We start from the raw sequence: 119301 nt of genomic DNA, 5'->3' as shown, positions 1-119301 counted from the left end.
CTCCTTCTACAGATGACATGTAGTCTATGAAAACACATAGGCTGGAGAAAGAACAGTGGGCCACAACTGCATTGGGAATGAAACAGCAAATGTAAGACAGTATCCTAGTCTGTACTCAAGTCTGTAGCCAGTCACAAGGGTGAGCACTATTCTTCACCTAACCCTTTTGTTCTGGATTATACTTTTACAGAACTGGAGCATGTTTGTTGAGTAAGGAAATCACAAGTCTCTGGAAAACAGCAAGTATTTTCTTCATCTTTGTCTTATGCAGAAAATGGGAACTAATGCCTTCAACTGCACTGCAGTGTCTCTTGTCACTGGGTGATGGTATTGCACAATGAACTCACTCAGAGTCTCAGCAGTGGGTTTTGCTCCTCACCTGGACACACGTATGAGGCAGAAGCTAGTGTTCTGTTTGCCAGGTAATAATGTAAAAGCATTCTGAACCAGGTCCTCCTGGTGAACATAAAGTACACTGTCCTGAAGAGAAAGCCCAAAACTTGTGATGCTCTGCTGAAACTGTGCAATGAAGGCTTGCACATTCTAGAAACGCTACTTCTGGTTCAAAGCATTCTCCAGTAGATAACTTTTCACTGTTAGTGTTCAGTGTGAGAAAGCGACACTGAATCAATAATTTTACCAGCAACAATAGTGTCTACAGAGGGCAGATCCAATCTTTCTTCCTTACCTTCTTGAGATAAAAAAATATAAAATTTTGCAACATTTTAATTTAATTTCCTTTAAAATACTGTAATTTTTAACTTACTTTTTTTTTTTTTTTTCCTTAACACTAATGGAGGCGTATCTGCAGCCAGGAAAAGATTGGGGCAGTGGCATTATAAAATACACTGCTTACTTTGACAACTATTTATTTTAAGTACATGAGAGACAGTAGATCTGTGGTTTGCTCACAGAACTAAGCATAAAGGTTTTGCCAAGTACTTTGTTCTTGATTCCCTTTAGGTCCCTCTGGGGAAATGAACAACTCTTTCTACTATGCTGCCCTTTACTCTTAGGTATAAAATGGGACTAGTACTTTCCTTATAAAGATAAAATGAGAATTAGTTGAGTTAAATTCTGCTCTCAGATGCAGCCAAACAATTCCCTGAGCAGATCAGAAGTTACAAACATACATCCAAGAAGGACAAACTCAGAAAAGGGACTTTATGTGGAAAGTGCTTTGAATATGATGAGCATCATACAAATACTAAGCGTAACTGTATCTATAACCAACAAAAGAGCTTCTATGACTATACAGAAAGCCTAAACATTACCTAAAGAATTTGAAGTGTCATAGCAAATGAGAAGCTTCTACAACACTTTCAGACAGATACGCTGACCTCCTCAGTCTCGCCCACTCACTTCACTCCACGTTCGCAGTGGCCATGCAAGGGAAAGTACAATGTACCCATGTGTTCACACCGTAACTTGCTCAGCATGTTCTGGACCCTGAAATTAGGAGTTCAGAATTACTTCTGAAGTAGATCTCACTGTATTCTGTACAAGATACAAGGGGCTTTTGGAAGACTTCCACCTTTATTACTTTGAAACTTAGGAAAGCCAAATCTGATGACATGGAATCCATCCCGTGAACATTTGTTTTATACTAAATTGCCTATAACTTTATAAGACATGCATATTAGCAGATGAACTAGATTCTATGTACAATGCTCTGAATAATACAGCATGGTCAAATACCTGCTGTCTTTGAAACAGAATGGCAAAATTCTCTTTTGATATAAATGGACCTAATGACCCATGTGTACTGTGGTTAATACTGTTACACATTAAGTTGTTTTGTGTTGTTGTGGTGCACTAACTTGATTTAATATATCACGGACAAACTGAACAATCTCTGTGACACTTCTGAATATGAGGTCTCAAATTTAAGCCTTATAGTTTCAAAATGCTAGTGGAGGCAGTGGGAATTTTGTTCCTCTAACAGCAGTTGAAATCAAAACAAAGTTATAATAGGATTGTCATCTAACAAAAAGCAACATACATGCATGTAAGCGGTAGCAAGCAGGGAGAAACTTTTTCAGCAAACTCCAAAGATGCCTCAACCACTTTTGTACTCCATGGTTCTGCAAAGACAGCATTTTGCATATCAACAGATTGAGAGAGAATGTATTGCAAGGAGTAGGTGTTGGAAAAAGACTGGAATGCTCTAACCTGTTTATGCAGCTAATGTCATTAGAATGTCTGTGTGTGTGCAAATATGTCTGTGTCTGCGTATAATATTAACTACCTCACTTGACATTTTCCAGGAAAATTATTTTGGCATAGAGGTTTACTATTCCAAAACTTTCTATTATTAAGTTCAGCACTCCACTAGACCTATACATTGATAAAATTTTTCTCCTTCTATGAGACAAGATTTGGAAACCACAAAGAAAGACATATTTCAAGGATATGGATGGAATTTTATCCAAAACATGTTGCCTCAATTACTGCTTGTAATATTAACCTTATGAGATCAGATCTTGAGGTTAATAGGCAAAATACATACTGTGTTTCAATTTTTATTTTTCAATGGCTTTCCATCAATGTGCGTCTTCTCTGGAAAATAATACAATGCCACTAATCAAAGCAAAATGCTTCTATGTACGTTTACCTTATAAACCTCATGTTATGTGTTGTTAAAGTAAACCCACACGTAAGAGTATTTGTACAGCAGAATGTGTCCATTGTATTGTATCCATGTCAAAAATAAAAACAATACCGACAAAGAAAGCTCTTCAAATCTAAACACGTGGTTTTTGGATAGAAGCAGGTGACAGGAATTGCAAAAAGCAGCGGTGAACCTGTCTTAAAAGCAACTCTGTTGTTACAGTACCTGAATAGCTGGCCACACCAAGGACTACTTTCTGTCATCCTTGCTCAAGTGGAGGCACAAAATTACACTGGTTGGAATCCTGTCTCAATGAAATCAGTGACAAACTGTTTTCATTTGAACCAGTATTTTTCAAACTAGCATGGAATACATTGTGAATTAAGAATCACAGAGCATCAAAGGTGCTTTCCTGTATCCTGTAAGAAATACTGTTTCCCAGGAAAGATGCATTAGTTCTCATTTCCAAAATACATATTTGTTCCCAAACAAGACCCAGATAATTTCTTCACCAACACAACATTTGATATACATCTTTGTGCTGTGGAGTTGCAGCCTGTCCTGCAACTGATTACATGAAAGCATAAACAGGACCATCTAGACAATGTGGCTATAATGGTGGTAGGAAGCACTGGATATTAAAGGCAGAAGTAAAAGGGACTGGAGCTACCACAGAAAGTATAAAGAAGAATAGCCTATTAACTAGACTATGAATCAGAGACCTCCAAAATTATGGTTTAGTGTCCTGCACCCTCTGCTGGACTACATCCACTTCTACTTTTCACTTCTTAGCCTTCCGTCTCTATCTAACTGAAATGTACAGACAACTGAACTACATGAAATAATGAACAGTTTATTGTATTTTTATTACGTGGTCCAAAATTATTGCCTTTTTCTAAAACAGCCAACACACAATAAAATGAAATACTGTCAAGTAATCAACACTGATTAATAAAAAATCTCAAAAGAAAAATACCCAATTAATGCCATTAACAGTGTAGTAGAGGTATTTGTTGTTTAAAACCACTTAGTTAAAATGCAGACATAAAGCTCCTGACTAAAAAAAAAATAAATGACCTGAGTTGGAAAACAGCCAGAAAATCAAAGAGTTGTAGACTCTCACCAATTCTTCTCTTCATTATGAAATGAGAATGAAAAAATCACAGATCAACAAAACCCCCCCTCTCTCAGTCCAGACAGGCTTTGATGCAGTTCAGTGCTCAGTCCCAGGGCAGGAATGAGGAAAGGCTCCACGTAGGTCAAAAGCTCTGCTGAAGTCAAACAATTCTGCCTGTTGGCCCTTGCTCAACACAAGGTTCCTCAAACAGCCACGGAATGAGCTCTTACTTGTGAGGCAGTTTTGCTTCACATCAGCTGAAAAACAAATGTGAAATATGTAGATTGTATTTCCAGTAAAAAGAAACAATACAAAGACAGGTTATTATTCACCTGCTTCCCCTCCTTTCCCAACAAGAGATAAAAGCAGTGCCTGAGTAGTACCATGTTCCATTCATGTTTGGGAATCTGGGACATCCTTCCATGGACAGTCACTGCTGCCATCAAGCATAAGACGTGAACTCAGATAACTTGGGCAGAGATTGCAAGAATAATTTGTCCCAGGGGAAAATGGGAGATGAGAGAGGGGAAAAGAGAGGAGAAAGGCATTCGACACAGCCACCTTTCAAGTTAAAATTGAAACCGGCAGAAAATGAATAAACAGCTGAGCTGTACACAGTCATGGGTTCCATCAGCAATCCAGAACATGAGGATGGGAGATAGTCCAACTCTTCTTCCATATAACCTGTCAAACAATTCATTCAACTTCTGCAGTACTCACTGAACTGAAGAATTTCTCCTTTCTCTATGAACTCTAATCTTTACAGACAAAGCACTGAAAGAACAATTAGTATTACAATACCTTACTTTAAAAAAATAAAAAAATAAAATTCACAAGATGCTGATAAGGCCATGTCGGTATTCAAGGAAGACCAAATGTTGATCAAAATCTACCTAATTAGCATCAATTTATTTTTCATAAAGCACCAAAACCCTGTCCAAGAGAAGGCTCTGTAGCATTTTAAGCTATTATTCCTAAATCTTTCCAAATGTTTAAAAACTGAGTTTGCTCTTCAAACCTCATCACATCTTCCACACAAATGGAAGTATCTGAACAGATAAACTGTAATGACTGTTTCAGAGACAAATCGATATGGGCATTTTATACTATGTGTAAAAGTGAAGATATTCAAAGCCATACAAAGTCTATTTACTCTCAGCACTGATGTGTTCATTAAAAAGTATGCCTGCAAAAAGGCCAAACTCACGATGTTCAAAATTCAATCCTCTTAATGAATACATTGTCTCGGTTCAAATTATCAACTAATGAGTAGCACAACTTAATTGAAAAGTAATTCAATTATATATGTTTTGTGTTACTATTTTTTTTATTTAACATCCTAGTACAAATGACAGACAAAAGAGAATTTACACAGAACATAGGAAATACATGTTCACCTTCAGCAGCTTGACTTGTGCCTGCACAGCCCCTGACTTGAAACACCAGCAAAAATAAAGCAGAGAAGACCAACATGGAAACCTTATTTAGATGAATGTGAAGAAAAGCCTTGATATTAATTTGACTGCAAAAGAACTATACCTCAACATACACAGGCAGGGACATTGTAAAGTCTGAGAGAGAGTGTGAAAGACAAACCATGCAGAGTAAATCCTCAGAAACTTAAGGAGCAGGTTTGTGTAGGAAAGTGATACAAGTTCAGTTGATCTTCCCAACACACTCAACAGATAAACACAGTCCTCCAGAAAGACAGTATACACGAGTAATACGCAGTGATGTCAGTGACAACATAGGAAATGGCAACTATGATTTATACCTCAATCAAGAACTTCACGAATGAGGGGTGGAGGAGGGAAGAAGGAGAAGAGGAGAGAAGGGAAGAAGGGAAAGATAGAAGGAGAGGAGGAGAGAAAAGAGAAGAGGGGGAGAGGGGAAGAGGAAGAAAGGAGGAGAGAGGAAAGAAGGAAAGCGGGGACAGAGTGCTTGCATTAAGAGCCATTTTTACGAGAGCAAGACCAGAAGGGAGGGAAAGGAAGAGAAATATTATTGTACCTACCAGGATAGCCTCCAACGTAAATGGGATTGTTTGTATCTGCAGATGTTGACTGGAGGTAGGGATTATCAGTTTGGACTAAATTCCCATCAATTATCAGCGAAATGCGATGTTTGCTTTTGTTTGCTTGAAGCTTGTGCCATTTTCCATCACACAAACTATTTGTGCCTCTTGGTTCATATGTAGCTGTTATTCTGCCAGCTCCATTGTTGACATGGAATAAAACCTGTATAAACAACCAGATGCCAATAAAGATATAAAGTAAGAATGCTTGAACTAATTTGTGTAGATAAAAGCACAATCATGCTGGTGCAGAGACTTCCATCTGCATAGATGTTTGGTAATTATGCAAAGTTAATGTTTACTTTGATGGATAGAGTGTGCCCTTATTGAAGTATCTTTAAAATCAAAGATTTAAATCTATCCATGCAAAGTTCCATGGGGTCAGTCTGGATATACTTCCCTTGGGACTTCAATGTTTCTTACAAATAAAAATCAAACAGTTTTCTCACAGAAGCTGAGACTTCAGATATGAAAGAACGTCCACTGTATCTAATTGAAGAGGAAGAGAATAGACTGAAAGCACTTCTCATTGTCAATACATGTATTGATTTACTTCATGTATATATTTTTCAAAGCAGTAGACATTTCCTCAGCTCTGTGCTGAGGATTAATATGTAAATATTAACTGAAAAAGCATGTCCCACAGAAACAGTGACATTTAACATTGTCCCTAGCTAGGAAGTTTTGAATAAAAAATGAGCCACTTCTGAGAAAAGGAAATACTTAGAGCAATAAGATATACATTTTTTATGCAGGAGATGAGTGGAGAACTATGTATTGATTGTTAAATGGTCTATGACACATAATGGCCAGTAGAAATAGAGAGTGAGTTAATTGCTCATGAATATTGAAGAAGCAATTACAAAACAATGTACTTTGTACGTGCAACGTGTTCATCAAGGACAAGGGTAGGTCTATGGCAGAAAAAGTATTAAGCTATAAGAAGGGTATATATTTGGTCTAACATCCAAGGTGTGCAATACAGGAGGTCACAGTGGCTACAAGCCAATATAAATTACACTAATTAAAAAGGAAAAATGTTCCAGTGACTTCTGCTAATCTCACATTTTACCATATGAAGGTGATGAGAAACACTGAGATGGAAAGTCTGTCCCAGACTACTTCTGTGGGGATTTGGTTCAGACATTTTACCTCTACCACATTTCACCGATGTATATTTAGTGCTACCAAACAGTTTTAGCCTCCCAGTTTTAAGCAAGCCTTGTGAAATGAGTGTGACAGCACAGGGCAGCCTACCTTGCCATTTACAATCTCCAGTCCAATGGCATCAACCTTAGCACTGCTGACTCCAAGGAGAACGCCATGTACTGCTGTTGTACGGAACTCCAGTGTGATGTTCACATCAGACCGCACTTTGTAACCTTCTCTAACTGAAAAGAAGTTATGAGCTTTTAATAGAAGACTTGTAACACACAGTACAAAGTGGAATACATTCGTCATCATTAAAAGACCTAAAAAGCTTGCTAATTACTTTGGTGGGATACAGCCTTGCAGAAAGTACATTTTCCAGAGTCTTAACTCATATTTTATACTTGAAAAGGTAAATTTCCAAATAAGCTTTCTTTCTTTCACGTAGATTAAATAGATTTTATCTCATTTGTAATAAATAGTAAAGAGCACAAACGTAATCATTCATGTTACTTCAAAGTCCCCAATGTCTTTTGCTTCCATGCCTTTTTAACAGATCTTATCATGAACATGGTTATACTTAGCTGAAGAAAGAGACAACTGATTTCCTTCTGAGTGCTAGAATCATTAGCTCTTTCATTGGTGGAAGATAACCATTTGCAGAAATGACCACTTTTGCACATATGGAGTAAAGGGACTCAAATACATATGCAGGGCATGCACTCTTTGTGTGAGTCAATTAAATACAGATAGTTCCAGAAAGAACTAAAAAGAGTACGTTTTCGTTAACATTAATTCAGTAAGGTACTGTTTTCATTTAACGACACTTACCAAGAGCAACAAAGCCACTCCCATCAAAGAAAGTACCATCCTGCACTGTTACATAGCACTTATTCACAGCAAAGATAGAGACAGGGCTCTCCTTGTCCAGCTGTTTGCTATTAATAGTCATGTTACCAATGCAGGCAGGAATACTGTGAGTCACCTAAGCATATTGAAACATAAGAGTTAATGTGTAATACAAACTGCTGCAATGCTCTTTTAGTGATTCACCTGATGCTACTGTAAATAAAAAACAGTTACGTAATTCAATTTCTACTATTACCTATACTTATATGAGGTTACAAATGTACATAATGTCTTAAAATAAATATTGTTTAAAAACACTCTCTACAATACTCTCTACAATAGCTAGGGTTGGAAAGGACCTTAAGATCATCTAGTTCCAATCCCCCTGCCATGGGTAGGGACGCCTCACACTAGACCATGTCGCCCAAGCCTCTGTCCAACCTGGCCTTGAACACTGCCAGGGATGGAGCATTTACCACTTTCTTGGGCAACCTGTTCCAGGGCCTCACCACCCTCACAGTGAGCGGGGATACACCCAACAATTAAAGGCATTCCAAACATGCTTTATCAAATTAACAAGTAAATAAAATTTTGTGCATTTTACAAATACACATCACCAGAATTCTATTCAGGAAAAAGATTCACTAGAATTTCTCCCTATTGCTATTTCCAGCAATTGTCGATTCAAAGCATTAAAATATTTGTTAGCCCCATTACCCAGTTAAAAAGCATAGGTGAAAAAACTATGCCCAGGAATTAAGAAACATTGCTATCACCACCAGAATCCTCCCTGAGATAATGGGCTGCACAAGGACTAAGGTGATAAAAACCTACCCTTTAAAAAAATATGCGTAAAAATTATGTTTTAATCTCAGAGCTAAACCCAGCCTTTCAGAGATATTTAAGGCACCTAATTCCTATTTGAATGCAGTAGGACTTAGGTACCAAAATGCCTGAGATTCCAGGTCATATTTTATTTTATATAATGAAACACAGGAATCTATATTCTTTGTTCATTTTTAACAGAGAGATTGAGAGAAAAAAGGTCTATTAAGGGCTATTACTAAAACACAAGGATACAAGATCTAGCTAGAATCACTAAGTCATAGAAAGCTGGAAAGATTTATCTGGTAAAGGGTCATTACTTTCTTTGTTGTTTCTCTCCTAAGTACTTCTTTTATGCCCATCAGAGGCAGGACACTGAATTAGATGGGTTTGATGCAGTGTACTCTTTCTAGTATTGCAAAATATCAGACGCCCCAACACCCCAAACCTTCTTACATTCCCAAGATTCTTCGGCACGTAGTCTAAGGGGAGTCCACCCATGTAGAGCTTCCCCTCCACATCCAAAGTGCTACCATCTCCCAGAGCAGTGACTGCTACTAATTCCTGTCCATCCACAATGATTATACCTTTTCTTTTAACATATTCTGTCTTTACCTGAAAAAAAATGAGAGCATGCAGACATAAATCAGTAAGCTGAATCTTCTTGAATCTTCAAGAAGGCATCCTCTTGTAATTCTTGGTGAGGCTGAGGCCGTTTCAGAATGCAACTGAGCAGCTGAACTGCTTCCTTGCCTCCCCAAGGGCTGACAACGATCGCATGCTGTCCTGCGTAAGTTTTTTCAGTGTTTCAACAAACATTATTTAAAGCCACCAGTTTATTGCCTTAGGATACAGGTACATGAGTCTTCTACAATTATTATGCTGCCTACCAGTGAAGCCATCTCACCTCTCTGAAGCACACAATCCTGTGCTGTAATTTTATGATAGACAGTGCTGAATTTGTTATGACCAACAAGCTTTCCGGTTTTGTCCCACCTTCTTTCATGCCCCTATGCCTTACTTACACTAAAACGATTAACCACATGCAGATCAGGGTCTTTATTTTAAGTCAGCTAGCCATTTATTCTTCCCTGGCTACTTTTAACCCCATTCAGAATCCTGACCAGATTCAACATGAGGTTTCATGAATGTTTGCATCGGTAAGGGGATAAAGTAGTACAAGCAGGGTGATAGAAGCAGATGGCAGAGAACAGAAAGAAGTACTTCTTTCAGCAGCAATGCATACTCTCTTAAATTGACTGTAGAACTATCGCAATAATCACCCCTAGCTGTGAGGTGGTGTGACTTAGCCTTTATCTCAAAAAAAGGTTCAAGCTCATGCTTTTATGTCCTGGGTAGTAAAGGTAGGCAAGCTCTTTTATGGAATTTGCTCATCTCTTAAAAACGTGATAGTGTGAGTATGAGTTTTACATGAGTATATTTAATTTTAAACATGCAGCTGTAAATCCTGGAGCATACTTTTCTTCAGGAAAGGCAGCAGAGCTTAACTGTGGTATCTCTCTGACAGAAGTTCACATCTGTTTTCTTTATTGTTAGTTTTTGCTGCTTTTTCTTCTGCTGATTATATACAAAATGCAAAAAAAAACACTATGCTGATTCCTTAGGCACCTAAGAGAGATGGTAGTGTCATCAATCACTTTGTCCACAGAAGCCAATTCCTAGAGTTAAGGCTTCAGATATGGACAGGGGAAGGCAAGCTTAGCATCCTCACCTGCCTTAAAGAAGAGTAATGTGGTCAGAATTGCTTTTAAAATTCATGCAGACATAAGTTATTTTTCATGAAACAAGCCAGAGACAGCAGCAGGTGAGCTGCTCTGAGGAATGGGTCAATAGAGGCTGATAGTCTTTGTACAGGAGGCCCTGAATGCTGTGACACCTGAATGTGACACCTGAAAGCTGTGGCCACAATTTCTCCTCAAACTTGTCTTATGCCAAGTACTCTGCATCCAGCCTTCCAATTCCAAATGCATATCGTTTACATGTTGCACCAACAAAGGAAAGGAAAAAGTGCTTCCCTGCTAGTACTAGCTGCTATGACATGGTCATGTATTAAGCAGTATGTGGGAGAAAGGAGAAACTGCACCCATAAATCTCTTTCACCCTCTCACACAGTTGCAGGTCTTTGGAGGCATAGCATGCGGAAAGCTCTGTGCACAGAAAAAAGTCAGAATTTCTAGACCTCTGTTGGGTTCTTCTCTGCTGAAGATGACTGTTATACAGTTGATTTCTAAATAACCTGAGATACTTTACAATAGTTGGATGCTGAAACTGATGCAAAATCAATGAGAACTTAAAAGGAAATAATTACATTCAAACACAAGTTATCTGAATGGTTTCATAACTGTGTTAAAACCTGTTTGCTGTTGTAAAACAGAAAGCATGAGAAAAGGCAGAAAGAAACCACCCCAGCAATTCCAGGGAAGAGGAAATGGAGTACCAGATTGGTGACTACCTACCGTATGCCATTTTCCATCACTGATAACAGCAGGGTGAAATGCTACCGCTTTTCCTTTGCCTAGATCAAATGAGAAATAGAGCTGTCCCCCATGAAGCTGTAGGGCTGCATAATCAGCTTGGTTCTGGTGAGCCATGTAGTAAATCAGGCCACTGGAGGCAAAGCTTCTGAGACTCAGCTGGACAGAAAGTCTAAACAATAAAAATTAAATGTTACAGAAAGTATTTCTTCTGAACTGATACAAAGCTTTTCTCCAGGCAGAGAACAGCCTTCTTAGGAAACAAAATTTATCATTACAAAGGTCAGAAAAGTAGAATCACAGAATCATAGAATACTTAGGGTTGGAAAGGACCTTAAGATTATCAAGTTCCAATCCCCCTGCCATGGGCAGGGACACGTCACACTAAACCAGATCATCCAAGGCCTTGTCCAACCTGGTCTTGAACACTGCCAGGGATGGAGCATTCACAACCTCCCTGGGCAACCTATTCCAGTGCCTCACCACCCTAACAGGAAAGAATTTCTTCCTTATATCCAATCTAAACTTCCCCTGTTTAAATTTTAACCCATTACCCCTTGTCCTATCACTGCAGTCCCTAATGAAGAGTCCCTCCCCAGCATCCCTATAGGCCCCCTTCAGATACTGGAAGGCTGCTATGAGGTCTCCATAGAGCCTTCTCTTCTCCAGGCTGAACAGCCCCAACTTTCTCAGCTGATCTTCATATGGGAGGTGCTCCAGTCCCCTGATTATCCTCGTGGCCCTTCTCTAGACTTGCTCCAACAGTTCCATCTCCTTTTTATGTTGAGGATACCAGAACTGTACACAGTGTTCCAAGTGAGGTCTCACAAGAGCAGAGTAGAGGGGCAGGATCACCTCCTTCGACCTGCTGGTCACACTCCTTTTGATGTAGCCCAGGATATGGTTGGCTTTCTGGGCTGCAAGCACACACTGCCGGCTCGTGTTTATTTTCTCATTGACTAGCAATATTCAATTTGCATTGATTCTAAGCAAGTATGACCCATAATGATTTTCATAATAGCAATCAGTGCTGTACCTGTCAGAGACAGAAAAAGTGCTTGCCAGAGTAAGCTGGGCTTTAAGAGGGACAGGCTCAACTGTTTGTGATTGCAGTCTTGCATATTGCCCCAAGAAAGGAACGAATTCCAGGGTAATAGAATGGCATCCATTACTATTAGCCAGGCTTGCTGGGATATAATGGGCAGATTGAGAACAGGAGGCAGCTTAAAAGGTAGAGGAGTTGATTAAGCCATTTATTATGGAGACACTAGGTTCAGACTACATAGCATCAATTCTCTGCAATGTCCTTATGTTCAGTAATTAGAACATAAGAGCTAGAAGGAAAAAACAACTCTTTTCTCAGTGCCTGTAGAGGCTTCCTGAGTTGAAAAAAGCACACGCAGGCTGTGTTATGGGGACCTTGTGGGAAGCCTCTCAAACAACTATGAGTGGCAGAGGGGCTATTGCCTATTAAGTCTCAACAGAATTAGTCTCAGCAGTGTTATCTCCTTCAGTGACCTGGGGAGCAAAGCAGATATGGAAGGTGTAATTGCAGAGGGTGAGATGTTATCTGTATCAGCCACAAGAGCAGGGACCAGCTGAGCACTGTATGTGGAACAATACTTGCAGAAGGTGGTACAGTGGGGCTTTTAAGTCTGAGGGGGGGAAAAGATGCAGAACTTTGACCATGAGTTAAACTCATTACCAAACCTGGGAAAGACATTAATTATACTGCAGTCGTCGTGATGCCTTCTACAATGAGGAATCCAAAGAAACCTGAAATGAGGGCCATATTTAAACCTGGTAATGCAGTGATCATTCATGAAAATCATCACTGTGCTTCTTGTAACTCAATACAAAGTAGTACACTGTGTGCATGTGTGATTCAGGATATACTCACTTCTTTCTGACAATAGACTGATTGAAGAGTAGTGTCATATGGCTGCCTTTGGCAAGTCCAAACTGATGGGCACCTTGAACATGATCAGGTAACTCATCTTTTGCACAAACAACCTGTTAATGAAAGGATTTTATGAAGAACATTAGTATCACGTGCTGACCAGCAAGTGCTGAATGGCAGATCTTTGTAAGGAACAAAACTGAGCCACATGATAACTACAAAGTATATAGCAACATCAATAAACTCCAATCATTCTGAGCTGTCTTTATGCTCAAAAAGAACTAGTCCTAATGATTAAGCTATGCCTCATGGACAGCACTTGTCTTTTTTGAGAAATGTTTGCAGTTTGAGAAGTATTCATTCGTCTCAATTGATAGCCCTTTTGATAACGAATGATGGAAGACAGAGTACAATTTCAGAGTGAAAAATCTCATGGACTCAGTAGAAATATTTTCCCATTTAGTGAAGATGCACATTTTTGTTATGATTTGGAAGATGGAGAGCTGAGTAACAGAGTATGAGCCAAAGCTATACTTTAGCTGTAAGAAGGACAACTTAGTTCTTTTTATAGCCATAGATGTATGAAATGTATAAAATCCTGCTTTCTGTTGCCACACGAAAAATTATTTCAGGATGCTTTGGAAACACTTCATTATAAAGATGTGCAGCTGCAGAAGGAGAGAAGTAATGCTTCCATCTCTCCTGGGAACAGGGTCTGTGTGAGAGGAAACAGGTGCCATGCAAGCTGCATTCAGACACTGTGTGTCTCTGGAATGGTTGCTACCTCCTCTTTTGACACAAAGCATGTGTGACCAGGGAAACATGAATGCTGAACTGCACAGCTAATACAAAACTCAGCACAGAGCCACTTTGGTAGGAACACATGAGATGTAATAATTGCTTCTAATTCTTTCTGCTGGAGAACTATCACTCCTCTTTTCCATTTCTTTTTTAGAGTTGCTGCCTGAACAATGACAAACTTAACTACATTTCCCTTCCAAAAGGTCATCAGGCTGTTACAAAGGTTTCTATCACAGTGTTTCTACAAGAAATAGTAATTTCAAATTCACATTCCTCGAACCGTTCCATACCACAGAAGAAATAAATATACACTGTCCATACTTTGAAAATTCTCAGCAAAGCTAAAATACATCTTGTTGTTGAATACTTTCCTAGAAGAAGTAATAAAGCTTTGCTGTAATACATACTTTTTTTGTGTCTGTAAAAGGTCTCAAGGGAACTGGCAAAGCTCGAAGTTCAGGCTGAATCTCAGTATCTTCTGGTATGGCTGGTTTAGGCTTCTCTGACAAAAAGCAGCTGTCCATATCCACATGTTCATACTTCATGGAAGTGGTGAAATACAAAAGCCTGTATTTTAAAAAACCCTACATTTTAAGAGGTGAAATTCAAACTCCCTACATTTCCCAAGCACAAGGAGAGTATTTAACAGGGTCTTTGACTAGTCGTGGGAGAAAGGGAAAGAACTGGCATACTGGAACTAAAAGATTGAGAATCGGCAAACAATATTAATAGACAAACATTCTTGGAAAACTATTCTGTCTGTAAATGCAGATGAAACTATCATGGAGACAGTTACATTTGTGCTGTGTCTCTATACACATTAAAGACATTTTTAATGCTATTTGGATATGTATGTAGCTGGTAATATCCATTTTCTGCCTGCTACAATACCCAATGCTTGTCTTAGGTTAAAAACTAGGCAAATGGACATCACACAAGAAATTACAAACTACAATGAATAATTACTGTATGACACTTTAAAAAACAGGGCAGTTACCCCTCTGACTTACTCCTTGTTAAAAATGATATTGCTGATACAGCCATAAAAGGAGCCAGCCATTTTTAGCCCTAAGACGCCCTCTCCTGCTGGAATGCCACCAGCATAGAAGTTGGAAATATTAATGGATGTCATTTCTGCTGATCCACCAAGCCTCAGTTCTGCAGGGTTACTTTCATCCACCTGTACAGTTATGATCCTGAAAAAGATAAAGCAGGAAAAAACATTGAACAAGGGCTCCAGACATTCATTTTTAAATAAAAAAAGCATTCCTTTCAGCGTAAAAAATGTCCTGCTCTAAGAAAGAGATTCCATTACTTTGAGAATACTTTCAATGTCTTAAAACTAAAATACTCTCCTCTTTACACGGTTTTTAACATGGAGTTTTTCAAATTTCTTTCTAAATTATTTCGATAGGTGTCTCTCAAAATTATTTTGATAGTTATATTTTTTTCTGATACTATTTAGTATACTTTACAGAAGTGGCCCAAGCTGTCTAGAGATTTTGAGAGCTTTTAACTATAGCTTCATCAGTGGCTGTATGCTGTGTACAATTACCATGTAAATCAGAACACCTGCATTAACAGCATAAAAACACAGCCCTGATTATTCCACATAATGAGTTAGCAAAGGCAGTTCCTCAGAGAGCACAGTGAACTGACAACAGCATATAACAATTAAACAGGTAGTACTCTTCACAGTCACATGTACCTCTTACTCCGGATTAGGATGACAGAGTGTTCTTGTCCATCACTGTATGTTCCATGAGCAGACTGAAGAACTACTTTCCTAGTACTTGCTCTATCACCAGCATTAACATGCACTACAAGATGACCATCCATCAGCATGATGGAAAAGAAGGGCTGTGGATTTAATCAGAAGATTAGTTTTTAACTACAGTTGAATTTCCTGTCACTCATTCAGTGTATAAATGAAACATACTTTGGAAAAGAAATTACCTCCAACTTTGTTGTAAACAAGCTTTTTAATGAAACTCAAAGACTAGAAGGCATTGTACTGGTACCTCTTAGACTGCAAAGCCTTCTAACTGAAAACCTGAGAGCTGGGAGTTTCTTTGGTCCACCACCCTACTCATCCTCTTAGAGGAAGAGAGTAAGAAAGGGGCAAGTATTCCTGCTAAGATGCTGTCTGCATTCCAGGAGATCCAAAACAGCCCTCAAGATAGAAGATAACTGTTTATCTCAAATCCTTCATTAACTGCTTCTGACTAACAGAAGCAGAAAGTAACTTCTCTGTATTTCATGTGCAGTTTTCCTCCTTGTTGCAAAAGCGTTCTAGGACCTAGTAAACATACCAGGTCTCAACTGATCCTTCATCTCTCCTCTGCTATAATGAACATCCTCTGTTCCCTAACCTTAACTCTGTATTTGGACCTTCCTAAGCCAAAGGCTTTTTTCTTTCTTATTCTTTTCAAGTTACAGCCATAAAAACCTATGATATTGCAAAATAAAAACGGCAAAAACAAAACAGAAAAATCTTTCAGTACTTGCCAAATGTGCCTGTCTACGTCGTCGCTTTTCCAGTCCCCTGCTGAGTCCAGCAAGGATGATGCCACTGCTGTTCTTTGTAGCAAAAGTTGCCATCAGTTCTGAATCTGGGCTTAAGGACTTAGACACCAACTCAATATAACCATTGTTCAAGATGTTCACAGTACGAATAGGCTATTTTATGAGGAAGAGAAATAATTACTGACTTTGTCCTTTGACTTTATAATAAAAAAAAATTTAAGCAGAGATCAGATTATCTTAAAATCCCTAGATTCATCACTATAAACATCAGTATTCATTGTTCAGTAACAATAAAGATCAAATCACAAAACATAAAGTCTCCTACCTCCAATACACAGCCTTTTCTCACTCCATATGAATTTCTAAGCAAGTCAAAGGTTGAACGGGAAATTTCCAGATTCTTGATGCATCCTACATACCTTCTACTATTAAGACCTTTCCTGAAACACAAAACATAGTGTTTTTTTCCAAGGAGTAGTATCTGGAATCTCCTGGGAGAAAAGATTAAGTTCTCTTCAATAATGAAAAGACAGACCTATTTAGAAGAATGTAGTCAACCCAGTTTAAATGGAAACAGAGGTAAGCTGGGGTTTACTATTAGCAGATATTAATTCTGATCTTAAAAAGAGTCAGCTAACACTGTCCCCAAATGGAAATGTATAGAAGCGTGTAGTGCTCTGTTGTCAGGCCAGGTCATTTTCCAAAACTAAGATGAATATTCAGCTGAAATGTAATGGCTGTTGTGTGAGAGGGCAACTGTAGCTCTCTGCTACCTAGTAATTCTTTTGCATTTCTTAAATCTGGAGGATGCCTGATTTGGGTCAAGGTTTAATTCAGAGAAATCTAAAGCTATCCTACCATAGTGCCATTATGGCTGGTATGCCACCTAAGATTAACAAGTCTGCACCTCTGCAATAACTGCACAGAGACTAATATTGTCCTGGACTTTACCTTATTGTCAAGACCATGCGGATAGCTTAATTAGATTTCTTTTGCCATGTTTTAACTTGCAAAGTGAAGCCGGCAGAAGAAATGTGATTTTACAAGTTCAGCACGGATGTGTAATAGAAAAAGTATAAACAAAAGACATGCTAATAAGATATATATTTGTAATGTATTTTTTTAATCTGCTCACAATTATTTCTTCTCTTTTCCATGTTTCAAAACTGAATTACAACACTCTTTTCTGAAGTATAATTTTTATCCCAAACTGCAGTTTTGCCCATAAATGCCATCTGGAAAACACAAGGCTAACACAGGTAGACATCAAAGGAGCATCGTTCCAGGCAGCAGAGCAGAATGCTTGCTGCAGTCTGACACGAAAAGTAGTAGCTACTGTTGTGGAAATCACCCATGGAGGGGAAAACCAGAAGCTTGTTTCTGGTCTGAACTATATTGTCAGACCTACCAGCAAAAACCACTGTATTACAGTTTGAAGGCAAAGGACAGATAATGAGGTGGTATACATGGACATTAGCAAAACTTCAGACGTCACTGATTTTCACTAATTTCAGTGGAGATAGCAGAGTTTGTTGAAGTCTTTTCCTCTACTGACAGGTATCATAGCAAAGGGGGGAAAGCAAGAGAATATTTTACCTCACAATCCTTGATCTTGGCAGCCCACCAATGAAGATTGGGTCCTTATCAGAGCGGTTCAGGTCTGAGGCAACCCCAGGAGATTCTCCTTGCTTGGTTTCTTTATAATTAAGGTTATATGCATCCATGACTGCCAAAATTCCTGCAAAGAAAAGAGAGCAAAGATCTGGAGACAGACACAAATACACATTTTTTCACTTTCTCAATCCTATCTCTAATAAGGGAAAATATATTCATTGACTAAAACATGTACAGACAATCTTCTTGTTTTTAGAATGAATAGTTTGTTGTATGTCCAGCTATTCTGTTAATCTCATTCATTCTCTCTGCCAAAACCAAATCTGGGAAAGTCTACAGGAAAAAAATACACACAAGAATAATGTTATAGATACTAACATGTTGTCCTGGGTTCAGATGCAACAGTTAATTTTCCCCTTCCTAGTAGCTAGTGTAATGCTGTGTTTCAGCTTTAGTCTGAGAACAGCGCTGATAACACACCAATATTTTAGTTGTTGCTAAGTAATGCTTACCTTGATCAAGGAATTTTCAGTCTCATGCTCTGCCAGTGAGCAGGGGCATGGAAAACTGGGAGGAAGCAGGGACAGGACACCTGACCCAGACTAGCCAAAGGGGTATTCCAGACCACAGCATGTCTGCCCAGTGTATAAACTGGGGGGAGTTACCCGGAAGGCTCAGATCACTGCTGGGGTCAGGATGGGTATAGGTCAGCGGGTGGTGAGCAGTTGTATTGCGCATCACTTGTGTTCATTGGTTTGTTTATCTTTCCTTTTTAGTTTTATATTCTCTCCCCTTGTTATTTCCATTATCATTATTATTATTAGTAGTAGTAGCAGTTTTATATTATACTTTAGTTATTGGACTGTTCTCATCTCAACCCATGGGGTTTACATTCTTTTGATTCTTTTCCCCATCCTGCACAGAGGGGGAGAAGGGAAAGGGGGCAACGGTTCTGAGTTACCATCTGGGCTTAAACCAGGACACATGTATTATTTGTATTGTATGCTTTACTTCCCAAACATGGGTCCCAAAATACTGCTGTACTAAGTACTATCAAAGCACAGAATAAAAAATTGTGATCCCTCATATACAGACTTGGACAAAGATCTTTCAATCAGAATATATTTTTGTCTGGCAGCTTCTGCACTACTTGCTCTTTATAAAATGTGCCAAACCAAGGACAAGATTTACACAGCTGTCCTTCATAAAGGAAAGTAACATCGGTGTGGTTGCTAAAGAAACTGCACTGGAAGTGACTGAATTTGGTTGCAGTGATGTTTCCTGTGAATATCTTACATATTTGTAAACGTGCAGACACCTGTTTCTTTTAGAATGCAGCTTACCTTGTTTCTTGTTCCGACTGAATGAAATTTTGTACCACGTTCCATTGTTGTAACGATTTTCTGTTGTCAGAGCAAGAGGTCCTGAACCTAGATCAACAGTGAGTCTCACTTTGCCATCAACAAGCTCAAGGGACAAGAAATCTCTCTGTGAGGGAAACAAACAAACAAACAAACAAAGTCTTCCAAAAGGATGCATTCTTGGCAGCTTTGGGCCACTGTGTGAAAAAGGTTTGAGAACTCTGGTACCTAGACTATTTGTTAGGCCCAAGATACTTATCTTCACTATGTTTAGGGAAATTATTTTATGTATACCTCACAAGGATGTCTTTTTGTTTTGTTTTGTTGTATTTGTGCTTATGTGCATCATGAGGCTTGATTATCCAGCAGAGGAAGGCTTAAATATAAAAGGTCATATTTGACTTTTTTTGGATGAAGTAGACAGTAACTTGATTTGACTGTTAGCATAGTGATCAAACACTACAATGTTCACTCAGCAAGAAGCAAAGAGCTTCTTCATGCAGTAAAAAGACTTTCTGAATTGTATTAAAAGTGCAACCGTCTGCACTGTAAAACTTAAGTCAGACATCACAGGCAGTGAGTACATAACAAAGCAAATGAATAATACAGGGACTCTGAAACGGTCTGTATCTAAACAAAGATTTGTCCTCCTTCAGGAAAAGAAAGCTACCACCTAAACTGCATAACATGATGGTGAAGGTGTTGAGATGGGTCTAGGTTATACTGTTGTTGCAGGGAGTTTTATTTCATTTATTTCAGTTTACTGAATTCCCACCTTATGGATTGAATCCAATATGCCTACTCAACATTATGTTGTCCTTCTACAAGCTCAATTCCAAAAGATTTTACACTCTGAAGAGGTTCCTTCAATTAAACAAAACTAGTTTGTTTTTCCTACTGTTTCTTTTAGTTAAATAATCATTAATTTTAGTCTAGGATTAAAACAAATCACAGATAATTCATTTTATTGCTTAACTTTGTCTAGGGAGCCATCTCTAGGGTTCCTGTCTTTACTTTTGTCTTATGATGTTGCATTCTTTCTGATTCTCCTCTCCGTCCCTCCGAGAGTAGGGGGAGGGCAAGAAGTGGGGGGGGGGGGGAGTGAGTGAAAGCTGTCTGGGTGGGTTTAAACCACGACAGATGTCAATCACGTCATAATCTATAGAAAGATAATAACTGGGTTTAATACACATAAATTGAAAAATAACAAAGACAGCAAGAAACCATCAAGCTATGTAAACAGGTTTTGACACGTTAAGAATCCGACCAATTTTCTTACAGTGCCATTTGAAGCAAGATATAGAAGAAGCCCATTAGGTGAAAAGGTACTGAAAAATATTATTATCTGAGTCACTGTTGAGCGGAGTGACTTCTCCACAACTGAGTATCCACTGCCATCAAAATGGAATGAAGTGTCCTCATCCTGTGGGCTATGAAAGTAAAAACTGAATTAATAATGTTAGCTGAAGATTTCTGTTTTTCCATTTTTATATAAAACATATAAAAAGTTAGATCAGTTGGTGCAGCCCCCAGGCAGTATGACTAGGAAGTGTAGAAAGACTTAAACCTTGATGTTACGAATAACTAAAGGATTCCAGCCAAAGGCTGTGTTCATTATAGAGTCTCAAAATACACAATTTAACCTTAAGGAAGGATATATATAAGACAAAAAATATTTTTCCCTGATGTATGGAAAAAAGCATTTCTTAAGGGAAAACATAATTGTTTCAACATATACCCTCTTAATTAATGCATGTCATCCATTTATCGAAATGCTTTGTGTAACTGCACTTATAATAATGTTCTATTAGCCCCTTTTCCTGCAACATAGTACTTATAAAAAAATTCTCATGCAATCAAGCAGCACCCTCTGCTGTTTCTAAATGAAACATTCTGCAAAAGAGAATATGGTCAAGCCTACTTCAATTCTTTAAACAAAAAATAGTGCAGTCTGCAATTAGTTACAAGAAGGGTAGTAAGCTCAGTGGCTACAGTTTAGCTATGGATTGTTTTAATAAGAATGCTTTACACTTTTTTTTATCCTAGGAAAGAATAAATCTATCTTACTGGAAATTACTGGAAAGCAAACATTCCAAAATAGTTTGGTTCACTGGCAGTACCTACTTTCAATACACAAAATAGACCACAGCAGTAGAACTCTTCTGAAAAAGTAATTAGTAAGTGATAAAATCCCACACAATTAAATTATTTGACATGGCTGGCACATTCAGTGAAAAACTCCAATTTGCCCAAGCTCATTATTTTTAACAAAGAAATACATATTACATATGTAAATTACTCGGTCTGTTAAAAAAAAAAGGGAGGAAGACAAAATACCTTCCAAAACAGCCATTGCACTTGCCCTCTTTTTCCATGTAGTTCCAAAGACCAATAGATTTGCCATTCAAAGATGCCTCTCCCATGCACCCTTTAAAATGAGTCACCTTAACAGCAGGCGATTTCTAAAAGACAAGAAATACATCATGAATACAATTAAGTATTCTGAAAATTATGCAGCCAAATTTTTGCTCAGTTGTTTTCCTTGACCTTTAATTCTGTTAATCACAAATCATAATGAAGGAACAATGCGTTTTAGCATAACTATTAACAATTATGGTTTACATCATAAAAAATCAGTTTTGCAGCAAGTAAAAAAGTAAAATAACTATGTCCTTGACTGACTTCCATGTCTTATGGCGTGAATAACAATGGCAAACGGAAAGAAGCCACGGAAAAAGGAAATCAGAAACTAATTCATTGTGTAATGTCCATGCATCATGCATGCACACACAACCTGTCTTGGTTCACACTTTGTGCTGCAAGTTTCCAGGTAAAATTAACTTCAGGATAGTAGAACATCCTTACAGAATCTTTGCTTTATGTTCAGAGTACCTGGCATGAAGTAACCTATTCATGCAATTATTTCTAAGTCAGAAGTATATCTCGAACATGTTAAAATCATTTTACAGAATGCTGACATTAAAATTTAACCTTGATTTGCCCTCCAAGTCCTCCAATAAACATTAGGGTTGATTTGTTAACATCCAGTACGCTGGCTGTCCCCGGAGAGGTTGCAGATTTAGATGAAGGCTTCTGATTGGAGTTCATTTCCTCTATGCTAAGTGTACCTGTTTTTCCAAACCTGCCAAGTAAAAATACTAATGAATACACATGCTATTGGCTTCATTTTTTTAGGACAAGAAAAACCTTGTCACTGGAGAACTCAAAAGATGGTTTGTGTTCAATATTTATGCCATTCTCATTTTAGTTACCTGGTTGCATGTATCCTGTGCCATTTGTTGTTGTCAATTTGAAAATCAGGGTATTCCACTCTTGCTGATCCAGAGCCCAAATCCCAAAGAAGAGCTACTTTACCACGTCGCATCTCCACTGCAAGGAAGTCTGCCTGAAAAACAGCAGGCCTTATTCTAATATATAGCATCAAATGTGTATTTTAACATGTAACATTGAAAAAGTCTTTCCAGGTTCATATGTTTAAATCCCATATTACAGGAGCTGACTTTTAACAAAATCAGGCCCAGTAAGTTTTTACTCATTCTAACTTTTAATAAAACAAAAAAAGCCCTCAGATTACATACAAGGTGAATGTTTTCTTTATAGTTACATACAAACATGAGATGCACACACACACACATAGACATATAGAAATGTGCCCTTTTAAGTGCATGTGAAGTGACCTACCAGTCTGTAAAATAGTAGTCACATGATAGCATGCCACAAGGAGCTATCAGCTGTGCATTTAATAGGATTACAGAGGGAATGAAGAGCAAGTCAATGTGGCAGTGAGCTACCATCTCCCTTTGAAATTGGTGGATGCACCTTGATCATGAGGGCAAAATTCAAGTACTTTCTGATACCAAGCAAATCGCTTCATACACTCCAACATGCTAAATGAAAGATCACATATTGTCACATGATAGCACGCCACAAGGAGCTATCAGCTGTGCATTTAATAGGATTACAGAGGGAATGAAGAGCAAGTCAATGTGGCAGTGAGCTACCATCTCCCTTTGAAGTTGGTGGATGCACCTTGATCATGAGGGCCAAATTCAAGTACTTTCTGATACCAATCAAATCGCTTCATACACTCCAACATGCTAAATGAAAGATCACATCTTGTGTTACACTCCATGAGTTTCACAACATGGCTGAGAGGCAATGCTAGGGAAACAGTGCTTTTATTCTCTGTCTTCGAGGATCTCTAGAATCATTTAAGGCACAAAAACGTTTCAACCCCTAGTGAACACATTTGTCTTCAAAGGGCTTCACTTTGATACTTGGTTTGAAGTCAAGTACGAAAAGACATATATGGTGATTTACAATACTTGACTACCATCACCTCCAGTAAATGTATGCCAGAAACTTACCTTTCCATTGCTACCCAGGTAGAAAAGGAGGTTATCTGGTTCAGTAGTTTTCACATTGAGCGTTAAGGTATTGTAATTTGTAGATGAAATCTGGGGTTGGTAGGCACGAATGCAATCTCTGTCTGCTGATACTGCAACTTTAATCTGGTAGGGGAAAGAGGGAAATGGAGTCTAATCAAGTCTCAGTGTACACAGCCCATATATTCTGGAATATGTACTTAGCTTCTACCAACAAATGCAAGCCTTTTGCTGAGATACTTTCATGCAATATAAGTATTGCTACCTGATCTTAGCAATCTCCTTGGTATCACTTGACAAAGTGATTCACAAATAGAAAATAATGAAATCTGTCATAATTCACACATTCAATTAGGATATTAAAAGACAGTAAATCAAACTATTCAAATACCTCAGAATATAACAATTAAACTTGGGTCAGAAGCCCATGTATCAGAAAAGGCCACTGTAATAATATCAGAAAATAAAGATACTGAAATTCAAAATCTGAAAGGGAAAAAAAAAAAAACCAAAAAACAAGCCCACAGCAATTTCCACTCTACGTTGAGAGAAAAACCAAAAATATAAAAGGCAGACTGCAATAATTCTGGTTATTTCAAAGTTTTACAACACAGTTTACAAGATTATTCACAAAACACATTTGTGAATGTATTAGAAGTTAAACTTTTTAAATATTAAGTAGACATATTCAGATTCCTGTTATGATGCCACTAACTCAGGACAATCCCAGGCACAGCTACAGGCTGGGCAGAGAAGAGATTCAGAGCAGCCCTGCAGAGATGGACTTGGGGATGTTGGTTGATGAGAAAATGATCATGAGCCAGCAGTGTGCACTCGCAGCCCAGAAAGTCAACCGTATCCTGGGCTGCATCAAAAGGAGCATGACCAGCAGGTTGAAGGAGGTGATCCTGCCCCTCTATTCTGCTCTCGTGAGGCCTCACCTGGAGTACTGTGTGCAATTCTGGTGTCCTCAACATAAAAAGGACATGGAACTGTTGGAACAAGTCTAGAGAAGGGCCACAAGGACGATCAGGGGACTGGACCACTTCCCATATGAAGACAGGCTGAGAAAGTTGGGGCTGTTCAGCCTGGAGAAGAGAAGCTGTGTGGAAGCATCACAGCAGCCTTCCAGTATCTGAAGGGAGTCTACAAGGGTGCTGGAGAGGGACTCTTCATCAGGGACTGTAGTGATAGTAGAATGCGTAATGGGTTTAAACTTAAACAGGGGAGATCCAGGTTAGATATAAGGAAGACATTCTTTACTGTGAGGGTGGTGAGGAACTGGAACAGGTTGCTCAAAGAAGTGGGAAACGCTCCATCCCTGGCGGTGTTCAAAGCCAGGTTGGATGGAGCCTTGGGTGACATGGTTTAGTGTGAGGTGTCCCTGCCCATGACAGGGGTTTGGAACTACATGATCTTAAGGTCCTTTCCAACCCTAACCATTCTATGATTCTGGAACTCCTTTGAACACTGTCCAGCATACTGACAGGACATCAGCTCAAGCTAAATGCATCAAACTGCATGAAACTTGGTAGTGTAATGACCCATTTTAACAACAGAAAAACCTTAACTACATCAGCATACTTGAATATGCCTCTAACAACTAAATACATAAAGCACACGTGTGCGTATGAGTATGGACACAGATATATAAAGTTTATGTCCTCTAGTAGAAGTTTACAAAACAACAGAACAAACTCTCATGAAAGGATTTGGGGATTTTGCCAGTACTTCTTTCTACCCTGGTCGGAACTTCTGTGGTTTATGATTCAAAAAATGCTACTCATGGCTAAATTAAGCACCAGTTGACTGTGACAGAGAAGCAATAACCATATAATTAAGGAGATCTGCAGAAAGAACTGAAAGCCTTTTATTTTTTAAAACAAACCCTCACTAAATCTTACAACGTTCCCATATTAAAGCCAAAGGCATACAAAAAATTATTGACTGCAAACTCATTTTCATATTCCTCTCACAGTTTAATGAGGTCCATAATACAGCTGGTTCACTTTTGTTGCCATTAAGGAGGAGAGCAGAGATTTAAAACCAAGTATATTGTTTGTCTTGAAGTACTCTGGATGCACGGAAGCTTCTTGCATAGAACATATGTACATGGCAGGGTGTAGATGGCAAATTTATTGATGGCATCAACACTATTGTTGAAAAATTTGTAGTGATACTGATATATAGAACACCCCACATCAATCTCTAAAATAAGCTCAGAAATTAACATCTTGTCCTAAAAAAGAATGGCAGGACCATCCCCTCTTTTATTTCTTTCTCACCAGGATATTTCTTCTGATTGCTTTCTGACATATTGTGTTTCATGTTTTTTATAGGGAACAAAAGGAAATAGTAATTAAATTACTGTCTTGTTGTTCAGACGAACTCACAAATGCAGTAAGAAACTTGACATGAAAAATATAAAACGTTCTAACAGCCCTGCCAGTATAATTTTAGCATCAGTCAGTACTCTTGGACTTCATTGAGACCCCACAACCAGGTACTTCGACAGTAAACTTTAGGATCTTTATGTCACAAAACTTCCCTTTTAAAAGTGAAAGTGAAGCCAGTTAAGTCTGGAATAACTCAACTTACAGATGCTGCCTGTTTGCGGGCCTGGCTGATGAGCTCTTTAATTTCAGACAGGTTTCTGCTCAGGTTTTCCTCTAACATTTTCAAAGGTTTCAGCCTATCCAATAGAAGACTCGCTTGTGCTTCAACTTCTTTGACTTGTTTTTCAGCTGTGATTGCTGCCAAAACATAAATGAAATGTTGAAGCAGGTTGAAAGAGGAATGTAGTGTTGACTGCTAAAATATTTAGCCATGGTGGCCTGTTTCTGATCATTTTGTTTTCAGCAATTTTAAGCATCAGTAAGGAATATGCCTACTTAAGGGTGTCCCATGTGAATCCTCTAGAAATCTTTTAAAAAGTTAGCACATTTTTATTGAATTAGGAAGAAATTTTCAGTCCATCAGACTCATATTTAATGCCTATTAAACTGAATATTAGTACTGCTTCTGCAAGCAGTGACATTTCTGAAGAGCAATGAAGCAGCAAACTTACCAGCTTTTGATGAATCAGTTATAAGTTCAGTAGCTTTCCTCAACGTGTCATTAACTTGGGACAATGCAGAAGAAGTATTCAGCAGCTTTTGACTGAAATCCCCAAAGTGATTTAAACCCACCACAGCACTGGTGTTTGCAGACACAGCTAGCTCTTTCACCTCAAGCATGTATTTCCTTGTAGCTGAAACACAGTTCACAGGTTAAAAAAATAATAAATCACAGCTTTCATACATAGTTGGGAGTAATAAATGCTTGACTTCATAACAACATAATTACAAACATAGTCAAAACACAAGAAATCCTGTCAGCTATGTTTTTTTCATAGTAAGAGTTGTATTTTTCTGTCTGTGAGGGGAGCACAAAATCAAGACCTGCTGTGATTTAACTTTGCTTAACTTGAATGTGCCATGGCTTACAGAGTGAAAAGTTTATGTTCTATAAAACTGGAGCCCCAGGAGGCTGCTGCAACTCCTCTTGCCCAGTTATTAAGTTTGAAAATGGCCACAGCTATGGTCCTGAACAAAAATAATGATAAATGTTCCCCAGCAGGTGATACACATATGGATATAGCTGTAAATGTAGTTACTTTTTCTGGTACACACACACACACATGGATATATAATAATAAAATATATTACACACAAATATAAACAGGAGAATTTTCAGCAATTTTAATTAAGGCCCATTGGTTTAGATTTTCAAGCCTTTTGATCAAAACACTCTATTAATCCAAGTTTTGAATTCTAGGAAAATATTTTTGGTTTTCATGACCAGCTCTGAATACAATACAGACACAGAATGCAGTGATGGGGAACTTGTTTCTGCCTATCCTAAAAGGAGGATTATATGAATACATCAAGCTTATAGTATTTAAGTTCCATGAATGACTGATGGCACTCAGTCACTAGTGCAGAAGTCATTTATACCCTTTGCTTTGGGCTATGACCACTTATATGGTGGGTGTACTACATATAAGTGCCAATTTTATCCCGGTCTTGGCCTGCTCCTTAAACTCCCTATGTCCAGAATAGTGGTGAGATGCTGCAGCTGGCACAAAAGGACTGACTTAGGTCCACAGGGCTCCTTCTTAATCGCTGGTACCTTATATAGAAGGCAATGCCCCGATTAATCTCTGCCCAGATTAAAAGAAAAAGAGAAACAAACCTTCTAGAAGTGTAACAGCAAAAATGAAACCAAACAATGCTGTGAGTTAAGGATGATTTTCATAATGCCTTAATTTTTCATGTGTAGCTTTATACTGCAATTAATATCCATTGTAACTTTATCACTAATATCACCTTTTAGTGTGAATTCAGAGCCTGAGTTGTAAAATAGGTATTTTAAAAAAGCTTTGGATTTAGCATTCTAATCTGGACACATGGTACAACCCAACAACTGAGGCAGGAGTTCTTTATGAGTGTTTTTCTGTCTTTAAAAAATGTTATTAAGGTTGGCAAAGTATTTCAGACCCTGTTGCTCACAACTTCAAAGACATTTGCTGCTAGTTTCCGTGAACTCTAGATCTTACCTTCATCCAAAATAATTACTCTTTTTGTTTGTTTGGTTGTTTTTTTTTAAGGGAATTCTTTTGTTTTGGAAAAAGCACAGAAAGAAAGAACATTTTAATGGGTTAAATGAAATCAGCATTTACAAGAAAACATTTAGATGCAGATGATAAGATACACAGTGCAGTATAAACAACTTTGAGACAAGCTATTCAAAGAAAGCAAAACCTCACAACTCTATTCTCTCCATGTGAGATTAAACATTCTAGGACTTCACTCTCTTCTCACATCAATATAGTTGTATGGCTATCACAGTCCCTCCCGTTTTACAGCAGTATGAAATGGGAATCAGTACAGATCTTATGATAATCCAGTTATGTTTCAATGTTTACAAAATAAAATAAAAAAAAAAAAAGAAAAAAAAAAAAGAAAATATCCTTGTAAGGTAGAAGGCTAGATGAGTATAGTTCATTGCTAGGTCTCTGCAATCAAACAATAAGCAGGATTTTATTTCAATTGTACTAGATGGTTCTGTAATAAGAACAATGTCAATATAAATTTCACTTACCATTAGGCAATGCTCTTAGTGTCACCAGGGAATCATTAAGCTGGTTGACAATTTTATTAGTACTTTCCTGAATCTTTTCTACCTTTTTGTTCATCCCATTCAATCCAAATAAAAGGCCTGTTGGAAGAAATAACTGTGATTTTTGTATGCATAAAAAAATACCATACAACCCACACAAACCCTAAGTATAGGGGTAAAAACAAGCATTCACTTATTTAATTAACTGAACTTTTTGGTTTTGTTTTTCCCAACAAATAGGAAATCAAAATAAATGCAGTATGCACAGATAAGGTGCCATGGGTGCTCTTCCATTCAAAGTTAACCTTTTTCACCAATTCTATCAGACTGAATTAGTAGAAATACAGTTAGGAAAAGGCTACAAATTAAAATGTTTCCATGACTGGGAACTCTTATAATTTGTATGATGTCCTTCAGTTTTTGTGATAGCTGTCAGGAGCCCTAAGTATTTTTTCTTATATTTGTTTGTGATTTGTTTGCAGAATCCTCTCACGAGAAATAAAAATATGTAGAGCAGAGGAACAAAAAAAGGTATGCATTCTGTCCATCTGAATTACATAAATCATATACATATTTGTGAAACCATTGATATTAAAAGCAAGACCATTTTACAATTACAGCTTATCTCTGTGAAACATTCACTTCCTGTCCAATTCCGTCCAAAATTTCCCTTAGAGCCAGCCTCTGCTCGTACACAACTCTGTTGAAAATGCGTTTGAATTTCCATGGTGCAGACTTCACTGCTTTAGAGCGATAACAAAACAAATAAATTTTGGAATTTTTAGAAGGATTCTGAGCCAAAAGGCCATTTATAAAGACACAAAGTTCAGTTTGTTACAGTATTTCAGCTATATAGAGAAAACAAGTAACAATTATTAAGATTAAACTATACCATCCTACATACTTGTGTAAATCCATTATTTTTTTCATGAAATTGGATGAATGAATTTCTTCTAGAATTATATTTGTTCTTTGTCTACTGCACAATCTCTAATGCTTTAATTCATAAAATTTGGAATAACAGCCATTTAAAGAAAGCACTGCTTGGAGGTAAATGAGGTATAGTGAAGGCTATTTATTAAGTGTTTCCAGAGAAAAATTGTATTCTTACCAAAAAGTAAAATACCAGATAACCCCATAATACATTAATCTTAATTTTATGAAAGTATGCCTAAATTCATATATAGTCATATGCAGTATTTTACCTTAGCTTATACTTACTAAGAAAACCCCGAACAAAACGCCAAAAACCCCAAACACAGAACAGTATAGGGAAAAAGAAATATAAGCAGAAATCTGAACTCTAAAGTACTGACCATCACTTCTTTTTTTCAGATTTTTAGCTTCATTCTGAAATTTGGAGCTGAGCAGTAGAATTTCTTTTCCAAGAAGACTTAGAGACTCCTCTGGCTGAAAAAAAAGAGACATCAATTGCCGGATATGAAAAACATAAATTCAGCTGAAAATACTTAAGTATCTATCTGTGGATGTCTACTTGAAGTTACTGAACTTTCTCACTGTTTGAGATATTCTATTTATTACCTATTAAGCATAAATTAAAAAAATACATGTTGCCATAATTTGTCGCAGAAAGCGACACTGAATCTCTCTAAGAATTAATAGAAAAGATGCCTATAAAACAAAACCTACCAAATTCTAGTTTGAACACTGCTTCTGATTCAATGTTGCCTTTTGGAACATCAAGAATTTCAGTTCCAGGCCTAAGTCAAAATTCGCAACACTGAGCACTTTAAAGTGAGATATCTCAAAAATCCCAGTCTTTAAAATGTTCTTTTAATCCATTTCTCCAAACGAAAAATCTGCAAAAGTGCCTTAAAGGATTTACGCCTTACAAAGTTTTAATAAGACAGAGCATCATAAAACAATGTACAAGTTCACAAAACTATGCCAATTATTTTGATCACAATCATGTAAATACATTGTCACATATTTGTTTCTCCAGGTATAAACGTGCATGACACTTCTAAAATATAGCCCATTCCTTCCTTGATTTTAAAATCAGGAAAAGCAGAAAAAAAATAAACAGGAGAAAACAAGATAATAGGAAAGTAAAGGGTATGACTGGGAAGTGGTCAGGTCTTTTTAATCTACTGTTTCAACAACAACCCCATAATCTTGCAAGGCGAGGGATGGCAGAGGGACAGCAGAGAAGATACATACATACATACACTTAGTTATGAAATGTCCTTAACTAAGCAAAATAGTTGTGGCTGGGAATACATAGCTAGAAATGGAAGTGCGACAGGTCAAAGAAGATGGTTGAGTAATTCCAAAGGTGGAAGGGAGCACCAAAGGTTTGGGAACTACAGGAATGCATGTCAGATGATTAATATAAGCATTCATAGGCTCAAGTCCAGTCAACCATGCTTTAGACATTAAAAACAAACAAAAAACTCAACACACCCCACCTCCCAAAAAATCTGAAAAAAAGGTATAGTACTGTGGCAGGGAGAAAAGCAAGGTAAACAGAACATGAAATCTGGTACCATTATTGCCTTGAGTACAGATTCATGATACAATATGTACTAGTTGGTGGCACAGGCTGCCCTACTCCAATTTCAGCATGTGCAAAACCAACTAGAACAAATATTCCAAATGAGAAAGTGAAATAAGTTAACCAAAATACTAATATCTATACTTACAAAATCCAAGGGGGCATTCACAACCCGAGATGCATCATCTGCCAAACTCTCTGTTACTTCAATCACATTTTTAACGCTGGAGTGGGTGTAGACAGCAGCAGTTGTGTTCAGAGTCACATTTCTTACTTTTGAGAGGCCACTAATTAGAGAATTAACAAGTAATTCTGTTTTCATAAGAGTACCTTAATTAAGGACTAACATTTTCAGTTACAACATGAACGTCTTTCTAGAATACACGATGCACTCTGAAAAACTGAGCTCACCTTGCCCTATTTTGTGTAAGTGGATTTAAATCTATTATTTTGAACTGCAAAAAAAACCAAACAACCAAAACCAAACCAGTTTAAAGAAGGTTTTAATTTTTTTTTGTTTGGTTGGTTTGGTTTGTTTCTTTTTGTTTATGGTCAGTTCTTCAATTTTTAAAGCCACTTAGAACAAATTAGCATCATCTAAGCAGAAGAGAAACTGGTTATTAGCTTAAAAGCAAAGTAGAGAAATACAGAACCTAGGAGGAAATTACAAACATCTTAAAACTCTTCTTTATTACATTTTGCTTTATTGAATTTATCTGGTTCTGGTGAAGCCAGAACAGTTGCTCAGTGTTACTCAGAGCAAAATTTTCTATTCTTTAACTCACATGCAAATTTTCCAGTCTGATATGATTTAACTTTTAACCCATATTTGCTGACTTTAAAGGACAACAAGAATCATAGAATAATCTTCTGGGATATTCTACATATATAATCTTCTATCCTGGGACAGGATTTCCACCAAACTAACTGGAATGACTCCCCAACTTTCAAATTTTAAGAATGCATTGGAGTAGATTTAAGACTGCAACCCACTCATTTCTGCAAGACCCTTCGAAAGCAACAATGGAGGCATAGTAGTAATAGCTTCTTGATGAGATTCAGAGGTATATTATCAAGAAGTATTCCTACACAGACCAAAAGCTTTTCAAAGCCATAAGATGATATACTTTCTGGGCATTCAATAATTCACTAGTTACTGTGTAAGTCAGATACATGAAATGAGAGAATAATCAACCACCTCCATATAATTTAATAAAGGTACATTCCATTAAAAATAAAAAATACTTGAAATAGAGAATAAAAATTGATCACAGAATTCTTTGGGTTGAAAGGGACCTTTAAAAATCAACTCCCCTGCCATGGGCAGGGAATTCTTTTAGTGGGCAGGGAATTCTTTTAGTGGATTAAGCTACTACCTATTGAAATTAAATCTGACACTACTCTAAATCTCTTCCAATTTCATATTTCTTGAGTTTATCACCTCTCCAGTGCATCTGCAAGTCTTTGGATCTGGGTAGCATGGTCCTCGGCTCTGTATACCAGGTCAAGCACTCCTCTCACAGACATCTGCATCACCAGGTCATCCACATGGTGTCGCAGTTTGGTGCTCCATAAGACTAACCCATCCTGGTGGACTTCCAGGTTCTGCACAACAAAATGGTTTCCTCTTTTTTACCTTTTTTTTCAGTAGCAAAATACACCTGATAGTGTCAAAGAGGATGTTAAAACTTAAGAACTTACAGATGTGGAGTTCTTCATCTCTTGGGCAAGAGTAGTAGCACTGTTCACTAGGACCTTCCCTTCGTTAATGAGTATGGTTGAGATTTCTTCACCTTCCTTTATATTTAGCTTTTTGTCCTACAGCATAAATCAAGTATTTTGTAATAGTCTGTAAAGTCAGCTATAGTGCAGATGAGTTCACATAACACTATCATTTTTTGGTTTTCAAACAGGGGTCTCATTTCCTTTGAGTTTTTAAGGTATCATATATATTAACATGCTTATTAAAGTCTAAAAAGCAACTTTCAAACATTATTTTGTATTTGATATTTCTTATGCAACAACACTGATTGTTGAGTCTTACATTTAACTCTGCCAGATTGCTAGACATAAGAGGAAACAAGCGATTGGTCTCATTGATGTTAGCAAGTGCCTCATTCACCAGGTCCTGGGCATCTTGCAGTCTGTTGTTGTGCTTTGATAAGAGCTGGTGTGCATCACTTTTTAGATCAGCAAGTTCCTTCTGGGGTTTAAGATACTCTCTCTGAACCTGGATCAACAAATTTTCTGCAGCTCTAACAAAAAGAGAAATCAGAAAATAAATGAACAGTGAAGGAGAAACTTAGGCATGGAATTCTTGAGGAGAAAATGAGGTCGTGAAATTAATTTAAATGCATCTTCTCACAAAAGTCTGCAATTCTTTTCTATAATTGAATACAAACACATGGTAGCTTAGTTACTCATCTTACCACAAAAAAAGACGACTGTCTGAGGGAGAAGGCAGTAATGCAGTTCATAAAATTTTACGTGGTGTCTAAAGGGGAAAGGCATTAGTATAAATCATATTTGCCTGGACTTAATTAGGGACATCCCCCTACATATAAACCTCTGTGAAATTCTATATATTAATTATAGTGATTCATATTTTGAATGTGGGATCAAAACATCAATTATTAGGATTGATACTAGAAAGAAATATGCACCCAGAAGTGAAGGACATATACCCAATAGTTCTGAAAAGTTTAAATGGCAAATAAAAATAAATACCCTTATTAAAATGAACACCGAAATAAGCAATAATTTGTCAGTTGTTAATCGCTTCAGCTGTTCTATTGGAGAATATTTGCATCTCTGTTTGAACACTTTCCAGTATTGAAGGAATTGAACTGAAAATGATCCTGAAATTCTTCCTCTGTTTCTTTATTTCAGCATATATTTCAGCATACTGCAACTCCTATAACTATACTTTTACATAAATGTTTGTCCCTTCTAATCTGTTTTCAAATCATACAGATCTTCAGCCAAAGCAAAAGAAAACTTATTTATTTCACTATTATAACACATTCCATCTTTCTTACTGAATAGCAGATGTGCATTTGCAAAACTTAGCAATTCAGGGTCTTTACACTCAGAAGCCATAGCCTTAAAAAACGAGAATGAAACTATTTTACTAGATGTTAGGGCTACTATTTCTGTGTAGCGTAAGGTTACATTCCAAATTGCTTGGGAACTTTGCCTTAGGTGGTAAATGTGCAGAGACCTGTTACAAATGTTGCTTAACAGTATGCTAGCAAAAGCTGAGCCCACTGTGAGCCATGTGGTAACTTCTGATCCATCAAAAACGGACTGGCAAACTACTTATTTAAATCTGTTTTGAGCTTACAGCTGTATTGCAGATAAATCCTGCAGAGTAAGCAATCCTACAAATCTTACTCTCTTCTTCAATCTGTCAAAGGACACTTATCAGAGAACTTTAAGAACTTTCAACAGAGCCTATAATTGAAAAGATTAATTTACAAAAGCACTGTATAACAACTCAAAAGCTTGTTGAAAATCAGAACATTCTGTTACTATGCAACAGGACATTTTGAGACATTTTTTTAAGTGAAAAAACACTGCTACTTCAAATTCCTAATAAGTATCAGGTTAAATAATACATTTCTAGCCCCTTTAGCTTCTATACAATTTAATATTTGCATAAGGACAAGCAGAAGACAAGTTCTGTTGAACAAAATCAGACATGCTACCAACACAAACATTCTACCCTGCCTAATCCAAAGCACTTAATAAGAAAAGTAAAATTTTCAGAAATATTCCACTCTGGTCTAAATCTTTGCCCTTAAAGCCAATGTTAACATTCTTAGAGTTTTTGGTGGGCTAAGGCTGTACTTAGTATTTCAAAAGCTGGAATAACAGTTTTGCTGACTGTTGAAGCAGTTAATGTTTCATATTGTCTAGTTATGAGCACTCATGAGTAGAAAATCCACTTTAAAACAGCCTTTAACTGGGGACAAATCGAGGCAACAGAATACAATCCTGAACTGTGGCTAAGAATGCCGAAACAAATGCCTTGGTTTCAATTGCAAATCTGTGTGATACATATTCCAGTGACAACAAATCATCATGTTCATCAGCAGATCTGACATCTCCTGGGCTTACAATTGACTGAGAAAGTTCTATGATGCCTCTCAGCCAAAAGCAACAATGAGATGTGTACTAGGGCCAGGTCTGAAACAAACTGAAACCAACAAGACTTTTCTTGCAAGGCAGTTTTGCCACTATTGCAAGGGAATTCTATATCACATTCAAATGAACGGGCTTTGGTTATATTAGTATCATGTGGGGTGCCCAAATATCATCAAATCATGTAACTCCAAATTCAGAGCTCATATAGCTCCACCTGGGCTTGTTTTCTATCACATTGCCTCTTATTATGGCATAATGCTTCTCCAGATATCTCTCCAAGAAGCAGTACTGCATATTTTAGACATAGGTGAAATAGTTTTCAGTAGAACAGGCTTACTTTAAGACTCTGGTAGCATTATGGTGCTGTTGAACAAAATCTTTCCTGCGCAATGCATCCAAAAGGGCAGAAATATCATCCTGCAGGCTCTGTGATGTAGCATTGGACAGCGGGAGATCCAGGCCCAGTGTTTCATTCAGTGACATGGCAACTTCAGCAAGTACTAAGTAGGAGAGTAAACAATTTAGTCATGCCATTAAAAAAAAGATTATATGTGAATCCCTTATGCAAACTGCAGCAGTTTCTGTGTAAACAGTTCTTTAAGAGTTGTGAAGGAAATACCCTTCTAAATGCTTTAAAGAAGTGGAAATATCTTAAAAGCAGGATACCTTTGATGGTTGTATGTACTGTGTCAATAAATCCAGTCAGCTCTTGACTTTTATTCCTGGTTGCTTGAGTTATTGTGTTAAGTTGCCAAGCTTTTTTCAAAAACCTGGATGACTAGAATGAAATCAGAGATATTTGACAGTTCTAAACCATTGCTCAATACATACAATTTATTTATGTTTTTACACTTTTTTCCCCCAATACCAAGAATACTTTGTGAGAGGAAACAGGTTTTTTATGAGATATATCTATGTGATTCATACATCTCTGATGCTCCCATGCTTGCAGATGTCTTAATCATATTGAGGGTTCCAGCCTCTGATATCATTTGTGTTATCAATTATTTTCATAATCAATAAGATCATAATTACCAGAGCTATTTCTTAACTCTGAACAGATCACAATTAGCAGTAGCAAGTGCTACTGTTAGTGCAAGTACCTAGTTATAGTTACAATGTCGGGTACATATGCTAACCAAGAGATCTAACGGCTGAAGTACTATCATCAATTTCCTACCATATTTTTGTGTGTGTGTTAAAGCTGAATAAAGAATACAAATCTTGTTTGCTTTTCAGGTTTGTTTTCAACAGATTTATTCCTGCTAAAATCATACTATAGGTATCAAAGACTTTTTTTTGTGAATATTCAGCTATGAAGTAATTTTGAAAAAGCTCCACATATTAAGACCAGTGAGAAATATCTCACTTTTTCCAGTTTTAGGTCACTGAACTCTATAGATTTAAAGTAATTTCTGAACAGCTCTCTGGCATTTATGTACCATGCTATGAAATCTCAAAGGATTTCTCCAGAAAGGCTAAGAATAAAGAAGCCAGCACCTACCTCTTTGTGCAGCTGATCAACTCCTCTTGATAAACTCTGAAGACTTTCTTCTGTTGTAGCTATTGAATAAGTTGAATCTTCTCTAGGGACTATAGACTCCTATAAGAAACAAGAAGCACAGAGGAATTCAATGACTTTGTTGTGTGTCCAGAAAAGTTATGGGAAGAAAATAAATATTCACACTATTTAGAAGATTTATGTTTAAGTTAATGATTTGCAAAATCATGTAAGATGACATAAAGTAATTACAGCTCATGCAACAGTGTGCTTTTTTAAGAAAGCAAGAGTCCAGCCATATCCTACTTTCAATCACCTAACAAGAAAGGAAGAACAATTTCTGCTTTCTTGATTCTTAGTTTCACCACAGTCTGAGCTGCCCAAATGGGCTACTTTGAGAAGTTCCAAGGCCTGTCTAATTAAATGCTTCTATTCAGCCCTACACCTGCTACTGTTTCAGCCCCTGGTCTGGTCAAAACAGTGGGATCCAGAGTACATCTGTGAGGATGACCCTGGAGATGACTGTTTCTATCTCAAACACAGTGCATGGCACTTAGGAGCTCAGGATTTCGGTCCTCCAGATACAGTAAGGTAACACAAGCAGCCCTGCGGATCTTCTCACCAATAAGAGAGAAGAATAAGCTGCATTTGGCTTCAAGGTCACCTCAAAACTGCTCTATAAGGCAGTAAACAGGCCATTGTATCTAAGTGTATATTTGATACAGTCAAGGTCTGCGACAGAGTATCATTTCTCTAAAGATGCAAAGAAACTTTAGGCATTTTTTACAAAGACAGCAAGTCTGGGAAAGGTTATTTTTAGATTTCAGATGTTTCAGAGCCAACCATTGTAAATCCCATAGTAAGTATCATTTTCCCAACTTTTTAAAGAAGTAACACACAGGGTATTACTTGTACAGAACATCCTTGTGTCAAATGGAAATTTCAGTCTTTTCCTCAGCACGAGGAAAGAGCAAATGAAGAGAAATAGAAGTTGAAGCTCTGGAGCCTCTGGGGATAAAGCACAGCAAGGTTTCTCTAACAACCCAGTTCAAGAACCCAGAATGGGCCAGCAAGTACGCCTAGGTATGCCAGGAAAAAGCGAAGCACATATAGATAGTGCATTCAATAGCCACAGTGCAGACTGAAAAATACATTCATACATCTATTTAAGTGCTAGCTCAACAAATGAAAATAAGTAATATATAAATAATATAAATATAAATAACTTAAGGTGCATTTCTACACCAAACGTAATGGTCTTAATCTTGTAACACTTACACATACACACATTCAAGCCATGAACTTCAGAACAGCTTCTGTTAACTTACAGGCATACACAAGTTTTGCTTGAAAGCTGTGACCAAGTATTTCTACTATTTGTGTGTTCATTTTACCTTCAGATGTTTTGTTGCATTCTCCACTTGTGACAATGTCCCATAGGGCACACGGGCAACACCAGTGAGGTTCAGTGAAAGCATGTCCTTGCTGAGATCATCCAAAGTGTTTAACAAAACTCCTGTGCAGTTGTCATCACAAGCTAAAGAAACGATTTTAAGAGGAGGAAGCCATATTAGTATTAAAAAGAAGCACCAAGTACTGAAATTTATTTTGATTTACGCAGTATGTGCCTTCACCTTTTGAGTTAAGAGTGATTAAGTACAATAATTTTGAGCATACAGATCTGTAGTACTGCCCTCCCCTTCTTGCTCCAAGAGGGGACCTATTCCAAACATACTTTCCTTAGGTTAGCACACCTTCAAGCCTTGTTGATCATGCTTGCTACTGAGCTGCTTGCTGTATTATAAGCTTACTGAGCCTATATAGCTGTATTTCTACAAACCAGAATGATGCCACTGACACTCAAACAGATTAGGAAGAGAAGAAATTCGAGCCTATATGGTGTCATTCCATTTATTCCTTGGTTGTTTACTTTTGGCTTTTTTACGCAAAGCAAAACCTGAGTGCTAGCTCCTATTTCACTGTAAAAGCAAATTACTGTACTTACTGTCCTGCTCTCCACACTCTAAGGGAATACATGACTAATTAGTGGTGGAGAATGCCTACATACCTGGGATAACTCCAAAAGTATTATTATAGCAACCTCACATCCAAAGGGTCAATGACAAAGGAATTCAACATTTTCAAATAAATAAAGGTATGCTACAAACAGAAAACAAGTGTTAAAACTATCTTTCCTTAAACTTGTCTGTAACACCAAATAAGTAATTTTAAGGATTAACTGCTTGCGTGATATTATGATCTCTATTGTAGTTTTCTCTGTGTTCACAGTATGGTTGAGGTTAGAAGGGATCTCTGGAGATCATATAGCCCAAACCCCCTGTTTTACAGAAATATAGGTTGTTAAGATATCTTTCCTTTCATAGAAAGAATAGGGCCTGACACCATAAAAATATTCAATGAATAATCATGTGCACATAAATATCACTTGAACAGACCAAAGCCAGCTGGGGAAGTAAACAGTTTAAAAACCACCTACAAACACACTTGTCTTCCACAAGAAGATGTCTTGGTTCACACTCCTCACACAGCTGTCCTGTCACACCTTGTTTACAGAGGCACTGGCCAGTCACTCGATCACAATTAGCATGAACAGAGCCACTTGGATTGCACTGACATTGATGGCAGCTGCCACCAGGAAACTGAGGGTCACCATAATAGCCAAGGGAGCATCTACACATAGAAAAACAGGACACAGAACATCAGGATATTCATCATGAAATTAGATGTTACATTTATCTTAGAGAATCACTGATATTTTTTTTAATTAATGGCTTCTGTAACAGTAACTAACAAATCATTCTAAGTCCTTGAGCACTCATTCATATATTTACTTTTGAACACTGGGGGAAAATGGGAAAAATTAGAGACCACCTCCTCCCATCCCCCAAAGTTTCTTGCATCCTCCTTCTTGCCATTTTTGAAAACTGGAGCAACACTGGCTTTCCTCCAGTCCTTGGGCACCTCTCTTGTTCTCCATGACCTTTCAAACGTTATTGCTAAGCCACTCTACATCACATGTGCCAGCTTCTTCAGCACTCTTGGATGCATCCCATGGGGGACCATGTATTTGTGACTCATATTAATCAAACTGTGCTTGGAAGCTGGGAATAAATGGGGACATCACATGTAACTTACCTTTCACAATACTGTCCTTCATATCCTGGGAGACAAGCATCACAGTGGTAATCTTGTACACCTTTCAGAACACAAGTGGGACTAAAACTGGAGGAAGGATAAACAAATGCCTGCTAGCACATGAATGGAAGACCATACAGAGAACACCTTCAGCCACAGGTTAAACACTGTAAGCAACAGTATCCTCTGCTCTATCTGATGCAGTGCTCTAGAATATGTACTTTATTAAAAAGTTTGCTTTCCCAAAGTGACTCCATTAGTGTACAACATGCTAAAGCACCTTATGCTCTTCCTTTTAAAAGATAAGACAATGAAAAATGGATGCTGCATGATCTATGCTATAGCATGCATCCAACTGAGACTTGCATGAGAACATCAGAGTTGCTAGACCCTAATTCAATTATCCAAAAGCAAACAACAAATACCTTTTTCAGGCTTCTGGAGAAAGGAAAAAAAAAAAAATCAGCCTGCACAGCATTTTTATTTTCAAAATATGAGGTTAACTGTTCCTCTACCAAACAAACAGATACAGAAATTTGAAACAGAAGAGTACTTGTTCTTCCCCTATGGCTGATCTCATGAAAAGTTCCTGCATTGTCTGGAGATGACCTGAAACTTTGTAAACACAAAAGCATTGTTTTCTGAATGAAGAGACTCACATTTGAACTTAACACGTCAGAGCAACTTCACTATCTGTAAAGCATTCTATGTGACTGATCTACTCTTAAAGCAGAAAACCACCAACTTATCAGTTAATCTTTTTGTTTTAAAACCGCACAGATTTACCACTAGCTGTGAACAACTCAGAGTTTTCAAATGCCTAAAAATTAAGGACACGTAACAATAACTCCTGTTGTCATAGCATGGTAGGAGTATAAGACGGGACATACAGCACAAGAAATCCAGGCTACTAAAATGTACATTGGATTTAATAAGTTCTGGTTACCTAACCGGGTTGGCTCTGGGACAGGCACAAAGAGAGCAGTCGTTCGCGGATCCAGTTACTTTCCCATAGTAGCCTGGGGCACAAGCACTGCAGTAATCACCAACTGTGTTATCTCTGCAGTTCTGATACACAAAAAGGAATTTAGACAATTTAAAACAACAAACAAGAGGAACTTTATCTTCCCTCCAATCAATAAATGTATACAGTTTCCAACAATCAACTCTAAATGTCACTACCCATCGGTCAGCATTCTGTGAGTGGAGGAGCCTTTTATGCAAAAATAAGCAGAATGCCAGCATATTTTCTCCTATGTGAACACCCCCTCAGGCAGGCTGACCTAATTTCTTTTCTAAATTTTCATTAAGGTTTATATATTTCTGCTTCTATTAATCCAATTCAGTCCAGGAAATCACAATGCAAAGCAAAAATCCTCACCCCACCCCACCCCCCCAAAAAAAACAAAACAAAACAAACAAACAAAAAAACCCAAAACCACAACCAAAAAAACAAAACCCACAAAACAAAGAAGCAACTGATGGAAAAATTAAACAGATTACCTGAATGAAAAACATAGCTTTTAAGGTTTCAGCAAATGCATTTGAATGTTACAAACCAAGGAGCATTCACAGTTAGGATCACAGTTTAATTTGACATCATTACTGATCAACAGCTGGCTGATATTAAAACACTAAATTGGTATTATAAACATAATTTAACTGACTAGGCCCCTAAGTAAATAAAATTCAGTTTCTCCTTTTTTCCTAATTTTTGATTCCTATTCTTGCTAGTGTGTATATTTTAAAGGTTAGTTGAAGAGAGTAAGCAGTAGCAATGCAGCCTCCTATTGTATGGGGAGCAGAAATCAGAGGTGAAAACCATTTCTTTTGTCTACGCTACTCAGCCAGTAATTCTAAATAGCAATCTCAACACATAGGAGACTTGTCTGAGAATGACTAGTATTCACTAGTGTGGAAGACCTATGTGGTTCTGCCTTGTAGAAATGAGAACCACAATTCTTAATCACTTTAAAAATTAACTTCAGGAATAAATTCAGCAGATGCTGACTCTGAACTAACTAACTCACTATTGGGAAAACACAGCAACTGAAAAAACTTTAGGAAAGAATATTAAGCCAACCAGAGCACAGACTTAATGTGCCTTATGTGGTTAGCTGAAAATTTGATGTTCGCAGGGCTGTCAGCCCACAAGAAAGAAGCAATCTGTTAGTCAGATGTATCTCCTCTTTGCAACCTTTGGGATAAAGTGAAAGAAATAAGCAAAATAACTTGGCTGAAGCATATCCTTATACAAATTTAGTCTCTGGGAGTTTAAAAAGCCTCAGTTAAAGCTCTGAAGAGGATTCTCTTCCTGAGAAGCAAAGAATTTGACTTTGACCTGTTCTGTGGTGTGGTATGGTTTACTGCTTCCTTTACTTCTTTTTTGTGTGACTAAGCAACTTTGGCCAGATGAAGGACAGAAGCCCAAAAAGTTTCACAGAAAAACAGATAAACTGAACTGGTATATAGGTTACTTTTGAAGTACAACTGAAACTAAAATAATTTAATTATTTCTAAGATGTTAGTGCCCAAAGAGCTTGATAGTTTTCCTGAATGGACCCCAAGGGAAATACTACTCAGATTTTCCTGTTTTCAGAGTCGGAGGGAAAATCCCATAACAAATACTATAGCCAAATAGCTCTCCTAGAAACTCCTTACATAGGTTACCACTATCGTGTGCTGAGGTGAAGCCAACAGAATAACATATAAATTTTACATACCAAGCATTTTCCAGTTTCAGGATCACAAGTATCACTGTGGTTGTGGCACTGACATGGCACACATGGTGCTATCAGAGTGTGAAGCTCTTTTACACCCAGTTCTGTATGCTTCCCCCTATAGTACCCTGGAGCACAGCTCTATTTGTAAGGGGAGCAAAATAAAACAAATATATGATCACATCTAACAGCAGTTACAAACAATTTTAAAAGCCATTTAACTAAATGTTTAAATTATCTCACTCTTAGACACACAAAAAGGAATCAAGGATTCTGTACCTGACAGGACAATCCAGCATAACCAGAAGGACATCTACACTGTTCTACAAGACGAGCTCTAGCTCTGCCTAGATGCATTTCTTCAAACTTCACTGCAATTTCCATTGAGATATTTGCAATTCTACAAGAGATACGCAGAAGAGAGTGTAAACATCTAAAAAAGTTCTAGCACCAAAACTGAGATTCAAACATTTTCATATTTCAAGGTCAGAGCTGCCATACATAATCCCTCATGGTCCCCTTTTCCCCATGCAAATATCTCAATAAAATCTGAAGGTTCTTGACTTATGTATGAAATTCCAAGACCTATAATGAACAAATCAGAAGTATTTCAAAGTAATGTAGGTTGATTCCCATTGGTTTGGATAACTTAACAAGCCCACCACACAAGAGTACACATTTCTGCCTCAGAAACACTAGACAGAAAGAAATACATCTGATTTGTCCTACATATTTTTGGACAGCTAGCAAAAACGTAGTTGAGGGCATGTGAATCAAAAATAATCCCAAATCTTAAGGTGGAATCACACTTCCTCACAGCTGTGAAAACAGTTCAGTATTGGGCTTTCACTGGATGCATCTCTGCTTGTCTTGGTAGTTGCCACATTGAAAGATGCAATGACAATATCCCATCTCCTGATTAGTAACCTAGTTCTGTTTAAAAAGGCAGATAAGATGCTACCTTTATGAGGTGGAAATATTTTACCACCACTGAAAAAAAAATTAAATTTTATATATTTATATATATATATATATCAGTACTCAAAACATTCAGTATTTATAAAAATAAGATGGAATGAAATAATTTAGAAAATATCTAACTATAACACACATCCTGCAGAACACTGCATCAGCTTGTAAGGCTCTGTGCTTCTTTATGGGCTTTCTAACAAAGTAAGCAGCAGAGACAATTGCTGTTTCACAGAAAGAATTGAAGAGGGATTTTGCTGACATTAAAAGTCATAAATGTTTTCCAATCAGAGGAAGAACGGAAGTTGTAAATAGGAAATCGGACATTTCTAATATGAATTAAACCTTTACTGTATAGCTCAGTTGGGACTACTTCTAGGTTAAATTACAATAAATGCAATAGAATAAGTAAATGCAATCAGAGACTGTTTTACCTGCTTTGCTGTAATCCTTGGCCATAAGCTGCCTTGATAAGGATGTATTCAACATTGCTTAGCACAGACATAAAGTCAGAACGTAAGACAGGCTCATCAGACACAGAGTTAAAATACTTCCAAGAATCCTAGGGAAAAATAACTCATTAAACCCATGACTGCTCAAGCTCGCTTTAAGGTAATGATATTACACAAAAGGTTCCTTCTTACACTTTCTTTCAGAAATGCAGTCACAGTGATTCTATCTAAACTGTAGGCCCCAGAAAATCAAAAATCTTGCTCTGTGTTAGAACAAGACCTGTTCTTATACCATTTCTTCTTTCCTTCAATGTACTCAACTTCCACACCCAGTTTTTATAGGAAGCTCACAGAAGGAAATATTTCCATGCCAATGTTTTGGCTTACCTCCTTCATTTCTACCTCCTTGTCAGTTCTTACTCCATTTTCTGGAGAAGGGATGTCTACATAGATGACGAACTTGCTGGTGTGACCTCCCTTCATTAGAATCTGGGGCTCAAAATTTGAGGTTCCAAAGCCATCCAAAGCATAAAAAGCAACAGTGTATCTCAGCTTCCCTCCATAGGCCATGAGCTGTTTTGATAAAAAATTGTTACTATTTATTTTACTCCAAGGTTAGAGCTACTAGCTGAAAATATTTTATCATCAGAAGACTTGAAAACTGACAGTTCTTTGAAGAACTGGCAATAAAACATGAAAACTGACTTCAACTCATCAGTTTCTGCACCAAGGTTAAATGTATATTTCATAGTTTCTTCTTTCAGGCCCTTTCAAAATGTGCACTCAACTTTCATTTAATTCCTAAGCAATAGAGATTCCAAAATACATATCTAGCATCAAGGTTGAAAACTCAGGTTTCTAAAGCAAATTTGAATACATCACTCTTTCCCCTATACAGTCTCTGAAGAATAATATGTTAATTAAATACGGGTGTTACTGATTTACAGGGTCAAGAAAAATCTCATTAGGAAAGGGTAATGTAAACATATTGTTTGTGCTTGCTATAAATAAGTTCAGCCACTGAACGTTTATAGTATTATGAACTACAAGTATAGAACTAACGCAGGAAAAGTGACTATTATACAATAGGGGAGTGACTATTAGACAGTAAAGAAATTGTCATCTTACTTGGTCTCCCTGAAACTGCTCTGGTAACCTCCAGTAAAACGTTTCTGTATTTAAGTATTTTCTGACTATGGTAGCATCCAGTAAAACATCAGGAAATTGTGAAAATACTCCTTCGACTGTTCCAGTCAGGTTACTTTGAGCTACTACATGCAGAATGGACTGATCCGGGGTTAAGGTTATCTGCAGCACAAGGAGCAATAGGTTTGTTAACAAAAAAAAAAATAAAATTAATCTATCTCCATGTAATATGCTGTTAACACTGCTTTGAGATAGTCAATAGCCCATCTTAGAGTAATGAATTCCCCAATAAAAACTCGGGAAACATGACTGATATTTATTTTTGTTTAGAGCAAAGAGTGAAATGCAGATTTCAGAAATAAGACTATGATCATTCATCATTTACTTTCTTTTTTTGTTCTGCCATATGCCACTGCCTTCATAAAGTGGCCAATTAGATTCAGCCCTATTCATGAAATCTATGCGACCTTAGGCACACCAGCGTGGTACCTAACATGAGGATAACACCAGTCTGTATATTTACGTCACTTTACTTACAGGAATTCTCACATGATCTTCTAGTTCTGAACAAAATGTGGACATCCCAAAACAGAAGCACGGTGTACAACCTAGTGCATTGCCGGCAGACAAAGCAAAAGTTCCAGGTTTACACTCACTGCATTGTAGACCAAATACATTTTCCTGGAGGAAATAAAAAGGACATAACAGCACACTCATGTTACTTTGCTAGCTGAAAGACTGTTCTTTTTGGAAGAAAAACTATTTGCTATGTAAATTACTGAAACAGGAAGTCAATTATTGTATCTATTTTGTTTTACTATGTAATGCATTATTTTTTCAATCATTTGCCAATGCTGTTTAAAAAAAATAAAACCCAAACAAGAAACAAACCCAGAACACTGAAACTAAACTATTTGAATTTCTATCAAAAATTAGCAGGTAAACATTTCCATTCAAGACAGAAAAACTCCTGCAGCAATATATTTCTAGACTCTATCAAGGAATAGTTTTTTGTAGCTCAATGTAGAAACATATGACCTGTTCAGCACTGGCACAGAAAACCCTTTAGGGGTGATAGAGCTGTGCTCAAGAACATCTCAAAGAAAGGATGTAGACTGCCTTCTGAAGCCCTTTCAGCTCTATAACCTCCATGAGTTTTTTATGTACTAGATGTCCAGAAAACCCCAGTGCTATTTCAAAGGGGTCTAAATACTTCAGTACCTTGCAGGTACAGATGCCCGTTTCTTCTTCACAACCACAAAGTCCTTCAGTGTCATCACACATCTCTGCTTTGGTTCCACTCAAATCACAGTCACAGGCAACACAGTCTGGGTAGTCCCTGTAGCCTAATGCACACCTGGAACAGTCTTGTCCTCCATATTCAACTTTGCACTGGCATTGACCCGTCAAGACATCGCACTGGAGATTGGCTGAACCAGTGGTGCTGCAGTTGCAAGCCTTAGATGAAGAGAACAATTGTTTGCAAATAGCAGATCTTTAAAACAATTTTGTTACAACAGAAACAGCACAGTAAAATTAGAGCAGCTCTTAAAACTCTGTGTTTGTCAACAGTTACTATGCAATAATAAAAGGGAAGAACTTCCACATAGAAATGGGGTTGTTTGGTTTGTATTTGAGCAAAGAATTGCATTTCCATTAAAAAGTGGATGGCTAAAAGTAAGAACCATTGCTGATCCAAATCTGGGTTGGGAATCAAAGGAGTTGAAGGAACCTGTTCCAAAAAAAAAAGAAATCTGAAGATTTTATTTAAAATTCTATTTATTGAGTACATTAAAATAGTGTTATATAATTGTTGCATGAAATAAATCTGTAAGTACAATAATTTTATGTATATGATAGAAAAATCTTAATATTGACATTCTTTTAAGATTCCGAGAAGCATTAATATTGTGTACATCCTGCTCAAACTTCATTTACCATTTGATAAGGAACCAAGAATCTCATTGTATCCAAAGGTGGGAAGCTCAGCACGCACTGCAGTTCACTACTAATACCGTTCTCTAGCAGTGCCCAACATCCGTTATGCAATCAGTAATATGAACCTGTTATTACAAATATGCAGAATGGATGTATCTAATTTGTCATGCTTTTTTGAAGCAGACTGGATCTAATCTTCAGTCTTAATTTCATATCTGTCATTACCTAACAAGCCCAGTTTTGCTTTTTAGTTATTTCCAACAGTGCAGGCAGAAAGTACATTCCATCTATCATCACCTGACTACGAGCATTTTGCCCTAGTCTTCTTTCCTCATAATCTCACCATTTAAGATGCAAAACCTTACTTTGTAAAGCACTCTACACAAAGACCCACAAAATCTAATAGCATCACTACGTATCCTTTAGCATTCTTCACAAGTTTGCTGTTCAGTGTTAGTATTCCTTGTATTAAGCAGATTTTACTCTAGCAGCAAACACTAGGTAGTACGCTGCCTAGTCTAATACACTTTATGACCAAACAAGTTAACTTGGCTAAAGGTCTACAGCTCTGAATATTAAACCCTATTTTAGGAATCATAATAATAGAAATAATTTATGTGCACTTCAATCTCTACCTATATGTGATGATAAATAAGGACTCCATGGTACAATTAACTGTGCTGCAGCGTACTTGAAAAAGGTAGTAAGCAAAACATGACTATCGCTCTGTTTCATCAACACACCCAGATTTGCTGGTAAATACCAAGAAAACAGTAAGAAATTGAGCCAGGTGAAGTATCCCATGAATGCAGTCTGTGTTGCAAAACCAAACTAGCTGGGTTTCTGATAGCATCAGTCCCATTTCACCCAAGTAAAGAGCATGCAAGAGCCTTTCCAGGGTTTGCCAGTAGACATTGTACTGGATCTCAACCTTCCACAGCTGACTATTCAGCCCAGAACAGACTGTTGGGATGTTACCTGCAGATCACAGTCCTGTTTATTGCATCAAGAAAGTAACTAAAATTCCATAATTTGTGTTTATTACTATGATGCTGTAACCAACAGGAATGCTAAACAACTTAGCAGAAGTGAGCAGTTACATACTTAAATCAACTTGATCCTTGACAACTGCTGGGGAATCACCCCGTGAAAGGAATACTTAAATGGAAATCCACAGGTACCAGCATACTGGATTTGCAGAACACCAGGATAAGAATGAGAGTAGCCGGTAGCTGACAAAGCAGTGGATTAAAGAATGGCTGCCAAGTAAGTTTCTTTACACCACTAAGAATGTAAACCCTGAAGAGATATTATAGGATTGTTATATCATCCTTAGTTTAAAAAATTAAAAAGAGAAAAAACAATTTGGCTGATACTTGTACTTGTCAAGTACTTACTGCGTATAATGACAGACCTTGTCAAGTTGATTATATTTGTGGTTTCTCAAGTGAAATTAGGCATTACATTCTTGTAATTCTGAGGCTTTTTAAAATCTCACAAGTTATAAAATAAAGATTGGCCCAATGCCAGTATCTGTCAGGAATTTAGCGCATGAACCTAATTGCATAAATGGTTGCTACTTTTTAGATCTGCACCCAGTCGGCATTTTACTGCTTAATCACAAATATTAAGCTGATGTAATGGGAGTTACCTTATACCATTTTAATTTTAAATATTTAGAATAAAAACACGCAGTGACTTTCCAGATAAGCTAAATTTCGTTGTTCTTAAAACCATAATATCACTCCTTGATGAGCACAGAAACTATGGTCCCTGTTGCCAATTGTTGCTATGAATCTGGTTTAGTACCACTAAGCATTTGAAAATAAGAATACACACTTCAAAATTTTAATATAATCTACATACTTATCCAGAATAGACAATCTGATCATTATTTTCAAAGACAGCTTCCTTGGAAGGTTCCTCAATAAGAACTTTACAGTCTGATTTTTTTTAACGTAAGTAAGCATGTTGCTAACAACTTTCAGAGATGGTAACCACGAAGGTTCTCAAAACAAGACTCCAATTTTGACATTAGTATAAGGAAAATTGTTTTGAACAGCCATGGCTTTTTGGCCAGCCTAACATACCTTGCAGCCAAATTTAGGAGAGAGTCCCCAGTGATATTCTTCACAGAGTTCACATTTTGGTCCCTGAGTGTGAGGGGGACAAATGCATTGGCCAGAATCAGCATTACAGTTGTTCTGAGTATGAGCACAGTTACAGGCTGCAAGAGAAGTAGGACCAAGTAATTAAGTTTATCTTTGCTTTAGCTACAGAGACCACTGATAGCCTTACTTGTTTTAAGCATGCAGTACAGTTTATCCATTCTGCTACGAACTCCTTGTCACCCCTAGTCACTGAGAAACAAATTATGACCACAATGGCATCTCATCTTTTTATTGAGAGCCCCTTATTTCTTCTTAACATAGCCTGTTTGGTGGTTTACAAAGCAGTGTGGCATTTCCACAGGTGAATTAATAAAGTTAAATGAAATTATTGTGGAGAAGAATAAGTTTGCAAGAAAAAAATCTATTATTAAGGATACAAAACTCATCAGGAGATATGACAATGTTCTCAAGCAGGTGCAAGGATTAATCACAGGAATTGATATTTTTCAAGAACCAATTAGTGAATACTAGGGATGGATAACTTTTTAATAACTAACTGCTGCATGAAGCACTTGTCTATTTACAGAATCCAATGCAATTCTTGCTAAAAATCAGAAGCTCAGAATAGTGGTTTTATTGATTGCTACAATAACATTCACAAAATTTTCAAGACTTAAATAGCTAAAAGTATTTAAGGAATCTTTGATTCTTAACAAAGACACAGTACATATGCTACAAAACATAACCCTTTCACATAATCTCACTGCAGATTTCATATTCCTGTACTATTTGAGGCATGAGAAAAATGTTTCTGTCAGGTTGGGAAAAAAGTAGGAATTCCTTTAGCTATACTCTTGAAAAGGGCATCTTATTAACACGATAAATTAGGGTTTTCGATGGCACAATCTCCATCTGAATTAACATTTTCCCTGTACCATGATGAAAAATTATACACATGATGATGGGAAAATAGTGTCAATGACATCTTATAAAACTATAATTCATATTTTTAAGAAATAAATGAAAAAAAAAAACAAGGCAAAAATACGTAAGTGTAACAGCTCTTAGCTTTTATGATTGCAGAAAAAAAGGTGTTATACAGTCTAAAGGAAGAAAAAGTTTTGTACCAAAGAGACACAGGAGCTACTGAGGATTTAATTTCTCTCATACAACCTTTATGAGTTGTTACTTCATAGTCACAACCTTTTGCAAGGAACTACACAACATGCAAAGAAATATTTTGTTCCCTAGCTTAATCAAAGTATTAGGAGACCATTCTGCAGATTTTTCCATATAGTCATCAGAACTGACCTTTGACATAGTTTAACATAAAATATATTGATGAAAGAGATTCCAGATAAACCCTGAAAGGATCATGGATCAGAGCTTACGTGTGCAGCCACCATCCTGGAACATATGAAAGCCATGAGCACAACGGTCACACTTTTCTCCAGTCACTCCTGGTACACAGTGGCACTGCCCTTCATGATTGCAGTCCTCGGAGACTGAGCCAAACTGACTACAGTTGCAGGGAATGCATCCAAGCCCAGTAAGCAGGCCATAATAACCATTCTGTTGGACAGGAAGTAAATACATTTCAACTATATTTCATAATTTTTTGAAAACAATACAATGTACAATCTTATCTTCTCTTGTTTAGTTTCTCTGCTGTCTGACCTGCATGAATATTCATCAGCAGTGTGTGACTGCTGTGGGAGGATTCCCTGGCCTTATCTCTTCACTGTTCCCAGCCATATGCAAGTATGAGTTCGAGTAAAGATGTGAACATTGAAATGCTCTCATGGTCCTCTAATCTCATTAATGAGATTTATGTTTTAAAGTTCCAGGATATTTTACTGTACTGACCAAGCAAAGATTTCTGTGAATGTGAATGAAAGACCAGAATAGAGCAGGGTCAGTAACCCATGGTACGTGTGGACTGAAATGCATTCAGCTGGGCTAGCACAAGGGCTGTAACTGGGCACTGATTTCCTGCTCTGATCTCTGAGGCAGTTCTACACTTAGCAAAGGCTGGAAACTGCTGTTTTGCATCACCAGTAAATATCTACTTGTTCTTATAACAGGCCTGTCTTTTAACTGAATCCTTTTCTGGCATTCAGCCATGATGCATTGATTATCACCAATCACATTCTCCAGATATTCCCACTGAGACTTCATTTTGCAGAAGCACAGTGCTAGGATCCCTTCGGGTCTGTTAGCAGTGTTCAGTTGTGGTTTTTTGTAAGCCAACATGGCAGCACATGTTTTTTTGTAAGCCAACATGGCTTTTGTAAGCCAACATTGTCAGTGAATGCAAGACTAGCCTTAACAGTCCTATTCAGAAGGATCCTGAGTCAACTACATAGCTTCACATCTGCAAAGAGCACAGGCAGAGCAATCTGCAACTACAAAAGCCCATGCAGACAAACCTTTGGTCTCCACTCCAGTAACAGGTCCCCTCTCCCCTGAATACATTTGATGCTATTCTCTCTAGAATACCTGCTCTAATTTATACCTATAGATAAACAGGAAGGCCAAGATACACAAAAAGTAGAGATGAGAAACAGGTAAATACATGCTTACCAAGCACTTATCACATCTTTCTCCAATCACATTTGATTTGCACTGACAGAAGCCTGTTTCATGATGACAAGTGGTCGAAAGGGAACCATTCACATGGCATGCACAGGCTTATGTTTAGACAAAAAGAAACCAAATTAAAAAACTTTATTAATGTCTATCTATATGCATTATTATACAGAATTCTGAATTTGGTATACAATATCTGTTTCACCTATTTATATCCTACAGTTGTTAACATACTACAGTAATATCTCTACTACATACTTGGGCTAAAACATAAAAAAAAAACCCAAACCTGTGCGAATAGTTACATTTGAGAAGTTTGTTTCTTCCAGCCCTATATGTAACATTCAGTAGTAGGAATTGTCTACAGGTCACTGGAAAGGCAGTGTCAAGCAAGCCAGTATGTTTGAGAAATATGAAGTGTCAGTCTCTAACACAAAATATTCATTCCTGAGGCTAACCTAACCCCAGTTTTCAACCTGCAGTTGCAAACTCACAACTTGAAGGTTAATGTTTTCAGCAAAGCTGCATATCTCTTCATCATCCCATTTTTGTTTTCTTTAAATTTTGAGAGTAATAATAATAGCTTACCATGACAGTTTTTCTCAATCACTGCATCCCCATAATACCCATCAGCACACTTTTCACAGTGATGACCTGCTGTGTTCCCCAGACATTTCAGGCATTGCCCTGTGAAGGTATCACAGTGGCCATCTTCCTCAGGGTTTACATTGCCATTGCATTCACAAGGAGCACATGATTGTCCAGGCATGAGTGGATTTCCATAATAACCATTAGCACACCTGCACCAAGATTAAAAACTTTACCAGCTGTAATGCAATCATGTAAAACACTGCTCACCCAACAGAGCATTTCCTATCAGACTTTTATCTAAAATATCTCTGTATTACAAGCAAAGACAAAATGGAAGGAAAATTTTATTAGGAATATTCTGTACATGTGGTATGAACAATTCCAGGCAAGTAGGATGATGAACAGTTAGTGATGACAATACTATAGATATTCTACCCTAAGCTAGTGTACATACCTTTCACACTGAGAACCAGTATAACCTGGAAGACAGTTGTCACAGACAATTCCGACACCTTCGCTCAGTTGGCAAGTAGGACTGAAACTATTAACAACAGTTATGGCAGTCAACATCAATACACAGAATCACAAGACTTCCACAAACATTCAATATCCACCCTTCAAGTCCATGCACCTACCTATTTAACCACGTAATTGCAGATTTTTCTAAATTAACGTGAATGTTATAAACATCAGAATATGTAAAAATAAATTTATCATTTTAAAACCTCAAGATTCTTGAGGTTTTTTTCTTTTAAAGGAAAGCAAGACTCGAAAATTTCCTAAAACCCTGTCCCTCTTTCTAGCAAATCTGTCCAATTTCTGTAGTGAGCTTTTTCACATGCAACACTTCTGTCTTGTTGTTTTCAGAAAGAACATGAAAGACAACAGTGATTTTGCTGCAAGCTCAAAGATAGCTCAAAGTATTACTTCATGTACAAATTGCACAAGTTCACTCAGCCTGTCTTAGCTTAGTCTATACATTTGTCTACCCAGAAAAAAACTCTTTCAAGAAGGTATGCTCGAAGAGAGGGGAAAAGTCTTCTCTCTCTCCATCAGAATTCATGCCGTTTTTTCTTTATCTCACTTTCTGATTTTGCTGAAGATGTGAAAGAAAATCTCACATAAGCAGCTTACTTGTTCGCAGCAGAACTCAGAGGACACGCACAGGGATGGCAGTCCTCAGAAGTTCCTTGAGATGGATTTCCATAGAAGCCAGGCAAGCACTGATCACAGAAAGGTCCTGTCGTGTTGTGTTGACAAGCCTGTGAGACACGGAAAAAAATCTTCTCTTATTTACTCTTGATGTTTTTCCAGCCCCTGAGGGATTCCTGCAGGAGTCTGCTTCTGCATGCAGTATAATGTTCGAGGAAGCCATTGTTCAAGACATGAAGAATGGAGTAGAACTTTGAAATTAAGTGTTTGCTTTTTTTTGCTTTTTTTTTAGTTGTAACAATAAATCTGAATTGTTTTTTTCCTACATTTTAGAATATATTTTAAGCTATGAAATCAGCCACATTACTTATACACAAGCTTAAAATATATTTTGCATATTGCACACATTTAGAGTAACAAACTTCTTATGTATTTCTTACTAGTATTTAGCTACTTTTATTTCCGTGTCCTTTAAATTTCAGAAGAGATATTGAGAGTTAAATTCTCTCTTCAGAAGCTAATGTGTAATTTCCACTGATGTCAGTCACGGAGGATGAATATATATCATGAAACTGGTATTCTTCCAAAACACTGCTTGGTTTTGTTCCTTGCAGGAAAAGTTTCATTGTCACATGCAGCAAGCAAAGTTAAGATTTTTATCAGCCATCATATGGTGACATGTTTATTTTAGTTCTGATCGTTCCCTACTTGAGATGATAAACTGAAAGAAACTCTTTACTGGAGAACACTTTAATCAACCTCCCTGAACATATTCTGAAATAAACAATAAAAAAAACAAACAAAAACAAACCACTTGGTACTCACAGATTGAAATTTACATACATTGTAAACTTGTCTCCCACAGCCAAAATGCTCTCCTAAATAGGTGCTTAAAACACAAAACACTTTGAAGGATGACTTACAAAGCAAACACCATGAATATCACACTCAGTTGCATGCCCATTGCATTTGCAGGGTTGGCAGATACCTCCAAAGAGTATTCCATCTACACGATAGTACCCAGGTAGGCAGGACTGAAAAGAAAACAGGAGGAAAAAGCGGTAGCACTATGTATGTTAAAAGTATACATGAAAACATTTTCAAAGAGCCCACTTCCGACCACCCACCATCTGACTCATTCACATTGTGGTAACTGAATGCTCTTTCAACACTGTTGATGTCGCTGCAGCTTTTTTCTGGTTGTTGTTTTTTACTTGCACTGAATAAAGGGGATAACAATTAACTCCATAAAACTTTGATTCAGCCCTTTGTCCCCTAAAGGCATGTGAGCTAAGTTTTGTGCAGTTGAATATGCAAAGTTCTTTATTATGGGACAATAAAAACCAGATGTTCTACCTCCTCTGCAGAAGCATTAATGACGCTATGGCACAAGGTTTCATACTAAAATTATTTGTAAAAATAATTTCTGCTTCTCTGCAGATGGTTCTCTTCCTCCCTAATCTTCTATTCACAGATATATAAGATACCACCTGGTGTGACACATTTGACCCTTGTGGGATCTTCCAAAGGCTAGCATTCCTCCCTGCTAAGATTCCTTATTGCCTCCATAAACTTAATGACATAAAACAGAAATAAACTGCACACATTCAGATCCAGGAAAAGTGTTTTTAGTGAGTAAGGTAAGATCAAAACAACTTTACAGAGCTTTTACAGCTGTTCCCTCCGCAACACTGATGTTCTAAAGTGTATCATCATATTTCAATGACACCAAATAGAATTCAAGAAATAAGTTAAAAATCCCATTTAATTTATCTGAAAGAAGTATCTACAGCACTGTATACAGTATATTAGACAGCACTTCACCACAGAACATATACTTTTATGGCAGTATAATTAAAGGCAGCCTTTGAAACCTAGCTCCTTTCAGGTAGGAGATAATTTTGCATACATAAAACACTGTAGAGGTTACCTCACAGGATATTCCTGTGTAACTTTGAGGACATTCACAGAATTCCACATCTGGTGCTGAAGAAAGATCTATAACATTTTCATTTGCAGTATCCAGTGTCACAGAGTCCAGCCTAGGATAAAGCATGAAAACATCACATCATTGAGTTTGAACAGCAGAATTTGCTTCTAGGGGAGTAACATTGCTGAGAGCTACTCCCTGGCAGGGAGAGCTAAGGAACATGCACAGATCCCTGCTGTGAAAGGACTGTGATCATAGTCTTATCAACTGCATTTGTAATTTGAGGAGTAGATGTGCCCTCCTGCTGTTATCATTGGTTTTACTACCATTGTCTCTTCACCCCCACAGAGGTTTAAACAAAATCTGCCCCCTCTGTCATGGTATTAGAGGTACATCAGTAAAGCAGCCTTCTATTGCTGTCCTGAAATAAGACAGCTTTACTGTACCATGTGTAAAATAGACACATATTTCAGATGAGTTAAGTAGTGAGAAACAGCACCAGTTCATTGGTGCTACACACAACAGAACAAAGCAAATTCTTTTACTGTAAACAATGGCATTTTGCAGCAGAGATGATCTTAGCCACAGGTAAAATAATTTAATTAAAACTTTAAAAATATTCGAGAAAGACGGACACACTATCTCTAAATGGAAATAAATATCATCGATACTCAAGGGCAAAAAAGGGCACACGGCAAACCTGGTATTGAGTCCTATGTTATTGACATGAAATGCTACCAAATCAGGAAATGAGGAAGAAGGAATTAGGAAATCAGGTAAGGCTAAGAAAGTAAATAGTGACAAAGCAGTGGAATCGATTCCCTTGAGAGTGATAAGACCTTTTTCCTTTATCTTAGATAAAAGGTAAAACAGAGATCTATAAGGTCTGATGTAGATACTGCTAGAGCTGGCTTGAGACTGTTGAGTGACCAGTTAATCAATTCCAGCCCAATTTTCCTATTACACACGGTCTTAGACATGAGTGCCAGTAACATCTACAAACAGACGTTAAAAGAAACTACAGCCAGCATCTTTACTGGCAGGTTTTCAATAGCCAGTGATGGATTAACTTGCCACATACCAAAATAAGCATACTGTTGAGAGTTTCAGAGGTATTTCCCTCTAACAAAGCAGTCATTGTAACAGGGCTTTTATGCAGTATTCCTTTTAAGTAGAAAACAATGTTTCTCGTATCAGATATCTTTAAAACAACCAAATGCCCTTTTCCACACATTCTACATGAATATATTTTTGGGCAAAGATCTGTTTTGAGAAAATTCAATAGATTTTTTTTCCCCAGAAATTATTAATATAAAACTTTAAGAATATTGCCACTATGACTACATATATGTACAAAACCAGTACAAGTACATAGATGAATATTTTCTCTCCCTCACCTGTACACAGCTTTTTTGGCAATGTTGTAGTTGGCCCTGATCAGAAGATGGGTCATGTTTACCAGCACAGTCATCAACTTTTCCCGGTCTATAGCTTTTTTTGTATTGAACTCTATGAAATTCTCTGCTACAAATCTCACTGTATTAGAGTACTCCTCATATGGCTGTAATGACAAGCCTGCTGCTCTTGTACTCAAAATCTGCCCATTACCCTGAAATTGAAAGACAGAGAAAATTTTTCTGTATTTGTACACAAATATTATTAAGCAAGCGTCAGATACACATCCAGGTATCATTGAAAAGAAGCAAACTAGATTTCTTGCACTGGAAAAAGACTCTAAAAAATCTGCATTTTTCTATGGCTTCAGGAAGACTACAGTCCCATTCTATTTTGGCTCAGAAACTTCAGAAATACTTGATGCTCTTTTGGAAAAATAATTAGATTTAAAAAAAAACAACCCACAAAAAAACACATCCCTCCTCTACAAAACAGAACGTCTTTTCTCCTTTATTCTACTGTTAAGTACATATTTTACAAAATTGTTCCTTTTTTGGAGGTGTCAGGATTCAATATAGAGCCTTATTTTTTGCTGCAACATCAGTCTGGAAAAGTAAGCAATCAGTAAGCACACTCATCTGTTTCGTAAATTCATTCCATCTTATCACAGTTCCTTTTCTAAACAGAGGTTGTACATTTGTTAACAAACACCTTACTTGTTTGCACGTAAGTTAAAATCTAAGTATTTATCATTTAAAACTAGTATTGTATACCTACAATTTCAGACAAATGGATCAGAAAATTGGAAAAATGAGTAGTAAAATTAAAACTGACAGAACTACTACTATAAAAATATTTTATTTGCCTTTTTTTAACCTAGATTCTTAATAATGTCTGAATAGTAACAAGGTGAAAAAAAAAATCCACCTGAATGATGACATCCACACTAGACACTATATCACTGTCCACACTCTCCATTGGAATGTCATAAGATACCGTATACTTCAACTCTCCACCAAAAGCTGTGAGCTGAAATAAAAAAAAAGCAAAGTCTTAGAAACATAACCTTCAACCAACACAAAGAAGTGATCTGGGAGAGTACAATGACCTAATTATAGGAATACATGGCTTCCAAACACCACTTTCCAGGGAAAACTTAACATGCTGTATGTATCAGCACAAGGACAAGTGCTGGCTTGCTGATGTGCAGGTGGGGAAAGGTAGCTGAAGGCTCTAGAGATAATTCAGATAAGTGCCCTCATTCAGTGAAACACCTACAGTACTTTTGAGAAACAGCAGAGGTTTAAGCTACCGTCCTAGCCACAGGGCACAGCATGTTCAAATAATTCACATTCCATATTCCACCTTTCAGGCTTCTTAGTCCCACAACTGCTGGTGACTACTTCAAAGTAAGATAAAGAGTAGTACCAACAGTTAGACCTATATGAAATGAAAAAGAGATCAGAATTTGAGTGAATGTTGCCCTGTGCAAAACTAACACTTAGTGATACATTTTTCAGACTTGTTTTCAATTACTGTGTCACCACACGAAGAAATGGGGCTGCATGGGCAAAGATGTTGGACTGAATTAAAGATGAGGTTGCAAGGTTCCCTGTACTTAGCACTGGTGAGGCCACAGCTAGAATTCTGAATCCAGTTCTGGGTTTCCCAGTACAAGAAAGAGGTGGACATCCTGGAAAGAGCCCAGCAAAGGGCCACTAAGACAATGTAAGAGCCCAAAGCATTTTTCAAATGAGGACTGAGAGTTACGGGACTGATCAGCCTAGAGAAGTCTCAGGGAGATCTCATCAAAGTATACAAAAAACTGAGAGGAGGATGAAAATAGCATAGAAACAGACCTTTTTCAGTGGTGCCCAGTGACAGGACAAGAGGAAACAGACACAAATGGAAACACAGGAGATTCCCTCTGAACATCCAGTTAACACTTTATTGTGATTGCGATTGAACACCAGCACATGTTGTCCTGGGAGGTTGTGGAGACTGCACTCTTGCAGATACTCAGGAGCAGCTCTCTGGACATAGTGCTGAGCAACCTGCTCTCAGTGATGCTGCTTTAGCAGAGAGGTTGGGCAATATGACCTCCAGAATTCCCTTCCAAACTCTACTATTCTGTGATTCTGCTGCAAAAATGCCAGACCCAGAGCTTTAAGTAGTAACCAGGGCAAAAATTAAAGACTATTGTTAGAAACTAATAAATGTGAAATAAAAGATGGCCAAGAAGACAGGTAAGAAGAACTTAATGATTTTGTCTACTACATTGGACAAGTTGTGAAGGGTGCAAGCTGTGGATAGGAACCAAGAGTATGGAAAATGTGAGCGGGTAAGTTAGTGACAGTCAAGAAAAAAAAAAGATTATATTGTATCAAGAATAGGCAGAGAAGAAAGGGGGAAGATAAAAAGCTCAAAGAGCAAGAAGAGAGTACTGGGAATGTCTGGCTAGGAACACTATGATTTGAAGAGCAAAGATAGCTTGAGAAGTCTGGTAATATTGTGGTTTATGTGTAATTTTTCATTACAAAAACTATATAGTTAGATCAATATGTTATGATTAAAAGAGAGAAACTATGAAGGAGTTTTGACTCTAAGAACTTACTTTATTTCCTAGATATGTCTCAGGTGCTGACCAATAATAAGTGTGTTTCAGTACTTTCACAGCCTCAGTATTGTTAATACTTATTTGACGGGGTCCATCAAACTGGCTTCGCTGAGGTTGCACACTCTTTGTGTTATACAGATCGGTAACAAGCCATCCAGTCATGTCTGATATCTGCAAGAAAGAATAGTGATGTTAATGGAGTCAGGCTTGGTGTCACTGAGAAAGCAGTCACTAAACTCAACTGAACTGATAGATCTCTAAAGCTTTCATTATCCCAGTCTGACATCCAATACACGCAAATATGCCGCTTCAGACGAGGATTGTCTCTACCTCTCTATTACACAGGAACAAATACTAAATGTGATTTTCATCCTCTTAATAAAATTATCATTATACTTATGTAATTCCTTGAGAGATGCTGATTACCTCAGCTGCTAAATGACACTGAAAATCCATTCCTCCGTAAGGAGGCACATGCCAGAATTTGAAGTTAACTTGGGCACATGTCAAAGAGAAATATAGCACATTTTGCAGCTGCCTGAGGAAAGAATATCAGGTCACGGGCATAACATATAAATACCTGACTGATGGGCCATGTTAGGCTGTCACAGACATCAGAAACCCCAAAGCAGAAACACTCTGTGCAGCCCTGAGGATTCCTTTCTTGCAAATTGTAGAATCCTGGTTTACAGAGATCACAGTTTTCACCTTCTACGTTTTCCTGTAAATGGCATATTTGTTTCGCATCAGCAATATTATTGTAACGAACACAGTGAATTAGAGGGGATTCAGGCATAACAGCATTCAGAAGGTTGTAAAAGAAAAGAGATTTCAGCACAGCAGGATTATTGAATAAGACTCAGCGATTAAAACTAAAACAGATTTGAAAATTAATCAGAATTTGACCTTCATCAAAATCTAAACATGCCCTGGGAAGGGCTCTATTGTGAAATTTCAGCACATAGAAGGGTTTGAAAAGCTTCTGCCAGTTTGCCAGATTACTTCTCATCGAGCAAATTTCACCAGAAAGAAATCTGAGACCTTTGGTGGCAACACTACCAACAGTCTCTTCTTCTGGACCATTGTTTGGCATGTCGGGTTTACATAAGACTTCTCGAAAGAGGTAGGCTATGTGCTTTTGTCAGCAGAGTACAAACTCTTTTTACAAACCATGTGAAGAAATTTATGGTCTGAGCTCCAATTCAAAGGCTGAAGGTGACTGCTTTCTATTTGTTAATATCCAAACTTGGGGAAAAATCTCAGGAAAAGGGCCTCCTGACATATTGACATTTTTAAATCTTGTATTTTTACAGAAATAATATCTGTATGCTCTTCTCAAACATTTATTTCTCAGTCTTCAAGATGCACTTGGATCACAAATTTCACTTTGTCTCTAACATTATTAGGCAGAAATTATTATGTATTTCTTAATGAAAAATAAAAACCTTACTCAGTGTCTAGATCTCAAGAGCTATGTTTCACTAAAGATCAAATAATGCGAAACTAGAGTATAAAAAGGAATAGCTTGTACTACTATGTTCACAAAGGTGGCATAGGCTTAGAAGTCTTGTCTCCTTCATTTGATATTTGAGTATACAACTTTTCTTCTTCTTTCCTTTTAACTCTATAGGTGGACTGCTAGCTGGTGACACACCCTGTGATCTGACCTAAACATCCTGGTCACCAGGCTCATGCCCATGACAGCACTTAAAGGGGTCAGTTTCTCATCTAGTTTCTACAAAAGCTTCACCAGTTAGCTGCATTAGCTGATGTAGTGTTACTCTGGGCCAAAATTAGGCAAACTGTTTTATTTCCTTCTTCGTATTTTAATTGGCAGATGGAGCTATTTCTTTGTTCCGGACTCTGGTTATTTATACATTCAGCATTTTGGATCAGATAAATTATGCAAAAGGAGTAAGAAGTTTCAGAAAAATTGTCAAACAAACCACGAGTACTTGGCTCCTCTTCACTGTCATACTTGGCAACAAATACATAAACTATTAGCTAACATTTGCTTCAGAAATTAAGTGTAACTTCTTTAAATATTGACACACAGCTTTGTAATAAAGTTCAGCAGAATCTACAGCTGCAGGATATTTCAAGGCATTTGGATATTTACCAAAAACTAAAGAAGGCTGCAAAACTGCTCTCTGGTTTTGTTTTGGATTTTTTTTTTTAGCCTTTTTTTATGGTTTATATTTTGTAATCGAATAATTAAATCATATTTCATACATACATCTAATGTAATTGTTCAAATAGTTCTTTCCAAATGCATGCTGTTTCTTCACATAAAACAGATGTTATGAACATGTTCTTTCTTTACAAGAAATCTATGACTTTGCAGAGAAATACCAGCTCATCCTTAAATCAAACCCAGCTAGGCATGCAATAATTCTGTGCACACTCATGTGCAGTTATTCACACATGTGCAGTTATTATTTGATTTTAACATCCATTTGGCCTGTTATTATAGAAAATGATTTATCAGCAATATACAGAACTATTCAACATAAGTTATCACATTTTTCAGTCCATACAATAGTTAGTAATTAAATTTTAGGTTGTCAGGTGTACAGTTACACCAGGTTGCTTCTTATAAACAATGATTTTCCCAGTTAATTAAGTAATTTTCCTTATTAAAAAAACAAGTCAATCCAGAGATCTATTTGAAACAAAAATGACAGTTTAATACTCACTTTGCAAACACAAGGTTCTGTGCATGGATCTTCATTAATACTACCAATCAGGCTGCAGTTACAACGCTGGCAGTTTGGATAGCCCCGATACCCGAATGCACAATGATCACATTTTTCTCCTGTGTAACCTTCTCTGCATTGACACTGACCTGGCCGAGCGCCTTGAAAAGCAAAAATGGAGAAACAAATAAATAAGAGTAGGCAGCAGACTGCATTCAAGATGTCTCAGAGGGCGCAAGCAACTTAACATTTCTTTTTTATTACACTCCATGTTACATTTCAGACTTGGCATAACCTCAGTCTCACCATCTACTTTTCATGTTTAGAATACCAGATGCATAGAAACTGCAGCAAAGTTGATTTTGTGACAGCTATAACAGCATTCATGAACAGTGTTAGATCTCAGACCTTCACATTGTTTTACACAGTCAGAAGCTGCCTTCCCCACACAAGAACACATTCAAGGACCTGACATACCGTAAATCCTAAAGGGATGATGTTACGCCTCACCTCTGCTTCCTAAATATTTGCTATTGTTTTGAATTGGTACCTAAGTGGCAGCCCTTCACAAGTAAGTAGTGTTTCCTCAAACTTCAAGATCCAGGCACATAGTCAGATTTAAAGTTTAGAGAAAAGATGCTTCCTGCTTCCTTACCACGCTGTGAGTCAGAATGGTGCTCATCTTTAATGCAGTCAGAACTCAGAGAACCAAACGGGTCGCAGTTACAGGGATAGCAGGGGTGATCCTCATAAGGAGAAACCTACAAAATGAACATTCTCTGTCAAATTCTCACAATATTGACTGGGAAAAGTAAAGTTACATCTGTTTCTTGTCTGGTACTAGTCTGGAACTAGATCACTGGAATTCATATGAACAAAGACTGGAAAAGCTAACATTCAGCAGAAGATCAAGGGACTAGTTTAATTTTATTAAACAGAAAATCAAGGGATTGCAGCCTAGAGAAAACTTAAATGTGGGAACAAAATTTGGTCTTCAACAGCACAAAGGTATAGCAACTGCTACTGGTTGGAAGATGAAGCCTGACACATTCAGCATTTATATTTTTTTTAATGTAACAGCAATTAACCTCTGTGATGGTTTGCCAAAGATTATGGAAATGTTTAAGACAAGAATGGATGCTTTCTGCAAAGATACTCTGTTTCAAAGAGGAAGGAAATTAAAGAAAACCTTGGCTCTGTGTTCAATAGGAGGACAGATCATCTACTCATGAAGATTCATTCTGATTCATGATCTATAGGCTTTGAAATACAAGGCAATACAACTCATATGACAAGGAAAATTTTCTGAATTTTCTTTCAGGGAAAAATTTCCTTTGAGGTGCTTCAGATGCAAAGCAAATCAGTAATGACCTCTAGATACACATTTATTGCCTACCAGTTGATTGAAGACCTTCCTTCAATGCTTCTTACAGCAAGTGAATCAGAGAATCACCAGCTCCAGTTTATTTCTTTGGATGATCTGTACCTGCTGTCTAACCATACACCTACAGACTCAGCCTTGCTCTCTGCACCAATTTATACTGGATTTCTAATGCATGGTTTTTTAAAATATGCATGAACCTGCAAAAGCAAGACCTTGTGGAGCAGAAATATAGTTCAGCATGTCTTGTTATACAGAGACCTCTAAAATTGCAAGAAGTTCATATGTTTAACTCTGTTAGTCACACCTTAACAAATGTCTTTTGCTGTGTTTAGGTCATTTTTCCAAAGAATGACACTTGTCAATAAAATGGAAAGTACACAGGCTCAGGAAGCACATACTGTACAATAATCATGTTGAGTATTTGTTACATCTCATGAGACAAAGAGTCTGATCTCAGTACCATGTAATGGTCCTTTTTAACACTGTTTGAAAGTGGCTAATATAGGATGGTACACAATTTTGGCACTTCTTAAGACACTGAAACTCCAATACTGGCACTTTATAGAGCTTTATCCACAATAGAAATGTGTTTACTACCAAAACATCTACATTTCCACACTAGACCTTCAAGTTTTATCTTCACTTATTCTTCTCTTCTCCAACAACTTGACCTCCCCTCCCACACATTTTTTCAAGCATTTTGTTTTGCCTTGAAAGTTTTGGTGGCATATCAGATATAAAAAAAAACCCCAACCAACCTCTATGGTTCTTTGCTGTTCTGCAACTGATAAAAATATATATACTATTTACAATCAGATAAAATACACATCATCATGTCATGCTGTAATTCACCAAAACATTAGAATGGCACTTTTCCAAATCTTACTTTGTTTGGCCTAAAATATCCATCAGCACACATTTCGCAGTTGATTCCAGTAGTATGTTGAGTACAGTTTAAACATACGCCACCTCCTATGTACTGGCCATGAACATCCATACTCCTTTTCTGATCTGCAATACTCTGACTGTAATAACAATCTTCTGCTTTATTATGGCAGTTGCATTCTGAGAAAGAATGGAAAAGAAATTTGGGGTTTTTATTTACATTATGTAACAGTTCCTATAACTGACACTTTGCAAAAGGGAAAGTATAAGTAGAAAAGCATATCAATCCATCTCAAAAATGTGGGTTTCTTTCTGTTTAACCACACTATAAGCTTCAGCTGTCTTGATACACTGCTTTCTTAGCAAGTAAGCACATTTTAAAACCACTGTCACCACTTTAATAGCACTGTCTTTAACAATATTCTGTAGATCCCATTAAGGCAATCCTGTCAGGAATCATGTCTATAGTGATGTGTGCTAATAGCAATAACTTTTATGTAGTTACTATATAGTTATAACTATTTATATATACTATCATATAATTATTTATACATACTATTTGTTTTTTTATAACTATTAATAATTATATAGTTATAACTATTATTCTTTCATTTTCTATCCTCTGCATTATAGAAGAAAATATGCCTAACTTTTCTCTTATTTGCATTACAGACAAAAGCCTGAGAAGTCAACACTGCCAGTAAACAAGTATAAACCCAATTTAGGTTAGCAGATACTTCAGTCCAGTCATAAACACTTACTTCACAAAAAAGCTGACATTAAGACTTGAATAAATATTTCATCTAAAGAGGACCACTTTTCTAAAGAGACCACTTTTCCATATGCGACTGTAAGTTTTATCTAATAGGTTCTTAACCGTCTGCAGCTCATACTGTGCATTAGCTATGTGAAAAGAGAAGATGCACTAACTAGCAACACATTCAGCCATACTAGTACAACTGAAGTCATCCATCAGACAACCTGGAATGCAATTGGCCAATAAGCAGTTTCTTTCAAAATATTTGTTATCAGAACAAAGTTGTTTATCTGCCAAAATTTATGACCAACGTAAGAAATTTGCATTTCAAGCGCCTAACAAAATGATTGATGTAAATCTGCTCAATTTTACAGGAGCATAATAAATTCCCAAGTCTCTTTAAAAGAAAGAGATTCTGAAACCTTTACTACATGACAGCTTCACTAGACAGGGAGTCACACTGGATAGAATATTTAAAACAATCTTAACCTAGAAGTAGGTTCTCTACCTTTAAACGATCCCATAAAGGCAGTTAATAGTTTCAGATTTTTCTTGGGAATTAGTATGAATATGTATGAAAAGCAACCTCAAACAAGAAAATAGTAAGCCTTGATGAAACAATCTAAACCTCTGTGCACACTTACTCTCACATTTGTTCCCAGCAGAAATGGTTCCTGGTCTCCACGGTTTCTGATGGTAGCCCGGACAGCACTTGTTACAGCTCTCTCCGCATGTGTTGTGTTCACACTGACACTGCAATTTCTAAGAATAAAGAGTTTGCTTTCCTGGAATATTTTTCTAATTGATAATTTAATAAATGTTGCCAAAAGTCTGTCTAATATCAGATTTACTCAAAAAAATATCAAGACCCAGAATTAGCATTGGACTGCTCGACCATGCTGTATATGTATCACCTACCCAGGAATAGTCTTTCTAGAAGAGGAGGGACAAATCTCCTGTGTTGCAAGAGAGATTTTTTCCTGTTGTGCCTCTTAAACTGTTTAAATTCATTGCCAAAGAGTTTATTTTGAGAAAGTTACATTACCGGAGACACAGATATGTTTGCACAGAAAACAATGAAAATTATAGCAAATAATTTGTGTACACCATATCGTAAGATCTCTTTTAGCCTTCTCTTTCTTGGTTCCCTTAGGCAAAGTCTTTTTTTTTTTTTACAATTGGAAAAGTTGTTTTCTGAAAATAAATTAATGAGATTAAAGAATACCTTTGTGATTTCATCCAGGGGGCAGCTGCGAGCATGGCCATAACAAATACACATACCACCAACAGAGATGTCCTTTATTGAATAGTAGTACTAGAGAAAAAAACAAAACAAAACAAAACAAAGTTGAAAAAGAGACGAATAAATGACATTTATTTGTATTTGCATCTTCCACCCTACTCTGGAAAATAAAATGCCAGCATTCAACTACTGTGCAATTTGAAAAATAAATACTTGAAAATTATAGACGTTTTGGAAATCTGCCATTTTGTTATTCATCCCACACACACCATTATTTTTCCTCATTGGTACAAAATATTAACTGACTTTAAATAAGTATGCACAATTCCTCAGCTTCAGGAAAGAGTACCAAATGTAACCTCAGCAAAAATTTACTTGTAAAAAACCCAACCTTTTTCACCCTGTAAGAAGCCACGAAGCATAACAAATTGCTGTATTTTAATTTAATCTGTGGAGTAACAGTACACTTGCTTACAATGGGAACTTTGACTTCCCTTAAAACCAGTCTGTGCACTCATTTCCTGACCAGCTCTTTGCTATTAGTGTGTAGGCAGTGTATTATTCTATTCAAATTCTTAGCTTAAATATTGGTGATACAGCAGAGTACAGTCCATTAATATTGCCAGGTGGTGAGCAAAAGCAACATACATAAGGAAAGGATTTAATTTTCAAGGCAAAGAAGAGGCAGGAAATGACCATCTGGGTTCAGTTACAGCTGCAGTATCAGCATGATTGGCCAGTTTGTATCCTGGGAAACATGCACTCCCGGGGAATGAGAAAGAAACATGTTTTGAGGATACTTCTAAGGAAAGAGTTCAGGACTCCCAGACCTAACAACCCTACAGTCATCTGCTTCAGGAGGACAAGGCAGCCCTGGGTGGTCATACATGCTGACTTCTGGACTGTTATTTCTTTGAAGGATCTTGAAGATGGAGCAAACTAGCTTCTTTGATTTCACACTTTCTTATGCTTTTAGATTTTTTATTGTGTTTAGTATTTTATGGTGGGGTTTTGTCATGTTATGGGCTTGAATTTCAAAAAACATTCAGGCACTTATCATGAATTGTTGTCTTTAACTTCGCAGAAGAGGAGAGAAGAAGGTCAAGGCTGAGAAAAGTAGGACAACAGAAGCAGAACTGTTTCTCACTGAATTCCCTGCTTCATCGGCTTTTATGTCTGTTTTCTTAAAACTCACAGTGTATGGCTCACAGCAGCTGTGTTCAGCTTGAAGTTGAATGAGACCAATGCTAACCAAATGCTACAGACAGAAATAAATATCTAAATGTAATATAAAATAAAGGTGCTGCTGAACACTTAGAAAAGAGCTGCATCAGCCCTTTTACAAAACCAGGTACAAGAAACTAAACACAACTGAAGAAGAAAAGGTACTGCAGTTGCATCAAAAGCAACCTCAGGTGACATTTCCATCATCCAAACCAATTTTTTATTTTAATGATAAAGCATTGTAAAAATTTCCTAGCATAAATGAGATACACAAGCAAATAAACCAAAAAGCAAAGAAATAAAAAAAACTATCTCTAAAAAGCGTATTTCCAGAGTTGTTTCTGATGAAGTATTGTTGTTAATAATGTCAAAGGGAAGGCAAGAATTATTTAATAACCTATCAAAACAGCTCTGTGAATGTCAAGGCTCAAGAACTGTCTTCAGCTCAAATAGATCAGAAAAGGCTTTCCCATCAAGTCATACTGAATACCATTCATGAGGAATCAGCTTACCCTTCTGGTAACAATGGGGTCTAGTTCTTTAGGATCATTATGGCTGAGAGTCATGAGATCAGCATTAAGAGTTCGAATGCGCTGCAGTCGCAGGCGAATGTATCGTGCAGAAGTAAACTCCAAAAGCTTTTGTGAAGGATCATCAGCACTAGGCCTACCGTTGATCAGTGACGTGTGAATCTAGAAAGAGACACTGGCTCAATCATATACATAACCACAACAATAAACATCTTAGTGTGAGAATTAAAAACATAGAATGTAAGCTTGTTTTCCAGCAACTCAGGATGGTGTGACGTTAAACTACCTGGAATTCTTTTTTTTTCCCCACCCTCTACTTGTAGGTAGAATTCCCGCTTCCTGACTCACAGAGTTCCAAAACCACCACTCACAGCACAGGCCACAGCCTCAAGTCTCCCGGACATTCATAGAGATAGCATAAAGGTAAAAACTAGTCCGTGGGTTTCCTTCCTCTTCCTTATTGAGATGGAGCATGTAACTGGTTACAGGCACAGTTCTGTCTTTACAGATTTCTCCTCTGCAAGTTGTAAAGATCGCATCACAAAACCCGGTAAGGTGCACATGCCCAATCTGCGTCATTAATCCTCTGCTTCTTGGGGACAGGGCTGCCCAATCAGCAAGGACTACACGACTGATATGAGCGCACAGTGGGAAACCACAATACAGATAACTGAAAGCAAAGTGTTGCCATCACAAACCAACCCATCTGGCCTCCATGTTTCTCCCACAATCCTAACTGGCCCCACTGTGATGGCTTCTGGTATCGATTTGCACAACTTATTCTGGCAACAGCTCCTTCCTTCTCCCCAAAGCAACTTCAGAACACACAAGGATTTAGTGTTGTATGACCATGCAGTTCCTGCACTGTTTAATGGAAGAAACTGAAAAATAAGACTGTAAAGGCCTCATGCAAATGTTAAACAGTTCACTCGGTATCACAGCAAATAAGGAATCATGCTTTTGGCTTGTCAGCTACGTTTTAGAGTCCATGACATACCTTCAGTTATGAAGAGTAATTTTGTCTCATATGCTACTCTTTATAGTTTCAATTTTGTCTAGTACTGTCAAATTGTTCCTCTGAAAATGTTTCTAAATATTACATAATTTTGTTATTATTTTAAATCTTAATTTTGTAGTGGAGCTACGGCTTCCGAAACAGTAACTGTGGTATTTCAAAGACATACAGAGAGTAGTAACAGCGTGCACACTCCCAATATTATAATTTTGGCATTTATGGGCTATTACTTTTGCTTCTAAATATTCTAATATTGTGTTCAAAGTAGTCTACAATGTGTTCAAAGAATGTCACTTTTCTAATGGTCCATTCAGAAACTACCCATCACCAATTTTCCAACTGCAGAATAATATTTATGAGACAGACAACTTTTTCCAGGTCTGAACCTACAAATTAACACCACCTTATGTAATACTCAGCTCCCATAAAAACACAGGGAATTCTTCTAGTCCACTTCCTACTTTAAAGCAGAATTTAGTGGGCTTTTCTTAGATGATTGACCAATCTGTTCTTGAAGACCACTGTTGGTCGTGACGTTACAATCCTCCAAGGCAATCTATTCCAGGCCTTTCTGGCTTTATTGTCAGAAATCTCCTAACCTCTAAACAATGTTTTCCTTGTTGCAATTTCAGACCACTTCTTCCATCCCATCAGACATTCAGAACACATTCTTCCTCCTTGTACCCATGTTTTATACAAGTGAAGACTGAACATGCCCAACCCATCTCAATCTGTTCTCTCTAGGCATACCACGTGCAAAATATTCATTCAGAAGTCGTATTCTGCTGGGAACTACTAGACAGAATTGTTGGCCAAATATTCAAGTATCACCACACTACTTCTACTGGAAAAATATAATATATATACACACACTCACTATAGACAAACGCAACTTTATTACAGAGCACAACATCCTAGCTTATTAAACCTTAAATACAGATGTGGAATTTTCTGGACTCAGTGCTATTTTTAAAACAAAAAGAGGAGGACCTAACCATGGCATTGGGAGTTCTAGCGTGTTGTATCTCCTCTTTATCACTTAGACTCTAGAGATTTAAGGATCCAGAAAGGCCTCTTAAAACCAGCTGGCCTTACCTCCTCTGTGACACATGCCATTGCATTTTCCGTAGTTTTGCCTAACTAAACCTCTAATTCTCTGGTAATATATATTCTCTCTACTCATGAGTAGTGCCTTCAAATGATGAAATATGAAACATTATTTACATTTTAACTCCAAGGTTATTTACTGGCTTGATCAGGATAAATTCTGTAATACCGTACTATAATTCTGTAGAGACAAAAAAGAAATCCTTCCCAGCAGGAAAAGGAAGAAACAGTTGGTATAGGAACTAAGACACTAAGGAAGAAAAATACTTTTTCTCCATGTACACTGCTGCACTCTCATATATTGCTTACATGTGGCTTACATACACAGATATATTTGCACTATTATGTTTTTGGCTTACTTGTCCTCCATAATTCGAGACCATTTCCAAAAAACTGTACTTTAAGCCTTGGAATTCATCATGAGCACTGACTTCACTACATGGATTTCTAGAAGCAGATCTCCAAGCAGTATAAATGACACAGACAGCAGAGCTTACAGTAGAGCAGCTACGCCTCTTCAAATCTGTGAAAAATCTAGCAGCCAAGCTGACAAAATGTCTGATATGGCAAAAAAATGCTATTAGTAAGTGACATCTACATTTAGACATTTAGATTCTTCTGATCTGTGGGATACATGCTTACAGCATTGCAATAAACATTTGATTAAACTGAATGGGACTTGATGTAACCAAATTTTTCTGTGTTTTTTTTTTTTTTTCTTGCTGAAACATCATTTTAAGTTTATGTGAAAGTTTGACACACTTTAGCCCTTAGCTGCATACACTCCATTCTTTTTTTAGCAAAGAAATCAAAACATATTTGCTTCTGTTATGCTAAGAGTTACTAGCATTCTCCATGGGATAACACTGCATTTATTATCATGGCCTTACATTATAGCACACACAATGGAGTAACCGCTGGGTTTAATGTATCATTTCATTATGTGGCTGACACTATGTAATAAATTACACAAGTACGATGAATAGTTTGCTAAATGGAAGAACAATCAACAGTGAGGTTGCAAAACTCGTAGCTCTTTTAATTATGCTACATCCCTGAAACAATGCCAACACTTGTTTAGGAGTTCCAGCTGTGCCAAGCACTTCAACAGTGTCTGCAGCTTTATCTCACACAACCAGGTGCTCCTTACACAGGGGTTTTCTTTATTAAATGAAAAACCTGACAAAACATAGAACTTCTGTTATAGTCTTTCAGGATAAAGCAACTAATAATTCACAGCTAATAGCTATCATCAAATCATCTGGAGAGAACAAAAATGTTTAGTAATGGGAATACATAGAGCCAGAGACATGTTTCATCCTGACATTTAAAAGTTTGCTATACTGGTATATGGTGCAAAAACAGTATCATTAAAGAAGGAAAATAGATTATCTGGTAGTGCTGAAGGCAATGAACTCTGTAGCTGTAACCCAAATGCCTTCAAACTGCTATCAGTCCATGTTCTTACAAATAGCAGGCTCAAAAACAAACATACCTCTCCATGTTCCAGAGGAACTAGTCTGGAGTAATAGGAGGTGCAGATCACTTCATCATCTCTCTTATAAGTTGGCGGCCCAATTCTTGGTGTAATATTATAACGAGTTAAACATTCAGTATCACTAATTGCATAGTACTGCCATGGTCTGAACTCTGTGCCATCTATGGAGCGTTCCAAAATCCAGTTTCCAGGTCGTGGAGCATTAGCAGCTTTGATAATGACATATGCAACTTGAAAGACCTAAAAAAATGCAAGAAGGAAATTTTAACACTTCATTATGCTGTCGAAGACTGCTAGAAGCCAAGTGGGTAACAAATTCAAATTTTAAAAGCAGTATATAGTTTGCCTGGGAAGTGGGTAAAATTTGGTGCAGTGACTGGATAAATTTTTGCACAAAGTTTTGACAAAAGTCCCGTCTAATCTTTTATTAACAGAAACATCTATCATTTTTTGCCCAAACTCTGAGTATTACACCAAATCATTTGTTTATGTGACTAAAAAAGACAATGTATTCCATACAGCATTCTGTGTAATAGCTGAAATCTGCATGTACACTGCATGTTTCAGCACTACTTGTGTCTAACATTCTTTCTATGAGAAATTGTTATTTAGCTTCACTGCACCACTGAGGGCTTCGAAGAGCTAGGTTGTTGGGGTTTTTTTCTATTTTCAGAACAGCTGCAATCCAAACAACTCTTTGTTTCAGATTTTAGCTGGGAGTTTAATCCCCTCAGCAACAGCATTTCTGATAAGCTTTTTACACCCTATATTAAAGCTCTCTGTACATTCCATTTTCACTTTGTGTTAAAGTTATTTAAGAAGACTATTTAAAGACACTGCTGAAAACACGCAGAGACAAATAAGATTAACGTGACAAATATAAGCATGATAACCTTATTTAAGAATAGTAGCTTCTTTAAGATGCGCACTTTCTAACCTATATAGGCATCGACTACTTTTTTAACAATCCTGAGTCCAAAGTGAACAGCACTGTTCAGCACTCCTGTGAGTAGCCAGGGCAGTAATTATGTTTATATCACCTTTTAAATGACCTTGTCATGGCAGACAGATAACCCACACTGGCCCTCAGCCAGCCACAGCATTAGACACTCACACTGAAGTGCACTTACTGCAAAGCTGTATCTTCTTCTTTACCCAGTACCTACTACATCCCCTCATTTTAAAAGGCTGTTTTTGGAAACTTTTAAGACTTCCATTTGAGGAGTTTAATGTCTTACATACATTACAGTATCAAGCCACATTTACATGAACGAAAAATGCTGTATTATTCAACCAATCTCAGAGGTATGTATTCCCACCGTTGAGCAGACTGCCTGGTCAGCTGGTATAATTGTAACTCCTGTGTGCATGTGCAGTATTAATACTATGTTGAGCTCCAATTTGGCCACAATCAGCAATTTGAGACATTTTAAATTTAAATTTTTTTTGAGTTTTCTTACTTTTTGCAATACTGATTAAACCAAGAGCAAGAACAGCACTTGCCACATAAGAGCAGATTTTGATTTTGTCAAAGGGGAAATAAACACACAGAGGTAAGTAGTAACTGCATTCTGTGTGCAATTCAGGAAACTACTTTTGAAACAAAACATTCTTTAAGTGAACAGATTTGCTTAGGAGATCTTGCAGACATGAGAAGGGAAAAAAATGGTGATACTTATCTTCAAATGACTTGCTAGTTTTAATACTTAAAAAAAAGTTAAATTATCTCAGCTCTGATTAAAATCAGATGTAACTTAAAACATGATATTCACTTAGTCTGATTTTCCTTTCAGGCACTCCAGTTTTATCCTTTGAGACAACAAGCATACACAAACAGAACATTTCCAGTTGTTTCAATAAAAACAAAAAAAAATTTTACACAAACTGAGGATTTTGTTCACTGACTTTTATGACATTTCAACAATGCAAGTAAAAAAAAAAAAAAAGAGAAGTCTGCTCACTGTTTAGTCACAGCCTTGCAGTCTTAGAAATAAAATTTCTCTGAGGTATGCGAATCCTCTGCTGTCCAACACAATCTTAAAATTTCAAAGTTAAGTGAATACCAAGAATGATAATCCAGCTGCCATGAAAAGAGTGTCTTTTACATAAAACTTACATCATCTGAAGTAGATGTTTTTAAAGGGAAAAGAACAGAACTCAGGCAGACCCCAAGTCAAGCAACAGTATTCCTTACATGTATCACTGATTCAGCCAGTGGCAGTTGAGTTATATGCTTGTTTCACACTGAGTCATATTATCCTTTTAAACCTGAAGACACTTGTATGTGACACAAGTCACTTGTATGGGTATCTTCTCCATCACAGCAGAGAACTGCCAAAAACTATTAAAACTAGGAAACTTTCTCTGGCTGAGCTCCTTTGAAGTCAATCATTTCTCTCAACTGCATAAAAGATGCAAGACTGGAGTCTCATTTTTTTTTTCAGTGCTAACGTAGGGAATTTTCCTGAAAAACTCTTCTATGACGTCTTTTATTTATTTACTTTTCCTCTCTGCTTGCTGTCATCAATTAAACTACTTCCCTACTTATTACACAGTCGGCTGAACAACAAATGATCAACTTTTGATTACAGTGAGATTTTTCAGGACCCATTATAGTCTGCAGCTGATGTAGCTAGTTTTAAATCCAGTTCCAACTAGTAACAATGAGCTATGTTTCATCAGAAACTAACTGCAGCCACTGCTACAGAAATAAAAGATATTCACAAGAGTATGCAGGCTAAATTTATTTTAAATATCAATTTGGTTGGTGAGCGGGGAGTGAGGGGAAAAGCCAGTTAAAGATAAAAACTTTCACAGCCACTGTGCACGTATTCAATGCACAGTTCACTAAGCTAAATCTTTTCAAGTCAATGCTTTTCCAGAAAAAGTACAGCCATGTTTGGTACTGAAAACATCTAGGAATTGTTTTTTCCCACATTCCTATAGTTTATCAACAGCTGAAATGAAGGTATTTGAAACTATAAACCCAAAAGACACATTCCAAAATCAGTAAATGGTTCCATAAACATTTGCATATGCAAAATGCAGCAAACCACTGCCTTCCTTTCCCCCAGTCCTCTCAACTCTTGCCCATTTACACAGATAGCCCACGGGTTCCCAAAAATATTTCACACGTAAATTCACAATATAATAAATACCAGCAACACCAGGAAAATTAGTCAGTCCTTGAAGTAATATAGGTTAAACAGAAATCAAAGGACTTTGTATGCATGCTCCGGCAGCCAAGAAATCATAAGAAAAACTATTAGTAGGTGTTACATTCTCAGGGATTCTGTTCCCTAGCAAGGGAATTAAACTGGCGGAAGGGATTAAGGTGTTCCCAGTATCTGCAGGTGAAGTTGTTTTAAGGAATGTCAGCAGGTAGGGGTTTCACAGACCTCATATCCTACAGCTTCTTCAACCCCAAATGGATCTGAGCCAGGAGTTCCATGTAATGCAAGTTTGATTTTCCAACATTCTTGGAGCACTTCTTCACATATTTTACTTTTATAAGTTTTTCAGGTTTCAACATCACCAAAGGCAGTTTCTTACCATTTTCCACTCCCAGTGCCCACCAGTCAGCCACGTGACAAACTTGACCTGTGTGTCAAGAGCTAATGATTTGTATACTTTGACTGTATAGCTTTCCCAGAACTCATTTCCTTACTGAGCTACAAGGGTAAAAAAGGGCAAGCCTAAGCAAGTTACCAATTCCCAAGCAGCCATAGATTAAAAGCGTCATTTTACAGGCATTTCAGCCCTCACTCTAAAGACCAGCCAAATAAACTAGCACTGAAGAACCTCTTCTTTGCAGCAGCAATACCAACATAGCAAGTCACTCCTGCTTTATTTAGCTTTTGTAACAACCTTGTTTCCCTGAATGCAGATCCGGCAACAGCAAGTGCACTGTTCTTTAAGCACATTTATGAATGAATCCTTCTGCTCATTCATCAGGAAATTTTGCACATTTTTATTTTCAAGACTGTAAACTCAGCCAGCAGTGGCCACACAGCAGACACTAGCCAAAAGCCCCCATTTCCAAGGGCATGGCCAGTGCTCTACAATCCACACAGGTACATGCCCTGTTAAGCAGTTTTCCTGGTAGTCTTTTTGGATACAGACTCCCAGTTGTAATTTTCAATTTACACAAATGCACGCAACAATAAGGGAAGATTCTGCCTTTTCATAGCTATGAGTACTTGAGCCCCAGACTCCACAAGTAAAAAATTAAAGGGAAAGATGAGTTCAAACACATTCCCCCACCCCCCTATATTTCAGAAATATTTAACCTATTGAGAATAGAGGTACCAACTGCTACTTCAAATCTACACCCCAGTTCAAATCCAAACTCTACCTGACATTGAAAAAAACAGAGAGAAGGATATGATTTTAGGACCTCAGGATCACGTTTAGTGTCCTACTGCATACCTTACTGAAATCACACTGGCATAACATAAACCACGTAATGCAGAAGACCAAAAAATTAACAGCTCTGGAGGAATGCAAGGCTCTTGGCAGACTGGTTCCTGAAGTTTTATAAATTCAGCTAAATCTTTCCTTAAAGATGAGTGCAGAAAGGGAATCTAAAAAACAGCTGTTTGTCAAAACAGCATGACAAGCCTTGCAGCGAAAATGTTTATTACAACTAACTCCACATTTTAAGTGGAACTGCAAAATCCATTCTGTTCAGTGCTGTGAATACATACAAACCTGGTTACCAGAAAAGCCTCTTTTTCTCAGATTTTTACAGTCCAAAAAGTCTAAATTTAATCTGTGCAAACTCTCAGAGTAGAAGACTACATGAAGGGAGGAAAAGGACCTGGGGAGTGCCAGTCAACAGCAGCTGAACATGAGCCAGTGGTGTGGCCAGGAGGCCAAGAAGGCCAATAGCAGGTGGCCAACAGGACTAGGGAAGTAATAACCTTCCTGTACTTGACACAGGTGATGCTGTGCCTAAAATCCTGTGTTCAGTTCTGGCCCCTCAGTACAAGAAAGACATTGAGGTGCTAGAATGTGTCAAAAGAAGGGCAACAAACCTAGTGAAGGATCTAGAGAACAAGTTTCATGAGACAGGGCCCCTACAACTAGGTGAAAAGAGGTTGCAGTGGGTGGGTGCTGGTCTTTTCTCCCAGGTTAACAAGTAATAGCACAAGAAGAAACAGCCTCAAGTTGCACCAGGGTAGGTTTAGATTGGATATTAAGAAAAATTTCTCTTCCAAAAGGGCTGTCAAGTATTGGAACAGGCTGCCCAGGGTAGTGGTGGAGTTACTATCCCTGGAGGTATTTAAAATATACGTAGAAGTGGCACATAGGGACATGGTTTAGTGGTGGACTTAGCATTGCTAAGGAAGTGGCTGGATTCGATGATCCAAAGGTCTTTTCTACCCTAAACGACTCAATGGTATTCTGAGTATCAGCCTATACTGTTCACAGAAATACCTTCTTAAAGGACAAAGATGGCTCCAGGTTCTTAACAGAGACTGTGAGGCCTAGCAATTCTGTGTGACACTTTGCTCTGAGGAGTCTGTGATATTAAAAGTGTAAAATAAACTAAATCCAGTAGACTTTCTAAATTACATTCTAAATTACATCTCCTAAATTACATTCTATTTGATATTGATTCATTATTTGCAACTGTTGTTTTGGAATAGAATAAAAACTATTTTACTTAAGAACTGCATTGTAAGAATGTACAGATGAGCACCCTGAATCTTGCACCATCAGTTTTGCAAAGCCACAAAAAGCTTTTAAGTAAACTTGCCACATACAATAAATTAGCATTGGTTCAGTGAAGTCAACAGAATAATATCTTTTTATATCAGCAAAAAAATTGTCCTCAGAGAAATACCTTCTTGCCAACTGATTTCAAGATAAAAGCTCTGTACACATCATATTAAGATATTTACATTCTTTTCCACTCTTTAATAGCAGAAACTACAAATTGGTCTTACATCAGCCCCCAAGTGGTAATCCAGTACTCATGAAATATTCATGATCTATGAATTAATCAGGATTGGGGGTATTTTCTCAACTTGATATTACGGGTCTTCCAAGAAGATATTGATATTATGGGTCTTGCTTTATAATTCAAAAACTTTGTAATATACAAACTTGTGCCTTTCTGCTATGCCTAATACAAAATATCCTCAAATATCTTTAGATGTCTAATGCATGGTCATAAAACTGAGGAAAGTGTTCTTCATTTAATGGTGTGACAGAGAAATACTTCACATCTGGCCCAAGCATGCTGCTGACCCTTATAATAGGCAGCATTCATTTCAATTCATTGAAATTTCACAAACTAGCTGTCCAGAGGAGTCAAACCCAGGCAAAGTTGCTGGTTTTATCTAAAATTTTGTTTCTGTAGAATTGCCAGCCTAGGAAGCTCAAAGTCATAACTAAAATCTTGGTATCAATATTACACTTCATTGCTAAAGCACTCTTTCCCCAGTTCTGGACCTCTGCCATATGTTTAATGGAAGGTGAAGGGCAGGCAAGACTATCATACATCTGGGTCGTGGAAAAACTGAAGAGTATCAGAATACATGTACCTAGCTGTTATGATCCATGTGAGCTAAAAAACCATGATGTACCCACTGACTACCCTTAAAAAACGATTAGCATTAGTTATCAACAGCACAGACCCTGCAAAGGAAAAAGATCTAAACAGCAATTTCAATACTGATTTTATTAGCCCTCTTTTCTTAATAAGACTGCATTGAACTGCTCTTCAATCAGCTGTTTTTAGAATAAATAAACTAAGTGCAAGGTAGACTATTAGGTGAAAGAATATCCGCTACTCCCTTCAACTCTGAGCAGAGAGATGAATGCAGTCAAATACAGGACACAGACTGTGGTCAGAACTTCGCCTAGGGTAAAGTGGATTGAAGCCAATTTTCACCAGGGAATCTTCCTCATACCTGCCAGCCAAGGCTATGTTCAGCATTTACCAACCTGACTGCTTGGATTATATCTCTAAACTGTACATTGGTAACAATCTCAAGAAAAAAATCCATACCCATACCTCTTACTGCTAGACCTTCCACTTAAAAAAACATAAATAATGACCAGATGGTCATTCTTCACATCGCAAAAGGGTGAGAACATATTCTATACTGTGGTAAGGAAAGTTAAAGGACATTTACTTTGATACATTACTTGACAAGAGTACTTGGCGAGCACAAAGCTTGAACTGTATAAAAAAGTACCAATGCTAAAGATATACTGCAACATACAGATACTGACTTTCAGGAATGCTTTTAAAGATCCTAAGAGAGAATTTTAACTCATTCTCAAGCAAATTTATGAAGGAATCAGTTACTAAAATCACTGAGGTTTTTCAAACTCTTTTTGTGTTTTCTTTGCTTGTGCTGACTTGCTTAAAGCAATCACACCAAGTCAGCTCTAATAACTCATTGACTTCAAGCGATCTCTATTAACCAAATCCTTTCTCACAGAGCAGTAATTTACATTCAGTTTGCATAGCCTTAGATGCCTTCTCTCTCTCAAACTCTCCAAGGAAAACACAGAAGAAAGGCCCCTTGGGGGAAACTTTTCAAATCGAATTAGTGAAACTGAGCGTGGGTCAGGAGAGGGAAGATATGTATTTGGTGAAATATCAACAGCATTAAAGCTGTTCAGCTGGTCTGTTTCCAAAGTAGAAAATGTTCTATGAGGAAAGAACACTAAGGCATTCCCTCCTCCTTCATTTTTCCTTCCTGTTTGTCCATTTACAAACCAAACACAAAGGCAAATCTTCAAACAACAAGAAAGTCCTATCCAAACCTGTTACTGACAAAAGAAACCCGGTGATTATTTTCCTGACAGTTCTGCTTTCTAATTAAAGAGCAAACTAGACACTTGTTTAACCTACACTTCATTTTAAAACATCAAAGTTCACCTTTCTGTTTTAATCTTTAAAATAACTTTCATGCAAGGTCTACAGATCTTGCAAAAGCTTGTTACCAACTGTACACTCAAGTATGCATTTCTTAGTAGCAAAGCTTCTTCCAGAGTTTGGAAGCATCCCTTAATTAATAATGGATTGTTGATTTTCAAACAGCTTAGGTGAATGCACAGACCTGTTCAAAGCAAAACAACAAGCAAAATCCAAGAAACATACCTGCTCTTCAGAAATTACTTTGTCTTTTCTTGGAGCAGGGTAGGAGGCAGACTTCTGATTCTTCCATATTTAACAGACAAACTAGTAACTTAGCAAATGCTCTGTCCAGTTTATTAGACTCCTGCCTAAGAATGATGAATCTCTCCAAGCTTTGCCATAAAGTGCCAAAAAGAGGAAACAAATTCTGCCCAGACAGTTACAGCTTCCCAAGGGTCAGAAATCACTCTTTTTAGAGACATAATCCATAGCAACTCAGAACAACTGTTAGCAGAAGAGTTCATAGAAGATATAACATAAAACATTTCTTTCCAGGGCTCCTTCCTACAAGATGGTGGTCGCAGTCAGAAGAGAAGCACAGAAACCAACAAAACAACTTTTCCTTCAGCAACACTAACTTTGCCCCATTGCATGCGTATTTCACTTTCTAGTCCTGAAGAATATCTCTCAACTGAGGAAAGTTTGTGTTTCCAGGGTTCTGGAGATCCTGCAATTGAACTTGCTGATATTTTACACTTCAGTCTGACTATTACATTGCATTAACAGGTTTACAGATTTAATGTAAATATGCAAAATACTGAGCAATTTAAACAGAAGAGTTTAACTTGAGATCTACCGTAAGATAACTGATGTGAATACAATAATCCTCTAGTCACCTTTCTCTCTTCCTCTAAAACTAGTATCTGAGCTACAATACCTATGGATCTAGAGTTCATATTTGGAAGCATGTTGTTCTGTTTTCTTACAGTAAACATCAAAAATTTCTACCATGTCCTACTCCAAATCATTTCCTTTTTTACTAAGAAACTGTACAGCAATCAGGTGACAGATTGATAATAAACAGAAAACAGATTAATAAATTGATTGATTAATAAACAGAAACAGACACATCCTCACATATAAAATCTGTGCTTATGACAGTACCCTGAAAATAGTGCTTGCTGTTTGAAAATCAGCCTTTGATACACAGTTTCAAGTAATCTGCATGAAATCAAAAGTGGGGGAAAAAATATTCAAGGAATGTTGGGGAAAATACAGTAAGGTCAGGTAGAAGAAGGTTATCAAGACAAAAGGAAAGCCTGTATAAGCACTCCCATCCACACATATACAGTTGTTACTGTGCCACAAACTACAACAAACTGTGACCTATATGCTTACAAACATAATCACTTCCACTCCAGTCTGATAGGAAGGAATGAAATCTCCAAGATGCTCTAGAACAATAATTGACAACTCAGTTAAACTCGGTTCATGTTAGCTTTAGCCATGTGCTACTAAATGATTAATTGCTAAATAACCCATAATATAAACACAGGAAAATGTAATCAATTGCATTGGCTTATATCCTACATAAAATAAATGATGCTTACCTAAATATTACTCACCTGTCTTAAATCCAAGGTGATAGTGACCCAGTGGTATTGCCTCCCGTTCTGAATGCTTGGACTTTGCCACCAGTTATTGGTACCATCGATTGCACTGGAAATTGGGTGCTGTTCTGTTTTAAGGCAAAAAAAAAATAAAAAAAAATGAACATCTCTTGAAAACACATGTCGCTGCATTTTTGCCAAACCAGCACATTTATTTCACACAGAGCACAGTTTCTTCCTGTCATAAACAAGTAAAAACTGAAAATTACTCCCTGACAAAAAAGCTGTCATTGGACTCTGGAGTGTTTAACAGTGATTAAGATGTTCAAGCCTACTTGTCAGCCCTTTGCTCAAAGGTAGCTTCACTCACGTAGGTAGACAGGCTAAAAGTAAAAAGTACTTGACCCTAATACACCCTGCATTCATAGGGAAGGGTCAAAAAGAATGACAGAAACCAAAAAAACCAAAAGAACAAACAAACAAACAAAGCCCAAACACATGAAACTTGCCTTTGGGATTGGCACTGTGGTGGTCGCAGACGCGGCACTGGGCGTTGCGCAGGGGCCGCCCTGGGACATGCTCCACCAGTTTGCAGAACATCTCTGGTCCCTTCTCCCCACAGGTAGCATTGGTGGATATGTGAGCATTGCTGGCCAGGTTCAAGATGGCGGGGAACAGGCCTGGAAAGAAGTAACAGTTATCAGACACACCATAAGGCAAGCATAATAGAGACATGGGTATGAGAAAAGCCTCTGACGGTTTCATAACAAACTTCTAGCTTACAGTCAGAGATACAGAAAAATTCAATGAAAACAATTAATTTTGTGAAAATATTATCACGCTGCACTGACACCAGCGCATCAGTCATTGTACACCTGGGGTGCTGCAGCACTGTCTGTCCCTGCCTACAGCCCAGTTTCAGCTTCCCAGGGCTCCTCTCACCCTGCCTATGGCTCCATTTCAGCCTCCACAGGGCCATCAACCCCTGCCCAAGCAATATTGCAGCAAAACTAGCCTCCAGCTCCCCAAAGCCCAGCCATGGAGTCTGTCAAGCTGTGATCAGCCAGGGGCCCACATCCCAACCCTGTTACAGCCTGTCCCCAGTGACCCCAGCTGCCCTGCTCCTGGATGGGGTGGTGCCATTGGTACTGGTTGTGCTGCCTTGACAGACCCTACAGAGAGTCCCCATGGCCCTCAAAGAGTGCCTGGTCCTCATGGCTGAAATATGACTGCGATAACCTTATTTCACTCCAACTTTGGATGCTTTATTGCTGAAGAACACAAGAGTTAATTAGCAAATTAACTCTTCCAGCTACTAAACCTTCTCTTCACATTGATCAAAACCAGGAGGACAACTGGCCCACTGCCAGAAGCAAGGAGGAACTGTATAGCACGCACTTGGCTAGTGTAGAAAATAGCGTTTAACAGGAGCTCTCCACAGCAGCAATACGGCCGCCCTGAACAACACACTCTGGGCTCACAAGTTTTAAGGACTGCACTTCAAACTTTTGCTCCAGGCTTTTCTGCAGCCTGTGTAAAGTCTAAGGGCTTTTTTGCTTGCCACTTATTAATCTTTACACAAACACTTTACTGTAGCTAAAGTGCACTGCAGTTAAAGTGTTCCTGTGCAGTGGAATAATGAAACAACAGACTAAGCATTTCAAGATTACTGCTACCAGACCGGGAATCCTTAGTATTTTATAAAAGGAATAAAGTTGTACTTTGGCTTGAAATCTACTCACAAAATTTAAAGACTACTGCACGCCACAGAAAGAAGGACAGCTTTTCAGAAACACTGTTATCAGTTTCCAGCCTTTTGTCCTGAGCTAAAAACTTTTATTTCTTGCATGTTTATGGTATAACAGAGATATTCCATTTTGACTCAGAAGCAATTCCAAAAAGAAACTACAGTGGGAAAAGAGAGTCCTGTCTTTAGAGATTAAACACAATGGGCTGAAATCAAAGCTAGAGCCTCGGTATGGCATATTAATAGTGCTGCAAGAATTGCTACTGTTGCAAATTGTGAAGTATTTTCTTCTGTTAAAAGAAATACTGTGGAAAAAAAAAATCCAGTCATATTTGTGAAAATATATGCCTTTTCACTACTAAAGCTATATTAATTATTTTGCTTCATTAATCTAAAACATGCATCAATAAGATTTTATTATCAACATTTTTCTTTTCTTAAAAAGTCTCTGAACATAGAGGGCTCATCTCAACAGCTCAACTAGATGTTTATCTCAACAAGGCAACATTAAATATTCCTTTCAATTGTCTTTGTCTGCCCAGTAATTGCATTACACTGGAAATCCTGGATAAAAGTTTTAGTGTTATTGAAACCTTGACTTCAGCTATTGAAAATGTGGACGAATACTAACCCTCTGCACCAGAGTATGAATAACTGTGTGTTTTCAATTTGCTATACTCAGAACATAAAGGAGATGGAGTTGGGTTTTTTGTTGGTTTGGGATTTTTTTTTGTTTTGAATTCATTTCCAGACCTGGTCAGATGCCTTGTTCTCATTATACCCAAATTTGATTCAGATGAGGATGCTGAAGACATCCTGTTGGCCACTTTGGTGAGGCTCTTCTGACACGCTTTCTGCACAGTCTTCTCTTACCTGATGCAGTACGGGTGCACTATTGCTCCAGACCTAAAGCTGAAAGCAAAGTAGAAATGCTGCCCTCCATTTTTCTAATGGACAATAAAGCTCAGTGGTTGAAGACAGTGTCCTTTTTTTTACATTATTCTTTAATGATATAAAAATCTTCTTTATTCAATATTCACTACTCTTCATGCAGGGGTCTATTAGCTGGTCTTCAGAGCTTCCCATTACTTCCCAGGTCATTCATTACCCTCACTCATGTTACACAGCAGCCCTGACATTACTTTCCAGAGTCATTTGTTACAGTGACTTAATTTGCCTACAATAACCTTCAGTCAATGGACTTGTGCCAAAGGAACAGCAAAGCTCTGAAGAAAAAGTGCTGATGACAAGTGCTGTGCTGCCCAAGCTTCATTCCAATACCCCAAGCTCAAGTCACCATAGCATTCACCCTGGACTCAGCCCTTTTGTCTGCTCAACATCAAGGATCTCACTGACTTCTAGTATATTTGTCAACTGAAAATAAAGTGAAAAAGTGTATGGCAACATTAAAGTCTCATGATGAGTTTTCTGGGTCTCACAGAAATAAGAAGAATGAATGCTTCAACCCATCTGAGCTGCACTAAAGTTTTGCCCCAGGATCCAAATAAAAACACCAGGCACTGGATATGCTTTTTATGGCTCCCTAAAGGAAGAAGACAAACCTCAGTTTGCTTTCACTTGGGAGGGGATGCAGTATACCTTTAACCAACTCCTGCAGGGTATAAACACTCATTCACTACTGCCCATAGTGCTTTAGCTAAGGACCTCAATACTGTGGAGGTGCCAGCAGGTGCCCACATATATCAATATATAGATGATATCCTAACTGGGGGAGACAAGAGGGATGTGGACCTGCTTGAGCGAGTCTAGAGGAGAGCCATAAGGTGATCAGAAGGCTGGAGCATCTCTCCTATAATGACATGCTGGAGAAAACAGGGATCAGGGGAAACCTTATAGCAGCCTTCCAACACCTAAGTGGGGTGAATTCTGGAGAGGGACTTTCTGCAAGGGCACATACAAATAGGACAAGGTGAAACAGATTTAAACTGAAGCGGGGGATTTAGATCAGACATTAGGAAGAAATTCTTTGAGCTCAACGAGACACTGGAACAGGTTGCCCAAAGAAGTTGTTTACGGTTTGCCACCTAAAGTAAAACACAAATGATTGATCAAATTTTATTTATCATACTAATTCCCACTAGAAAGGAAGGCAAGTGCTACATACAAATTCCTCACTGTTTTACTGCAGAGCTGTCAGGCTCCGTTATAACATTAGACAATCATATTTTTGAACTAGCCTTGAGAGATCTCCATATGCATGCCAATAGATCCATATGGATTTGACAAAATTCAGTAGTAGACTTCTCAGCTTGCTAATCTGGTTTGGTTGACTATATCCTATTTGTTAAAATACCTTGCAGTCAGCTTTGCATATAGGTACTTGCTACTTCATCTTTTCACCATCAAGCCCATCTTTGTTTGGGAATAACCGTTCAGCACTTTAGAAGAGGCTACAGTGGTCCTGAGAAAAGCTGGAAGAACTTTCAAATTCAACTCATTTACTTCTAACTGCTGCCCAGGTCTTTGTAAGGAAAACTCTTGATTTTTTTCACGCTACTGCGCTACCCATTTTCCACAAACCAGAGAACCTCACACCATCCAATACTAGAAAACAAGTAGTGTATAGATGCTAATTTGACATTAAGAAAGAATAACAGATGAACCATGCAGCCTACACTTCTCTGGGAATTATACTACCTGAAACCAGGGTCTGCAGAAGTCCTCACAAGCTCCTTGTTGCAGATGTAAGTACCATCACCTTCCCTGGAGACTCAATTTAATTCTTTGTGGTTTTATAAATTTTGATTTTGTTACAGATCTAGACTACCAAGCACCCCGGAAGTTTTTACAGAGAAGAATTTTGAGGATTTGGAACATCTCCAATCTTCTGGCAACTCCAATTGTGACCAATGCATATCTGTTGATACATTCTGGATACATGTGATTTACTGCACATGAGTAGATTAGTTCCATAGTATTTGCACAGTGGATCTGACGTGTCCTAGACATCTGACTGTGTCTAGCTCGTGTGTTGTGTTTGTTTGTTTTGTTGTGGTTTGTTGGTGGTGGTTGTGTGTTTTGTTTTTGTTTTTTTTTTTTTTGTTTGGTTTGGTGTCTGTATAGCTAGATCTGAATGAAACCCCAGTTCCATTGCTGACTAATATTTGGGGTTTTTTTCACTCAGGAAATTAGTATTATTTAACCTGTGTTCTGTTTCAGGTGGAAAGAAAGTGGATTTGTCCATTTTGGAAAAATCCACACACTGCCTGTGTTGTTTACCATGCTTGACTGTATGGATTCTCACAATGTGACTGACAGGGTAAAACTGTACTTCTTCACTTTTTACAGTGGCACATGGAGAGAGAGGCACCAGAATAACAATCAGAGATGATTAAATTAATTTTGTTACAAACACAGTTGCACAAACAGAAGGATACCTATGAGCGTTCTGCTTTACACAGGCTTCCTTGTGTCAGGAAATATGGTCACTAAACTCAATAAAGATGATGAAACTTTTTGCTATCCTGATTAACACATTGAGGATGGCAGAACTTACAGGAAGGCCACATTTAAGACAGCTTCCCTTTGAATTCAGTTTTGTTAATCTGCCTGATATCACCTGAAAGCTGAATTAAGAAGAGTGGTGTTTGTTGAGGTTCTTTTTAAGAAATCAGAAGACAAAAACGACGGGGAATGAAGGCAAAAGATTATCTGAAGCAAGCAAAGAACTGAGTCCAGAAGATGACATAATATTTCCTGGATTGTTCGTCAGTGTATGCAATGAAGACTCCCAACTAGACTTCAGTGAGCAGCTCTTAAGGGCATTCAGCAAAGCAACAGCTTGATTTTTCTCCAAGTATTTTGGGTTTTCTGTGCTGAGCATAATAAAGCAGTAATCTGCAAGTGAACAAAGTAGATGTGACTTAAAAACCATAAAGAGCTGATGTGTGTAGTAACAATAAGCTTTTTGTGTAATTTCTCAGAACACAGAAATACTTGAAGGGGTCTACTCTCATTTGCAAGTTAGCATTTTTAAAAATGTTAAAGCAATCAGTGGTTCATAACAAGCAGGCAATGTTGAAGATTGCTTACAAGCAATAAATTCTCCATTTACTGAAAACATTTATAGAGGACACAGTGACAGTTGTTCAGAAGAGTTTGATGCACTTCTGGAAAACAAAGTGGTAAGGACAAAATGTAATAGAATGTCACAGAGTATTAGAATGTCTAAAGTATGTAATAGTATTATACTCCAGAAGTAGAGGTCACATTTTTTTATAACAATCTCAGACAGTTTTCAATACCACAGATTTGATTTAGTTTTTCTGTCTTATTCAAGTTTTGAATTAAATGAGTTTACTAAATAAAAGCCCTGGAACTATCCACCTTGGGTTCAGATTCCTTGCCTGCTCAATAGATTTACCCTTATTATATTCTACTAGCAAATGTCCCTCAATGTCCCCTTAAACCTTTCTGTACACTTCCATCACAGTACTATCCTGTAATCATGAGAAAGAGAGGTTGATTTCCATTAAACAAAAGGGCTGAAATCGCTAACTTCTAATTGCAGGGATTAAGGCACTTATTCCTGGTTCTTAGTCAGCAAGAAATCTGGGGTGTAACATTCAACATGCCTTATAATCCATTTTGTGGAAAGCTTGCCTAAAAACATGCATTAGCTGCAGCATTGATGCATTTGAAAAGCTGAAAGCTTCACTACAACTTAGACAATAGGCATAGTAGAAAGGCACTTCTTAGAAGTTAATTCAAAAACTGATCACTTGTTTTCCTGTAGCCCTGTGGAGAGGAGAATTTCTGCTAGCACAATACAAAGTTTACAGGAGCTAACTAATGGGTTTAGTTTTATTAGCAGAATCCCTGCAAATTTTAACTTGCTATGTTTAGATCAAACCACTTCAGGTTAAAATGAAACCTCACCACCATGATAGACCAATATCTTCTCCTAAAACCTGTTTCCTATTTCTTCCCATACTGTAGAGCAAAACTGACTAATCAGTGAATCATAGAAACGCTAGCTGGGGAAGATTATGTTTATTTAATTCAAACAGTTTTCCATACAAGAACATTCTAAGTTTGTCTGTTCTCAAGAGCTTTCAGTGAGGGTTATTCCTCAACATCCCTGACAAGTTACTCTGGCGTTTTATCAAGTTTAGTCCTCTTCGCTGCATGCATGATCTTTCATTATCTTGATTGCAGCTTTTGATTACCTGAAAGGCTGTTATCACACACCCTTTTTTCCAGACTAAGTAAATGACCCTTTCAATCTTTGCACAGTCGATCTTTCAGATCTCTCATACTTCTGAGCTCTTGGCAGTTTGCATCTCTCCAACAGTGCAGCTCCTCAGATCTCATCAGCACCAACTGGAGTAGACTAATTTCTTAAATTCTTGTCAGTTTTGTTAACACATCTGAGAATAAGTTTTACTTTCTTTTTGAGGTACTACAGTTCAGTTTGCTTTGTACACCAAGGTAAATAAAACACCATTTTCAGACTCCTACCTATCAGCCTCCTTCTCTTTCAGTCATGAAAGAGAATCATACACCACATCAGGCCCTGGGATGAGCTCAGGTTGTCTATAAAACAGATTACTGTGCAGCCATTTGCTGAACACTTATAAAGACTCACTTTCAGAACAATTTGCTGATTGTTTTACAGCTCTGATTCTGCCAAACTTTTGGAAATCACGCTTAAATAATCCAACTGGATACCAGAAGAAAAAAACAACAAAAAAATCCATTACAGCAGTCAATGTGACCCGAAATATTCTGCTTGAACCCTGCAAGCTGTTAGAGCACAAACAGGCTGGAGAAAACCAAACCCTTCCCCTTTCTCCATCCAAATGGCAAAGGGTTTCTCTGCCAAACATTTTCTGCTGTTGCTTATGTGCATTCAGCATTATTAATGAGAGCTGTGATGGTGACAGGGTACTGCAGCAACAGGCATTTTTCCCTGCTGTGGTCTGCTTGGGCTAGGTGATGTGCTAATTAACATTCAGTACTCAGAAATGTATTGGAAAGAAGTATAACACTGCAAATTAATAACATTCTGTTAAATTCTGACTGCATACATAGAAAGCAAAAGTTTGCTCACTCAGTAATGAGCATCAGCTGTACTATTTTCCCCCCACTAGTTTACTCCATGTAGTTTGTGAGGGTTAAAGAGCAAAAGTCTGGTATAACTAGCATGACTTCTTGAAAGTTTCAAACACCAGCATACAGCCAGGTTGCTAGCCAGAATGTAGCAGAGAATCTAAGCAAGGCAAAATGGTTTTTCCAGAAAACGGACAGAAAAACTGAACCCTAATAGGATTTTAAATTTCATAGTGTAAGGAGCAGAATGCTAAATGTAAAAGGAATGGAAAAGTAATCGAGGAAAATGTTACAAAACTAAGGGAGGAAAACATTACATGCCAAGTAAGGCTTAATTGCAAAATGCTAAGTTTCCCAATATGCAGTACTGGAAAGATAGAGAGTTGAAATTAGAGAATTCTCAAACTCACTGAAAAAAGTCTATAAAAAAAACCCCAGATTAAATGTTTAGCAAGAAAATAAGGTCAAACAATATATCTGTACAAGAAACTAAAGCTTGTGACCTCTGTTACATAGTAACCAACATCTTCTTACATAAAATATTAAGGTTTTTAATGCCACTAGTTTAGATACTAGTTAAATACTAGTTTAGACTGACTACTACTACTAAATCTAATCCTTTAGATTATGAAGCTGTTAATAAGTTAACTAATGCAAACTTTACAATGTCCTATCTTCTCAGTCCCTCTCATGCTCAGAGCTTGCAAATGTAGATGTAGAACTTATATAGACTATTTCACAACACATGTACTCAAATTGGAAGTAGAGAGGATAAGGACGCAAAGACACGGGTCAGTGAGCAAATGCTTAACGCTGAAGGAGTTTGAGCAAGTGGTTTTCAGTCCCATCCTGAGATTCCTAAAAATGAGCTACCTTGTTTCCCAGGAGTGCACCTCATCCTTGACAGCCTTCAGTACGATGTTTTAAAAGAAAACATTGGTAAATACAATAGGTTTAACAGCTCACATTACAGCTCTGAATGTGGTTTCTAGTAGTATGGCTCAGAGCTTCACAAATTTCAGGGATCTGAGGCAAAAAAAAACAGTTACAGTTCTTAGGGATAAAGAATATGAACATCAAAAAGTTTTATCAGAGCAATTTCTAATGCCTTCAATATTGGCAGTAACTTGCTGCTTTCTTTCAAACAGAACTAAGGGGCAGTCAGAAAAGAGAAGAAAACTAGCTTTCATGTTAGTTTTCAGCATCAGACAGCAAACTTTTTGATATAAAAGGTGGGTAATTTGTAAGCACTATCAAGCATTTTCAAAGCATAATCAATACTTCTTCCATCAAGTCATGTCTTGCAAGTACTGTTTTTTTGTATGGTGTTGGCCTGTTCAGGAATCTGCCTAGAAATTGTCACAGCATTTAAACCAAAGCAAAAGAGGCAAAAGTTGACAGATGGGCAGGCTGCCAGGGAACAACAAACTTGCTAGACCATGAAATTAGTTCTTTCTTGTTCACGCAAAGCTTTTTCCACATACTGAGGAATCTACAACACTGTGTTTGTTGTTTTGGGGGTTGTTATTTCTTTTAGCATTACACTAGCTTTTTTTTCCTGAAGTCACCTTTAATCCTGGGAATAATTTTCACCCAAACCCGAAGTAAATACAAGCCACAGCTACTAAATACTTCAGTGTCTTGTCAGCTTTGCTTACATGCATCCTAAGACACAGTATTAGCTTAGATCAATGTGACAGTAGTACTGACAGTGTGATTGGCATGTCGAAGACTAGGGACCTCAGTCATTTGTCATTCGTATGCTCTAGTATCAACAAGACAGAATATTTCTAGTCTTGTTAACATTGGGTCTAAAGCAGCCTTTTTCTACCCCTCCCACCTTTTACTATGAACTACCTCAATAGATGCTGTCCTGCACTTCTTTCTTATAACCTGTTTTCAAGCTGAGGCAACAGTCTTCCTTGTAAATGGAAATCTTGTCGGTGTTTAATCCAAATTAAATTTGCATTCATAAATGTGCAGCTTTAGGCTTCACACTGAATCATTTATTGTAATAAATAGAAATTTATGACCCAAGAGTGTATTAGCTTTCCCGATTCTGAATTTATATTTAGACTTGGCAAAGTCTAAGAGACCTGAGCTTGAGAAGAATTTTAAAGGTTTAGTGGTCCCAGTCACTTTTGTACTGTGACTCAGTATCACAACCAAACAAAATGTTACTACTTCTTTTCCCATGTAAACATAAAGGACCCCTTGAAACAGCTGGCTTCTTGTGATCATAAATGAAGCATTACAGTAAAAAGCTGCACTATAAAGGAACTCTGAAATGTATTTTTCACTTAGTTCATTTAAGCTTGTTATTCACCAGCCATATGCAAAAACAAAATTTATTTCGCTCTTTTTTCACTAACGCATTCAATATGAATGCATTATCTTAATATTATGAATTGCAGCTGCCTTAGATGAAGTTAAACTTCAATTTAAAATAAGTGGAATTTTGACATTAATGAACAAAAGCTATCTCAAGTAGAAGAGTTTTCGGCACTTCAGAACTACCAGCGCTCCTGTTTTACAAGGACATGGTTTTTTTCAGACATGGAAGAAAAATGTTTTCATTCCAGCAGGCACAAAACCATTACCCGGGCACATAAGATCTGTATCACTGCCAGATCTTCCTGGGTAGAAGGAAGCCCATTTCCTCCAGCATAAATGGAACTGAAAGGATTTGCAACTGTGAAGCACTTATCTCTACTGACAAGATTTTGCAATCTCTGATTTAAACGGTTAATTGGGAAATAACTTCTGTAGGGTTTGTTTTGGGTTGGGGTTTTGATTTTTTTCAGTTACAACCAGCTGTTCAGTGTGCTGCAGAACACATTCTGCTTTTTGCAAAAAAACCCCATATCTTGCTACTTTTTTCCTAGGTATTTTAGTCCAAGCAACAAAGTAAAACTCTAAACCACAACGCCTTCTTTACTTACATCTGCTGGTCTCCAGGCACACAGGTTAACAAATGTACAGGGCACATATTGCAACTGTTTTAAAAATATTAATAGCAAGTCACCTGTTGCACATTTTCTATGTTTCAAACCCCCCACCACATTCAAACCCTCGTTTTATTTACAGTAAATGTCTTCATGAAAATCAAAGGCATTTGTGTCACACAGGATAAATCCTGGAAGAAGTGTGGTTTTAAGGACACAAAAATAAAGAGGGCAAAATAACAACCAATATTACAAACTTTTTAAGAAGTTCTCTTCTGTACTACCATCAATGCTGGATAACTCAGCCAGCTACATGGAATTTTAATCAAGTGTCCTGAAAGTATTTTGCCTTTGGCCTGAAAACAAGAATGATGCATTTCAACCCAAAGGGCAATTTTTATAGAAATTTCTAAAAACCTGAAGACCATGACTGAGTGTTCAAGCAGTACCGTTTAAAAATCAGCAATGCTACACTGACACTAAAAAAAAGTTGCAAAGCATATTTTAGGTCCTACGCTGAAATACATATTTTTGCTGATTACTGTGGGAAATGCAGTGATCATATAGGTAGGGCTGCAGATTGGGCACCTTGTTTCTTGTTGTCCTTAAGGATAGAAAAGCTGAGGAAGACTGCTCAAGCTAGAGAGCGATTGTATCATCAGTTGGTGCTATGTGGTACACAGTAGTTCTTTGGGACAAATATCCTGACATCTTCCATGCCACTGCACATTGAGAAGCCCCTTCTTTCCCTACCACTACAGCAGGATTTCCAGCTTACCAGAGATACTCAAACTTGGATTTGTCCATTGCCACTATTAGCCATGGCAGTACAGCAATAGCAGGTCCTTATACCAAGAATCCACAGTAAAAAGTCTGAGCAACTTGACATGTCCCTGGAGCCAAAGATCAGTGTGGCAACCTCTGACCCATATTAAGATACACACTGAATACAGTTGTCCAATAGCAGTCATGCTTTGTACCTACTGCTTCATTGCTGCCTTCACACCATATACTATCACTCATCACATTGGAAAGATCTATTCTCCCTTAGTCATCATGCAATTAATCTTGAAGTTCCCTGCCCTGCTACATATATCCCCTTATTGTTTGCAAAGAGCAGCCTCCTCCACCTCACAGAAAACCTGTGCTGTACTCTGCAGAATCATTTCTTCAATTAGAAATGTCCTCATTACAGTATTAGCAAAAATGCAAGCAACTAAGCTGTCCCTTGTGTAACCACTCAAGTAGAGTGGTCATCCGTTTGACTCTAGTATTAGGATCCGCTGCAAGCCTTTAGCTATCATAAACTTGCTCTATACGATGCTGGCAGACATGCTGTAAACCTTCTTCAAGGAAGCTAAATTCAGATAAGGCTTGCAAGGCCTTATTCCTGTAAGTTTTAGCTTAAAATTCTGCTTACTTCTAAAGACCATTTCAGTAACAAGCTCACATTTTTACATTAGCAAAAAAAAATTATGGCTCCTAAAAGTCTGATCAACTTTTAGACAGATTAATTGTTAATATCCAAAAGAACCCTTAAAAATACTCAGGGTTGGTTGGTTTTGGTTGGTTGGGTTGGTGGGGTTTTTTTTATGTTAGATTTGCTTTCTATTTGTAAAAATGTTTTTCTTAGTTCTGCAAATGAGAAATATTACCCCATAAAAGCAAACTGGATTAGTCGGGCAATTAAATAAGGCCCTTGCCGAACCAATGCATTAGTTAGCAACTACTGAAGGAATAATTGAACAATTGCTGGTAGAGAAATTTAAATTTACAGCAATTCTCCCAGAGTGAGTGGAGTTTATTTGAGCCTTCATTTTCCCATACAGATTTTTATCTCTTTGGAATATTTTAAAGGTTTTTTTCTAGTAGAAGTAATTGAGTACATATTTTAGAGGCTTTTCAAGTTAGAGTAAATAAAAGGAATCCTAAAAATTTCAACAGCACGCATTTCACAACCCTAATTTAAACCAGGGTTTCCACAGATCCTGACTATTGAAAGGAATTTCACTTTAAGCTTCTGTTATCTAGCCCTTCTCAGCCAATAAAATAGAAACAATCTAATCATCAGAGGCATTAGCACACACTTATAAGCCTATCTTGCTGTTCCCTCTTACAACAGTGCAAGATAGGACACAAAAGGCAGAACTGCAAAGGCAAGTGAAATAAATGAATGGTGTGGCATGGAGAATAACAAAACACATATTACATATTCATGCATTTGAATGAGAAATTGCCTCTATGTTTGTAAGAGAAAACTAGACAAGAAAACACATTGGACTTCCTTATGCAGTTTTATTAGTAGCAAAGCACCTTCAGGAGCTGGTTTTCTCACTTCTGTAAAGCAACAACCAGAAATGGGGAGGGCATAATTTGATTAATCAGTTTCTCAAGCACAAGCCTACTGCTGGTGCTAGACTCAAATGGATTCAATCACTGTCTAGATATGCCCCGATGGATCTGGAATAGCCCTGAGAAGTCAGCAGTGACTGGCCAGGAGGAGAACTAGGTGCAGCCAGGCTCCCCAGCTTGACATCCTCCAGGCATCCAGCCTGCCCACCGCCTCGTGCCATGGCTGCAGAGCTCATTCAGCTGGTGCCCATGGATACAGAGTGAGGGGGACACCCTAGACCCTCCTCCAGACCTCCCTGGAAGTCAGCTCTCAGCCAAAATCAAACTGCACTGGAAGCACCAGTCACTACTAGCTTTTCTCCTCTCTGTCCCACACAAACATTTTACACGCTTCTTTGATCAGATGAGTTTTGTGACAGCAGGCAAAATGCCAGTTGTGCTTCCAGAAAACTGAATGAACTATCAATACGAACCTAAGCAAGCACCAGTCTGCATTTATGTTCAATGGTTGAATTCCAAGGTTTATTACGACTTGTGCCATTGATTTGTGAAGAGCTAGTAATTTGGTACTGAAAACTTCTGTTTCATCAGATCCACAAGAAAATAAAATCCAGTGATCAAATCAAAGCTATAGAAATTGGTTTTGTGAACTGTCCTCTCAACCTTTCAGCAAATTAAAGCTTATAGATATATGATAAAAGAATCAGTGGACATGGACCTATCTTTATGGTCATTTTGGAGCAAAACAGCAGTAAAAAACGTAGGAAGAGCAAAGGGAAAAATAAATATTCCACTTTGGGAAGACCATTTCTTAAACAGCTTTTTCACCTTTATTCTCATGCGGGAATTAAGAGAGCGGCTGGACCTCACTGCACAATAAGTGAGCTCACAGAAAGGAATTACATTCTGTTTGCAAAACAACTTTCAAATCTGAAACTTTAACCTAACAGAATTGGTTAGGGAATATCTCTGGTGGAGTTGATATTGTATTAAACGACAGTTAAGAAAAAAAATCATCAGAAGCTAACAAGTTAAAGACGATAAAACAGAAAGAATTGCTGAAGGCTGAAATCTACTCTGCCTACACAAAGCAGCAGTGGGATCTTCATGGCCTTGCCTCATAGGAAAAGCCCAGAAAAGACAAGACAAAAATACTCAGTCCATCAATCCCCACTAGCTGCTGCTTTCCACAGCCTGGAAGGTTGGACCACTTGTGGAAAGGGCTGTGGGTGAGACCGTCTGCCATGTATTCCACGCCCTTCCAACAGCCACCTGAGCTCACATGCTCACAGTGATTTTCCAGGGAGACCTTAAAACAGAATTAAAAAATAAATAAAAAAAATAAATTAAGAAAAACATCACTTTTTGGAGTAAAACCAAAGAATCCTATAAGTCCATTTTGCTCTGCTGGGAACACAAGGGAAAACTCAGGAATGGTAACTGCTGTTTCACAATCAGGAGGGGAAGTCTAAATTATGTTTACCTACCTTTCTTTGTAATGAGGATACTGAAGGCTTACACTTTGAAAGTATTTTTAGGCTTACACTTCTATGCTTTCTAATTTTTAGAGTGCTATTTATAGGTATTGTATCTACAAAATAAGTCCTCTGGTTTTCCTGTAAAATTGTGATGTATACAGCTTTTAATACTCAAAAAAATGGGTATAAAATAATTACATCTCAGGGAAAAAGCAGGTTTTTTCCCCTCTAAAAAACACAGAATGACTGAGAAATCATTAAAGCCCTTAAACAGAAGTAGCTAAAAAAGAATGAGCACAGCTATACCTAACCTTTTCCTCTGACCCACTTGCCTCAAATGTCAAAGTCAGGGAGAGCTGTACCTATATCCTAGTTCCCAGAGGCACTGTATACAGCCTCTGAGATATCATTCAAGTACCTAAAAACATATATAAATGGGAAGTTTGATTGATGTGCATATAAGGTTTATGCCAATTAACAAATCACAATTCCTGCAAGCTGACCTAACCAATCTCGTCTTGCAAAACTTCTCCAATGCACCATTCCTGCTTGGTCAGAAAGGAATACCTGAAGGACAGAAAAAATATGTATCTAGGAGAAGGCTGCAAACCCCACCTGAAGATCCTGTGTGAGACTGCTGTAAATACCAACAACTGATCAACACACACTGATAGTCCTGAATTTCCAGAGATGCATTTTCTAGGCCCTCAGGGAATGGAGAAAATATTTATGACAGACAATATTTTATTTTTATCTTAATCTTCAGTCTACTTAGAATGCTTTCATGGGATTTTTCTGTCACACTTTTGTACTCAGAAAAGATGAAATAGTTTGTGGCTTGCTGATGCTTTCTTTTAAATAAGGGGAAAAAAAAAATCAAAGCAGCTTTTAAACATAGGACTTTCTAATCAAGGCCAAGCACAGTGTTTTATCCACAGAACGTCCGCAATGTTCTCTGCAGACCATCAGAAAAACTGAATTTCCTCCTTGTTCTTTATTCCTCTCTCCCAGCCTCAAGTCTGACCCCAGTTAGCAAAGTGTGCACCTAGTTGAGATCCATTACCTTTTACATTACTCTTTTTACACTAGAGATTCATTTTAATACGATTGAGCTCCATTTCTATTTAATAAAAGTTTGAAAGTATATTTGTGCTGCTTTCTATGAATTTAGGGAACCTTGTCATTTTAACGCAGTGGTACCCCCAAAGTCAGCATTCCTGAGGATGTGCAACGTGGCCTTGGAGGTGACTTCATAGACAGCTCATCTAAAATTGATTTCTGTAGAGTACTATGTAGAATGAAATTCACTACAAAAAGGCCTCAGCAGCTAAAATGCATCAGAGAAAAGATAAACTCAGAATTACATCTCTTCTTCTACAAAGTTTTGCTGTGATGTGCAAAGTTCTGTAGCCCAACAGAGAGGTAGATGCTGCAGCTACGTGCTCCCAGATCCAGGCAGTGGAAAAGCTGAGAATGTATTCCCAGCAGGCACACACACATAATGCAACACAGGCATATACATATGCCCAGTCACAAAGATCAACAAAGACAGAACAGAAACACACAAATGCAACCACTAACAAGTCTCGTCCTGTTCACTCCTCCTGCTGATCAGGATGAAGGAAAGCAGAAAACATATATTCATGCAAAGATATATATGCAATGCAGATTCCTTCAGTAGCCTGACTTGGACTCTCAGTCTTGCCAGTAATTGCCCCTTCCTAGATGCCAAGATCTCTCCCGTTGCTGACACCTGCATATGTAAGCCCCTGATGCCTGTAGCCCCACTCCAGCCACTGGCTCATAGACTTCCTCATACACACCACCATCACCTCATCACACCCATCACACCAAAACACACTATGGATCCCTCTAGTTACTGGCCAGTATGTTCAGTCTGCCTCGCAGCTGGCCCTGATCTTCTAATCTCCAGTTGTCTGAGGCAGATACAAACATGCAGATGGCTCTCTTGGTTGGCTCCTAGATCCTGTGGTCTAGCCAGCAGTTGCCTTGGATCTCCTGTTCCCTCCAGTAGCTCATTTCTGTAGGCTCCTTACTAGGTTGCCCCACCTTGTTCCTCTGTGCTCCTTTGTGTGTGTGGATATGGAACTTATCACATAATCTAACAGGTTAAATAGAGCGTAGACAGTTAATAAATATCTTGTGGTTCTACTACTTAACCTGGATGAAGACACAAGGGGTGTATAGGTTCACTGTATCTGAGGTTTCTGACAGAGGGAAAAAGAACAAACTTAAGCCAAGTATACCATTCTGCCCAATTTTGCCAAAAATAAAAGGTTTTGGCTTACCACAATGTTAAGTGATTCTGCCTCAGACTCCCATCATATTTTTAACTCCTGCCTCACACTGCAGTTGCAAACAGCACTGCCTTGAAGTTTCCTACAAGTCTCAAGGTACTTTATGTTTCTGCTGCAGATTTCATGAAGAAAATGGTATTTAAGACTGATGGAAATAAGCTCTATTCAGGCCATTAGCATACACAAACCTGCAATACCGTAAAGTACCTATGGCATATATTTTTTTCATCTCATACAAAAAATATTTAGGAATGCAAAATACAGCTCATCTTGAAAGTGGAAGAAGACTTTCTTCAGAGTTTTATGGCCATCCAAATACATTCTAGAAGTCTGACTCAGTTTTGGAAGTGTCAGAGGAAACCATATCAATGTTCAGGACACCTTTGACTGTATAAGGCTGTAGCAAGACAACCAAGATCTACCTGCATAGACACATCACCTCTGAGGAACTAATTTGCCATCCTCAATTAGGCACTAAAAAGTCTTTCTCCACCAGGTGGGATGCACAGCCATCCTGCTGAGTGGTGCCAGGCTTGAGTGTACCACTAAAAATACAGCAGAGACGGGTACAATAAAAGTTCTTATCCTAAATTCAGACACCTGATTACTGCTTGCAGCAAGTAAACAAAAGAAAGTAAGGCCTGCAATTGGATTCTCCTTCCATCCTTTGAGTGCCCTAATGATCCAGCTACACAATCAGGTTTTTTTCTTGCCCATTCTCTGCACACATTAAACTTGCATTCTTGGCTGCACAGTAACTCAGTTTGGAGAGATTTCATACATGCCTCCTCCTCCCCTGCATTACCTGCTACACCAACTTGGTGGTGTATTCAGAAATTGGAGATGTGGGTTCAAACTCTCTCAAACGAAGGGGATTAACCTAAATCTCCCACTTCCTGGGCAAGTGCTCCAACAATCTGATTTACACGCAAATCATATCACTTGTTTCATCAAAAAATGTAGCTGCTGACTATAATGTCGTAATTTGTGTATTAGTCATAGCCTAGGCATATTTAAACTACCAAACCAGATTCTGTAAGTAAGGTAGGTCTGAAACCCAAATGATGAGAAGTATGAGAAATACACGTGCCCAGCTCTGCCCAGATGAAGCACCAGAGGCACCTTTCTAGAGCCATTCAATTCCCTCAGCATCAGCACTTAAAGACTATTGTTTCAAAACCTCCAGCGAGGAACAACTGAGCAGGCTAGTACAGCACACCAGTTAACAAAACTAAGCTGAGATGAGTGCAGCTGAGGAAATATTTAGCCTAAAACTACAGCCTTGAAAGTTACCCTTACTACGCATTTACAGTAGCAGGATGTTTTCCTCAATTATAGAAAAAACACCTGACAGGGACAGAATCAAATTTATGACATATAGTCAATAGTGTTCAAAACCATTAACTGATTTCTCTTTCTACTTTGTAGGCCTGTATAACTGTTACCTCCAGTATAATTAAAAATGCATTCCAGCAGAACAAAGCTGCACATAAGCCTCTGAAATAGCTATTTGTTTCTGAGGTTGTAAAATTACTCTCATCTAGATCCAAACCATAATGATAAATGCTTCAGGAAAAGTTAGTAAGTGGAAACAAAAGACATAACTGAAAATACAAACTCAACTTTTCAACATGATGAGGACACTTTAATAAAACACCTGCAATTAAAACACCAACTACATTTTACAGGTATGTAGATATTAATCTTTAGGCTGTAAGAACCAACTATTAATCTTCAGAGCTGTTCAGTGTAGTAACTACTATTCTGCAATTCTCTTTCTTAGACTGGACTTCAGCACTTTCTAACAGCCTCTTGCAACCATCGTACACTCATTTCCTCATCTACCGACAGGGCAAAAAATCCCAAGAAATGCTGGAAGAGCTATCAAGGTACTCTCCATGGTCATGCCAAGACGCCTTTCCCCAAAACTTCTCCAATGCTATCACAATGGCTCTGAGAAATTTTTCCAGCCTCACCACAAACTGTATTTTCACATCACTACAATGCTTACAAGTTTGAGCTGCAGTTGTTTACTTTCTGCAAAAGCAACAGGGCTATTCTAATCTGCATTGCATTCTTCACATTGTTTTAGGATCAGTTATCTTAAATTCTGGTCTTTGTAAGGCAATTATCCACCAGCAGGGTTTGATACTCACTGCTTCCTTGGATGATCTGTGCTCTCATGCTGAGAAAGAAAAAATTCTATCAACCTAATCAAATGGGAATAATGGTCTCCTGACCTGATCTTTCAACTCCAAAAATGTAATTATGAATTTAAATAGCCCCAGGTTGGTGGCTTAGGAGAAATCAAAGATCCTGGCATCTTCCATCACTAATATAAAAATGTGCATTTTATCAAGATGCTTCTAACAATGTGACCTGCTACATAAAAGCTGGAATATCAGCACTAAACTATTTGCAAAAGCTGCAGAAGATCACTAAATTTCTACGAAAATGGTATGGACTCTCCTTAATTGTATTTCACCAGCTTTAAGAAAATTCCTTCCTCTTAAAACTGTGTGCTAACATGCATATTCAAATAGGAGTTAATAGTGAAAGTTATTTTGGTGTGCATAATGGTACATTACAAAAAAAAAAAAAAAAGTGAAAAGTTGTGCATCATTTTGTCTGGCTTTTCATTTGTTTCTAAGATTGAATTTTCATAACCAAGGTGTATGTATTTACCAGCTGAAATATACAGACTCTGGAATTTACTTGGGCTTGATTTTGTGTCCTTACCTGGACGATGGTTTGTACACACAATCATACTAATAAACACACGGCAGTGTGTAACCTTCCAGATGCTAATCTCCCACACTGTATCCATCTTGAACACCACACTTCACCATAAAGAAATCTAAGTCACGCATCTGCACAACATATGCCTTCCGACTATTTTCCACACCCTTTTTTTAAGAGAGAACAAATGCAGCTGGGCAGTAGTGTGTACGGAGTAGAGATCAGCAGAAATTCTGATGCTGAATCCAGCAGGAGCTGAATCAAGCCAAAGGTAAAAGCATCTGGTGCCTACAAGCGCTTCCTCTCCTAACCGAGCACACCGAAGTCAACTACTGTTGACCCAGGAACAGCGAGCTAACTGCTGTTGCTCCCTGCCTTCAGTCTCGGTAAGAAAATACAGGCTACTGCACTCTGAACAAAGAGGATGCCTCCGTTGAAGTTATTCGCAGCTCAAGACCTCTCAGCGGAGCGCTCCCGCATCCCGGAGGCAAAGCACCGCCGAGCCCCACGTGCAAAACTTTGGTGAATTATCGCCATCGCATCCTCACGCTACCCCTGCCTCATGCTTGTAAAGTGGTTTTGATCCTCTCACTCCTTCCAACAAAGCTTGATCTGGGTTACATTAGCGGCAGCGTGAAGTTTCCTTCGTGCGTGCCTGCCCTCTCCCTCCCCTGAGCGAGATCCCGGCGGCTGCGGCCCCGTCTCCCGCCAGGACAGGGGCTGTGCTGGGGGATCTGCCTGGTTGGGGCGCGCTGCTGTGGGGAACAGGTCCTACCGCCAGTCCCACGCCCGGCCGCCCCTTCCCCGGGGTTCTGCTGCTCTGCAGCGGGCCTCGGCTCCCACAAAGGGAGTGGGCGGCCCCGGAGGCGGCAGGGAGCAGTGGCCCCCACCGCCGAGAGAGAAGAAAGGGCTCCAGGAAGGGGGGGAGGGCGGCTGCGAAGTGAGGAGATAGTGGGAGAGGAGGAATGAAGGAGGGGAAAGAGCGTGGCAGCCAGGCGGCCAGCACCGCCGGACCCAAGCCCGCCTCTGAGTCTCCCCTGGCCGCACAGTACAGCCGCCCGTACCGGCTCTGCCGAGGACACGCCGCCAAGGCTCCCCCTACCCCGCAGGGACGAAAGCCTGCCTAGGACCGCAGGCAAACTCCGCACGCACGGCACTGCACTGCACTCCACTGCATTGCATTGCACGGCACTAAGTACCCCGAGAGCCGCGCACTCCCGCCCGCTCACCTCGGGGCTGGCCCTGCCCCGACACCCAGAGCAGTGAAGCCGCCGCCAGCACCGCCAGCAGCCGCCCGTCGCCGCTCCCCATCGTTACCGCTGCCGCCGGGAGAGACGCTGCCCGCCCCGCCGAGCGCGCCCGCCTTATAGCCTGCCCGCCCGCCCCGCCCCGCGTCCGCACCGCCGGGGCTCGGTGGCAGGCACACACCCCCCTCGCACACTTACGCTTGGGGACCTCAGTCACACGTGTCCGTTCCCGCGAAACCGCCTGCGAAGCACCGACGGCCCCGGGCGCGCGTTGCGATTGATGCGCAGCGTGCGGCGAGCCCCCACTCCAGTGTCTTAAAACGTTCTGGAAAGGTGTAATTAATGAACTGAGACTTGAAAGGGAGAAAGGAAAGGTGAGTGTCCGAAATAACAAGGTAAAAGTGCGTGGGGAGAGAAAGCGTTACTGAGCTGATTCAACACGCAGCTTTCCTGTGCGGCTGGTATTTTCATGTGCTTTAAAAAAAAATCAGCTGCTGAGGGTTTCCTTGGGCATTTGTCATCCCCAGCTTTGAAACTTCATGCCCGTGCTGATGTTTTTCGAGCTTCCGCTCCACATAAACAAAGCAAATCAGCCATGTTTGTAAATTAAACGAGTTCCCTCCCTGGTAGGCAAGAAAGAGGTTGAATACTTTTGTCCTGCAGGAAGCTTTTCCACCTTTCTAATGCTCAGCTGCCTCTTGAAACTAGCTTAAACTATGACAAACGGGTTGTAGAAATTCCTCAAGATAAAGACGTTTCTTTAATACCTCAGGAAAGTGCATCCCCATTGGGCTTTCCTGTTTCAAGGTTTGTCAGGTTGCAGAGCTCGTATCTACAATGCTCCTTAACGAATATTTCAAGTAGGTTGCAGCAAGGAACAGTGTTTTCCTGGGAAAAGAACCAAAAGAAGTTGGTTGAGATGAGGGAATTTCAGTCAGAAGTGTCTCTCAAATGCAAATCTCGCTTACAAGGCAGGATGCTTATTTTTTAGGAAAACGTGCTTCTCTGCATAGAATTGAGTGTGAAACTGTTTTAAAATACAATAGTAGGTGTGAGTTGCATGAGCAGAGTTAAACTGCAAGTATGTTCTTCAAATCTGAGGCAGCTGCTTGCCGAGTTCAAACTTCAGCTTGGTTGGCTGGTTGCTTTTATGGGTTGGAGTAAAGAAATTCAGGGAAATAATAGAAATTACTTGCATAAAATAAAATTATTTCTTATCATATAACTCAGAGTTATGAGTTATACTTGAGAAGGCATAGCAATTTATATTCAAAACATAGGCAAACAGGAAAAAACTGTGGGTCAAGAAGATAAAAAATGAGTAATTTCTGCCATAAAACCTTATCAAAGGCCTTCGAGACTGCAAATAAATAACACTCCACATCTGTACCTTCCAGCAGATCTGTTGTTTGCTCACACCAGGCACTTCTTAAATTTCAGGACAGGCAAGGAGGAGGAAAGCAAAACATCTGTGGAGGGAAAAGTCAACAAATTTCAAGAGCCAGAGTGTCATTTGTTCTAAAATCATAGAGGTCAGGTTAAGGAATCCTCTGTGCAGGATTACAAGTACCAGTTGGGAGCCAAGTACAAAGGAAAGGCAAAGAGAGAGCATCTGTGCAACATAAAATCCTGCCAGCTTCCAGCTTTATAACAGCATTTAACCATTTCTTCAAACTGCAGCATGCTGAAGAGTGCTGTCTGACATCCATTCAGTGATAAGTGCCAGTTTATTATTACACGCATTTATCCCCATCAGAATATTCCACAAGAGCTAGAGAACAAATCTTGAAATCCAGCTCTGGACTTTATCATCTGAGTCAATTATTATAGTTTGACTAAACATCTCTGTGTACAACTTGTAACTCAAATACATACATTGAATTACTCTGCAGGACTACATCACTGTTTTTCAGTGTTCATTATAATCATTCCCTAAGAAAACAGATTCTTCTCAAATTTCATTTCAGTACATACCTTCTTGGAGAAGAGGGTTACTGTGGTCCCTTTTCACAGTTCATTGCTGGGAATTACGAAGTATCAGGCAATCATAATGTCCCTTGGTTCAAGACATGGCACTATTAATATAATTCTTTCCTAACCTGTGTTTCTAATGAATGATTATGGCATCAGATGAAAATCTCAGCTTCTTAATCAACTACACATTTACACCAAGTGAGTGCACTGGGTATTATAAATTGAAGATTAGAAATTTCTTGGTATGTAACAAACCAATGAAAAAATGGAATGCCATGGTACAGGTTAGATCTTGAATCAAGATCTTGAGTTAAGAAGTATGTGTGAGAATGGAAGCAGTTTAGGGCGCTGCACTTTCATGCATGTTTGTACAGTCCCCAAAAACCATCTGTATAAACAGAAACTGAGCACTGCTAAGACAAGAGAAAAGGTATTTGTAAATATGCAGAGAATACTCAGAGAAGCAGTTATAGGGAACGTCTTAAAATCTTGTTTTCTCTCTCACCAATTTTCATGAATTAGGAAAGGGCTAAGTGTTTCAATTACAGAGGAATGGAATGATGTAGCAGAAAGTGGGTATGTTAATCTAGCCATCTGTGGATAGCAACCTATGGATAAAAACATTGCCTTTGGCAAAAAAAGGAGATTTGGGAAAATTCAAACTATAGAAAGCCTAAATACACAGAGTCTGAATGGAACTGCTCTGCTATCCTGCGTCTAAGTAAACTCCAAGTGAACACCAAATATGTTTTTTCAGCTTTTGTCTGTGTTGCTGTGCTTAAGGCTGGACTATTGTGTTAATGGCAGGTTCCCTTCAGGCCCCTCAGGAGCATGAGGCCACCTCCTGACCCCAGAGGGCAGTGGGGGCACCCGTAGCTGTCAGCAGTGCCGGGCTTTTCCTCATCCAATAGTATTTAATAACCACCCATCCCACTCTCTAATGATCATTTCTCCTTACCAGATACCAGGGCATTCTGGGGGAAAAATTCCAGTGGTGAGGCACTGGCACAGGTTGCCCAGAGAAGCTGTGGCTGCCCCACCCCTGGCAGTGTTCTGGCCAGGTTGGGGAGGGCTTTGAGCAACCTGGTCTGGTGGAATGTGTCCCTGCCCATGACAGAAGAGTTGGAACTGGATGAGCTTTAAGGTGACTTCCAACCCTTCCAACCCAAACCATTCTATGGTTCTGTGGTTTCTACACTGCGAACACCAGAGACATAATACATTGACACAACATGTGCTGGAATTGGGGTAGGGAATTTGAAATAGTTTCCAGAAGAAGGCACACTGATAAAGCCAGTTACTAATCCCACCCTGAACTATATTTAATGGCAAAGTAAGGTTTCTTTATCAATAGCTATATTGTACAACAAAGTGTCTCTAATTTTTAGCTGATTTTTGTTGGGCTCTTTTGCACACACCTGTTATCCAGTCTTCCTTTCTGTCCCATTATCTCATGAGCACTACCAAAGTGTTCTGAAAAAGCATTCTGGAAATAATTATCACTTGTAATCAAAGGAAAAAAACAATACAATAAACTGCTGGTCTGCCTCTAATAAACATTCAGCTGCTACTAAAAGATGGTTTAGATAACTCTTCAGTTGTTCCCCAGAACCTTTCAAGTGCTTTTCTCCCTCCCTCGGAAAAGTATGTCCAGAAGTCCCTAAATCTGAGCTGTGACAGACCAAAGAGAGGTGTAAATTCAAAGCAAAAGCCCCTTCACAGCACAACCTGTGCACAACTTCCTCTCAGCGGAAGCACCACCTCCACAGCTTGATGGACTGGAAATGCAACCCAAGGAAAGAGGTGTGTGCAAGGGCATCTTCCAGGTCCCTCTTGGTTTCCTCAGCTGGTAGCCTAACACTTGGCTTCGGCAGCAAAAGTCTTTGCCCTTTCTAATCATGAAAATAATTTCCAGCTGTAACTTGGAATATATGTTATGACAGCTTGGCTTTTAGATGACAAAGGCTTCCAGGAGTATTAAAGAGAATCTGCTGTTTTGAATGAACCTGGGAAACAGCTGCTCCAGGAGACTGCGCAGAGCTGTCACAGAGTAAAGAAAAGGCAGAAGTGGATTTAATCCCTCCTGCCAGGCCAGCAAAAGCACTGCATGAGCTACCCCTAGGTGTATTAGGTCCGTCAAGGGTTAGCCTGCTGCATGGTACAAGTTTCGCTGTCCTCAGAAGTTGCCCGGACTTAAGGGCTCACCAAAGAGGAGGGCAGGTTTGGGGGGGAATCAGGAACTTTAGGACAGTTTGGATGCAAAAAAGTGTGAGCAGAAGAAAATGGGAAACTGAATTCCTACTCTGTTCTCACAACAGTAAGTCCCATAACACAGAGGGGTTTTAATCCTTGGGCTATTGCCCATGCCTGGTATATGTCTCCACCTTCATGCGCTTCCACGTGCCTCACACTGACAGCACCTAGGTTTAGTGGTACCCTTTCCTCCACCCTTTCAAAGGGCTCTGAACACCCAGTCACCCCTTCCTATTACCAGCTATAACCTATCCCAGCTGCTAAATGCAGTGAGTCCAGCCACCTCCTGCCAGGCCACTGGGAGCAAGGTCCTAATGGCTGCAGCAAAGAGGCCAACATCCTCCTGCTGAGGAGGAGATGTCTGTAGAGGTGGGAGAGTACAGAAGACTGTCACTGTTCTTGCATGGGGAATGTGCAGGGTCCTTCCCTAATCTCAATAAGAATGGCATAACATCAAATTGTGTAATAAAAGTGTAAGTAAGACAATAATACAAAGAATAAGAAGAGGAATAGTGAGTAATTCTTAGATCTCTTCGTCTTGGGAGCCCTGCTTTCATGCAGCATCGGGTAGACCCAATGCAAGCAACATAGTTGTCCCAGATAATTTTGAAATTAAATATGTCAGTATCTCGTTGTATTGTGGTAAACATATTGCATGCCTGGATCATGCCTAGGCTCCTAACAAAGATACTTCTTGAAACTCTTGTGTTTTTATAGCTACCAAAGCAGGAGAGGCCGGTGGCAAGAGGTACTGGGTAGCAGGAAGCCATGCCTGCAGAGGGTGACATGGTTTGGAAATAGGTTCCACATTGCAAAATAAGTGGTGATGTTTTTCTGTCCATAGGTTTCTGCTGTTTTCCTGCTAGAACTGACTCATCAGCAATCAATGGTGTTGAAGGCAAGACTGAGCATGTTTTCTGTGAACAGCTAACAGGCCAGAAACTGATTATTGTCCAACAGGAATGATTGGATGGTGTACTGTATTATGGTGAATTTATTCCTCCCCCAAAATCACAATGAATTCACATTATTTTTTCATTTGTTGAAAAAAAACTGGAACCGATAAGCAGTAGGGAATATAGTACTGTCACTGCTAGTAGTCAGAACAACCCTTCCATGATGCAGTTCCTGGTCTGGGAATGGAACTTTTCCTTATATTTTGACAAAACTGTTTGCAAGATCTTGAAGGCTCCAGTGACTCATACAGGCAAAGGAACAGCCACAGTTACATTCTTAATGTGAAGAACAAGTGTTACAAGCAGGAAAAATCTCACCAATCATCTCCAAAGTGATCTTGGACTTAAAGGAAGGAGTTGTGGGACTTGAAAGATCCAAACCCATCACTTCCAAATTTTTCTTAGGAAGGGGAAAGAGTATGACTTGGACCCCACAGAGATGTGCAAGCTGAATGACATTTGTGTTCCTAACATCTCACATGGTTCTGAATAGATAGAGTTTATAAAGTAACTCAGTTTATGCTTTTAAACCATGATTAATTCGTGAGAGCAGATTAAAGTTTATGACTATTTTCTTCCTTTTTTTTTTTTTTTGCAAAAATAAATAAATAAATGGGAGTTGATCAGTTAATCATACCCTTTGCTCTTTTCTTCAGTGAATTTGCATTTCTTCTCAAGTGCAGTCAGGTATGCAGCTGGGAAAAGATCCACAGGGCATCCATGTTGTTCTGGTGGTTGAGCTTTTAACAGCAAGCGCTGAGATTTTGCTGCCCAGAGACATATACCTGCCTGTGCAAAATCTATGTTAAAGAAAGGTATCTTGGTGTGAGATTAGCAATGTTTCATCACCCCTTTGGTAGGATATCTACAGATAATGCAAGAATCAAAGCTTTGAGAAAGCGGAAGATGAAAGCCAGGAGCTTAAATAGGTGACCTTAGCCCAGTTTCTGGAACAATGAACATCTTCAGTTGTCTTCTGTAGCTTTTAAAATGAAGTCATTTATTTATACAGTTACACATGAATTTGATGTCAGCTCTAAGCTTCTGTTATAGAAATTTGCCATAGAATCTAATTCAAGAGGCAATTTAACTTTATTAACGTGGGAGGAAATATGTGCCTAATGCAAGCTATTTTTTAATCTTAACTGCCATTCTTGCTGTTGCAAAAAAGTGCCTGCCACCTATCTGGAAAGCCATTATTAGCAAACTGAATAATTTATCACCTCCAATTTTCAAGAAATCAGGTCTGCCTAAGACTGAAACCAGAAGCCATTTAAAAAATAATAATCTAAAGATCTAAGTCAGGTTCCTAATCTGAGAAACAGTAGGAGTGTCCTAAGGTGAGGCTTAGGGACCACCATTTCAAAACCAGCACTAACTCTTCCTGTCTACAAAAGCAGGTGAATATGCCTTCCTACTACTTAATAGGTACCCTTACATGTATTTGAACTGAATTTTCACTAGTGAATTAAAAAAGGACAATGTAGTTGGGAAATCTCTGTGCTTCACTTTTCTAATGCTTTTTAGAGAGATCCTCTGCTGCTCCAACATTACCATTAATATATAAAACGGGAGCAGAGTTAATGCTCACATTTTGTCTTTGAAATTAACTCTGCATTATTTGAAGCATATGATCTTGAATTAAATACACCTACCTTGAACTACTTACGGGTAGTTACAGAATCTGTCTTTAAATTGTGTTGAAAGGATAACCTGACTTGCAAAATAGGTGAAATCAGATGCCCTATTAATTCATAAATGAATAAATATGGGCAAAAGGACAAAGTTTATGGGGCAATCATAGTTTAATTACTCTCAAGTTAAATTGCACTGACTAGAACTCATTTTCTAATTCCCTTTCTACTTGAGGGCAAAGTCAGTGTTAAATGCTACCAAGCCTGACAGTAGTCTTTGCTATCCTTTTTGGTACTGTGTAAAGAAGCACTCAGCAGTGAGGAAGCTTTCCAACATATTTTAATACCTAGCAAGGTATCAGCTCCACTTTAAAAAGAATTATAATTAAAAATTCATGAGGTACTGGAAATGTTTAGGGTTAGGGTTAGCATGAAGAGACCACATTTTCTATGTAAATATTATACACATGATGAATGGAAGGAGGGATGGAGGGATGGAGGGATGGAAGGAAGGAAGGAAGGAGGGAGGGAGGGAGGGAGGGAAGGAAGGGGGGAAGGGAGGAAGGAAGGAAGAGGGGAAGGAAGGAAGGAAGGAAGGAAGGAAGGAAGGGGGAAGGGGGGAGGGAGGGAAGGGAAGGGAGGAAGGAAGGGAGGAAGGAAGGAAGGGAAGGAAGGAAGGGAAGAAAGGAAGGGAAGAGGAAGGAAGGAAGGAAGGAAGGAAGGAAGGGGGAAAGGAAAGGAAGGGGGGAAGGAAGGATTGTCAGGCTGTATTTACTAAGGTGTTGTCTGTGTAAACTCCATTGCTAATTACAGGTTTGTTCTGGAAGACGAGATACAAAGCCTATGAGCTCAATGAGGTGAGAGCTTAGGGGGTGATTTTCTCTAGCTAGTCTTTGAGTTCAATCAAGAAATGCCTGTGTTTAAATAAATGAAAACATTATCAAGCTTCAGGCAGTGGTTATCTGCAGCGACACTGTAGTGCTGTATTTACTGCTCCTGCATGTTTCTCATCAGGGAGCAGGTGCTGTCCTGCAAGTGGTAATTAAAATTCTTCCCCATCTGCAAAAACTCACTTCTCCTCCTCCATTCCCTTCCACTATCATGCAGCCAGAGGTGACCCACCGCAGGTACTCCCAGGAATGCGCACCTGCCTGCTTACAGGCACCATCAGGCTGAAGATAACTTTTGTGGCTAATCTTGAGCTGCCTGTGAAGCCATTGATTTCTGTCTTTATTTCAGTTTTTCTCAGTACAGAGGGGAGAGAAAACCCTGTGTATTGCATGCACAATACAGCCAAGCAAACTTTTATTAAAGTTTTTATAAATGCCATCAAGGAGCAGGAAAAATAGCTATTACTGCTGTGGGATTTGTTTTAAAATATCAGGAACTACAGATGATTGAAAGTTGCTCTCTCAGAGTGACTGAAAATGAGTGAGTCAGCACATGGAGTTTACACAGTGAGTTTTGGTGAATACTTTCTATTTTAACATTTCCAAAGTACTCTATAAACTGTAAGCTGATGACACAAAAAAACCCCCATAAGATTCAATTAATTGGCATGACAATGAAGCCACAAACACAAGGTCATACAGGAAAAAAAGAAAAAAAACAAACCCCAAATCAACAAAGCAACAAAAAACAACTTTTCTCTATAAACAGATCACTAACATGTAGGTTAAGAGTTTCCTAATGAGAATGTTTTTTATAGCACTGGTTCAGTTTTCAGACACTGCTAAGTTACTTGTGACAACGCTGTACCTTAGTGGATTGGGTTCTTACAGGATATTTAATTCGGGTTTTAATCGAATTTTTAATACTAATATACATAATGTATTTGTTTTAAAGGTAAAGAAGTGCTTCAGAAGTTAGAAAAGGTACTTAATGTTAAAAAGTAAATATTTGTAATAAAAAGTTAGCTATTAAAAATATAGAATCATAGAATGGTTTGGTTTGGCAGGGACCTTAAAGAGCATCTAGTCCTAACCCCCCTGCCATGGGCAGGGACATCTCCCACTGGGCCAGGTTGTTCAAGGCTCTGTCCAACCTGGCCTTGAGCACTTTCAGGGGTGGAGCATTCACAGCTTCCATGGACAGCCCATTCCAGTGCCTCACCACCCTCACAGTAAAGAATTTCTTCCTTATAGCCAACCTAAATATCCCTTGTTTAAGTCTCAACCCATTGCTCCTTGTCCTGTCGCTACAGTCCCTTATGAAGAGTCCCCCTTCAACATGCCTGTAGTCCCCTTTCCAATCCTAGAAGGCTGCTATGAGGTCACCACACAGCCTTCTCTTCTCCAGGCTAAACAGTCCACATTTTCTTAGCCTGGCATATAAATTACATTTAATCAGTTTATTGAAATTTCACTTTTAAAACCTGTGTTGGGTTTCATTCAAATCTAAAATCTTGCTACGTGGTGTAATCTCCAGTAAACTCCGTGTGGCGTTTTACAGATTTTATTCTGCAGTCAATTAAGGTAGCCACTGGATGGCACTGTAAACCTGCAAGTCAAAACCTTGAATTCCTTTCCTACTGACACCCACTTTAACATGTTAATAAAATCAATGTAACATGTATTGCCAAGCAGAGCCCACCAGCTTCTTCTGTACTGGTAACTTTTGGTTTTCCACACCTTACACGAAGCAAACCCGAAGTCCCGGGTGCAGCACCACACTTTGCCTTTTGCCGGCCACTGTGAGCTGGGGCCCATGGTACCCTGCAGGAGACTGGCCAGCTCTGGGTGGATGCTTCAGGCAGACAAAACAGTCACTCTGACGGAAAAAATGATGAGACAGGCTGTCTGTAGGGGAGTTTTTCTGCCCCTGAACAGCTTACTATTATCTTATCTCATCAAGCATGAGTTTTATGCATTTAATTTTAAGTAACTTACTGGCTGCCTGAATGTCCTCATCATGCATATAGTGCTTGAAGATTGACAATATCAGGCTTATTTCACACACTGCTCCACCAATAGCATTTCTGAATAATTTCTGAGAGTCCACAGAAGATAGTAGAAGGGTGGATGGGAGAGGGATGAGGATGGGCACAGGAGCTAATGTGCAAGTTTGAAAATTAATGTGAGTACGATGTGGATTTCTTGGCTGTAGCATTTCACAGCACTTACCTATAGATAGATATATCTATCTCTTGCTTCATCTAAATGCCACATGAGCCTCATCTCTTTGAAAAACAAACAACCTTCATGAAGCCTTTTATTCCCTGAAAAATTCTGATATTGAGCTCCTCCTGGCATCATACTGAACTAGCTTATTTGCATTTGGCAAGTAGGATGCTGTCGTAGTTCATGGGGGTGATTGCTTTGCCCAGGTAACAGGTTTAACTGTTATATATTTTGTGCTATACTGACAATAAATTCCACATCCCTTCCTGAAGCAAATCTCTCATTAAAATTAGTTTGAACTTTACCACAGGAAAAAAAAACAGTTAATAACTGGGCCTGGAATTTGGAATTACCACGTGCCAGATTTTTCATCAGTGACTGCAGTGAAGCCAACAAAATCCAAAGAATTTGCTTGAGATCAAATCTTTAGCTAGCAGTAAATAATTAATAGGCAATTGTTGCTAAAAGAGATTATCTAGGGAAGCTAATAGCTGTTCAATTTAAATTCAAATTTTTTTTTTCTCTCTCTAATACGCATTTTAAACCACCTGTCTTTAAAATAAAGTTCGTTTTTGTGCCCATGTGAATTGGCTACGTGTTATAAAGGAGCCTTTCCAAGAATGTCTGAAACATAACAGCTATCTTGACAATTTTCAATACATCATTCCTGGCTGGGAGTCTCAGAGGAAGAGAAACTAAACGATGAGTGAATTATCCTTTTATCTCTAAAAGTGATCTTTCTGAATCAGGGCTGAGGCACTGGGAGGAAATGGGCTTGGAGCGCTAATATTTCTTCTATCTTGGTTCCCTCTATTCTCTGAACAGCCAGTGTCCCAAATTTCTACTTTATGGGCAAGACTTCACAGGGCAGATGTAGAAAATGGTCAGTGACTAGATGAGGGGTTTAGCATTCAGGGTAGTGGTAGCCATACACTAACTAAACTCTTGCAGAAGTGCTGGAGTTGCAGAAATACACCTACTTAAGACAGAGTGGGATCCACCAGATTCACATGGATACAAGGAATGTAAGCTGGGAGTTGCACAGCTAAATCAGGAGTAATGCCTCCAAAGTAAAGGCGCTAGGTCCTGACAAGTACCCAACAGCTCTGCTCCCAGCTACCAGGCTGCCAATCACATCTGTGCCAACAGGCAGAGTATGTCTGTGCTGCCTGTCTTCTCTCTGCCCAGGCTTTACCTTCTTGACCTCCAGAGGCAGAGGAGGAAGAGGCAGCTGTAATCAGGACATGATATAAAGGCAGTCCAGATGCAGCTTGTGGACCTGAATGCCCCTGTCTGGCCGTAGCACACCTGCTGAACAGAGAGATGAGCACTGAAATTTCCGAGTATGTTTCCAAATAGCATTGCTTGTTTTGCAGACAGCAAAGTAAGCGCATACCATAGCTTTTTAGCTTTTCAAAAAGAGGCATGTGGCCATGCTTTTCAGGCAGCCCCAGTCCAGCTGGTAGAGCAGGGAACAGTCAGAGTCAGTGGTGGGGCAATGCCATAAGCCACTGAGCGATGTTAAAGATCCCAGTTTCAACATCTCTGAATAAAAGATACTCTGACAACATGCCACAGTATTATAACTGGCTTCAAGTCTTATTTTTTCTAACCTGAATGCAAGCAGAATTAGAGTATTCTTGAAAACACCCATCATCATATTTTAATCACACCATCATTTGAGGCAATTGACAAAATCACAGCTACTGAACTGTACATATATTTTCGTATATCGGAAAGGCCAGCTTAGATGGGGCTTTGAGCAACCTGGTCTAGTGGAAGCTGTCCTTCCCTGTGGCAGGGGGGTTGAAACTACATGATCTTTAAGGTCCCTTCCAATCCAAACCATTCTATATTTAGGTACCTGTTCTTATATAAGGTAGCTTCTTGATACTCTGCTAGGATGCTTAGTGGTTTAGAGAGGAAAAATCTCATGAGCAAATCTTGTAAAGGCAAGCCTCACACAAAGCCTGGTTCCTATACTCCAGTGTCATCTGCATGTTCCTTAAAAGTCTTTGAATTAATACTTTAAATATTTATACTGTGTTTCCTTTTCATCACTTTTGTCAGGAGCTAATGGGCTTTCAATTAATAAATTATACCATGTACATTTGATAACTTCAGGAGTGTGTGCAAATCTCTGTTCTATTAGGGTGCAGAGACTCAACGAATGTGTTTCCATCTTAACTACCACAACAACCGAACAAATTCAGTGGATTTTATTTGCCACTAAAATGTCAACAGAGAGTTTAAATAAAAGGGAATTATCTGTTCAGGCATTGTTTTGTATTAATCAGCACACAGGGCTCTCCCAAGTGTCAGAAGTATGGAAGGGATGCAATGATGGGCTTGTAAGAGTCTATAAGAAAGCTCCCCCATTTTTGACTTTGAGTTACGTGTGAATGCTTAAGATGCAAAGCCAGACAGTCACATTCCAGCTGAGAATTAACAGGTGTGACTTCCAAAATAAACAACTTTGACTGACATTGATTCCGAATTTGACCTGTTGTTTAGATAATATTTTTGTTTGCTTAAGGGCCCAGAATACAAAATAACTTCACACGGTCACAGATGTTCTCAGATCATCTAAATGCAATGGATTGCATAAAAATGTTATTCAGTTCTGGAACACAGGATTTTTAGTAATTGTCCTGTAAATATACATTGCAGGTCTATACTTTATGAAATAGTGGGCACCTACAAAGAGATATAACCAGAGGTCATAGTAATACTTAGCACTATGTTTATTTTTTAGCAACATTTTTTTCACTGTACCACTGTATCACACATATTCTTCATGACTAAAACAAAGCTTATCTGTCAGCACTTGTGTTAGAAGCCCCCAAGTGACCTAAATGCCTCAGGAGCTGTGTCTTCATGGGGGGCCTCTCTTGCCTTCAAGTCAGCACAGATCAGGAGCTAGAGCTCTGCTGCAGCAAACACAGTGCTGCCAAAGCTTACACCTCAGCTGAGCTGTACAGTGGAAATTATGGCCGTGCGTGGCTTGAGAAGGACTCAATGTGGAGCACATCAAGAGGAGCCCAGGGGTTACTGCTGCGGTGTCTTGCCTAATTCTATTTCCTTTCTGGTTTTTTCAGCCGTAGGTGTGAAAAATAATACTTCCTACAAGCTGTATGCATAGTAGTGGAATACATATAGCCCTGATTGCATCAGAGAGTACAAATGCCTTTCAGCTACTTGGGAAAAAACCTGCCTCTGTAGCACTGTCAAATGCCACTGGTCAGTCCTGTGGTAAAAACAGAGAGGGAACCAGTGAGGCTTTCCTAATAAGAGCAAAGTGGGAAAAAGTTTGCCAGGCTGTGAAATGAGAGAGTGCTAGTCTTTCACAGCTGATGATCTCATGAGCCAGTGGTGCAGAGCTGTGCTTATTACATAGCAACAGAATCTCTTACAAAATCAGTTCTCATTTTTGCAGCAGATGCTATATGCTGCACACAGACAACTCAAAGGACAGTTCCTCTTCCAATGCTTTCCAGTGACTGCCTGGATGGTTCAGTAAGTTATACAGACACCAATTCTGCAAGGACATCTTACGGCTGTATACCGCTGCTAATGGGGAATGCGCCTTAATTTATGATTTCTACCTTTACGGCGCTATTTCTTTTTTATTATTGAAAGCATTTATTTGAAAACTAATACCGCATGTAAACATTATAGTAATAGCTAAGATTTGTTTATGAGATTTACTAGGGAGAGTTTAGGCTGACACAAATAACAGCTCTAACCAGCTGATTATTGTCCTTCCCAGAAGACTGATTCAGGAGAATATCAGCAACTATAAATATTGAAAGACAACATGCCATGTCCTGTGCTTTCCTATGTCCATACTTGTACACATCATTTTGCTAATTAGAAAGAGAAAAAAAATATGTTTGGCACCTGAGTCTTTCTGTATGAAACCTGGCTGGTGCCTCAGAGGAAGGTGAACTTATATCAGATTGGCAGGTCATTAGGCTGCCCTCCAGTTTACAGTTTCCTAATCCTCAGCACCTATAGCATGGTTTAGTCCCTGGGGCCTGAGATGTTTTCTAGAGCCTTTGATAACACTGCCAGGTGAAATCCTCCTAAAAAATCTGCATGATTCTTAAGTCTACGTGTTGCTCTATCTGAAATTTTTGCCCACTCCTTTTTGCTGCATCTACCTGTGTGCTTCTTTCTTCCTGTGCTTCTTACAGAAATTCACAACAGCTTTAAGCAGCGCAAAACAACTCTCTCCCTGTTTAAATGCTAGTAATTATTGCTCTTTAATGAGCGTAATTTATGGGATAATCATGCAGCTTTCTACTGCTTACGTTCACCTTCTCCCTCTTGTTTAGGAGGCAGTCTAGTTTAGCACATGCATTCCTACAACTCATATATGAGAGGGCATATCCTTGACTTATCATCATCTGTGGTTTTTTTTCACTTGACAGGTTGAAAAATGCATACACCTATTTTCTCTGATGGTTCCCTTATCACTGTAGGCCTTCCCGAGGCTATGTCTGCTCAACCATTCAATTTTGCTTCTGGAAGCAATGTTAAGGCCATTAGCTGTGTCCACATAAAGATGCTGTTATAAAAGTTGACAAGCTTATTAATCATAAATTCAGTAGACATTCTGCTTCAATCTTTCTAGGGTCTGCTTATGCTTCATTTATGATGTGAGGGTTTGGGGGGAAGTTGATGTATTTTTACATTAGTATTTATGTCAGGTAGCAGACAATGTTCGGTGTTTTCATATCAGTTTCCAGCCAAGCAAGAGCACTTAGCCCTTTTCCACCTGCATTGTACATAGTTTGCTCCAGAGTGAGACAATGAAAAAGTGCAGTTAAAGAAGTTCAAGAACAGGTGGCTGTCGACAAATGTTCGCTCTGTCTTATCAGTGGGGGAATATCACTGTTCCTTTGTCATCATATATTACCCAATGTTACTGCAGTATCCATGACACTATCATTTGACGGGTAGGCAAAACCAGCATATTAAGAAATATTTTGCTTGCTGTTCCATTCCATGAGCGGCTTTTAAAGTGAAGCTGCCAAAATCTCTATTCCAGAGCACTGGTGGTTTCCAGGCTGCTGGTTAAATATATCTGATGAAGATGATGGATGTATATTCATCTTTAGATTGCCAAACAGATTCAGTTAAGACATTTGTAACACATTGTATGTTCAGCCTGGACTCATGAAATGGCTTAGCAAAGTTCATTAGCCTTGGAAAAGTTGAATCTATTTCCATGGAGGAGGGAGGGAAACAGACTGTAACCTTCTGCTAACATCTGCCAGCATGTTGCTCTGAGCCCACCAGTCCAGCTTATGCCGGCACCCAGCCCTGGCTACAGATAAGATTCCTTATCACTTGGAAAACAACTGGCTGCAACTCTTATAATTGCATTTTCCTCTAATTGCCTACGTTTGTTCAAATCCAATAAACTAAAAGTGAAATGCATCAATGCAGAAAAAGTACAGATCAGCATCAAAGATAATGTGAATGCAGTGGCCTGTGAACTGAGGCTTCTGAATTTTGCACATGTAGGGGAGCTGAAGACTGCAGGAGAGGAGGTCAGATTTAAGACCGCAGCTTGAGAAGACAATACGGGTCACCAGGTCTAGTCTCCTGATCTTGCAGGCAACCATATCATAGAATGCCTTTTATCAGTTTATTGAGCTCTGTGTGCAGTAAATTTCATGACAAATGCCCAGGCTGGCACTGTTGTTTCAAATCCTCTGCAAATATTGCTTGTTATCTTCCCTGGTACAAAAAAGATAAGATTAACAATAAAATACTCCAACCCCTCGCCCTGCTCACCCCAATCCAACCTCCTGTTTTAATTTCATTCTTAAATTTCACTATTACCGTTTGGCACACATCATTTTCCACCTTTTCAAAAAAGCTTGCCTTATTGTTAGCTGACCTGGCCACATATCAGTGCATCAGACCTCACCTTTAACTTACCTCCACGGCTACAGAATATGCTGTCATTCCACCTCAGGTGGAATCATTAACTACAATATCCTGTCTGCCCACACTCCCATAGCTGCTGAAACCCCGTGGCTGTAGACCACAATTAATCTTCTATGATGTTCAGGTACAGAACAGACACATGTTTGATTCTCTCTATTTGGAATTTGCTCATTAGAGGTTGTAAAATAAGAGAAAGGATGATTATTGGTGGGTGTTTCTTCTCTTTTCTTGTGCCTGTACTCTTTTCTTTTGCCTGTACTTCAGCTTGAAGATCTCATTTTCCCTTTGATTTGCTCAATTTTATTACTTTTAAGATTTTTTTTTTATGCAAGTTACTTTTCATGTGCTTTTTTCGCCTACTGGGCTATACCTTCTGCCACCAGGCTGTGCTCTGAGGGATGTCCTTAACTCCCCTGAACTGCAACTTGACTCAGATCTCACTAGCCTTTGTTTGACCATACAGTGACTCATATTATTTCATAGGATTTCACATATTTCTGTCATACCAATAATAGCAAGATGCATTGCTTTAATGATTGCTTGAAAAGTTTATTTGTTCATTCAAGCCCCAGAATCTAAGCATTAATATCTTCTTTAACTTAGAGCTTGAAAATTTAAAAGTCAAGCTATTAATTGTCAGCATTGAGTCTTCAAATGTCTAGAGGGCTGTCTGCCCTTTTGTTTGATAATGTCTCTGAAAAATCCCAAACTGAGACTCTGGTATGTGTTTCAGGGAGTTTTAATTAGACTCTGGTTTATCATTTGTCAGGCATACAAAAGTAAATGCAGAGTTTCTTCTTATATCAGTAAAATCTGTGTAAGAGTCATGGATCTGGGATTAAGGCTCCACAGCAGCTTTGAT

The 119301-nt window shown here is 38.4% G+C and overlaps 1 protein-coding gene across 2 annotated transcripts; it reads right to left on the bottom strand.

The window, feature by feature from the left end:
- Positions 1 to 3444: 3444 nt before the first annotated feature.
- LAMA1 (laminin subunit alpha 1) lies at positions 3445 to 102641 on the bottom strand. Of its 2 annotated transcripts, XM_061356331.1 has the most exons (63): positions 102525 to 102641; positions 82154 to 82324; positions 81660 to 81772; positions 72153 to 72395; positions 68518 to 68697; positions 66764 to 66853; positions 66183 to 66300; positions 64783 to 64961; positions 63168 to 63273; positions 62513 to 62673; positions 60397 to 60537; positions 59814 to 59987; positions 58127 to 58228; positions 57202 to 57413; positions 55805 to 55916; positions 54798 to 54908; positions 53857 to 53984; positions 53177 to 53263; positions 52720 to 52931; positions 52126 to 52232; positions 50934 to 51114; positions 49522 to 49658; positions 46715 to 46951; positions 46031 to 46174; positions 45476 to 45655; positions 44735 to 44920; positions 44330 to 44457; positions 43206 to 43326; positions 42930 to 43067; positions 41153 to 41274; positions 40207 to 40293; positions 39548 to 39741; positions 38445 to 38587; positions 37054 to 37152; positions 36216 to 36327; positions 35887 to 36049; positions 33448 to 33658; positions 33105 to 33221; positions 32845 to 33008; positions 31552 to 31690; positions 30205 to 30298; positions 28871 to 28987; positions 26796 to 26978; positions 26327 to 26481; positions 23711 to 23854; positions 22595 to 22728; positions 22314 to 22464; positions 21660 to 21784; positions 20602 to 20752; positions 19305 to 19449; positions 17944 to 18085; positions 16673 to 16787; positions 16330 to 16500; positions 15530 to 15681; positions 14832 to 15017; positions 14229 to 14388; positions 13021 to 13133; positions 11103 to 11292; positions 9082 to 9240; positions 7783 to 7936; positions 7060 to 7193; positions 5743 to 5965; positions 3445 to 3985 (listed from the first exon to the last, which is right to left on the bottom strand). In XM_061356331.1, the coding sequence occupies exons 1-63, from the start codon at positions 102604 to 102606 to the stop codon at positions 3825 to 3827; spliced, it is 9291 nt and encodes a 3096-aa protein (XP_061212315.1). In that variant the 5' UTR covers positions 102607 to 102641; the 3' UTR covers positions 3445 to 3824. The 2 variants fall into 2 exon arrangements, with proteins under 2 accessions (XP_061212315.1, XP_061212314.1); XM_061356330.1 differs by lacking the exons at positions 3445 to 3985; positions 5743 to 5965; positions 7060 to 7193; ... (6 more) ...; positions 15530 to 15681; positions 102525 to 102641 and adding an exon at positions 98100 to 98290 and having other exon boundaries at positions 16188 to 16500.
- Positions 102642 to 119301: the final 16660 nt, after the last annotated feature.

Source organism: Neopsephotus bourkii, unplaced genomic scaffold (assembly GCF_033783945.1).
Source record: "Neopsephotus bourkii isolate Nb327-2 ecotype Australia unplaced genomic scaffold, CSIRO-AGI_Nbou_v1 NB_846, whole genome shotgun sequence".
Taxonomy (NCBI): domain Eukaryota; kingdom Metazoa; phylum Chordata; class Aves; order Psittaciformes; family Psittacidae; genus Neopsephotus; species Neopsephotus bourkii.
This window is presented reverse-complemented; position numbering and strand designations above follow the sequence as displayed.

Bases quoted from the DNA above. Each gene is read 5' to 3' on its own strand.
- LAMA1 (XM_061356331.1), bottom strand. From the start codon at position 102,606: ATGGGGAGCGGCGACGGGCGGCTGCTGGCGGTGCTGGCGGCGGCTTCA. The intron at 22,729-23,710 runs GTAAGTTTCTGG...GCTGTTTTTCAG, and splicing joins ACCTGGGTAGCAATGGAAAG to GCAGACTTCCTTGCAGTGGA. The intron at 18,086-19,304 runs GTAAGCTGCATT...TTTTCTTTGCAG, and splicing joins CAGTCGGAACAAGAAACAAG to GAATTTTGGCAGTCATGGAT.